Source organism: Sphaeramia orbicularis, chromosome 11 (assembly GCF_902148855.1).
Source record: "Sphaeramia orbicularis chromosome 11, fSphaOr1.1, whole genome shotgun sequence".
NCBI lineage: Eukaryota > Metazoa > Chordata > Actinopteri > Kurtiformes > Apogonidae > Sphaeramia > Sphaeramia orbicularis.
The window spans coordinates 12,991,581-13,114,009 of record NC_043967.1 but is presented as its reverse complement, the minus strand read 5'-3'; the positions used below and the strand labels follow the sequence as shown (position 1 = coordinate 13,114,009).

General features: G+C 38.3%; 6 protein-coding genes and 1 long non-coding RNA gene across 15 annotated transcripts; 3 read left to right on the top strand and 4 right to left on the bottom strand.

Moving 5' to 3' along the window:
- Window positions 1-6,486: 6,486 nt before the first annotated feature.
- On the top strand, window positions 6,487-12,105 carry il6 (interleukin 6 (interferon, beta 2)). Its single transcript, XM_030148064.1, has 5 exons — window positions 6,487-6,549; window positions 6,635-6,834; window positions 8,776-8,874; window positions 8,964-9,107; window positions 11,878-12,105. Exons 1-5 carry the CDS (start codon window positions 6,534-6,536, stop codon window positions 12,103-12,105), a joined length of 687 nt encoding a protein of 228 aa, XP_030003924.1. The 5' UTR covers window positions 6,487-6,533.
- A 23,392-nt stretch (window positions 12,106-35,497) lies between these two features.
- hycc1 (hyccin PI4KA lipid kinase complex subunit 1) lies at window positions 35,498-60,693 on the bottom strand. Of its 3 annotated transcripts, XM_030147944.1 has the most exons (12): window positions 60,525-60,693; window positions 51,108-51,189; window positions 48,329-48,430; window positions 47,337-47,516; window positions 46,527-46,607; window positions 46,324-46,439; window positions 44,717-44,812; window positions 44,006-44,122; window positions 43,732-43,819; window positions 41,749-41,911; window positions 40,312-40,656; window positions 37,593-37,728 (listed from the first exon to the last, which is right to left on the bottom strand). In XM_030147944.1, the coding sequence occupies exons 2-11, from the start codon at window positions 51,156-51,158 to the stop codon at window positions 40,358-40,360; spliced, it is 1,293 nt and encodes a 430-aa protein (XP_030003804.1). In that variant the 5' UTR covers window positions 51,159-51,189; window positions 60,525-60,693; the 3' UTR covers window positions 37,593-37,728; window positions 40,312-40,357. The 3 variants fall into 3 exon arrangements, with proteins under 3 accessions (XP_030003802.1, XP_030003803.1, XP_030003804.1); XM_030147942.1 differs by lacking the exon at window positions 40,312-40,656 and having other exon boundaries at window positions 35,498-37,728; XM_030147943.1 differs by lacking the exons at window positions 40,312-40,656; window positions 60,525-60,693 and adding an exon at window positions 51,648-51,884 and having other exon boundaries at window positions 35,498-37,728.
- A 5,560-nt stretch (window positions 60,694-66,253) lies between these two features.
- On the bottom strand, window positions 66,254-69,300 carry LOC115428747 (uncharacterized). Of its 2 annotated transcripts, none has more exons than XM_030147958.1 (4): window positions 69,205-69,300; window positions 67,751-67,829; window positions 66,932-67,156; window positions 66,254-66,834 (listed from the first exon to the last, which is right to left on the bottom strand). In XM_030147958.1, exons 1-4 carry the CDS (start codon window positions 69,256-69,258, stop codon window positions 66,434-66,436), a joined length of 759 nt encoding a protein of 252 aa, XP_030003818.1. In that variant the 5' UTR covers window positions 69,259-69,300; the 3' UTR covers window positions 66,254-66,433. The 2 variants fall into 2 exon arrangements, with proteins under 2 accessions (XP_030003818.1, XP_030003819.1); XM_030147959.1 differs by having other exon boundaries at window positions 66,932-67,153; window positions 67,754-67,829.
- A 1,894-nt stretch (window positions 69,301-71,194) lies between these two features.
- Window positions 71,195-81,520, top strand: klhl7 (kelch-like family member 7). Its single transcript, XM_030148193.1, has 12 exons — window positions 71,195-71,440; window positions 71,887-71,989; window positions 72,388-72,481; window positions 72,657-72,781; window positions 73,839-74,014; window positions 75,319-75,493; window positions 76,133-76,275; window positions 76,389-76,629; window positions 76,919-77,120; window positions 79,551-79,648; window positions 79,814-79,997; window positions 80,836-81,520. The coding sequence occupies exons 1-12, from the start codon at window positions 71,312-71,314 to the stop codon at window positions 81,008-81,010; spliced, it is 1,845 nt and encodes a 614-aa protein (XP_030004053.1). The 5' UTR covers window positions 71,195-71,311; the 3' UTR covers window positions 81,011-81,520.
- Window positions 81,521-84,342: 2,822 nt separating this feature from the next.
- aste1b (asteroid structure-specific endonuclease 1b) lies at window positions 84,343-93,616 on the bottom strand. 3 transcript variants are annotated; one of them, XM_030147557.1, is made up of 7 exons: window positions 93,481-93,616; window positions 92,408-92,659; window positions 91,985-92,251; window positions 89,287-90,329; window positions 88,866-89,100; window positions 86,749-86,941; window positions 84,343-85,040 (listed from the first exon to the last, which is right to left on the bottom strand). In XM_030147557.1, exons 2-7 carry the CDS (start codon window positions 92,643-92,645, stop codon window positions 84,716-84,718), a joined length of 2,301 nt encoding a protein of 766 aa, XP_030003417.1. In that variant the 5' UTR covers window positions 92,646-92,659; window positions 93,481-93,616; the 3' UTR covers window positions 84,343-84,715. The 3 variants fall into 3 exon arrangements, with proteins under 3 accessions (XP_030003417.1, XP_030003415.1, XP_030003416.1); XM_030147555.1 differs by lacking the exon at window positions 93,481-93,616 and adding an exon at window positions 93,316-93,379; XM_030147556.1 differs by lacking the exon at window positions 93,481-93,616 and adding an exon at window positions 93,094-93,142.
- On the top strand, window positions 93,422-107,089 carry smarcc1b (SWI/SNF related BAF chromatin remodeling complex subunit C1b). Of its 4 annotated transcripts, none has more exons than XM_030147552.1 (28): window positions 93,422-93,630; window positions 93,979-94,098; window positions 94,455-94,540; window positions 94,647-94,728; window positions 94,829-94,921; window positions 95,031-95,100; window positions 95,177-95,246; window positions 95,328-95,403; window positions 96,001-96,126; window positions 96,909-96,991; window positions 97,071-97,177; window positions 97,269-97,328; window positions 97,667-97,695; window positions 98,241-98,356; window positions 98,447-98,518; window positions 98,602-98,715; window positions 98,810-98,963; window positions 99,837-99,947; window positions 100,046-100,105; window positions 100,217-100,475; window positions 101,052-101,123; window positions 101,227-101,273; window positions 101,375-101,480; window positions 101,577-101,719; window positions 103,618-103,752; window positions 103,931-104,063; window positions 106,537-106,623; window positions 106,876-107,089. In XM_030147552.1, exons 1-28 carry the CDS (start codon window positions 93,454-93,456, stop codon window positions 106,941-106,943), a joined length of 2,856 nt encoding a protein of 951 aa, XP_030003412.1. In that variant the 5' UTR covers window positions 93,422-93,453; the 3' UTR covers window positions 106,944-107,089. The 4 variants fall into 4 exon arrangements, with proteins under 4 accessions (XP_030003412.1, XP_030003410.1, XP_030003411.1 ...); XM_030147550.1 differs by having other exon boundaries at window positions 106,519-106,623; XM_030147551.1 differs by lacking the exon at window positions 106,876-107,089 and adding an exon at window positions 106,790-106,834 and having other exon boundaries at window positions 106,519-106,655.
- A 7,153-nt stretch (window positions 107,090-114,242) lies between these two features.
- LOC115428815 (uncharacterized) lies at window positions 114,243-117,117 on the bottom strand. Its single transcript, XR_003936698.1, has 3 exons — window positions 117,003-117,117; window positions 114,788-114,915; window positions 114,243-114,565 (listed from the first exon to the last, which is right to left on the bottom strand). It is a non-coding gene; the product is annotated as an uncharacterized LOC115428815 (long non-coding RNA).
- Between the last annotated feature and the right edge of the window lie 5,312 nt (window positions 117,118-122,429).

The following is a 122,429-nucleotide window of genomic DNA, read 5'->3' as shown; positions in this document are numbered from 1 at the left end:
CAAGAATTTCAACAGAAGCACGAGAGGAAGAAAAACAATGATGAGAGAGCAAAAGGAAGGTTAGTAGGACAATTTCTAAGAAAAAATGGGGTAATTAATCTGTTCTAAAGCAGGTCATTGACATAAGTGATGAGTAATCAGGTCAGTCTTGATCTGGGGGAGTGTCTGTGCCTCATCACAGACTGGTTTGGACTAGAATCACTTTGGGATGCAGTTCTCTATGAGACCTGGGTGTGATGGACCGAAGGTGAAGACAAACTCACAAAATGAAATACATTTTAAAGATGGAGTGGGTATTTTTGCTGTAAAATCCCATTTGAGAAAAGAAAAATAAAACATGCAGTAAATTATAATGTGCATCCAGTCCAAGCTGCTTAGTGCAGTAGATGCTAAACCCCCTTTTAAAATACAAAGTAGAAAGTTCAGTACAAACTTTACACAGCTGCACATCTGAGACAAATCACTTTATCAGGCACTGAAACATTTTAATAAGCCTTTAAAGCACAGGTGTCAAACATGCGGCCCGGGGGCCAAATCTGGCCCTTGGGATGAATTTGTGAAATGCAAAAAGTACACTAAAATGTTAACAATCCTTTAGTTCAGGTTCCACATCAGAACAATTCAGTCTCAAGTAGGCAGGACCAGTAAAATACTATCATAATAACATATAAATAATATCAACTTCAAATGTTTCTCTTTATAAATGTAAGTATTTTCATGTATTTACACTGAAACAAAGTATAATTTTGCCAAAAAAAATGTGAATAACCTGTAATGTCTTAAGAGAAGTAAGTACAATTTTAATAATATTCTGCCTGTTACTCAGTGTTTTGTGTGTTTGTAGATCCACTGTGATCTGTAAGTTATAACGTACATGTGTAAATGATAAACTGAGGCATAATACAGTTAAAATTATACTTATTTTTTTTCAGTTTGTTCATGTTATTCACATCTTTTGCAAGGATAGTTTGTAGATGTAAACCTTTTCATAATGTACATTAACTTTTTTTGCTCTAAAACATTGAGAAAAGTTTGGAGTTGACATTATTTATATATTATTATGTTATTATTTTACTGGTTCAGCCTATTTCAGATTAAATTTAGCTGAATCTGGCCTGGCCCTTGAACTAAAATGAGTTTGACACCCCTGCTTTAAAGGGTTTATTCAATATTTAGAAATGGCATTGTATGAGATAAGTTGACTGCAATTACAATAAAAGGTTTCCACTTGTTGGTGATGTGTGTTATCTGCGGGCATTTGTGGTAAGAAAATGAATTACTTTATAAAGTCACAAAAAAGCAGAAATGAAAGTCTATACTACTGCTTCCGGTCCAACAAGCATTCTTCTAAACCAAACATGATAAGTGAATAACTAAACTATTAACTGTAAAGTTGGAATCAAATATTTTTACCTCTTTATTCTTGATATTTCAAGTGTAACTGGAACTCAGTATGTAATCATGGCACCTGGTCAAAGGTGATTACTGATGTGTATAAATAGGAATAAAAAAAATGATTTCAAGTTTTTGGGCAATGGTTGCATGAGTGCATTTTAAAAACGCTGATGGGGCATGAGAATGCACTTGGCACTTCCTAATGACCTCAAAACCAACTCTGTAACCACACTGAGCTATTATAAATTATAGGGTCATCTTCTGAAAGTACTAAAATACTCCCAAAAAAGTGGACACAATCCCATTGTTACAACATCCTCAGCACAGTGAGACCAGAACCACTCGACTCTATTTGGCCCCATTTGACTCTTGTCCAGTTTAATTTCCCCTGAGTAATCCCACAAGAAAGAGGGAAACTTTCATATTCAAAACTGCTCTAGGGGAAATTGAAAAGATGAAAATATTGTGGTTGTCTGAAACACTAATGATTATTATGCTAAATTTCTGAACCACTAAATTCTATTTTTTTTAGGTCTACTAATACAAGGAGTCAAAGCAGCGGAAAATTATTAGTAAAAGAACAGGTGAAGCAAGGAAAAATGTATGAATGTTGGATAGAAAAAGAGTATAGGCTATCCTTTTAAAAGTGCTTTAAATAGTTTTTTAACACTATAAATCATTAATCAGCTGTTATGAGAGTTTAGAAAAGAAGGACCATAGTAATTGTGTGAGTTGATGAGAAATAATGGTTAGAAAATTGAAGTTCTAAACCAGGGGTGTCAAACATACGGCCCGGGGGCCAAAACCGGCCCGCCAAAGGTTCCAGTCTGGCCCACGGGATGAATTTGCAAAGACCAAAAATTACACATAAGATATTAACAATCAAGGATGTCGAACTCGTTTTAGTTCAGGTTCCACATACAGAACAATGTGATCTCAACTAAAATAATAGCATAATAACCTACAAATAATGACGCCAAATTTTCTTAGTTTAATGTGAAAAACATAATATTACATTACACCTGTAAATAAAGACAACTCCAAATTTTTCTCTTGGTTTTAGTTTAAAACTTACATTAAATTATGAAAATATTATTTACAAACTATCCTTTAACAATAAAATGTGACAAACCTGAAATTTTGAAAGTGAAATTTTAACATTATTCTTCCGATTTTTAAATATTTTGTGCCTTTGTAGATCCAATCTGTAATATGCACTTATAAATGGTAAGCTGAGGTTTAAAATTGTTAAAATCGCACTTATTTTTCTCGAGAAATTTCAGTTTTTTCAAGTTATTCATATCATTTTTGTTTGGATAGTTTGTAAATGTACATATTTTCATAATTTAATTTTGATTGCACCAGAACAAAGAGAAAAATTTGGAGTTGCCATTATTTACAAGTTATTATACTATTGTTTTATTGGTCCGGCCCACTTGAGATTAATTTGGGCTTAATGTGGCCCCTGAACTAAAATGACTTTGACACCCCTGTTCTAAACAGTTCTAAACTGAGTAAACTTTTGAAGATTAGCATGCTAACAGCTAGTGCACTTGCTAAATGGACATTTTTTAGCCATGTGAAGCTGGTAAAATACTGTTATAATTTGGGTAATGACAACAGGTACAACATATTTTAAAAGTTTAAAGAGTGTTTTATGCAATATGAGTATAATTTGACTTATATGGACCAGGTTTATTATTGTTAGCAGTGCTTTGTAAGTCAAACATAGAGCTCTACTCTTGTATATTAATAGAGCGCCCAACCCCTTCCCATGTCTTCGATGGGACCAGTCCATGACAAGAGACAAATAATTTTTTGATCCCATTTGATTGATATTTCTCAATTCAAAACATTATTTTGCACGTCAAGAAAGTCACAATTTCTGGTAAACATAATAAAGTAACATCTGGTTTAGTGTCATTAAACGCGGTACGTGTCATCAACAAAAATACGAGGGCTGTTCAATAAGTTCATGGCCTCACCCAGAACAGAACAACACAGACTGATAATTTATATTTTATTTTTCAACATAATCTCCATTTACAGCAATGCACTTGGTCCATCGATGTTCAAGCATCACTATCCCATCACGAAAGAATGTAACATCCTGTATTATAACAACCAGTATTTCTGGGTGAGGCCATGAACTTATTGAACAGCCCTCGTAGTTGTTACTTTATTTGAGTGGCAGGTGAAAAAATGTTAAAAGAGGTGATAATCACTTCCAGTCTGGTCATGTAGAAGCTGTACAGACATCCACAGTGACTCAAAACAGAGAAAAAGACAATTATAACAGTCCCTTTATGAGTTATGAGCTTCTGATGTGCGGACAGACAGGAGGACAGACAGTTCTATCCAAGTGAGTCACAGGGACACACTGGCAAATGATCTGGTAAAGGTGACAAATAACACACATGTAAATGATGGGAGAAGTCAAACAGGATTTAAAAAATGACTTGTATCTTACCATTGACTGTAAAGCGATGTTAATTTGAAATGAGGTCCCATCAGGTGCAACCAGAGACAGCAGGACTGGACTTCAGCTCTAGAATTATTATGATATACGTACTTACACAGTGAATTAATGAAGAAAGATTAAAACTTAAACTAAACCTCTAAAATAATCTGTTTTTCGTGACATTGTTTTATCTTGATCTTATGACATTATGACTTTATCGCATCTTTTACATCAACTTGCCTTGTGACTCACATTTTTCTCATTTTGTCGCATCATTGATATCATATTGTCGTAAAATTGTTGGTGAAGTCATCGTCCATAAACTCTTCCAAAGACCACTTGTCTTCTGTTTTAATTCAGTGATTCAATTTCACATATCATATTATTACTGCATGTTTTCCTCTGCCAATTGCACAATTTGCGCGCTGACACTGATTTTGAACAACAGTGTTAAATGATAGAACTTAGATGTAAATGAATGATGTCTTGACACTTTGTAGTTCCTTTTGTAAGTTATAAATTGGGGTCATTCATTCAGTCTAACCCTCCGACTGACAAAAGGACATTTAGCAGCATTAACCATACTTGAACTGATTCATGAAACTGGTAGTAATAGATAGATAGATAGATAGATAGATAGATAGATAGATAGATAGATAGATAGATAGATAGATAGATAGATAGATAGATAGATAGATAGATAGATAGATAGATAGATAGATAGATAGATAGATAGATAGATAGATAGATAGATAGATAGAAAGAAATATCAGTTATAGACAATTGTTATAGATAAACTGTTTTAGTAAGTATTTATTAATGATTTGTGTTTACAACCTAATCAATAATCTAAGTGTAAGCTATTTAGAAATTCTTTTAAAGGGTTAATGTAATGTTTTATATGTTGGACCTTGTCCATGTCATTGTATTTCAAATAAAACAAAAGTGATACTTTCTAGGACACAGGTGTTAAACATGCGGCCCGGGGCCAAATCCGGCCCGCCAAAGGGTCCAATCCTGGGATGAAGTTATGAAATACAAAAATTATCTTTTAGTTCAGGTTCCACATTCAGACCAATTTAATCTCAGATGGGTCGGATCAGTAAAATACTATCAGAATAACCTATAAATACTCACAACTACAAATTTTTCCCTTTGTAAATATAAACATTTTCATGTCATTTTACTGTATTTACACTAAAACAAACTAACATGTCACAAATACACAAATCACCTCAACAAATACAAGCATTCTGAAATGCCTGAAGTGTAATTTTAACAATATTCTGCCTGTTATTAAATGCTTTGAGTGTTTGTTGATTCACTGTGATCTGTACATTGTAATTTACATGTTTAAATGATAAACTGAGACATAATATTGTTAAATTTGCACTTAGTTTTCTTAAGAAATTTCAGTTTGTTCATGTTATTCACATTGTTTTAAAGGATAGTTGGCAGATGTGAACATTTTCGTCGCATAATTTTACTTTTTTTTGCTCTAAAACACAGAGGAAAGTTTGGAGTTGACATTATTTATATATTATTATGTTCTTATTTCACTGGTCCAGCCCACTGCAGATCAAATTTGGTTTAATGTGGCCCCTGAACTAAAATGAGTTTGACACCCCTGTTCTAGGATCACACTCCACAGATAACTGTAAAAAGGAAGAAGCTGTGTGAAACATCTTGGATACTGACATTTTAGGTTTTTTAAATCACAGAAATATTTCATTACACAGACACAAAAGACTGATAAGGGAAACAAAGAATAAAGATTATGTGTCACCAGTTGCCTACCAGTGTGGACCAATTCAACCAATTCATCTTTGTGGGTTTGTTCAAATCACCCATTTCATATCCATTTAAGTCACTCATTTATTTATCTGTAACTCAGTGACAAAAAGGCTGAAATAAAAACAAAATTAAAAATATACTTCTAGCTTTAAGTGAGGAGTTTGTTTAAAAAAAAAAAAAAGAAGTAGAACGGTAGATACCAATATTAATTATCTGTCATAAGTGTTGAAAATAACAAGTGAAAATGAATGGACACTGTAACAAGGGGGGTTGTCTGATAGTTTTGTTATTACAAAGGATGTGAACGTAATCACCTTTACACCTATTGTCCTTTTGACCCCTGATTCCCTGGAAACTGGAATTGCTTCTGGCTCATTGTGTCTGTTTTCCAGTTTAACGTTCTGCTATGGTTTGGGAAGAGGGTAACATAGTGCCAATACAGAGGAATGTTATTGTTAAAAGGTGCGTTCACCATTATTCTCTGCAACGTCATATCCTTTTTCTGTGAGGTTTCTTCACTTTGCTGATTTGAACAATCACATAAGGGAAGGAAGAGTTCCCTAATCCACAAATAGAAAATAGTAATTTATTGCTCTTTAATGGCATAAACTGATTAATAATTCCAATGAAACACTTGCTAAATTATAACATTTCTCACATTCTACCTCATCTTTGTAGAAATTAATCAGCTTTTTGAGGCTATTTGTAAAAAAAAATCCATGGTTAATTAGTCATCAAACCTGCCCGGATGCTTTGGGATGGTATTGGGAAATCCCGTCGCTCTGAAGAATATAAAAATGACGGCTGAGGCCATCTCCAACACAAGTCAACTCCTACTACAATCGACGGCCCCACACTCTCCCAGGGATTACCGGCAGCTGTCATGGGCTCTAAACTCAGTAAGTGGTTTCCTGTCTTTCTTCCTCTTTCTTTCTTTCCCTCCTTCCTTCATTCATTCACCCATGCACTGCCTCCTTTACACAGACTGGCCTTGGCTCTGTGTGTTGATGCTGTGGACTCTGGTTCTGCGTGTCCCCGGGGCTCCGCTTGAACAGATGCCCACCGACGGACCCACAGGTGACCCCTCAGGTGAAGGGGAAGAGGTGGGGGGCTCCTCGGACCTTCTGAGCGAATCCAGGGATTTGAAACTGATCCTGGATGCCACTGATCTTCACAAGGATGAGGTGAGTTTGATGAGATTTCCTTAGTGAGGGGAGGCCGGGTTGGTTAGAACCCTTTCTACTTCAGCACCTGCAGCTGATGTAATTCTGGAGCTACAGATCTTAAAATTTTAGACAAAGTAGGAAGCAACAAATGGTTCCGATTCAACTTCTGAAATAATATCACAGAACGTACGAGGTAAAGTCATGGTGTTGGAACGCATAAAAGTAGAAGTATTTATGGTTAATAAAAACTATAACTTCTGTTATTTTGACAGATAATATGAATAGAATTTTAGTGACAATTGTAAAACGTATACAAATATATGAAAATGTTGACATGTTTTGCTATATGCACATGTTATATGTACCAGCACATCACTGCTTTACTTATAATATTTTGACATATTACCTTTATCATTAATCTGCAGTGTGTGTCTGTTTGATTAGGCTCTAAAATAAATAAATAAATAAATAAAAAACAATAAAAAAAAAAAAACAACCAAAGACAAAGGTTGCAAAACTTTTTAGGAATATGATACAACCTACCTTGACTGTGTTTACATGCACATCAGGTGGAAATTATTGGGTATTACAGTTGCTCCATTCAAGTATAATAATAAGTAGCAGGAAAGAAATGATCAAAACAACAAAAATGAAAAATAAATAAATATAAATAAAAATCTCTCTCTCTCTCTCTCTCTCTCTCTCTCTCTCTCTCTCTCTCTCTCTCTCTCTCTCTCTCTCTCTCTCTCTCTCTCTCTCTCTCTCTCTCTCTCTCTCTCTCTCTCTCTCTCTCCTCTCTCTCTCTCTCTCTCTCTCTCTCTCTCTCTCTCTCTCTCTCTCTCTCTCTCTCTCTCTCTCTCTCTCTCTCTCTCTGTGTATATATATCACATGTTTTTTTCTTTAATTCCCTCTCTATGTCAGTACCATATCCTGAATACAACCCTATCCCAGTTCTGACAAACCTGACAGATGTAAAGCTTTATCTGCCATAAACCAAAGTGAAATATCTACTGAAATAAATGTTCATCTTAAGCTGTAAACCTGTAATGAGTAACAAGGATACTAGTATTATAATGTAAACAGGGAAGTGAGAAGGCAGATTTGTTTGTATGTCATAACTTGTGTGCATGTAAACACAGTCACTGGTTAACTGCTAAGTTAGTTTGAGGTTTGAGGTTAAAAACTGAAACACTGCATTTGGTCTGAGAAATTACTTTCATTCAATCAACCAATCTGAAAATTTTAAACCCATAAAGACTCCAGTTCCCAAATGATATTTTCTGTCTATTTAACCTTTCTTAAGTGATTCATCACCATTTATTATAATATTTTCCCCTGCATTTTTTCCAGTGAAAATCAAGTATATTCCTATATTTAATTCAATGATCATGTAGATGTACATAAAAGCTAAGAAAAAAGTTGTGGTTTTTTATAACAGAAACAGAAAAATTATGAAAAAAAAGGACTTTTTCAGCAAAGATATTAATAACTGAGTGTAAAACTAAGTGTTTCCATCCACTGTCATTGATCCAACTCCATGGGTTTTACTGGGGAATCAATGTTGTAGAAGATGATGGTGTTTCCACTTTCACTATGGAGCTTCTGAACGTCCAAATGATGATCATGAAAAAATGACAAACTGTATTTTACACCAATTATTTACATGTATTGATAGGGTTAATGGATCAGAAGTTACTAATATTTTAGATGAGTAGATACTTTTGGTCAGGGGTGGATGTTTGGGTCTTTATGGGTTAAACAAAGTCTGTTCTTGGGGAGAAAATTTACCCTATTTTGTTTCTGCTTAATCTGTTTCACATTCTCCATGTGGGATCATGGAGAACTGGGTACAGTGTCCCCTCATGTCACAGCCGTACCCTTACTTTTAATCTAGAGGAGGTCCACATTCAAAGCAAACTGCATTTGTGATCTCCTTTATCTCCTTTCTTTCACTTTCAGTTTAAAAAAGAGTTCTTAGGTGTGATGCAGTATCATCTTCTGGACAACTACAGAATCTCATCACTTCCTCAAAACTGCCCTAGGTCCAACTTCAGCATGGTAGGCTAACTGTCTGTGTCCGTGACTAAATCCAGTGCATTGAGGACTCTTCAGATGTTTGATGTGCACTTTGTTCTTCTTCTGTCCAGGAGGATTGTCTCCTCAGGCTGGTTGATGGCTTGCGTGTTTACAGAGTTCTCCTCAAACATGTGGAGAAGGAGTACCCAAGCAGCTCCGTCCTGTCCAGGGTCAAAGTGTCCATCAACCCTTTGATTGAGAAGGTCACAGAAAAGGTGGGCTTCACATACTCTGTGGTTAAACTAACCTGAGCTGTTTGTAGGAGACTGTCTGATTATCTTTACTATATTTGCTCAAATGTCATATAAGGGGAACATAACTTAAACATGGTTTAAATCACATGGCCTCAGTTTTACACAGATGGACTTAAAGGTTGGTGTTTGGACCCAGATCAGGGTTGTCCAACTCATTTTCTTTGAGGGACCACATTTGGCTCAATTTCATCTCCAGTGGGCCGAACTAGTAAAATAATACCATAAGAGCCTATAAATAATGACAAGTCCAAAATTCTCTCTTTGTTATACTGAAAAAACAAAACAAAACATTCAGTTATGAAAATATATACATTTACAAACTATCAGCATAAAAAAAGATGTGAATAACCTGAAAAAAATGAATTTTTTAAAGAAAAATAAGTGCAATTTGAACAATATTATACCCTAATTTATCATGTGCATTACGGAATAGACAGGCAGAATATTCTTAAAATTACACTCAATTTTCTTTAGACATTTCAGGTTATTCACAATTTACTGTGAAAGGATAATTTGTTAATGTACATATTTTCATAAATTCACAAATTTGGAGTTGTCATTATTTATTGGTAATTATGCTGTTATTTTACTTGGGATCACTATTTGTCTGTATGTGGAACCTGAACTAAAACAAGTTCAACACTCTAGACTGTTAATATCTTCAGTGAAATTTTTACACTTTGCAAATTCATCCCAGAGGCCGGATTGGTACCTTTGGTGGGCCGGTTTTGGCCCACGGGCTGTATGTTTGACACCCCTGACCTAGATGGACCATAATGTTGAAATATAAACATCAAAACTTAAACTGTTTTTTCCAACTGTCCTTTTTCCACAAAGTTTTTTGAAGCCCCCTCATATACGAGTTCTCTTTTTTTATTCCTTGTTCCTCCCGTCATTGGCATAAGTTTTATTTAGACATTGGTGCTTATTATTAACATGAAGTGAACTGTCAACATTTTCCCGTATTCTGCTTGTGAATATTATCCACCAAATTCTGTGTAAGTTTAGGATAGAAATTATTTTATGTAAAGAAAATACCTATTTCAGGCACCAGGAAGTTACAGTGAAATAGAAATATATAGAGGAACATGAGGTTTTAAGGGAACTACATTATTTTGATTGTTGCATATCGTTAGCCTCATAGCATAATTGCCTTTTTAAGAAGGGGGAGCCAGAGGATGTGCTCCAACCACAGGGGGATCACACTCCTCAGCCTCCCGGGGAAAGTCTATTCCAGGGTACTGGAGAGGAGGGTCTGACCGATAGTCGAACCTCAGATCCAGGAGGAACAATGCGGTTTTCGTCCTGGTTGCGGAACACTGGACCAGCTCTATACTCTCCATCGGGTGCTTGAGGGTTCATGGGAGTTCGCCCAACCCATTTGGAGAAGGTGTTTGACCGTGTCCCTCATGATAGCCTGTGGGGAGTTCTTTGGGAGTATGGGGTCTGGGGCCCTTTGCTAAGGGCAGTCTGGTCCTTGTATGACCAAAGCAGGAGTCTGGTTTGCATTGCCGGCAGTAAGTCAGACCTGTTCCGGGTGCATGTTGGACTCCGGCAGGGCTGCCCTTTGTCACCGGTTCTGTTCATAATTTTTATGGACAGAATTTCTAGGCGCAGCCAGGGGCCGGAGGGGGTCTGGTTTGGGGACTACAGGATTTCATCTCTGCTTTTTGCGGATAATGTTGTCCTGTTGGCCTCATCAAACCTGGACCTTCAGCGTGGCCTGGGGCGGTTTGCAGCAGAGTGTGAAGCGAGTGGGATGAGGGTCAGCACCTGCAAATCTGAGACCATAGTTCTCAACTGGAAACAGCTGGTCTGCCCTCTCCGGGTCGGTGGGGGGTCCTTGCCCCAAGTGGAGGAGTTTTAGTATCTTGGGGTCTTGTTCACGAGTGAGGGAAGGATGGAGCGTGAGATTGACAGACGGATCGGTGCAGCGTCTGCAGTGATGCGGACATTGTATCGGTCAGTTGTGGTGAAGAAGGAGCTGAGCCGAAAGGTGAAGCTCTCGATTTACTGGTCAATCTACGTTCCTACCCTCACCTATGGTCATGAACTTTGGGTCATGACCAAAAGGACAAGATCCCGGATACAAGGGGCCGAAATGAGATTCCTCCATAGGGTGGCTGGGCGCACCCTTAAGGATAGGGGGAGTAGCTCAGTCACCAGGGAGGAGCTCGGAGTAGAGCCGCTGCTCCTCCACATCCAGAGGGGTCAGCTGAGGTGGCTTAGGCATCTGTTTCGGATGCCTCCTGGACGCCTCCCTGGGGAGGTGTTCCGGGCATGTCCCGCTGGAAGGAGACCTTGGGGAAGACCTAGGACACGCTGGAGAGATTATGTCTCTCGGCTGGCCTGGGAACGCCTCTGGGTCCCCCCAGAAGAGCTAGAGGAGGAGTCTGGGGAGAGGGAAGTCTGGGCATCCCTGCTTTGACTGTTGCCTCTGTGACCTAGCCCCAGATAAACCGTAGTAAATGGATGGATGGATGGATGGATGGATGGATGGATGGATGGATGGATGGATGGATGGATGGATGGATTGATTCAACATGTCCCAATACTTTTGTCCATATAGTGTATGACTTATGCTATGAGGCTAATGATATGTGACTAACCTTATTACACATAAAAGTCTTGTGTCTCTTTTCTTTTTTGCTATTCCATATATATCTAAGCTTATGCTTGTTGTGAAAGACTTTGAATGTCTGCCCAAGTTAAATCCTACTTTATCCTGCAGATGAAGAGACCGGACAGGGCCACCATGCTCACCAGCAGCCAGGAGGAGCAGCTGTTGAAGGAGTTGAACAACCTTGACAGTTTCCACAGAAAGATGGTGGCACACAACATCCTGCGCAAACTCCACCAGTTCCTGCGCAGCGCACAGCTCAGCATCAGGAAAAAGGAGATGGCTAAAGGGTATTTGCTCGGAACAGTGACGTCAGTTAGTATCCCTAATATGAATTGATGAATGATAATGATGTGGCAGTTGTGAAAGAAAATCTCCATCACTTAAATTGGATATTGACAATGATTTATTTAGAAACATATTTGCTTTTAAGGGGAAACCAGTGTCTGGTGCCAAGCACAAGTGTTAGTGGGTTTAACAAATGTTATGTATGCTTTGTTTATCTGCAGACTTGAACACCCACTACTTAAAGTTATTTTATCTATTTATACTTGAATAAATTATTTATTTGTCATGATAAAGTTATGGTTCATGAATCTGTACACGTTACTGCTCAACATTTCTATCTGTTGACAGCATTGTTAGCAATCTGTTTTGTTAGTAATATTTATTTACAAAGGTTGTAATTTATTTTGCTGTTAATAGTGATGTGTTCTAAAAGGACATTCCCAATGAGACTTGAAATAATAAAATAAAGACAGTCATCACAAAAATAAAAATGTAGTTTCCTTTTTCCACATCTTACAACACTTGCATTCATTGCGGAACTGCTTTTCAAAGTCTGAGTTGCTGGAAAACTGAATCATTTGCATGTGTTCTATGGTAGAGAGGGCAAAATGTCAAATTCATGTGTTAATCTTTTTTGTACATCTTTTTTCAAATGTTTATTAATAATATTAATAACTAATAATAATAAACTAATAAATAATAACACACTAATAAAAATAATAAACTAATAATATTATCTTATTTTATGTTTCTAACTCCTTCACCAGTCATATTTCCATATAACACTGACTGGTGTAAAGTATTTATCTGGTTATTTTGACAGACATCAACACCTGATTTCTTTTTGTAAATTAAGACAACATGAGTGACATTTCTGTACGAGTTTATTGACAGAAAAATTAAATTACAAATAAAAGAAGAAAAACATGGAATGAGTGACACATATTCCAAATAAGAGTAAACTGTTCAACTGATATTTTCAGGGGGACAGCATGGATTCCATCTCTTTAATCCCAGACTTTTCCCTACATGCATGTTCTGTGTAAGTAACACAGCCATAAATAAACAACATGGCCACAGGTAACAGACATGTTGTACGACTGTATGATTTCTATAGAGGAGTGAAGGCAGGTCCTAGACGTCTGACTTGAGGTGGATCACATGGTTTTGACGAGACGAAGGGAGACAGAGATGTTCATCAGCCCCAGAGCAAACTGGAAAATAAATACAGAAATGCAGATTATTAGTTATATTTAAAAAAAAAAAAAAAAAAAAGTTACTACCAGTATATTTTTAAGCCTTCCTCGCCTACATATTACACACACACACACACACACTTACAGGTTTTGCTTGCAACCTTGTCTACATATAATTATTACCTCCGCCAAGGAGGTTATGTTTTTGCCAGGGTTTGTTTGTTTGTCTGTCTGTTTGTTTGTCTGTCTGTTAGTGTGCAACATAACTCAAAAAGTTATGGACAGATTTGGATGAAATTTTCAGGGTTTGTTGGAAATGGGATAAGGAAGAAATGATTAAATTTTGGTGGTGATCGGGGGTGGGGGGGCCCACAGGGGGGGCCACTGATCAGCCTTGGCGGAGGTCTGCGCTCTCCGAGTGCTTCTAGTTGACACTGTGGTCATAAATTCATAATACACTCCTGAAACTTCAGCGTGTGATGTTTTACTGAATAAAAGCCGAGTACTTTTCGTGAACTACAGAGCTGAATATTTTGATGCATCTTTTGGCATAGATTAATGATTCCAGACCTTTATTTGTCCCTGAGGGGCAATTGTTTCAGCCACAACCGCAATTACAGCAACAATAATTTGAACACAACAAACAGCAATGATGCAACAAAGTGAGACACAAGACGCCAACCACATAAAAACTGGTGGTGCATAAAGCAATATACTTAAATCAGTGGTTCTTAACCTTGTTGGCGGTACTGAACCCCACCAGTTTCATATGCGCATTCACCGAACCCTTCTTTATTAAAAAATACAATATGATTTTTTTCAAATTCAAGACACAGGCATATGTTTTACTGGTGCACAAAATGAACCGTGCATTAACCTTTTCACAAAGACATGACCTTTTTTAATACAACCACACTGAAATGGTTTTAATTTTTAACCTTATGTATTCCAATAATGAACTTATTGTATTTATGCTATTTATCATTTTTAACATTTTAACACACACCCATCACCTAATGTCCATCAGGCTACAATAATAATGAATATTTACTGCAAATCAGTGTGACTTCTGCTGTTGTGTACATGTATGTGTAGGCCGTCAGGTCAACCTGGTTTTCGTTTCATCTCGCTCCGAAATTTTGACATAAAAAAAAAGATAATTGCATATAGTGTATCAAAAAAAAAGTTCTCGTTATACTCCTTCAGTATTTTTGTGATCGTTGTTTTATTACGGCACTAGCTCGGCTTTAGCGTAATACGATTTCTCCATCCGCGACGGTGCGTTGGTTGTCACATGATTGTAACTGACCAGTGCGGTGACCGAAAAATGTAAACAAACGCTACACATGGCTGCCTCTGTGGTTAACAGGAAGTAGCAAAAATCATAACAACGATGTGGAAAACACTCAAATAATTCATCGTCAGACAAGTGGAAGAGATTATAAACACTTCCGGATGTGTTGTAGTGCTATAAGCAACAACAACACACCACGTATATTGGATGTCAATCAGAGAAAGAGTCTCCGAAGCCGTTTGTTTACATACACGGACCTAGCCCGACACACACCCGACTAATGAGTCGAGTGTATGTCTTGACCTCCGCCGAACCCCTGAGACTGACTCACTGAACCCCTAGGGTTCGATCGAACCCAGGTTAAGAACCACTGACTTAAATAAAATGTAAACTACTGGTAATGCTACAATTTAACAAGAGGTAATGAAGCTGTTTCCGTGTTTGTTGCCGCTGCAGCCATAATGCGGCCGTATGGAGCTCCGCTTCCCACAATGCACATCATGACAAATTTCCAAAGATGCCTGAGTGACCTAAAGGCTCTGTCTGTAAACACAAGGATTGTTTATGGTGGAGTACACTTCGAAATTGTTCACCGTGAGGGAAGAGACTCAGGTGTGTAATCATGGAAAGACTTATGGATTTGTGATACTTAGGCTATGAGTCGGGATTTAAACAGATTTGATGAAAAATTGGTGACGAAAGTCATATGCAGCTTTAAATGCAGTGCAGAGAGTGAGTGCTGTTGGACAGGGGTGTTAGAAAATATCGTTTTTGCAATATATCACGATATTTCATGTCACAATGCTGTATTGATATTAAAAAGTACTGTATCGATATTTTTAGTTATTTAACCAAATGCAGATATTACAGAGGTTAATTTTTATTTTTTGGTTTTCTTTGTTGTTTATATCTTATTTATTATTATTTAACACTGTTTTATTAAATAATGGTTATTTGAAGCATCCTAAAAGCACTTTTTACTGTCTGAGAGGCAGATGGTAGTTCCTTTGGAAACTAGGAGGATTAGAAAAATTTTGTGATACAACATTAGATCTTGTTCTGATCAAATAAAAATGTGTATAGTATTTGTACATATTTCTGGTGTGATTCAATTCTTCCAGGAAATAATCCTTAAAAAAAAGCAAACAAAAAATTGCCTTTTTAACAGTATCATGATATATCGTGATATATTGTATCGTGATCCTAGTACTGTGATTTGTATCGTATCGCCAGATTCTTGCTGATACACAGCCCTACTGTTGGACATGATGCATTTTGCCTTTTTGACACCTGGTTATTGGCATATTCTGTAATAGGGCTGCAACGACTAGTTGACGGCAAAATGAGTCGATGGCTTATTTAGTAGCCGATGAGTCGTTAGTGACGTCATTGCGTGTATCCTACAGCATGCAATCCCGCGCTAAACAATGTTTCACCATAACCAGCTGAAGTAGCTCAAAGTGAGAGATGTCACTTTTATCAAATCTTTGCTGCACTGACAGCACATGTGAACTAATGACCAGGAGCACTGCAGAGGAAACACATGGAAGATTTAGACGCATCTCATAAGATAATTTGCTCCCGTGCTAGTAGCAAGTCTATTACTGTATGTGTGTGTGGGAAGGATCATGACAGTTAAAGAGTAATGTTGTCATTTTGTCTGACCATTTCATGATCAAATTTATGCAGTGTTAAGAATGGTATGGGAGACATGGACAGGCTTTTGCTGAAAAAGCAGACATGTATACTGTATTGTTGTGACTGTGCAGTAATTGTTCTGTTAATGTTACTGTTTGAAAGTTCAACAGTTACTGACTGAGTGTGTACAGGGCTATGATAGACAGGTGAGTGGATGAGAAAGGTATGGGGGCGGAGCCAGTGAGCCGGTGTGTGTGAAAGAGGTGAGAGCAGGAAAACCGAGGGCGGATGAGTGAGACAGAAACGGCACTAAAGTTCCCCATTCATTTTTCTGTTTTATCACCGTGGTTACAGCGGGCACTAACCAATACTGTTCCTCCAATAAAGCGACCACTGTGGAATAAACCCTCTTCTACAGGGTGACACAAAAAAACGGGAACTTTTTAACAATCCAATAAAACCAAGAGTGATGGAAGAAAAATATTTTATTCATAGTAATTGAAACCTTAAAACATGCCATTTAAGAAACAATGATGGAATTTTCATTTTTTAAAAATTACTTCCTGTAGATGGCGTCCTCCTGTACGAATGCATTCTTGAAATCTGCTGTTGAGATTCCTCATTGACCGCTGCAACATCTCAGCTGGGACACTGTGAATTTCATCCTGAATTCTCTGTTTTAACTCATCCAGAGTTCTTGGTCGAGTCGTGTACACTTTACTCTTGAGATAGCCCCACAAGAAAAAAATCACAAACGGACAAATCTGGCGATCTAGGGGGCCAGGGAACGTTACCGAATCTTGAGATCACACGGTTACGGAACAATTCTCGCACAGCCTCCAATGATTGCCGTGCAGTGTGTGATGTCACTCCATCCTGTTGAAACCAGGTTTCTTGAACGCGTGGAAAATTGTTCAATTCAGGTGTAACGAAGGATTGTAACATCTCCACGTAATGATTCGCAGTGACAGTGACTGAGATCCCCCGTTCATTTTCAAAAAATCCATGGTTACTAAAATGGGGGTGTGTTTACTTGCTCAAGGTCACTGTCTCGCAGTGCTGCCACTTGCTCATGTCTGCCAATACGCACTTCAAAAATTCCCGTTTTTTTTGGGTCACCCTGTATCTTCCCCACGTCCAGTCAGATGCTACAGTATTTTAATGCTACAATGAATATAAATAAGAGCCACTGTTTTTTTTTTACTGCAGTTTGTAACTAATTTGACTAGTCGACTAGTTGTTACGGTAGTCAATGACTAGTCGACTTTTGAAATAGTCATTAGTTGTAGGCCTACTCTGTAATAACATTTTCCGACTAAACACTAGCTTCTGCTTTTTCTGTTGAGGATATTTTAACTGCTGAAGTTAAAACCACAGTCAATGGGACTATAAGGGAAGGAGTCAAAGGTAATTACTTTAATCCAGGCGTCACCAACCCTGGTCCTCCAGAGCTACTATCCTGCATGTTTTAGAGGTTTCCCTCTTCCAACACACCTGACTGTCGTTATCAGGCTTCTGCAGAGGTCGATGATAGGCTTATCATTTGAATCAGGTGTGTTGGAAGAGGCATACATCTAAAACACGCAGGATAGTAGCTCTCGAGGTCCAGGGTTGGTGACCCCTGCTTTAATTTATATTTGCTGGAATTAAATCGCATTCCATGCAGCTGCAGAGCAACAACAAAACCTTGTGGCGGTGCCTGAGACATCCAGACCTGTAAACGTAGCAGCATACATCAACTATAATTAGTCATCATTAGCCTCACACCCCTGTTGTAACCCCCCCTACTGTGGGGTCGTCCCTTAGTTTCACTCGATATCACTCAAGGGGATTCTCTCACCGTGTCCTACCACTACACACGGTACCGTTTCCACTTACTGACACCAATGTGGACATGAATTTAATCTTCAGAAGCAACAATTACATACAAGTTCCCCGACAACAGGGAATTACAGACACACCATCAGTTGTGAGAACGGCTCCGATGCATAGGTCAGACTAGTCAACTATAGTTTTTAATGAAGGTGGTGATGAATATTTATTATTCTGAAAATATATAGCCTAATTCATTAAATGTATATATGTGCTGTGTATATTAGGTTTTCTACTGTACAAAATTAGACAGTAGTGTTTAAAGTCAAACCTGATGTTGCTTTACTTATAAAAGAATGATCCCTATATTTTCTACACATCAAGCAATCAATCCTGTTCATCCATTAAACACCAGCGTAGAATCAGTGCAATCAACCAATCCCTCCTGTTTGGAAATCTGTGTCTGAACCAAACAGATCAGTAACTTAAGCGCCATTAAAGTCTGAAACCGAGTTAAAACCAACTTAGAAACTTGATAGAGATGGTAACAGCATAGACTAACGGGTATGGATAGATGATATGTGTAAAAGGACCAGAACACATCACTTACAACAATTACAATTTGATTACAGCAGATTAAAATCTGCTTTGTCACATCCTCCGCTGTGTTGAAACACTGATACACCCAGGATGACGGATTATATTTTTCTCACGCATCTTTCAACTATCAGTTTGATTGATATTGCAAAAGAAAAAAAAAAAAAAAAGACTGATAACTTCCACTTAAGTGTCCTGTTTCTGTGTGCCATTTGAGGCATAGGATCGGCCACTAACCTCATAGATCGTTATACTGTTAAAACAAAGAAACACTTAGAAGATAAGTGTAGTGTGTCTCAGTACGTCTTTTGTTTGGTTTTAATGGTGAAGGAGTAAAGTGTCTATCCCCTCGTCTCTGTTCACCTCAGAGAATGTAGAGAATACGATATGTGGAAAAGCTCTGCTATTCAGTCAGACCAGGGGTGGGCAACCTGTGGCTCTGGGGCCACATTTGGCTCTTGGGCCCTTTTCAAGTTGTTCAGTGTGGCTTTGTCAAAAAATCTATGGAAAAGAATAACACCTTTTTTTTTTTTTTTTTTAAACACATTTTTCTATTATTGGTATTATTGTTGCTACCTTAAAGTCATTCTCATGTTATGCATTTGTAAAAATGTAGACTACACTCCAAATGAATAAAAAAAAATAGTAAAAGTAGACAACTTTTTATTTTATGACACTGAAGGTATTCATCTGTATTCTCCATTACAAAGAAAGCCTTCACATTTCAGTTGCTTTTTTCTGCACAACATAATGACGACAAATGTCACCATTTTGTTTCATGTAGTTGTGTAAATGCACAGAAACTTTGATTTATTCTTAACATCTTACTTACAAACTAATTCTAAAAAGCTTCTTAAACAGTCCCCACTTTGAGGTAAAACATACAAGGATATCTTTTGGCTTCCGACATTTTTTTTAATCCCAGTCTGTCCTAAAAGGGCTCTTTAAATAGCAATGGTTGCCAACCCATGGGTTAGACAGAACATCTGTATTTTATAATCCTTCAGATTAGTGTATATGCAAATTTAAGATCAACTAATAATTCGATTCACAACATTCAATTGTGCATTTGATCATTTTAAATAATACAATTTCAGACTAAAGAAATGTATGGTTTGTATAATCCAGACATGTGTTGCTCCTCTTTTACATGTCATGGGTCTGATTGCTGACTAGAGTTAAGAAAGACTTCCACAAAGCCGTGACCAAAAGATACAGATTCACAGCTCCTCCGGCCTTGATCCTCTATGTGCATTTTAGGGAACAGAGACCTCCTTCCAAATGGTCTCAAGGTTGATTTCTGAGTCACTGTCGAGCATTGAGGACACAAGGTGAGAAACGATGAACTGAGAAGAGCCTTCTGTCCGTCTGTCCCAGTGACATTTAAAATACAAAATAATCTCAGAAACGGCTGGAGAGAATTTCTCCAAATTTGACGCAGACACAGCTGAACAAATTATATTTTAATAACTAAAGGTGAAAGCTCAACAGTGGTGTGACCTCACTAAACATGGTTTTGGCCATAACTGCTAATAACAGAGAAGTGTGTGAGCGAATGCAGACAGTGGATACATCTGACCCAATGAACAGATATAGTTAACATAGGGCTGCACGATTTTGGCAAAAAATAAAATCCCAATTGTTTTCCTCTAAAAATTTGATTTTCGATGTCAATTTTTGGATAAAACTACAAAAGACAACAGAAGTCAGCATGTTGTTTTCGTGAGCAGCCCGCAATGCAAGGCACTGCTCCCTACCTCAAATTTGTGATGGTATCACATGATGGGCCCACAGAAGTGATGCCAATGTAAGTCAGTGACAGGCATCAGTCGTGTGTGTGTGTGTGTGGACCACATAATATGAGTGATCCCCATGCAGTTATATTTAAACTGGGGGATCTGTGCATGGAAGAGACCGACCCAGGACACACTGGACGGCCTGATCACAATCAAGGTGTAAAAGTATATTTGCATCAGTTATTAATCAGTATTGCAAAAAGATCCCCCCAAAACCATTCCCAAAATGTTTCTTTGGACATCTTATTACTAGATCTTGCAATCCTCCAAATTTGAAGAAAATCAGATAAAAACTGATAAAATGGCGACCCAATGAGCGTGCAAACATGTGCACAATTTGATTGTTATAAGAGAGCAAAATTATTGTACATAATGTTTTGTAACACAATAAATAATTACTACTCAACTCCTGTGTCTTTTTTATTACAAAATACACACATCACATTGCTTTTCATTTATTGATCATATTTGTTGAACAGCTGTTTGATTATCAAGTCTTATTTTCAGTCTTAAGACAATCAACCATTTTGTTCTGAAAACCCTTCTTTTACAGCCCTTTAATTGTAATAACAGAATAGGAACCTGTTATTTAAGTATTATTATGACTAAATATGCACAACTAGACAGATTTCGGTATGCTCCCTGGCTGCAGAAAATTTGGTAACAATGTGGCAAATGGATGTTTACATCCAACCGCATGTTTTCACCAAAATTCATGTAGTGTCCGTACACCAATATACTTCCATCAATAATATGGCGTATATGCCTTATAGATATATTGTTCTAACTTGTTCACAAATGTTTATTTCCTCCTGTACCAGGAAGACTTAGTTACAGATCTAACAGAGATGCGACCATGTGGTAAGCCAGATTTCCATTCCAATCTTGTAGAGTCCGTACACCAAGTAGTGTCCGTACACCAGATTCAAAATATGTGGGTCTAATTTTATTGTTTCTGTCAATATATGGAATTTTTCAGCACGCATGCTTTGGACACGACATCTACGCAATAAACAATGGATGATTATCCTGAGTGCTGAAACATTTGTATATCTTTGTAGGTATTAAATATGGAGGCTATTAGGCTGGAGTGTCCATTCCCCCAATAATTTCTGATTTGACAGGGGTACAAGCCTGTGAAATTTTTAGTAGACACCATAAAACAAAAATATTTTGTACTTTAAAAGAGAAATATCAGACAAATAAAATGGCCTGTCTGATTTTTTGATAGAGCATTAATATTTTTTATCTATACGTAGGGCTGCTCGATTATAGGAAAAAAAAAAAATCACGATTATTTTAGCAATAATTGAAATCACGATTCGGGGGTGACACGGTGGTGCAGTGGTTAGCACTCGTGCCTCACAGCAAGAAGGTCCTGGGTTCGATTCCAACACCAGTCGACGGGGGGTGGGACCTTTCTGTGTGGAGTTTGCATGTTCTCCCCGTGTCTGCGTGGGTTCTCTCCGGGTACTCCGGCTTCCTCCCACCATCCAAAGACATGCACTAATAGGTTAATTGGTTAATCTAAATTGCCCATAGGTGTGAATGTGAGAGTGATTGTTTGTCTCTATATGTTCAGCCCTGCGATGAACTGGCGACTTGTCCAGGGTGTACCCTGCCTTCGCCCCTATGTAGCTGGGATAGGCTCCAAGCGACCCCCGTGACCCTAGTGAGGATAAAGCGGGTTCAGAAAATGAATGAATGAATGAAATCACGATTATTAAAAAACGATTATTTGTTAACCTTAAAGTTGTTTATTTTTTCCTTGCAAAACAATGTAAAATATACTCTTTAAACATAAATAAAGCTTTTAACCACTAAAGCAGAGTATGTTCACTTTTGTACGGAACAAAAAAATCTTTGAATGCAAATAAGTGTACTGTAAATTCAAGTATGTTTCCTTTTGTAAATAAATAGTGCACTGTAATTAAACTGCTATAGACTTGCCATAGAACTGTAGCAATTTAAAAAAAAATAAAATAAAATAACTCACGTAAAGTGCAAATTATAAATTCAAGTATGTTCAATGTAGTATGAAACATAATAAATTCAGTGGCGTGCCGTAAGGTTTCAGTTCAGGCCTTCTGTTTACATCAGCCATCTGGAATACGTACATTAGGGTTATACGGGTTAGGGTTAGGTTAATACGGGAGTTGCAGCGTAAAGAGATTCGGAAACTGAAGATTGCATTGCGGACGAAGTTGTTTTTATGTGTTTTAGTTTTTCATAAGATTATGATAACGGTGGCGGTGGTTAAACTTTAGATGGTTACAAAGGTTTGTTGTGTTACCGGTCGGTGCGGACACAACTACGAAACACTTTTTGCACGTGATGTGTTTTTGCTCTTCGTCTTCTTCATCAAACCCAAAGTGATTCCATAAAATTGAATTTGACTTGCCTTTTTTGTTTACCAAGCACTTCTGCTGTGATTCTCCTGCCATTTTTCCAGACCGCTAGGTACAACTTCCCTCTTGGGGTGGACCTGCCGGCTAGCTGGCAGCTGTAGCTTAGAGGGGGGCGGGGCAGAGCAGCTCATGGTAGCTTGCGTGCGTGTGAATTAAAACAACTCAAAATTAATAATTGTTTTTTCTCGATTAGATAATTTTTGTAATCGTTGCGTCTAATAATCGAAATCTTAATTGAATTTCGATTAATTGCACAGCCCTATCTATACGTGCACCCTTTCTGGTACCCTTGATTGTGAGCAGGCCATGGAGGGATTCTATCCCCAGAGCTGGTGGATGTGTCTGGGCAGTGGGCTGTCTGGGCTCCTCTGCTGAGGCTGATGACCCTGTGACCCAGACCTGGATCAGAAGAAGATGATACGGTACAGATCCATGCGGGACAAGGTAAGATGAGTGATCCCCATGCAATTATATTTGAAATGCGGGATCTGTGCTTGAAACCACAGCTTACATTGGTCTAACTACTGTGGGCCCATACCAGATTTAATGTCTGTGGTCATTACATGGACTTCTGTAATAGACCACTCTCACAGATAGGAGGAGGAGCCTATGGTAGCCCACAGGCGCACACCTCCGAGCCATGTGACCCAGAGGCACAAGAGAGATGAAATCAATTTGACAATTTCCCTTTTTTAAAAATCGTCCTAATTAAAAAATGCGATTTTGATTTCGATTAATCACGCAGCCAAGTTAATATTCTGTTAACAGAAAACTTCCATGTTGTAGTAAATAGGTTTATTTTTTATGTTGGACTAATGCTTTGAAGTGTACGATGTAAATGAGCTGAAAATGACACTTAAAGGCTCACTGTACGCATATCTGTGTATTTAGTGACAACTTCCAGATTGCAGATTATTAATGACCCCTCGGCCACTCCTTTGGACGATGACTTCTGCCCTGCACCTACAGCCTGTATCACGATCCCCTCACTTCATCTGTGGTAGCCTCTCCTGTCTGTCCCCATGATCAAGCACTGACCCTAAAAGACCTGAAAAACATAGGTCAACATGGCCCTCCAAACACACCAACCCCAATTTGACCTTGGATATGAAGGTCAAGGTCGATGCCCAAAGAACTCATCCAAGAGCTTCTGAAGTCACACCTACATACCAAACATGAAGAAGATCAGATGATTTGACGAAGAGTAATCTAGTTGACACCTTTGCCGAAGGCCACATTTGATAGATCAACCCTGATTTGACCTTTTTTTTAAGTTTAGTTTATTTCGAATATGTAACAAGACAAAGTAATCCTACTTAGTCTTTAGAAATAAAACAGGTAGTAAGAAGTCATGGAAAAAAAAAAACCTTATACATGTACATGACTTCATTTGCACATTCGAAAAGGAGTGGGAGGAAGTAGAACTTATTTAATCCCGCCGCTTCTCCACACAACAGTGTATCCTTTAGCTTCCTATCAGCTAAAGGATAGACTACATGACCTTTCAAATTCAATTCTCTTTTTTATGCAAAGATGTGTGGGGTGCACTGAGCATGCTCAGATGTTTATGGAATGAACAAGGTCTATTCTCTCAGTGCATTTAGAAATGTTTCCTATTGAGCAAACGGTTGAATTTTTAGGAATATTTAAGGTAAATCACATACAGAATGAGCACCACAGACACGTCGGGGGCTAAAGGGTTAAACTAAACTACACTATAGTAAATTGTATCTTGGTTCGAATTATTTTATGTTAAGATATTACACTGTGTGTGTAAAACGCGGGTGAACTGAAAAACAATACAAATGACCGCAGTTGTGATGTGAAATATAATTTTCTTTTTGTCGAACTGGGAAATTAGCAGAAAAAGACTCTCATTAAAGAACCACCATCACTGTAACCACTGTGTTAACAGAAGTAAACCTGTGTGAATACTAGTCATGTGCAGGATACGTATACTTTATAAAGCAGCAGTCCTTACCTCAACACTGTGGGTTCTGGCATTCCTGGATCTGCACCTCTTTTAAAACCTGGAAACCAAGGATATTAAAATGAGTTTATGTCATCAAAAAGTAAGTTTCAATCCTTAACACTTTCAGTGCCATGGGCCGATTAAATCGGCTTTGGAGAACACGCCACATTTGTGTACAAACAAACCATCCACCCCCATTTCCTTCTCACATTTCGATGACGTTCTTTCTGTGTCCCCCTTTTGAGACCAAGCAGACGGGAATTTGAGGTCACGCGACCGAATAATATTTTTATATCTTTTTAATGTTTCTTATTCTCCGGTGTTTCATCAGAGGGAGCCCTCCATGCCGGGGGGCGGCTGTGGACTCCGGGGGCTGTGGCGCCTTCTCTCACTGGGGTCCGCTCCTTTCTGGTGGGTGGGGGTCCCAGTTGGCCCTCTCCCACTAGTTGGGATGCGGGGCTGTGTTGCTGGTGCCTGGTCGCCGGGGTCGGCAGCTGCATCCTGGTGCGGATGGCTCCCTGAGACAGCGCCTCCTAAATTGATGTTTTACTTTTACTTGTACATTTTTGTTCTGGTCTACCCGTGCTCAGTCAGTCTTCTTAAGTATGTGTGAGCTTGTGGGTTTGCATGTATATGTGGGTTTGCATGTATATGTGTGTGTGTGCGGGTGAGTGGGTGGGTGTGGGTGGGGGGCAGTACTGATTTTTAAACTGATATGTAAAGCACTTTGTGCTACAGTTTTTAATGTATGAAAAGTGCTATATAAATAAAGATTATTATTATTATTATTATTATGCAAATTACGATCAATAATGAATCGGCTGTGTCCGGTGCGTTTTGGATCTAATCAGCAATCGGTCGGATGTTACCGAGCGGTTTCCTGCAGGATTCTTCAAATATTATAAAAACGACACGAAATACTGAAAAACGGCCAAATTCTGTGGCACTTTTAAGGCTTATTAGCCCCTTAACTGTCTGGCACTTAAAGAGTTAAGTATAGAAAAACAACCAATAACAAACACCATCTTACACAATATGACCCAAGTATGAGGTTAAATACACTTTACTTATAGATTTGTCAAATATCTGAACAAATTCTTTGGCTGGGTAGGACTGAGTGAATCAGTGGGTTTGTAAGTACAGTATAACTCAGACCCTGGTTTCATTAGAGAACATCAGTACATTAGAACAGTTAGACATCAGCAAAATCAGTGAAAGGGGCCAACAAATTTATCTGGAATGTAACTGAGTCACTGCTGCTGCCTCACACACAGACGTAAAGAACATCACATTTCCTATTTTCACTTAGATTTCACACACAGGTCACCGTCTAAATGAATCATGATGCAACCAGTTCACAAGAAAAGGGTGTGAGGCGGAAACCCAAATATATCCTGCACATCCAGTGGACTTCCGTAAATTATACCACATGCTGCAAAATTTGTCATTCTCTAACTGTCAGTTACTTTCTTTTTCAGTTCAAATACTATACAAATACTTCAAATGACTTCTTAGCAAATAAACTTTTCTCTGATGATTGCAATAATATAGATCCAAAATTATGCCAAAAAGCATTAATTTTAGTCAAATAACAGCAACAAAAAGCTAAAGTCTTGACTTCACTTGTCTTCAGTGTCCTCATCCTCATATGACAGGATTTCCAGTCTTATTTTGTAAACATATGATCTTTAAAATTTGGATTTAGAGTTAAAACCCACCCAGGAATTAATTTACACAACCTCTACTAAAATAGTGTGGTGATTTATTTCACTGAAATGTTTGATTCTAACGCCCTCTTTTTGCATTAATATGATGTGGATTTAAAGAAGATGACCCTTGGCTACACATCCACACTTATTTTGAGCCTTAGCCTTAGTTTCAGTATTTGCAGATTTAGTTCATTTTATCCTCGACCAATGTAATTCTGCTGTTAAATTTTCATTTTTAATTAACAAGGCGAAGTGCAAATATTCTAAGTGAATATTTGCACAAATCTTATACACGAAATGTATCTTTCTCAAAACAGCTAAAGTTTTTTCTTAAAAGTGTCTCTACAACCATTAACATGCTGCACACTTTTAACCGCCTCAGCCAAATAGTGTAAGATTCTGTTGAAAGTTTCTGCCCTATAATTTAGATTAGAGTGTCTTTGTGTAAAACTTATTACATACATATTTATATTTGAAAGTACTCAGATATTATAACTGCACAAGGACACTGGATTTAAAAAAGCAGGTCAAGATCACCTATTTTCAATCGGCTTCTGCTCCATGCCAAAATGCATCCACAGTATAAATTTGATGCAGCTATCTCAGTGCATTCGTCAGATAATGCAATTATATCATTGAATGGACAGACAGATGGATGGACAGACAGATGACAAAACGATTACAATACCCCTTCGGCCAGAAGTTGTCTGAGGGGTTAAAATTGAATGACATGACTTTTCCAAAACTTTCAACAACAGTTACATTACATTTTCTGACCTTTCCTGTCCTGGACAATGGGATATTTCAAATCTATGAAAGTTCAGGTTTTTCAGGAGTGTGGGACCCCCCCCCCCCCTAAATATAAAGTCATTATTATTATTAAAATATTTAATTGAAGAGTATCAGATTATTGATTATCACAAAACAAGCACAAAACAAGTCAGTATTTTTTTTTGATTGTGAGGCATTTGACTAAAGGTTAAGCCCCAAGAGCTATTTTGTGACACTTTTCTAAATATTTCAAATCATTTTGTTGTATTCTTTAAATATATTCGTGGAAATTTTATAGCTATAGACAGACAGGTTCAGTACACACTATCAGGCAACCCACCAGGACACCCCAGATGATACTAATATACGAAACTCTCTCAAAATTTTTTCAGTCTCATTTAAAAGCTTTTTTTTTTTTAAACTCTCATATCCTGAATGCCTGAACGGACGGCCTGCTCTTCAGAAATAAACATAATGCAAGACAGAAACTCATGTAGACAAAGTTATGTAGGGAAAATATGAGCTCAGTTTCGGTGTTTCCAATATGCTGAAGGCTAAGAAGATTCACTAGCAAGGGGCAATTCCACAAACAGTGATGTCACATGCAAAAATGTTAACTTCCCCATCTGTGCTTCAAACCGCAACCAGGTATTTTAGTGTCTCAGAGCGGTCACGCATTGGCCTACAAGGAGGCACATTCAAGGGGAAAGTCTCTGAGTCTTAAAAACAAGAGATTTGACCTTAATGGAAACCATTATCACCTATTAAATTTAAAGTAATTTTCTTCTATTTAAAGTACAATCCATATTTACAGAAAAAAATTTTAAACACCTGCAAAGCCACCTGCAAATTGGTAATTTCTTTGAACCATTATCTACCTAATGAAAGTAAATAAGTAAAGTGGGAGATTTTCAATGTCTACCCTGAATTTTTATTTTTATTGCATTTTAGAAAATACCCCAACATCTTTGGTAAAGGGCTTTGCATTTGCACAATCAAGACAAACTCTAGTTTTTACACCAGGGTTGTCAGTGAAGACTCACACCACCACTCACGTAATATATGACTTTCACTTCAAGATGTTTGCGTAATTCCGTTTTTTCACCTCAAGGTTTCACTTACATAGCTATAATAAAGCTATAGTATCAATATGGCTTTATGACACTAAATTAAAGCTTGAACTATTATGGTCGCCACAATTATTATTTAGTATTGATTATTTCTTAAAGCCGCGTATTTCAACCTTGAGGTCGGGACCCTACATGGGGTCACCTAGAATTCAAATGGGGTCACCTGAAATTTCAAGTAATTGATAAAAAATAAAAACTTATCAATAAAAAATATATGATGAGTTGAGAGAGACAATCCCAATCCATAAAAGACATGACAAACTCTGAAGCTGAAACTGAAGCACTGTGGTACTGTTTATCTTTCAATGTTCATTGTGGTCGGTTTCAGATGCTGCAGCTCTTTCATAATTCATAGTTTAAGTTCTTGTTTGTTCAGTATTAATTGTCAGCCTTGTAAATACAACCTGGACTGACTGTACATATCCTGACCAAGGAAAATACAATCCTCCCTTTGTGCAGTAATCTACACCTGGCTATTCTGCCTCCGTCCATAATAATATACATTATATAGACTAAATGTCATCTAAAATTAATGTTTATTTGCAACATAGTATAGTAAACTATTACATGATCAAAAATAAATTAATTTTAGCAAAAAAAAAGTCTACGTTTTGAATGTCTGGGGTCGCCAGAAATTTGTGACGTCAAAAGGGGGTCATGAGCCAAAAAAGGTTGGGTACCACTGCCTTACAGGCTTCAAAATATGGTTATATTAATTAGAGCTGAAACAATTAATAGATTTGACTCAACTAAAAAAAAATAGTTGGTTACAATTTTCTGAATCAGAGCTTCGATTCCTTAAAGGTGCAGTAGACTTTCGTGACCAATTTTTCATCAAATCTGTAAAACTTCAGTCATAGCCTAAGTATCACGAATCTGTAAGTCTTTCTGTGATTACTTACCTGAATCTCTAGCATTACAGTGAACGGAGGCTCCCTGCAGCGGCAACGCAAGCCTCCATTTCCCACAATGCACGCCGCGACAAAAAATTCCGAAGATAACCAAATTACCTCCTGGCTCTGAATGTAAACACATGGTTTTGTTTATGGTGGATGGCACTTCGAAATTGTTCACCATAATGCAAGAGATTCAGGTGAGTAATCACAGACAGACTTACAGATTTGTGATACTTAGGCGATGACTGAGGTTTTACACACTTGATGAAAAATTGGTCACGAAAGTCTCCCGCACCTTTAATTGCCAAGCACTGGTTTTGCTGTGGACGCTTGTGAAACACACCACCAGGATCACCACAGAGTTGTATGTCAGTTACATCTTAAGTTGTTAGTAAGTTCAATACACATTTGTTGAAGACTCCAGTGCCCATACTGTTTGTAGATGTCAAGTGACACATTTGTTGTTTATATCATAGATATTTTTATATATTCTTTCATGTTATTGTTTCTAGATTTTTTATATACTTTTATATTTTTTGCAGTTGCTGTTTCAGCTGGTTCTAGAATAAAGGACAAATTGCTTGTCATTTTCAGACATGCTTTTTTTCTTTTACAATTGTATCTTTTATTTTTTTTGCCTACTCAAGTAATGTTGGTAAGCTTTGCTTGTTGCACCCACAAACTGTCACATATCTGACAAATCAATCATTTAGTTAATATTAGATCTTATTGATCAGGTAAGGTGTTTAAGATCATCATAGAACACATCTGATTATTATGGAGCCAACTATTTTGGTTTATTCACTAAACTGAGCCACTTCCTCCACAGATCGGCTTCTGGTCTTCCTTCAAAGTTGCAAAAACCACCATGTGGTTTCATCAGGAGAACCTTGAGTCTGTTGTCAGAAAATCATTGGTTCTGTGTGTGACATTACTGACATCTAATGATGAAGATGCAGATTACAAACATTTATTTTTACATCTCTTATTTAGAGCCGGTCTTTGCTTTGACATTGAGGGTTATTTTGTCTGATTGATACTCAGATACAGTTGGTGACAGTTATGCACTTTTAAGGAGAATTGGAAATGTGTCAGGAGCTACTGTAGAAACATGGCGACCTCCATGAACAGTGTCCCACTCCTGTAAATATAAACGCCTCATTCCAAGATGACGAAGAACACATCAATTATAATTTTTGGGTCACTAGAGACTAACAGCAACATGATTCTGAGTAATATATCCTTTTTTTTTTACCGATTGGATACAAGTAATTCCCACTACATCTTCTACACTGGACCTTTAATATCGGTTTATGATTGGAGGCTAACATGCTAACCGGCTAACATTCATAACACTTCCACCGCAGCAGACCCCTTCTCCCTGTGACATACTGACCAAGGTACAGCACAGTTGGAATAAAGCCCCATCGGATGACGAACTGTCCGCACTGGAACAGCTGCTGAAGCCGCTGTTTGGTCTCTTTGCTTAGTTTAGCCATGTGTTTACCCCGCACGGCGACGGTGCTGCTGCTACCAAGGGCAAGAAAGAGGAAGTGACGTAAGGACGTAGCGTCGTAAAGCCAAACGCTTTATGGTAGGCCGCCATCTTGTGGACAAACGTGTAACTGCAAGAGAAGAAGCATTCATCCTGTTGAATAAGAAGTAAAAACACTGAACAATGACACTATACCACATGTTAACCCTTTCATGCATGAATTATGAGAACATTATTTAAGATTTTTTTCTTTATTCTTCGTTGGGCATTAAAATAACAATGCAATTATTATATATATATATATTTTTTTATGAAGCTATTTTTCATGGAGTTGCAAAAATGTCCACCAAGCTGGAAACCATGTGTTTGATTTTAGAAGCAAAGAAACATGTATTTACTGATATACTGTGTGAAAAGTATGAAATAAAAACATTAAATGCTGCTAATTTGATGTTTTCTCACATTTTAACATACACTGCAAACAAAAAGTTATGGATATTTTTAATTTTGGGGCTTTTTTTTCAGTTGGGATTCTTGCACAATGCTTTTTTACTTCTTTGTGAATTGAATTGAAACACATTTTTTAATGACCAGACATAGTTTTATTTACAAATGGCAAAAAAGAAAAAAAGAAAAAGAAAAGAAATATCCTTAACAATTTGTTTGTAGTGTACTCTAATACTAATCATTACTCACTCATGGACATAATATACCAAAAAAAAAAAAAAGAAAGAAACTTTTGTTGTTAATTACAATCTAATAACAATAACAAGGAATTGATTTACACGTGAACATGTTAGATCAGGTTTATCAAGAACAGCAAAGTTACAGTAATGTTTTCAATGTCAGTGTATGGGTAGATGCATTAGCGTCCACTGTGTTGGCTGATATGGAACTAAAATAACAAAATCCATGAATATACAAGAGAACAGCTGGAGAATAACTGTCCACTGGAGTGACCACTATGCATGAAAGGGTTAAGTACGCCTATTAACAACAACATGTGAGTCAGTTTTTTATTATTATAGGTTACATGATGTTTCAGGATTGATATTACTGCAACATTAATGTTTATAATGCATTTTCTTGTCATAGATGTTTAAGTTTATACTCATGTTGATGTTGAAGAGTCACACTCATAATGTTGTTGTTCCTGTTAGTTGTAAAAACAAACAAGGCAGTTTTCAAAACAAGGGTTTAATGAGTGTGAAATATGGCTCTGTCTTGATCTTGTGTTTTCAGTTAGTGGTCCTATAATGCAGATTTATATAACAGGTTAATCAGGAGCAATGGTTTTTGATTAATATTGGTTTTATTTAATAAGCTGAGAAAGCTGAATCCTCACATTTACTATGTTACTAAAAGTCTTTGACAGTAAATGCATCATATAAATAGTGCCCACCTATTTTTAACTAAGCAAATACTTTAGATCCTTCCATTGGATCCTTACTACAGTGATTAACCCTTTCATGCATGAATTATGAGAACATTAATTAAGATTTTTTTCTTTATTCCTCTTTAGGCATTTAAAAAAAACAATAAGATTATTTTTTTATGAAGCTATTTTTCATGGAGTTGCAAAAATGTGTGTTTAATTTTTAAAGCAAAGAAACATATATTTACTGATATACAGGGTGGGGAAGCAAAATTTACAATATTTTGAGGCAGGGATTGAAAGACAGTGTATGACCAATTAGTTTATTGAAAGTCATGAGAATTTAAATCTTCAAATCATATTTTACTGCATTTCTAACGGTCTTGTTGTCTACCTCAAGTTCAATTGCCATTTTTCTCATGGATTCGATTGGATCCTTTAGGATTTTGGATTTGAGAGCTTTAATAAAAGCTTTGGTACGTTTTTTGTTGCTTCCTCCACTTCCAGACTTTCTCGTCATAGTTTTGCTCATAGTCATTCTCTTCTTTCCATTATAAACAGTCTTTATGGACACTCCAACTATTTTTGAAATCTCCTTTGGTGTGACGAGTGCATTCAACAAATCACACACTCTTTGACGTTTGCTTTCCTGATTACTCATATGGGCAAAAGTTTCTGAAAAGGTATGGATAATAGTGTTAGGTATGATTATGACATCAATATATGTTTGGTTTCAAAACAATTGATGTAGTGCCTGCTGAGAAAAAACAACTAAATGTTCATTGTAAATTTTGCTTCCCCACCCTGTACTGTGTGAAAACTATTAAATAAAAACATTTAATGCTGCTAATTTGATGTTTTCTCACATTTTAATATATACTACAAACAAAAAGTTAAGGATATTTAAAATTTTTGGGCTGTTTTTTTCAGATGGGATTCTGGCACAACGCTTTTTACTTTTTTGTGTGTGAATTGAATTGAAACAAATTTTTTTAATGACCAGACATAGTTTTATTTACAAATGGCAAAAATGACTAAAAAATAAATAAATAAAAAAAAAATCCTTAACTTTTTGTCATGTACTCTAATACTAGTCATTACTCATTTCATGGAGATAATATGCCTAAAAAAAAAAAAAAAAAAGTTAATTACAGTCCAGAATGATGGACGCATCAGAGTGAGGAGAGGTGGATGAAGTTTGTTTGTTTGTTTTGAATATAACATTAAAACCAAACAACAAAAAGACTGAAATAAAAAGAAAGGAAAACATTCAAAAAGGAGCGGATGAAGTTTAATTTATATCCCACCCCCTAAGTGAGTACCCATCATGCCTAGCGTCTACAGTACAAGCCTCTGGGGACATGTTATGATCTGGGGTTGATTCAGTTGGTCAGGTCTAGATTCACAAATATTATGTGTCCAAAAAAAAAAAAAAAAAAAAAAACATAAATGTTATATTGCAATAGCATGGTAAAATGATGTCATGGTGAATGGGCGCTATTATCAGAGCTAAAGGTGGTCCAACTATATAAATATGAATTAGTTAATCATATCAATTTTGGCCACAAAGTTCTGAAAACAAATCTCGCAGAACAAAATGAGACCAAAAATCATGAAAAAGATTGGGCTTTAAATATGTAATGTGCTACAGTCAGCTGTAGTGACCAAAGGAAATATTCTGCTCACCAGTGCCTGTCATTATAAATTCTACCATTTTTACATGCAAGGTCATATTCCCATGTCCTTCCACATCCTCATCTTAGAAATGTGTGTGTTTTCATTTCAAAAAGTGATCAGTGCATTCAGAACTGTTACTGGCAAAATGTATGAGAAAAACAAACATGTTTTACACCTGATCATGTGACTGTTTTACTGTACGGTGATACTCAGTGTTAAGTGGTCATTAAAAGTATACATGTGACTTCCTAAAAAATAGAACCAATGTCCCTGTATCTCACCGTCATGTTCTATCAATCAATAATAACTTGAATTTACAAGGTTTGTCAGGTTCTGCTGCTTTGTTAGAGTCCTGTGGTCTTGTTGCAGAAGTGGGTGGTACTTGCACTGGAAGATAACTCAACTAATTAAATGAAAGTCCATATATGACTCCCTATCATTCATAATTATATATATACTATTGTAACTACATGGATATCTCTAACATTTCCATGTTTTAAGCCATCAAAATATGACCCATTATTAGTAAAGACAAATGTTTAATATTTAAAAAATTGGTAAAAAAAAAAAAAAAAATCTAAACTTTTCTAAACTGTGAGCTATGTAGATTTTGTCTGAAGGAAACTACATATAAAATGTGAAATTAATCCGGCCAGTAGTTTTGGAGAAGTCGATTGTTGAAATGTAGACATTGGTGATCTTGACTTTAACCCTACAAGGTCACTCAAGGTCAAAGGTCATTAACCCAAATGAAAGTCCATGTATGACTTCCTGTCAGTGCTGAATCATAACAAATATCAAACATAATTCAGTTTAAAAAAAAAAGATATATAACAAAAAAAATGATTCTTGAGAGGTCCAGTATTTAATAATGACAATGAGGCCTGTTTATGTTATACTGATAAATCTGCTGTAATTAGTGAAGAAAATGGTTGAATTGTTGAGTCTGTTTGTATGACTGAACTGCCATGATCATATTGTGTAATTCAGTTACTGCATTATGTATTTGTTGTGGTTTGATGCTAAAATTAGGAAAATAGTATTGTTTGATTCTTGTATCAAGTTTGTGATAAAGGTGTAAAAGCTCTGAGGGGGAGGATTAAATAAGTTTGTACTTCTTTCTACTCCTTTTCAACCGTGCAAAATTCACTTATACGAGTTTGAAGATAGATTCTGTCCATTTAAATGTTTTATTTTGTTTTATTTTGTTTCTTTGCATGTTCGAAATCAATCAATCAATCAATCAATCAATCAATCAATCAATTCGAATCAAATAACTATATTGATATCTGTAACCATTTCCATAATATAAGCTATCAAAATATGAACCATTAGAAGTAAAGGTACATTTTTAAAACATCAAAAAAATTTATCAAAAAATTTAAAACCGAAATATCTCAAAACTGTGAACACACTTTGTAGACATTGTCCAAAGGAAGCTACAAACAAAAATTGAAATTAATCCATACAGTAGTTTCATCAGAAAAGATGTTTAAAGAAATTTTTAACGAAGATGCCGCCGGACTCAGCACCTTCGCAACAGCTCACGACTTCTTGGCTGTTGAGCTAAAAACACTCTTTACCTCATTACCTCTGAGGAGCCGACATAAAGTGCTGGATTATTATAGTTTGGTGTGACTTCTGAATGTATCTGTAGAAATATCAATAGAGCAAATGTGAAATATAGAAACACTTTATTCCCAGAAGACGTAGCAGTGAGTTACTGTCAGACATAGAAAGGCCAATATAAACCAACTTTAGTACATAACAGTATGATGTACAACAAGAGCATACCCATTCACATTCTGTAAACCCACATACAGAAACACAATGATTGTTATTGTCCCAATAAGCCATGGACACTCAACAGCTTTAGTACACAGACGACAGGATACTTTAATGGTGGGGCAGCATCGATGCTTCATTTACGACATCAAATGTAGAGGATGGGTCCAGATTTATTATTTTTGTACAACAGAATACCGCTGTATCCTCTGATGAAATGATGATGTGGTGAACGACAAGTAGAGAGACAGGAAACACCAACATCACCAAAGTACTAACAACATCTGCAATGGTGGGTGGATCAGAAAGGAAGGACGCCTTGTTGCTCGACAAGTGTTCGAAGTTACTAAACGATGCACAGGAATCGATTCGGTTACAGTTTTGGTCAGTAGAGCTTGAACGACTGTGCTCGGAGGTACCGGATTCTTTGATGTCTGTGCCAATACTGTAGGTTTGTGACACTTCTGGATCAGTAGGTATTTGTCGTGACTGTCGCAGGAATCTGAACGGAGCAACGAAGCAGAGCGATCTCGTAGGAAAATACCACAGTCGAGAGTCAAACCTCTCATGTTCGTCATAAGAAAATACCAAAGTTGAAAACACAACTCTTTGCTCTTTCAAGTGCAAAATTCAATACTTTACAAATCATCATACACACCCATCATCTCCAAAATCAAAACCTCTTATTTGTTGAAGATGGATTTTTTTTTTTTTTCATTTTTGTCATTAAATACAGAGCAGTTTATGAAGGTGCCAGAGGAACCAGTGGGAAGGGAAAAATATTGCTTCTCCATAATGATAAAAAATACTGTGTGATTGTAAACATAAAAAGCAATTTTTGTCAAGTTGTTTGATTATTTAGTGGCTGTTAGTCTTTGTATTTTTAGGGAAGAAGTGCAGCTGTTTCTGCTGACAAATAAAGACAGAAGAGAAAGGAGTAATCATGTGAATCATGTTTCTAAAAAGATGGAATTGGATTTGTATTGCTATGGGATATACCATTAAAAAAGGGAGTAGAAACACTTAAACTGGGAGAATGATACCTTGTTCGGTGTATCAATCAGCAGCCTCGAATCTAAAAACATCTGTACATACACTCATACCGTACACACACATGCATGCTCACACATACTCCGCCCACTGACAAACCTGGGCAAGGTTAAGACGGGTGTATGGAAAAGCCATGCAGGGCAACAAATTCTTCAAATACTTTTCCACAGTTCTTTTTTTTAGTAGTAGTTACAAAGTTCAAGTGCACCCATTTACGACAGGCTGCTCTGCCAGAGGGAGAGCAGTTTGTTTCCTGGCACAATTTGACGGCAGTGCACCAACAAACACCAGTGAAGCTGGAAGTGGTTTCCCACCGACATGAAGACCCACAATGCACCACTGGGAGGGTGGAGCAGGCAGGGTTCTGGAGGTCTGAACAGAGAGTCGGTTTAAAGTCAAAGACACCAAGATGGAGTGATGGGGGGGGGGGGGGGGGGGTTTGTTCAGGTCTTTGTGGTCCTTTTGCTGTTGGCATGGCTTGGAGTTCCAGGTTCACAGGTACAGGGTCACAGGGTCAGAGGCAAAGGTTCAGGTAGTCTGGAGTCCGGAGGGGCTTCAAAGGTCAGAGCCGAGGTGGACGCTGATGCTGGGAGAGCGCTGAGTGTGGTTTGGCCCGGGACTCAGATACCCCAGGCCCTCCTCCTGCAGGCTGCACGAGTAGCGGCCGGCTTCGGAGGCATTGTGGTTGCTGGAGGGAGGGGCGTTCCCGCTGGCTACCTGCTCAAAGGAGCGGGAGAAGACGGCGCTGGCGGTACGCGTCAGGCTGGTGAGGGCTCCTGCCTTGGGCACCGACTGGCTGGAGGTGAGGGTCAGTCGTTTGACGGACAGCTCGGCGTTCTCGCTGGCAGCCCGGGCGGCTAATAGTGGGCCGGCCTCTTTGTCCTTGTCTTTGCTGGTGCGTCCACCGAGCCGACACTTCTTCATGGCCTTGGCCCCGAGATTTAATGTAGTCACGCTGTTGCTGATAGTGATGGTAGGCGGAGTTATTTCAGGCCCAACCCCACCTGGCCACACCCCTTCATCCACCTCTGAAATATCCATCAGCTCATCCGGGGAACCCAAATCCACCGCGTCTGTGAGACAGACAGAGGGACACACAGCAAATATTGGAATGAACAACAGGCAAAAGAAAAACAGAAATCTCTTCTGTCATTCAGCCCAATCTGATGTCATGATGTTGAGTCACATCAGCTGCATGTTAATGACGTAGTGTTAGCTTAGCTTTGATAAAGGTCACAGGTACAGTGCATGAGGTAACAAATTATTGGTCCTATAATTTCATCTTTGCCAATGATAAACAATACTGAGACAGGCAATCCATGTGAACCTACTTAGATAATGTATATAAAGTTATGCCACAGGTTATGGTACTGCTCTGCCACTGGGTGAGAGAACAGGCTAAAACAACAACAAAAGTACTGACCAGATTCAGATTAACTCTGAAAATTAGTCTAAATTTTATGCAGTTTACCCTTGGTGATTTGAGTGTCACCTCTCTGGGGTTCAGAGCACCTAACACACACTGTGTGTCATCGTTGCTGTGAATCTTTTTTTTTTTTTTTTTTGGGGGGGGGGGTGTAATTGCACTCGTATGCCTGAATGACTGCATTAAACTGATCACACTATATGATATATATGATGAATGAAACAGTCAACATCTGTGTTGTGTGTTTTGTATACTGTACAATGATTCACTTCTTGAACTGCGTTTGGGGACTGCTAACTGAAATGTCCATTGTAGGACAAATCTATCAATCTGTCGATCTATCTATCTATCTATCTATCTATCTATCTATCTATCTATCTATCTATCTATCTATCTATCTATCATGGTCTTAGTCTTGACTTGGTCTCACCCTACCGATCTTAACCTGGTGGTCTTCACTGTAACTTTAGAGTTCAGGATAGGGGTCCCAGATTGCTTAAAATGTATGTTTGTAATTTTGTTTTGGCCATTATTCATCTGAGTCAAATAAAAACTCCTACTCTGAGTCTTGCATCACTGTGTTGACCTTTTATGTCTACCAACTATTAAAATGAATACATAGACATAATGTGTTCAGTTGTTTTGAATGAATGAAGGGCTGCATGACAGAGGAGTTCTACCACCAGCAGGTGGCGCCTTCACACTGCAACAGCAGCATCAAGCTACCCGTCACCAGACAATACAAGTTGTGTATTCCACTCAGCACACAGGTTAGGTTGACCAGCATTGCTGCGAGACAGCGGTCAATGGTTTATTGGCAGAGGAGCGCATGTTTTGTCCAAAAAGGCAGGAGAGGACAGCGTCTAAGAGCATAAGCCTAGGAAAGACCACAGGGGAAAGTAAAGGAAGGAGAACAAAGTCATGAACTCCCTAAGTACACAGTTCCTCTTCACTAACTCTAGAAACACACAGTAAACACACACCTTTCCTGCTTTCTTCAAGACATGCATCCACACCTGTGTAAGTGGGCAACCTGCCCACTTTGGTGCACGAAAGACACACTTCAGATCTGAGGCTAAGACTGAAACAGAACACCAGTGAACAGCTGGTAAACAGATAGACAGGTCCTGGTAAGATATTTTATGGTCAGGTCAGTTTGACCTGTTCTAGAGCAGGTCAGGGGGTCATGTAATTCAATTCTACATTGAACATGATGAGAAAGACCTGCCTATCTTTCTCCAGCTCCTAGCTACTTATCAGAAGGAAGTAATCTGTGTCCAGGTGCAACCCAGTAGTGATGTGTCGAGGCGTACCGCATTGTGCTGTGGATAACCAACACCTTACTGGTCCAAAAGTAATAGAAAACTGGAGGATTTAACTGCAGTTTCCATTAATTACACAAAAATATGAATCATGTTTTCATGCCTTAGAATGAGACATTTATATGTACACAGGGAGGGGATCACTGCTCATGTAGTCGGCCATGTTGCACCTCCATGTTTCCACACTAGTTCCATTTCTTTTTTTTTAAGCGCATGGCGATCAGAATAAGGTACATCACCTACTACGTCTGAATGAGGGTCAGAATTAATATAGCCTTAAGAAAAAGTCCAAAACAGACAAAGCAAACACTGACTTTAATGGAGAAACTTCAGTGTTTTTTTTTTTTTTTTCTTCTGCAGCTGAGGGTGGGTATGCAACTGTTCTCAACCTTCAGCTTTTTACTCATTGAACCTTTGAGGTCAATTGGCTGTTTTATCATCACTATTCTGTGTTTTCAGTGATGCTCTGAGTCTGAGAGTTGTCATATATTTGCATCTATTCAACCACTGACCCATAAGAAGGCTTATTTGACGTACTTGTTTTCATGTTTCTGAACTACAACCTAAATGCTGTCCTGTTTTTAATAGATTAATTTAATTTTGCTGGATCTTTTTTCTAATTAAGCAAAGCACATGTGTTTATCAGACATATCTAAATCAGGTTATTGATTTGTTATTGGATTGTTATACAGTTAGATAGTAAGTCATTTGTTTTTAAGGAATTTTGGCAGATTTATGAGGAAGCTCTGGCCACAAAGGAGAGAGTACAGTGAATGAATAAAAGATGTTGGACAGACAGATGAGAGGAATAGTGCCATTAAGCGAAAACAAAGGGTGGTGGAGCCCAGCACAAGAGGTAAAGGGGGAAGTCATGCAGCTTTTTAGACCACGCCCCCACACATGGTTACCTAGGTTACCCCAGGGGAGGGGCAGGGGGGAAGGAGGGGCAGGACCTTAGTACTGGCTCCTCCCTGTGGAGGCCGCCCCAGAACCCTCATTCTCCACCATTCGCCTCACAGACTTCTGCCTCCTGACCTCCTGACTCCGTGTGCCGGAGTCATGACCTCGGGGGTCCAGGCTGACCTCGGAGGCGCCACACAGTGTTTCGCCATCGGACTGGGCGCGGCCATCAGGGCGTGGCCGCATGGAGTCTCCGTTGGGCATTCGCTCGCCGCTCACACCCGTCACACTGATCTCGGGAATGGCCATGCCCCCCAGCGCAGCCTCATTGTCTATACTCACTTCCTGGGACTCTGGTTGGGGGAGCATGGGGGGTAGTGGAACAATACAGACATATATATGTATACACAAACAAACACACAGATGGACAGACACAATCATGCACACGAACATGAAAAACAGAAAGACGGCCATGTGCACAGACACACATGGCCACAGTAACACAAGACACACAGAGGTAGTCAATGTAATGGCAGAAAAATAAAAGGACAAAAATCATAGTGATCAGAACATAACACATGGTCAAAGTGCATGCTATATGGAGATGAATATGACACGCATAGAACAAAAATAAGAAGAACTGCATTTCATACTGGGTCACCCCTACACACTAAGTCATATTTAATATTCCCTCAAGCAAGTGCTCCTAACAACAGCTCTAAGAATAAACAAGCAGCTCTGATTAGGGCCTCAATGGGCAGGATCCATGAGATGAAACGGGGGCAATGGGCTTGAGATGAAACATACTTATTAAACTGCTGAAGGCTACAATTTACCTGCCTTATCTGTTCTATGGGGATGGAGGGCTGCTCTACTTCGCATCTGCAGTCTTCAACCACATCAAAACAACTAATTTATCTGACAAGCACAAAATGAAAGATCAAATGCCTTACACTCTTGCTGCACTTCGTTGCTGTTGTTCTAGAATTCCTGATTTTCTGTTTTCTGTCAAATGAGGGTTTATGTGTTGTTTTGAGTCTGTCAGTCTGGTGTCATCTTTTATTGTACCAGTACTTTCTGGTTTTCATTAACTCTCAATCTTTGAATCACTGTCTTTCTCTATACTGCTACAAACTTCAGGTACATGTTGCCAGATCAGACAGGAAACCATGACTTGGAATTGAAGAGAAACTATGGAAGCTGACAACACTCACTTGCAAGAGGACGAGGGGTGACCTACAGGCCTGGAAACTCAAGGATGATACAAACATTTATATACAATGACTGTTGGACAGTGACATTGACATGATAGGGAATACAGAGATCTAAATCTTGCTCTCTCCTTTGACATGGATATTGAATAACTGTATTTACAGAACTAATATTCTTCTTGGGTGTCCACAGTAATGTTTCTACACCTACAGAGGCTTTTTTGTGTGACTCACCGTGTCTCTTCCAGCGGTGACCCCTGATGGAGAGGGAGGTGACAGCATTACGGGAAATCCTAGATGACGTAGGTGTGATTTCCACCTGGATGCTCCTCGCGCCCTCCTTGGTATTACTCTTTAGAGCTGCACCATGCAGTGAAGACTTGATGGCATTACCCACCTGAAAGGAAAAATGTCCACAAATGTTGTTAGCCATGATTAGACCTCAAAGAGGATTTCCAAGTGATGTTATGGATCCACAACAGGACTGTGATGGTTTAGTGCTGCAGGGAGGTAATGTGGCTATGTAAACTGGAAGAACGATTTACCAGGAAACTCTGGATGTGAGGTTCTGTTCAGACCTGGTGTTACCCTCTGTCATGAGGGATATGAGCCCAGCGTTAATGCTTTGAGGACGAATGCAAATCTGACACATTTGGAGGTGGTCTGAAAAACACTGGCCCACATTCTCTCAGGGGTACAAACAGAAAAGTTTCTAAGGACAGACCGAAGAGCTGATATCTGCGTCTGTGTAAGTCAAACCACAGCACAGCAACAGCATCATATTAAATGTTTTAAAAACAAAACATGAAAATATATAAAGAAAAGTCCAAAAAGAATTATTCTGAGGGCATCACATGCATTCTGTGGCTTCTTTCCCTGAGAGGAAGAACACCACCTATGGTTCACATGTTCTGAAAGAAATTTATTAAACTGCTTCAATCGCTTGAGGTTTCAATGACCAATCCATCAAACCAATAAACCAAATGGTCACAGTTGTCATATAGATATTTTAGGCATATTGATTGTTTCACGATGTCACCTCATGCAGTGAGTAACAGTTGTGAACACTCCTCAAAAAACAGCTTTAAATCTGTCTACAGTTGCCTTCAAGCAGCACAGTCAATTTAATTTGTGACAAAAATGAAATCTGTGTTTTAGGCTATAGATGAAATAGAGGAAGGAAGTCAGATCCAATTGCAAATGATTCCTCGAGACACATTTGGGATACATTCTAATGTTTTGTATCAACAGATGTATGTAGAGCTGTCCACTTGAATTCATATACAGTATTTCAGGAAGGTTGTTAATGTCAGGTTTGAACAGGCAGATGCAGTTCCTAAGTGTTTTTTCAGAGTACTTAATGAAGAGGGAAAAAACACTGAGGATTGAAGTTTACTTTCATTAGGAAAATGTGCAGGGCCTAAAGGCTTAGGACAAACTGAGTGAGTTTCAGAGCTTCACGGCATTAAGAATATGACATAAGAATAACAAAAACGTTTTTATTTCACTCTCTTTCACAACTCAGTTCTGTCCAGACACAAATTCTTACTAATTCTTCTAATTCTGAACATGTAACAGCTGTGTATGAAAGATGAGGAGGAAAGCATCCAAATCTCAACACAACACGTCTTTTGTCTGTGTTGGTCTCATGAGGAACACGTCGTAAAGTTGTTCCGCTAAGCTAGCAACCACCTGGTGCATGCTCCCTCTACCAGGAAACACACTGATACACACAAAATTCCCCAGACAAAATTCTGACATCTGAACAGTAATTTAACAGTGCAGTGGGTGCACTAAAGCAATTTATCCACAAAATTGATTTATTTATTCTAGAAGCCTCTTGTAATACCTCAGTGCCATTGTTATTAATGTAAATCCTGAGGTATATTTATATTTTGTTGTGGAGAGGCATGCACCTTAGCTTGTGTAGTAATACTGTGAGCTTAGGTTCAATCCTCTGCTCCCTGGGCCTCAAGGATTACAGCTTAGCAGAGCAGAGTGGAAAGCATGTAAATAATCTAGTGGGATTACACTCTGCAGTCTCTGACACACACAGACTAACAATACAGCATAGTGTGCTGTGCATGAATCAAACCACAGGCGGGCATGTGCATCTACATCACATGCTCTGTCTTAGAGACACACACTGCAGGTTCAGAAGTGTACAACCTAGGGGGTGGAGGGGTGATAGTGGCAGAAAAATACGATTGCACCCACCAACAGAGCTTCAGGGAACAACTCTAGCTGGGCGCGATACAGGACGTCATCCAGTGCTTTGGATCCCAGTTCCACCTCACCATTACACCTACGCAGATACACAGATACAGCATAAGTCAAAGGCGCAGATTAAGAGCTTCAGTTCTAGATCAGAGGTGAGACATAACTGAACATATCAAAATGAGTAGAACCATTTGAAAAATTAAACACATTTTCCACCCCACCTGAAATAAAACAGAGTGGAGCAGTGAGGTCGTGCTTTGTGTACACTTACAAAGCGTAGTGGATCCCTGTGATGAGCTGAACCAGGAACTCTGATGTAACTGTCAGCCGCGTGCTAATACCTTTATAGCGTCGCATCTGTTGCCGTGGGTAACCGCATATACACACCCTGGAGGACAACAAATAAAAGCAATAAAATGAAGAAGCTTCAACAGAGAGAACGCTCCACTGAGCCACTTGGCTGCATTTCCATTAATGCAATTTACCTCCCTGTGGTACGCTGATGTGCAGCTCCTTAAAGAGCACACCAGCTAAACACACACATATATACTGTACATACACAAGTAATTTGTCTGATATGCTACATTACCCACTATCTACAAAGCACAGACTATTTTCCAAGCATCACTTGTAGTTGGTTAATGGATTTCAAGCAAGCAATTATGAAGAACATTTCAAACCTCATATGCTGCCTGTATATACAAGCTACAGAAGTTGCTTTCTATGTAAACTGTCAAGAGGAAGCTGATTACTTCTCTTTAGCTCTGCACTTATCAGGGCAATGTGCTCAGCTGCAGCTGGCAGATTACCAAAAATCACTGAGCTGGGATGTGTGTACATCCTAGATCTTTGCTGAATAGCAGTATCTTTGCTTTATGGGGCAGCATAGTCTGTAAGAGGATCAGATAAGCAAGAGCCTGCAAAACAGTGAGAGTTTGTGTGTGAATGTGTGAAGTCTTTGTCTCCAGTGTATCCATTTTACCTGGAGCTTAGCTGGCAGAGGGACTGGAGGGAGGTGGAGGTCATGTAGCTGAGGGCAGCATTGTAGCACAGCAGCAGGAAGGTCAACACCTCAAACCTAAACAGCACAAACACAAACTTAGTACTGCATATGTTTGTGCCAACCACATAAACAATATCCAACAGAGCAGAATCTGACAAATATAGATGTGTGACTAAAGCTAAAAAATAACCTGAAGAGTTTAAAAGATTTTAAAATAAGAACACAACATTGAAAGGTCTTATATCGTGACCACTTTAAGTTTGGCTTGATGATGGAACCATGTGGTGCTTTGCATGTTCTTCCTGTGTCTGCGTGGGTTCTTTCCAGTACTCCAGCTTCCCCCACCATCCAAAGACATGCACTGACAGGTTAATTTGTCAAACTAAATCACCCGTAGGTGAATAGTTGTTCATCTGTATATGTATACGAGGGGGCTTCAAAAAGTTTGTGGAAAAAGGACAGTCGTAAAAAAAAAACGGTTTAAGTAATGATGTTTATTTTTTAACATATGCTCCATCTAGGTCAATACACTTCTGCAAGCGTTGATACCAACCTTTAAGTTCATCTGTGTAAAACTGAGAGCTATGTGATTTAAACCATGTCATGGCTATGTTCTTTTTTTACTAACTTTTTGAAGCCCCCTTGTATGTCTGTATATGTCATGTACCCCGCCTTTGCTGAGATGAGACTCCAACATTCCCACGACCCTCTTAAGGATTAAGTGGTTCAGAAAATGAATGAATGAATGATGGTAGCATTAAATAAAAAATAACAGCGCTGTGCAACCTTTCTTACTCAAGTGATATTGACTTTTGATGGACTGATTATCAGTGTAATTACAATATTATAATCAGTATGTATATATTGCATAATGAGCTGCTTGTAGCATTCATTTTACAACTCTAGTGAGTAAGTTACACTGTTGATGCTTTAGAGTCTGTCGGTACGAAGTGTTCATTTAGGGCACTTAGACCTTCTGGAGTTTGTGGAACATGTTTTGCTGCCACAGAGAAAATTAAGTCATGTCAACTAAAAGATGAGTTCAGACATTCTTCTCATGTCATGACTGCAGAAATGAACAAACAGCAATGTGAGAGAAGTCTAATCAGATACTTATTAAAGAGAACATGCTGACAACCAGATCAGTGAGAATAATTTTGAGTAGAAAGGACTCACTACAGTAACTCAGGGAGCTGCTGGTGCCTGCAGAGTTTTTATTCAAATAAGGAAAAGGCCACCTTCCCACCTGACATTTACTGACACCAGGAGAAAACCCTGTAAATAATGGATTTCATCAAATTGATTTAAGAAAACCTAAAAATAAAACAGCTTCAAATGAAGGTGCTTCACAATAGCCTTGGGAAGCAGATGTAAGTTCTACTGTCTTAGACTACTGCTTCGCTCTATGTGTGTTTCTATTCTGATTGTTGCTTCTTGGCTGGTGGTTGTTGCCAGTTTTAATCAGGCTACCTGGCAGCAGCTTCCTGGACAGCCTATCAACAAAGGAGAACAATTTCATCCTCTTGCTACATCACCACTCACACCCAGGAGACCAGTGATGTAGGTGCCATCATCCAACCTCTTACCTGTTTTGTGCTGTAAAGGTTTCCCTCTGGAGGTGCGGCCCACTGTACACCACCCTACTCAGCCCGTGATTGGCTAAAGCCCCTTCTGTCAGGGCCATGGAGCCGATAGCTGAAGGCTATAGAGTGGAGGAAGAAGGGTTTTAACTCACTATTTCTGTAAATGCAAATGAAGACTCAAAGCGAGTGTGCGTAAACTGTCTCACCTCATGATACACTGAGGGTTTGGAAAGTGAAGGGACAGTAAAAGATAATACTTTACTTTGTCCATCTTTATCGACTATTTCCTGTGAAACAGAAAGACAGGAAGAGAAAACAGAAAATGTTTCTGTGGGTGAGGGAAAAAAAATATTTTCCTGCATGCCCTAAACCTATAAAAGGCGTGTGTTTATCTCTTCTAGTACAGTCATCTGTGATGCGTGGGTGTTTGTGTGTGGACCTCAGGGTCTTGGTTTCCCCACTCGGTCTGTTGGCGTGTGTCCGCCTCCTTATATGTGTGTTATTATGAACACACATACAGAAACCCCAGGGTTTTGCTGTCCCCTACATGCATGCTAATGTCAAATAGATTAATGGGAACCAGCCAGACAGTGGAGTGACAGCTGACCTACTCTGCTATTCAGAGAGGAAGTTAGGAGACACTGCACTTTGCTGATAAACAATCAACAGAAAAGGATGAAAATGGGATTCAGTGATCATAACCATTACAGGCCGACATCTGAGGGAAGGGAAGTTAAGAGGCATGTCCAAAGAGTCCATCTATATTGAATATTTGCTAGTTTCCATTCCTCTGTTTAACCCATATTTACTGTTGTTTACTTTATGTTGTCAAACAAGGAAAAAAGCACAACAGTATGCTTTCACACTACATGATACAAATCTCACAAACGTTTGTGTGGTCACTTGCTGAGGACTGAGTATTTTTCATGACTGTTTGACTGTAGTAAAAGAGGTGTCTCCTCTAAAAGCTCAGCTGTCATCTAAAAATGCAACAGTGCCTTTATGCTCTCCCCTACCAGGTTGTAAATGCCCAACAGCAGGGCCTCGATGCAGCCAGAGGTGTGTGGGTCCCTGGCTGCGCTGACAGACAGGAGGCTCCACAGGAGCTCTGGCAGGAACTGTAGCGTGAAACGCTGCAGCTGCGGCTCACCGCTCCGGTAAAACTCAAACAACTGGTGGCACACTGGCTCCAGCAACTGCAGAGGACACACAAAAACCCAAAAACATGGTGACACAGACAGTTACATCAGCCTGCAAAGAACAGCCAATGACAAGTACCATGCCTGTGATGAAATCGTTGTTACATTTGGCATTTCCTCTGTCTGAACACTGTCAGGATGAGGTAACTACTTTCTGGAGATATTAGAATATGGCCGGATATGTCAGCCAACAGAATGAGAGAAATGATGAATAACCATGTCTAGGGCTGGGCATCATGGCCAATTTCCTTAACAGATTCAATTGTGATTCATAAGGTTATAAGGCACTTTACTATCATCTATGGCTGAGTGTGGATCCAAGTAAATATTCCTAGATTGACCGGCTTCCGCAACCTGCCTCAGAGAGCCTCCGCCGACCAGACAGTCCAGACAGCCAGTTCCTCCACACTGTGGGTTGGAGTTTGAGGCTGGGAGGACCTCCCGTATAGAGGTTTTCAACCACCCTTCTTCTCTGCCCTTCCCACACCAGAACTGTTGTGGGTGAGAACGAGATGCCCTATCTCCCCCAGGGGCCCGCTAGACGGAGCTGGCCACGCCTCAGCAATACCTGGGTCAGGTACTTGCCGTCCCGCTCTGAAAAAACGATCTCATCCACTACTCCTCAATAACGCAAAATTAAAATAAAATCGATCCAAAATCAATCATATCAATTTTTTTACCCAGCCCTAACCATGACATAATCACTATGTTTTAAGTGTGGGTTAGAGTTGCTTGGTCTCATTTTTTGGATTTGTATAAAATATTAAAATAAACAAAGTATTAGAAGTACAAAGTGTTTGTGTCCATACATCACTGTAGTTCTCTCTGATGACTTTGTAAAGGGCAGGGACCAGGGCACCTTTGTCCTTTAGCGAGGCAGCGTAGGTGGACACAGCACTGTCAGGGAGGGTCTGAAACACGTATACAAACAGGTGAAGACAACAACATAAAAGTAACAGATTTAAGACTTTTCAGAATCATTATGAGTGCAGTTTTACACTTATTTCAAGCAAAAGTACTACTCAGTCCCTAGAAAGTATTAGACCAGTATTAGACTACAGGGGTTCATTACCGTTTTGTCAAAGGACATTGTGACTATAAAATATGTTATCATGTCTTTTTATACCACAACTAAATAACTGCTTTAAACTCATTCAACTGTCTGCAAACAGACACAGAAAAGATATGTAAACAAAACTGTAGTTTGCATTATAGTGTTATAGTGACTTCAATGGATTCCAACAGTGGTTAGATGAAACTTGAGAGCATAGACCAGGACTTGATGAATGTGTAGCTAATGGGCTCACACTGGCCAGTGTCTGTAATGTATGCGACAGTAAAAGGGCTAATCAAGACTAAACCTTAGTAAATGTCACATTGGCTGGTTCATCTTCTGCTTTGCATGAACTCTGCAGTCCTGTCTCACTAATATAAAGTTGAAAACCCAGAAAAGCTGCTGTGCACTGCTTTTCCATTCATCTAGACTGTTAGTGAGCATGGATTCAGTTGGTTGTGGTTAGATGGTCAGGCCGTTTTGCATCATGCATGAAACATACTGCCATATGCACCTAGAATTCCATCAGTATGCATTACATCATTATGAACAAAGACACAGAATCATCAAGGTTTGTCCTTCCTACTCACTGCTGCTAGAAACAAGAGAAACACAAAATTAAATGTAATATGACAGTAGTCACATAAAAGAATACCCATCCGTATTTCTTTCACATTGACTGCTTAGTTATATTTGTTTCATTTAAACTTCCAGTGAAGTTTCGTAATGAAATCTGCAGCTCCAAATAAAGATTATAGTGACATCCAAATCAGGGAACATGGTTTGAAGCAGCTCATTTGTGCCATTTATATTGCTTTTATATGAATGAGGATAAGCTATGGTGTTCCTCTACTTTTAATGCACACTCAAATCTAATCACTACCTAATTAATAAAAGGATAATACAAGTTTGATACATCTTTATAATAGGGGTGTGCGAAATGACGATATTAGATCGTGAAGGATTAGAACATATCAACGAACTAAAAAAGCAGAGAGATCGTGGAATTGTCTAGAATATGATGTAGTCAGAGCCATATCGTATTCAACAGCTCTGGATGCAGTTATATGCTGACGCACAGACGCATAGCATCGGTTCACATCCACGTCACATGGATTTCACATTGTGTAGCGTGAGTCACTTCTAACAGCAAAACGGACAAGTTGTTTCCTAAAAAGAACTCCACTTCCACCATATGGAATTGGTTTGGCTTTTCCCTCAAACGACAAAGTGCAAACAACAGTAATTTACGAAATTTGCCCAAATACGGTTCACACATCAGATGGCAACACTATGAACCCGTTCAATCAGCTGGCAACATGATATCATGACTCGCATAAATATACACACTAGGGGTGTAACGGTGCACTCGTTTGTACCAAAAGGTTTCAGTTCAGGGCTTTTGACCCAATACGGAGGTGTACCGAACAAATACATGTAGCCTATGTGAAGAACGCAAACACTTGGAAAGCAGGGGGGCCGCAAGCAGAACCCATGTGCAGGGTTTCCCCTATATACATTCTGCAGTGGCGCCGCTGCTGCTGAATTTTCGGCGCCGCTGCAAAAAACAAAAACAAAAAAAACTCCACTTTATTCTGAGGCTGGGGCGCTGATAAGGGGAGGTAAACATGACAACAGAAAGTTTAACAAAGGCACAGAAGCCAGGTTGATGTTTGAAGCGTGTTAAGTTTCACTTTTGGTTTTCAGTCGTTATGGAGCGCCCCCCCCCCCCCGGGTCTCCTTCACTGTACCGAAAATGTATTGAACCAAAGACCCCGTGCCGAAAACATACCTAACCAAAATTTTTCTGTACTGGTACACCCCTAATACACACCACTTTTAATTGGCGTGTTATCTGTATGCATTGTAAGCTTTCTGTATGCTCACACCGCACTTAGCCCCGTCCAACCTGAATCGATGCGTGCTCAAACAGTATGTTAAGAGCCAAATTGCTAAAAGACCAGCCACACCGCAGCCAGAGGCAACAGGTAGTGTTAAACAAAATCAAACAACTTTAGCACATTTAATAAAAAAAAATTCAGTAAAGGCACTCTATGAGAAGAGTAGCAAATGGTGGAAAGAGGTAACAGAAGCAGTGACTATTTTCCTGGCAAAAGGTATGCAAATTAGTCTCAAAAAACAATGTAAAGAATTGTGGTAAAATGGAGATTGTGAGTTTATTTATTTTTTTAATCGTGATATGATATTTTTGCCATATCACCCACCCCTACTTTATAATGATACAACTCTTTTAAAAAGTAAAATGACTAAATTCTTAAGCCATAAAAGTCTTTAATTATAATTCTAAAGGTATAAAATTCAGATTATTGGATTTTAGACTCAGTTAGTCCAACTGTTGCAGCTGCATTTAGAGGTCAAAGTTACCAAGGGCTGACAAAGACCTAATCAACACGTCTTTTCAGCTTTTGTTGCAGTCACGAAGCAGTGGCAGAAAAAAGTGTGTGTAATAAGAGCCAGATGTACAACCTAGTGATCATGTCTGAGTGCTTTTTACACTAATACTAAACTAGTACCTTAAATTCTGACAGCCATTCCTCCACCACTCCTTGGTCCATAGCCAACATGTTCCCTCATCTGCAGTGGAGTCACCTCTACCTACAAGAGGAAAAAATACTGTTAAAAAAAACACACACACCGCAACATTACTGTCACACAGAAAGCATGCAGGGCATTTTCACATACACACACAGAATGAGGATGAATAAAGCCATGCTGTGTGCAAGTCTTCTATTAACTGGTATTATGATGAACATATTCTAATATAAAACCAGTGATAAATAGTGACCGTGCACACTCCAGGTGTCAATTCAATACTCTGGCACCCCCCAAAAAAGTCTTTCCTCTCCACCAATATTCCTGTCATTGCTCTCCAGATTCTCACACCACTGCAGCATGTACCGAACCTATTCTCAACTCAGAAAAAAAGAAAAATCACCCACACAGAGAAGCCTGGCTGGATTCTCCGTTATAAAGCAGAATTTAGATCCACCATGCTTTCTGTACAGGCTGTGGAATGTGTTCCAACGGAGACAGACGGGAAAAGATGCCCTTACCTGCTTCAGCTAACTGCTATTCACGGTGAAACGAATGCAACACTCCCTCCATCTCTGCCTCAATCCATCTGTTAATTCTTGCTCGCTCTTGCAATCACTCACATCATTTCCACGGTCTGCGTCCTAACTCCTCTTTTCCACTGAACTTGCATGCAGCTCCTTTCCTGTTAAAGCTCCAGTGTCACGTCTTACCCCGTCCTCTTTTGCTTATTCTGTCTACTGTGTTTTCTTTCCCTCTCACTGTCATTTCACTTCCCTCTCTCTCTTTTCCTCTCTGCTCTCATAAAGCATCTAGCGGTTCCTATGTGGCGCTTCTGGGAATAAACGTGTGACAGAAATACAGAAATATGACTGAATAACTAAAGGAAATATGACTAAATAACTGAAATATTTTTACATACAAGTTGAGGTGTTGGAATCGCTGTCTGTGACACAAAATCAATATGTTTAAAATGTGTTTAGTCTGTCTGGGCTGAAAGTAGAACAGCTCTCGCAAAAGGACATATAGGGCAGTTTTGTAACCTTCTGAAATACCAGGGATTAATGTCAACATAGGCATGTGAGATACTCTGGTATGACACGAAAAAAAAAAAGGTTCTGTCTTCAGTTATGGAACTGTGGATATTACATTGTGCCTTTTCACGCTTTGCCTACTGAGCTGGACATGATGCCACCAGAGAATGGTATCATTAGTCTTGCTAGGTTGAACGGTGCTATAGGGAAGTATAATGTCACATCACATTATGTATCATTTAAAAGGGAAGTAAAAACAACGAATGGTTTATCCTGCCTAGATTGAATCATTATAGTTACACTGATTGTGTTCTCATACTTGCATAGTCATGTGTTTGTTTGGTTTGTTTCAGCCTTAGCTGCAATTTTCTTTCAGGCTTGAACAAAACAAGCAACAAGGATAAGCTCATTACCAAAGCTGATATTCACATTTTTCTGATTATTAGTATCGGTGTTGTTTTTAACCAATGTCAGCTAAAAATATACTACTTTGGTTCAATGCTCTTGGCTTTGGTTACAAGTGAATTAACAGACTATCAACAGCGAAATGAGAACAGAAAGAACATTTATTTCCATGTTTTTCAACCTTGGGGTAGGGACCCCACATGGGGTTGCCTGGAATTCAAATGTGGTCACCTGAAATTTTTAGTAATTGATATAAAAAAAAAAAGAAATAATAATAATAATAAAAAACTTACTAATAAAAAATATATGGTGAGTTGAGAGAGACAATCCCAATACATAAAAGACATGACAAACTCTGAAGCTGAAACTGAAGCGCTGTGGTTCTGTTTAGCTTTCAAATGTTCATTGTGGTTGGTTTCAGATGCTGCAGCTCTTTCATAATTCATAGTTTGAGTTCTTGTTTGTTCAGTATTAATTGTCAGCCTTGTAAATCCAAGCTGGACTGACTGTACATATCCTGACCAAGGAAAATAAAATTCTCACTTTGTGCAGTAATCTACACCTGGCTTTTCTGCCTCCGTCCATAATAATATACATTAGACTAAATGTCCTCTAACATTAACATTTATTTGCAACATAGTATAGCAAACTATTGCATGATCAGAAACAAATTAATTTTAGCAAAAAAAAAAAAAAAAAAAAAGGCTCCGTTTTGAATGTCTGGGGTTGCCAGAAATTTGTGATGTTAAAATGGGGTCACGAACCAAAAAGGTCGAGAACCACTGATTTATTTATTTACTAGTACTTATTTTTAATAATCCCTTCATTTCCATGTGAATACTCAATATTATTATTATATGTAACAACATTTAGCACAGTACTGGTTACTTCAATCACTAATGTAGATATTTCCTTTGGAGCTGAAACACTTCATGATAATTTTTCTTTGTATTAGTTTTCATAGACTGCATGTAATAAGTTGACAAAGGAACCATGACGTTACCCATTGGTTACTGAAATGCTCTTTTGAGACCATAAGTTCATAATTAGGCTGTAATGATGTTGGTTTTTTGGAGCCAGAAACATATTTTGACAATAGGAGCAGAGCCTAGCCACCAGCAAGAGGTTAAGGGTAGGCTAATGCTAAATGCTAGCTTACTGACTCTTTAAAACTGTAAACTTCATCAAGCACTGTGTAACAAAGCCATTTTATAGTGTTGTTGGTGTAACCTACAAACCACATCTACAGCAGTGTTAATTTTGTTGCCCATTTTTCAATTTAGTCTTAGTCTTATGTCAAAGTTCCTTATTAGTCTTAGCCATACTTAGTCATTCACATATAATTTTTTTAGTCATGTTTTAGTCGACGAAAAGTCTCAACATTTTAGTGTAGTTTTAGTCAAACGAGAACTCAAGGTATTTTAGTCTAGTTTTAGTCAAAACATTTTAGTATTTTTTCATTTTTTATTTCAGGGATGATTTTTGTTTATCATTTCAGTTGAATTGTGTTTCACAGCTAAAATATTGATTAAATGTCATAATAACCTGGAAAAACAAATATCTTGAATGAACTGAACTGAATGAATAAATCTTCAATGCAACTTTGCTAAAAGTGTCTGGTTCGTTGATTCAGTACACATTTCCAAATGATGCATTTGTTCTGACAAAATTTTATTTAGAATCACTAACCAAATAAAAACAAAAAACAAAAAAAAAGCTGTTGTTAAATTGTATGACTCTTACAGCTACAGACTCTTATAGCTGAGCAGACACAGGTTAAAGTATAAAAAAACTTAAAAGGACAGAACTACTGTAGACTTAAAACACATTACCTACATGTTGGGTTTGGTTCTGTGCTTCACATTACAGTAGAACAAATGCAAGTTTGTTCTGTACAGAAATAATGACACAAAACTAGAATAGACCTATAGGTAAGAAAAATCCATTGTGAGATGGAGTCCTACAAAAAAAAAATCTGTCTTTGAATTAAGGGGTTTTAAAGTGAAAACATAAGCACAGCTAACACCTATAAACAAAACAGTCATGAGCAGATATCATCAGCCGTGGTCCGAGTCGGGCACCGACCCGGCTGGTGGCTAACAGCCAGGCACAGAACCGGCCGGCCGGTGGGCAGTTCCAAGGCAGGTACGGACAGGGTCGGCGGATGAGCCGGGCACAGACCCAGCCACCAGCTCACAGCACAGGCATTTCTTGATACAAAAATTGTAAACACAACATTAAATAAATTTGTGTGTCTTTAATTTTTGCTTGAACTTAATGTGCAAGTAGAATGTGGCCAAATGAGATGATATTCTTTACTCGAGTCAAACACATGTAAACAAAGTCGACCTGTTTTTATTTCTAAGATGAACGGAGACCATTATCACAATAATACAAAATTGCATTACAAGTTATGTAATAGTTGGTGCTGGGGCGAATGACACTGTTTTTTTTTTGTTTTTTTTTGATAGTCAGTGTGATCTTGTCAGTGTAATTCAGTAAACACACTGATGCTCAGTATCTGAGTCTCATCCAAGCATCTCTTCATAAGGACAGTCCAGAGCCCAGCCTCTGCCTCCTAATGAGCGGGAGGACACGGTCTCCAATGTCTCAGTGACTGATAATCTGTTTTTTTTTTCCAATAGCAGCCTGTTTTCACTGCGGGGTATATCGTGTCTACTCTCTGTCGTGTCTACACTCTAAAAGCACAAGGCCAAATTGGCTGTAAAAATGCAGTCCTTGTTTGGTATGTCTGATAACGGAGGCTGAGGAGGGAGGGAAGGAGTCCTTCTATGTGCACACCATCATGCAGAAACATGTGTTCCTCTCCTTAAACGCTCTTTTCCAACACATCAGTGGGTGGATGACATCCAGTCTAAAAGTAAGTAACTTTGGACACATAAAGTAGGCTGGCTGTGAAAGCAAATATTAGTAAGACATAGCACCTCATCACAAACACCAAAGACACAAATTCATGTCACAACATGTTCTTACGTTTGAATAAGCAGCGGTTGATGTTCGTTACACTTGCATGAGGTGTTTGTAGACCACTTCCAAAGGCTCCACTTGAGCAGTTATTAAAATGTGAATGTAATAATAAAATATGAATGTTGTTTGTGGAAGCACCTTTTTGTTTGTGAGCCCTTCCTTTTGCTTCCTCCGTCTCCCTCCTCATCCGCCTACACGATACCACACCACTCTTTCCTCATCGTCTTCTTTGCTTCATAATCTGTCTTTCACTCAACCAAACTTGTTTTTTTTTTTTTTTTGCATTTTTCTAGTGTTCGGTCCCTCCATGGCAGCCAGGTGCCTATTTATGGACTGTACCAATGACAGGAATGACAAAGGGGGAGGGGAGCTAGTGACTCATGAAATGGGGAAGGATTATATAGCAGAATAGCCTCCATTTAGAGAAATTAGTCCTTTGTGGCCGTTTGTTGTTCTGCTCTGTAAAGCTGGTGAAGACAACAAGGAGGGCAGCAGTATCTAAAACCAGACATGTGCATTTTAATGACATGCACACCGACTAACATAATAAAGGCTGTGATTAGAAAGTGGATGAGTCAGTCATTTAAGAGAACGAATTCTCCTCCTACATGTTCACTTCTAAGTAACCCATAAACTCTGTCCATTTTGCCGTCTGGGGCACGCTATCTACATTCACTGCATCCAGAAAAAGAATCTTTGAAACCCAAATCAACCACTGCCTGCAATGCCGCCGCCTACCTATGTGATATATTTGCTTTGGATTAAGCGGAGAAGCAACTGCAACGACACAAAGAATAGGCTGTGGGTGGACACTGGGGTACAAAGTTATGTTACCACAATGCAGCTAAAAATAAAAGACTGTCAGTATACAACGTGAACAAGTCAGATCTGAATGTATGTAATGATGTCCAGGACAAATAGTGTCAAATCAGCTGAACACTGATTTTTTTTTTTTTTAAACCAAGCCATCGATCTAACAAACACATAGGCTACCTCTAAACCAGGGGGGTTTTTTTTGTTTGTTTGTTTTTTTTTTACACACTCCAAGCTTTCATCTTGTTCCAGGTCTTACTGAGACTGTATTATATGGAGAAATCAGTTTATCAACAATGAACAGATTAAAAAACCATGAATCTCCTCACCCACACAAATGGATTTAAACCACAAACAATCACAGAACGCTCTCAGATTGTTGTAGTATATTGACACAACACAGACGAGTGGAGGAAAATGAATGTCCTTGGACTTCAATAGAGAGAGTAATGTTATTAGACAGATGTTTCGTCTTCCGTTCTCTCCATCTCTTTGTCATTACCAACTTTCAGATCCTGACAAAAATCAATATTAGAATACAGAGAGAGAACACATTTGTGCAAATGATGCAGCAGCTGGTGAGCGTTTTCTGCACCATTCAACCACACTGACCAGCACTTACAGAAACACACACATGAATTAACCAGTGTAAAGAATAAGTGGCTGAACAGGCTTGACAGGCCCCAGTAACAAACCAATGAAATGATGAATGCATGGAGAGAGCCTGGGCAGAAGCATGAAACACACACAGATCAATGGTTAAGTGAATAAATTAAAGAAGATATAAAGGGATGTATAGAGACAGAGGATAAAAGGCCTGCATGACAGCCTGAAGGCTAGATAACTCAACAAGAAAGAAACAGTTTAATAAAAGGAGGGAGTTCATTGGGTTTCTGAAAGCACTGCCCCCGGCAACCTCCTAGACTCTAATGAACACAAGATAGGTAAGGATACTGAAACCTACACCACTATCAGAACAGCCTGGAGAAATGTGTTAAACCAGCATGTGCAGTAGCCTTGCTGTAGGTTACTGTGTATTCCACCAAAGCTCCGACAGACATAACTCCATGCCAAGGAGTGACGGAGAATGTGTCACGAATTGCACAAGTGTGTATTTGCAAATGTGTTTATTCAATTCTTCAAAACCTGTTCCTGTGAGCTAGCTAAGTCGGTTGACAGATCGTTCCTTACACCCACGCCTCAGTCTTAAAACTGTCTCACTTACAGACACACACCAACACAGACACACACACACAGTGCTGGCAGTCCAAATGAGCTTATTGTGACTCCTCCTAAAGGTTTGTCCCAACACAACAGGTCTCTCTTGAGTTTACATTCCTAATCCTTGTTGCAAGTGTGCCTGCATGTTCTGACAGAGCGACTGTGAAAACATCTGATGTAAACACATAAAACATCACAGAGGCTTTCATGACACGGATTAGGCTAATACAGAAAACACTGATAATTATCAAAAACAAAGCCTCTGGTGTGCAGTTGTTACGTCATAGAATGTAGTACCTGTCTGTGACGGCTGGACAACAAAGAACTGTAGAAACAGCAAGTGAGAAATAATCAGGGGGACACCCACAGACATCCACAACAACCCTCCCTGCAGATTGCTTCATTTCCTATTACACACATGGCTTGGAACCTCTTTTCTTTATTTCAGGAAATGAGTTTGCAAATAAGAATGCAGTCTTCAATAGAAGGAAGAAAGAAAATGGCGAGAAAGACGAAGTGGCTGGTTTTGAAAGAGACAGAGCTGCCCCAGCTGCTTTTTCCTGTGGTACAGGGTGTAAACCACACAAACTTGATAGGTGATTCAAATGACACACAATACTCACACTAGCCCTTGACGAATCAATGACACAGACACCTCAACAGCTACAAAAAAGATCAAAGGACCTGTAGGCATATTCAGTCCTAGATTCAGTATTCCCTGATGACTTCATCTCTCATATAGACACACCCAAACCACCAATAAAATGTTAAATTGTACTAACCAGGAACTGCAGTGACTCTAGAATCTCCACTTGGAAAGAAACAAACTAGGTCAGTTGTAAATAATCAACAAAGTGTGGCTACCAATGATTTCTTGCTTAAAGCAAAAGTCGTCAAGACACTATTTTGAGGTGTCTAAAAAACAGGTGGAGGCAGTCTTATATAACTGTGGTCATTAGGGGCAGATCTTCTAACATGTCCTACACGCTGCCAGAGCTCACAGCTTGACCTGACCTCCTGTTGGCCGTCACTGCTAAGAGCTGTTCACACCATTTATCCATTTCTTTTGTTTGACATTTTGGTTCCCCATCTCTTCCCAGTTTATATACCTTGCTTTGTTTATACTGTCTGTTTCTGTTTTCTTTATTTGGACTCTCTTGGCCTGTTGTTAACCCTGTTGCATCACCGCCTCCCCCTCAGGTTCACTTCGGTAGCAGGTGGCTTATAGCTCAGAGGAAGGTGGGGGGCTTCTGCTTTTCTGCTTTATTTCTCGTTCGCTTATACAGAAGAGAACCGCCTGCAGCAAAGTACACATGACAACAGAGTCTGTGGTTTGGGTGTGTGGTTTTTGCTGCCGAGGGAGACGGATAGAGAGATCTGACAGGGAGGAATCCTCTTATAGCAGCCTACGCTCTCTCTGTTGCCTCTAAGCCAGTGATGCATCTTCATCCCATCTCTTGCCCCTCCCATTACCTATCTTCCTTTAAGTAAGCAAGCCTGAAGAGACTGATGATTAACATAGCAGATTTTTCAATTTTTAAAGTCCTCTTTTATCTTCACTGCTCCCTCCCTAAGCTCCCTTATAATCTATTAATGTTCAACACTTTGAATTCACATCTAAATACAAGCAGTGGTGCAGTTAATTAGTGTGGCTCCATTATTAATTTCTATAAAAGGCTGTAACTCATCTCTACATAATTCATCTGTGCAAAATTTGGTCTGTAAGGGGGAAAAATTGCAACACTTTTCAATGTTCAAACAGGGTGACTATCTGTGATGCTGGATGACAGCAGAAACCGTGTGGCAGTCCTGCTCCATGACCTGCCAGGCTTTACTGTCAAAAAGCATTAAGGAACCTCAAACACTAGCAGGCACGGATGCAGCACATTACCAAGCCTGGTCATACTTTAACGTGCATCAGCATCGTAATGGCACCACTATTAACCATGCACAATGACTTACCCCTCACCCCGTCCATTGCTGAAGGGCAAGCCTTCCCTTAACAACAAAGACAAACACATACACTGTATAAAAAGTAAATGACAACCTACAGATCAAGCCACAAATAGTATCTTATTTACACAATAACTGGAATAGCACCAGGAGCACAGTCCTTGTAAAGGACGCAGAGTGTAAAGCAAACACTCTTCAACTTTTGTTAACATGTACACCAGGGATGGAGCTCATTTCACACACTACTGCCTCGGGGCTGTGCAGCAGAGTTTCACACTCTTCCCCCTCCTGCAGGAAACTCTAGGACTGCTTGAATGGCACGGAGGAAAGCTGCATCACATGATAGTTATTTCAAAAATCCTAACAACGTATTATCTAGCATACCAGTCTGCAGTGGTAAAAATATTAACAGCTGTGTCTATGACAGTCCTTTCTTCTGCCAGAAATACACATTAAGAGAGGAAGCATCAGATGAAGCTAAGGAATCAGAAGTATCATAACAAGGTCCTGACACACACAGCTCTGTACTAAACAGGGCAACCTTAGGTCCAAAGTCTGTCAGTGTACTTCTGTTGTACAAATGTTGGTTACAATGAAAAACTCGTTCCATCAAAAGCATCTTTTCACTTAGTGATCTCCTTTAAATGCCCTCGGGGTAAATTAAACTTGTCAGACACTGCTAACTAGCTAGTTTGCCACACTGACAACTGGAAATAGGAGCTTGCTTTAGATCAAAACTGATATTCTGTCTCATGGGAACCGGTAGTTAAAAGCAAGCATTAGCTTTACCAGCCAGATAGTCCAGAGCATTTGCTGACCGGTGTATACCAGAGACGGTAAATTAATCCTTCGCCGTCACATACTCTCTAACTCGGCTTGCTGAATGACTTCGAGCTGTCAGTGCAGTTGCTTACAGATTAGCTAGTTAGCTAGCTCGGCGAAGGCGCGACCCCAAGTAAACTAGAGAAGTTACTCTTTACTTACTGGCATGCTATCTGTCAATTTCCCGGTATCGCTGTCCTCTATCGTCCAGACGTCGCCAGCAAACGCCTACCGCTTCACTACTCCATAAATCTTCTCAATAATTCAGCAACAGCAACCCCTTCCATCTTCATTACTTTCTCCACTCAAACTACCTTAAACGCGAGGTCTCGGCACCTACTGAGTGACAGGCGTCTGAGCCAATGAGAAAGCGGTATTTCATTCAAGCACCGCGCCCCCTGAAAACAACATCCTATCACATTAGACACTGCGTCCACGCTAATAATTTCCACGATCAGGTTAGGTTGCTGCTGTCAGTGCTTTTTGACAGCATTGTGATCTATCAAAGGTTCTTTTAATCAATCATTAATAATTAATTTACTGGCAGTTGACATTTAACTCAATCACATGAGTGACTGACTGTCAAACTGTAGCTAAATAACATTTAATCAAGTACATTTTAGTTTATCCATTGTTATAATTGATTCTGAGAACATGTTTTTCTCAGTAATTTCACAAAATGACAGAGAATCGAATTTACCAAGGTCGTAATTTACAAGGAAGCCTGTATTATAAATACAATATTGATTAAAATACATTTTATATTAGGTTGATCATATAAATAAACAAACAACTTAATTAAACAGTACAACATTCACGGATTTTCCACCACGTGCTGAGTTTACTTTGTTATTAAATTCATCTGCAAAGCTTAATAAATCAGAAGCACCAGCCTCTTTCTCGGGTAAATAATGCATGATTATTTGACAGTGACCTCTAAAACAATGGACATTTCAAAATTAATTATCTAGATGGCATATGACCATGTGTTTGTCTGCTTTCACATCCACAGCAGCTGGATGTGTGCAGTTTTTAATCAATTAATATTCCAGTGGGGTTGCTGTGAATAGCAAACACAAAATCTGCTGCCTCTCAACAAAAAACCAGCATGATCACAGCATATGTCATATTCCATGTTCTGCTGGGAAAAAAAACAAAACAAAACACTGTTACTGGCTTTCTAATGCAATAAGAATTATATGTCAAATGTAATGCCACTTGTGGAGTAACCTAGTGCAAGGTGAAAGCATCTCTCCTCTCTGTCACATTGGCAACAGTCAAACAGTATGAGGTGCCACAGATTTGTGAGTGACAGTAGTAAAGCATTTATTTTGACATCTGAATTTCTGATACCAAATGCCTGAGATCCAGACTATATCTTAGAAATAATAATAAAAAAAGAGAAGAGAAAGTAGAAATGTGAGGGTGTATTTCCATTACTTGAGTGCCACCGAGTGTTAGACAGTAAAACTACAGGTACAGATAGATAGATAGATAGATAGATAGATAGATAGATAGATAGATAGATAGATAGATAGATAGATAGATAGATAGATAGATAGATAGATAGATAGATAGATAGATAGATAGATAGATAGATAGATAGATAGATAGATAGAATTACTAATACTTGTGTTACAGTTGGGAAACAACACTAAAAACTATGAAAAATTCAAACTAAAAGTAAACTGAAATTAAACACCAAAGTGAAAGGCTAAAAAAGCAAAAGGAATTACATTAAAATATCTGGTGGGAAAATGTAGCCCTTTACTATGTATTTCACAAGTTTTTTTTCCAATATCTGTTGGGTAAAATCATAAAATAACTATTATAAAGTGAATGCACTGGACTGAAAAGTGCAATATTTCTATCTGAGGTGCTTCACTACTCTACTGCAGCTCCCTCTATTTTCTTTTTCCCTTCTTCAGTTCCTCTGTTTCAAAGATAAACTCCTGAGAAGAAAAAAAAAGATAACTTTCAAGGTTTATAGTCAAAGGTGAATTCTTCAGTCTACTCAAATGCAGTTCTGATATTTGTATTTGTAATTTCCTACCTTCATTTTAATACACATATGTAAACTCTCTGACTTTTCAAAACAGACTCATTAAGTTTTAATACATTCAAAGAGGATATGGATTATTACTATTTAGCCCACACCATGATAACACATAAAAAGAGTTATATTATTATTATTATTATTATTATTATTATTATTATTATTATTATTATTATTATTATTATTGTTATTATTTATTTTATTTAAGGTAAAATTACAAATTTATAAAGTATGATACCTTGGTATATCAATCACAACAAATAGCAAACAAACATAAAATCAACAAAACGGACAACAAAGGGAGACAGAACCTCAAAGAAAATTCATCATAGTGCATTTAGTTCTGTTGCTGACATGCCGAGCACATGAGAGTTAATGTTATTTTCAGTCTATTTTTTTTTTCTTTATTGGATTTGAGGTTAGAATGGTTCAGTAATCTTCACATTCTATTCATATGATGTGAGGTTCAGGTCACTTTTCCGCTAGAAATGTCCTTCAGTGACCCACTTTCTAATTTTAGAGACTGGGCACATTCACATCCTGTATGTTCTCACTTTTGGTGCAGTAGAGAAGTTGAATCAGTCGCTCTGCTTTATTTATTTTTTTAACATATGTATCTGCTCTGTTGGAATGAATAATGTGTGTGTGTGTGTGTGTGTGTGTGTGTGTATGTGTGTTTTTGTCACTTCTGCTCTGCAGCGTACATTGTCCTTGATCTGTGTATACGTCTGACTGCATTTCTTCTTCCATTCCTTGTCCTTTTGAACTGTCTGCTGAAAGGAATTCTCCAGAGCTTCCCTCCTGCTTCTTCAAGGCTCTCTTCAAGGACCTCAGATTGACCCCTCAGGTTCCAAGTGGCATTTTTTAGGCTTTATTTTCCCTTGTCTTAGAGCTGTTTTCCTGTTTTCAAGGATGTCTTCATTGATCTCATTAATGGATGAGTCGAGGGCATTTGTGAAATCCTCTACAACAGAGGTCTGGGGAGGCTGCAGGTTGCAAAGTCATGTATTTGTATTTGTGTTTGTATTTATTTATTTAGTTACAGGACAGTGTGTATTGGCATTAGTTACAAAGAACAAGATGCATGCACCAGATTTAGCAGAGAAGTTAATTTCCATCTGTTGTCCTGGACAAACGACTAACACAACAAACATCACTTAGATTACAAAGTCATAATATACTGGAAGAAAACTGACACATATAGGAAAGTCTGCTCAGATTGAAGGGCTTCATCCAAATTCATAAAATACATTCAATACATACAATACATTCTAAAAATACACTAACTTTCCTAGCGCAAGAATAAGATATAAAAGATAGAACGGGAAGAAGAGAAGAAGAGAAAGGGGGAAAAAAAGTAGCAAGAAGAATATATAAACAAATAGATAAATAAGATAATTGTGCAATTGCAAATTGCAAATGTGCTTCCATGTCTTCCTCTATATATAGAGTTTAAAGTATGGGCTGACCAAAGATTTTCAATCATATAATGTACAATTTTGCAAAAGTAAATAACTCCAAAACCTTTTAATATCCCTCACTTCCTGATTCTTCCTGATTTCACATCAGAATATTTAGGTTTAATTTCTGCCAGAAAAAACATAAACACAAATCAGAGAAATAATGTTACAACAAGAAAAAAAATCCACACAACCTGGAACACTGTTGAAACATGTGATGTTTATGTATTTATTAATCACAAAATGTTTCATGTGTTTATTCAGAGCACTGACAATTCATAGTGTCTGACATTGTGAAAGAAGTTCTTAGATCTTTACTACAAAAAGTGTACAAATACTCTGTCGTCAGTAAAATTCTACTTAAATGACAGTACAGTTAGTGTTAGCAGACAAATGTAGATTGTAGATAAAATAGAAGTAGAAGTCCCTGTGACTGATATTTGAACTAATGGGTCGGTTCTAAGGGGGCGTGTCATGGAGGTTGTCATGGTTATGTTATGTTGTTTTCCACGCCCACTCAGGACAAAGACTGCCCACATGGTCAGACATGTGCAATCGCGATGACCCATGATGCAATGCTCTGTACAATTTATTAGTCTCACTTAATTCAGAAAGGATCAATTGACTGAATGTAAGTGATACTATAATTTTTTTTTTTTTAAACCAAGTTACCTTAATGATAAAGACGTGAGTTGCTTCTGCTCTGAACCAGTGGTTCTCAACCGGGGGCCACACTGGGGGGCGTTTAGAATGAGAAAACTGAGAAGGGGGTACTCAGGCACAAATGGGGTGCATTAACGATTATTTTTGTACATCACATTATACATCACTCACTCCCCCCCTCCCGTGCAAAGATCCTATGTAAACAAGGTTGAGAAACACTGCTCTAAACAAATAATCCTTAATGCTTAAATTTTTGTGTTAAGATCAAATGTTTCGTTGCAATATGTTTTCTCAAATGAATTTAGTTGAACTGAATCGTCAGGTTTCACAATATGACAATAACAATAGTAAGTCTTTCCTCTCTGTGATGATGGCAACAATTAATCAGTGTGATGTGCAGATTTGTGAATAACAGTAGAAAAACCTTTTTTGCCTTTTGTTTTTCTTTATTTCAGATTTATTTCTGAGGCTAAAAGAAGAAAAGCAATTGAAGCAATTGAAAAGTTAGAATGCCATGACTCTTCAATTCAATTTTATTTGTAGAGCCCTATATCACAACAAGGTTGCCTCACAGGGCTTTATAGAATTAGTTGGATATGAGAACAAACAACAGTCAAGTAAACAGTAGATGAAGGAAATGGATTAATGTCCTAGGCATCCCCCGTCCGCAGACCCTCCTTCTCGGCAAGGAAAAAACTCCAAAACCCAGTGGGAAAAGAGAAACCTCGGAGAGAACCACAGTGAAGGAGAGACTCTAGTGTCTGACAGTACAACTACAGTTTATGTAGAAAAATCAGCTCTGCACAGGTAATACAGGGTGTCCATAAAGTCTCCCAATTTACACTTTAACTGATTTATTACAAAAGCAAACAAATAGACAGATCTATGGAAATTATTACAAAATGAAAAGTAGATACTGATGTATTTTTTTTGCCTCACATAATAAATCTCTATATGGGCACCATTAGTTCACTAGAAAAAATCTAATCCTACCAAGTTTATTTTTCTCATTTCTCGTTAAAATATCTCATCACACTTAAAATAAGACATAATCACCTAAAGAGTAGCTTTTCAGTGAAATATAAGAACTTATTTTTAGACAATAGATCTTGAAAATCTTATTTCAAGAAATCTTACAAGACAATTTTCACTTGTTCCACTGGCAGATTTTTTTTGCTTAATTCAAGATTTTTTTTTTTGCTTAATTGCTTAATTCAAAAAAAATAATCTGCCAATGGAACAAGTGAAAATTATCTTGGTAAGATTTAGATTTTTTCCAGTGTTGGATGAAGCACAGACGATAGTGGATTTGTTTCCATGTTGGCTGTATCACAGCCTCATCAATGGTTTCAATGGTATCAGTGATCTTTACTTCAGTTTGTTGATGTCTCATATCTTTGTTTGATACATGATGTCTGGAAATGTTTGATTTAATAGGAACCCACCAACATGTGGTCCCCAATGTGGTGTAACACCATCTACCTGGAAAATGATGGTTGGTTGAAGGTCATCCAGTTGTGGTGACACATATTCAGTTCAAAGGTCACGGTGAACATTTGCAGTAATTGATCTCTCATTGAAGAAAAATGGACCAATGATTGGATTGCACATGATCCCATAATGTCATTAAAAACTTTGGTAACCACTGAGGACATAGAACAAATCTGATTAACATATCTCATCAACTGCTTTTGTAATATATTTTCTTTAAATGTAAAGAGACTTTGTGGACACCCTGAACATCTTCATGTCTTGGATACTGTAAAATCATCTCATGTATGTTCATATTCAGACAATAGTGGGTTAAAAAGTGTCAAAGAACATATATAACTTGTGTGCATATGTAAGTCTGCAGTAGTGGATTATAATAAAACCATCAAAATGTCCATCGGCTAGAGAAGAGCCCCTGCTATCTGTGCAGCCTCAGTGAGAACATCCCCCGCTCGCCTTCTGTATTCCAGAGACAACTCCTTTGCCCTCGTCACTTCCTTCATGTTCTCTTTTAGGTTCTCATCCAGTCTCTGTTGCTCCTGGTAAGTTTGTACTGCTGCTTTTACTTGGTCAGCCATCTGGTCCTTGCTGCGGAGGAGCCAACCAATCAGCTCTTGAAGACTCGTACCTTTTGAGATGGTGGCCTTGGCACATTCTGAAGTGTTCTTCAGTTCATCAACAGCCATTTGCAGGTGTGAGGGAAGCGGCTCGCTCTCATCAGAGGTGTTTTCAGACTCAACTGGAACAACACAGAGGAAGAAGTCGTAGCCCTTCAACCTCAGGGTAACTCTGTATTTGGATCCTGTAATTGCAGTGAGATGAAGCTCAGGATTAAAAAAAGGGAAACAGGAAACACAGGCATGTTCTCTGCCACCGTGGCCTGTGTATTTGCTACTGACCGTGTTCGTCTCTGATCTTTCTCATGCATTCAGCTAAAGCCAGCGCACCGCTGTGTACACAACCACATCTCTGCTGCAAGTTGGATATGAGTCGGACCATGGTCTCGTAGCGATGTTGCTGCTCGTTGAAGGCCTCGGCCACATCCAAAAACCTCTGGTCCAGCTCTGGTACACCTACCCGCCTCATCACCAACCTGCCAGTCCGCCTCCCAGTCCCAGTACCTGGGAGAAAAAAAAATAAGCACAACACAAAAGACTCGCACACAAAAAAGCACCTGCTGGGTTGTTGTGTTGAGGGGGTTGTATGTTGTATTTCTACTGTACAATATTCAAAAAGGTCTTACAAATATCATTAAATTAGTAGAAAACAGAGTTCTGATGTTATGCCAAAGCTGTCTGTACTGAACTGTATAAATTTGAACTGAATTTTTTCACAGCCACAAGCTGACGTGTCTGTGACTATGAATGTCGCCACAAAGAAAGTGATCCAGTGATAAAAACAAGAAGCACAGTTGTTTTCACCACTGAACACAGCTCTAAATGAAAAGAATGGATTTTGGGTTTTCTTTCTATAGGTGAGTTACATTATGAGGCTTATGAAGGTATAAAGTTTTAATGTGATGTTATTATCTGTACTATGTTGCCGTTTGTTGATCCACGGTTCAGAATAAACTGTGACAGTTCTGACATAGTTTGGATGATTCCAAAGTGATATTTAGTTCAACTACTGACAACACAAACCATGCAGAAAAGAGAGGTGATTTGTGTTATGAGTGATATGGTTGAAACTATCAGCATAGAGGTAAGTGAGAGATAAAGTACCATTCTGTGACCGGGTCTGCCTAGCAGATTCAGCTCCATTCACTTCAGATGGTTGAGGCTGCAGGAGAGGCTGCCTCTAAAACAACAACAAGTTATGGAGGAAAATCAGTGTACATGATGTTCAAAAGGGGGCAAGGCAAAACAAAAAAGAATTTGCATGATATTATACTATTGTTGTAATAATAATATCTTGGACATACTTTTACATCCAAGGCTAAAATGACACAAAAGCTGTTTCAAGAAAAAAAAAAGTAACATGGTGAAATGATACAAAGCATAAAAGTGACTTGAAAAGAAACTTTAAGATGTTTTAACAGTTGAAAAGTAAATAAAAATGAAGATCTATAGCAGTTCATGGTACATTTATTGTACGTTTGAGGCACCTAATTTCTTCTTTGGGTCTCGAGTTGAAAAACCTTAGGAATTATTGTCTTTTAGAGCTTTTCCAGCACTTGAGGGTTACTCTGGCATTGAAACAACATCCGTATATGCAGTCATTCAGAACGTCTTGAGGTCTTTATGGAAAAAAACAGAGTTGTAAGGTTTTGTTCATGCAGTCCAGTGGCATTTCTACAACATGTACTTTACATAAACTGGGAAAAAGGGTCAAAAGAGGTCTTCACAGACTATATTGGGTGAGGCTCTGACATTATTTTCCTCCCAGATTAATTTATTTTTTGTTAGTCCATTTGTTTGTGTTTTGTTTTTTCACTCTTTTCAATTCCTGACAATCTAGTGAGCTGTATATATATTATAAAAACAATCTGACAGTTTTTTTTTTTTTTTCAAAATTAAAAAAAAAGGTCTAGGAGCATAGTATGAAGGATTCCCATACCCCATTTTATGTAAATAGATTCAACAAAAGATCCATAAAATATTTTTAAATAATTTATTGTCATATCATGTACTCTACCTCATGCACAACAGGAGCAAAACCAGTGTTCAAATACAACAAAACTGTGCGGGTCTTAAAAGTACTGGTATTAAGAACATAATGAGAATATTTGTCTAAAAAATAAGATAAGAGATGTAGTAGAGTAGAAGAATAAAACAATTCAGTTATGGTCAAATTATTATATTTTCACTGCCACCATTGCTTGTAGTAGATCCATCCTAACACAGACCTATGTAATGATTCAGTTATAAACTCAATATCTGACATTTTTGCTTTGTTTTAAGAGGTATAGCTTCCCTTATAACAATAAATAAATGTAGGATATTATGCATTATATTCTATTAAGGCTCTATAAAAAATACAGTCGTTACTTCACAACTTTATGCACAGTGGGTTTAGTCCACTTAACTTCACCATCCACTTCCTCCATTACCTGCGGCTTAGTTAAACCAATACAAATGGAACAATGTGTAAAACTATGCGAATAAATTCCTGACAAACTTTTTTTTAGTGTCAGTATGTAGTGTGCACGGCTGAGTAAAAACCAAACGCATACCTCATTCCCGGAGTTTTCACTGGAGATGCAACAACAGCAGAGAAAACGAATCATTTTGTGCAGTTCCTCTGTCTCACTTGCTTTTCAGGTCAGTAATTTATGACAATGTGTCTACAGTCCGCATTCCACATGACGTCAGAGTCATGCGACTATTGAATAATAATAATAGAAAAACTTCCTGGTCATGTGTGAACATTACTGATAACAACCTGGCAGACAGGTGCGCCCACAGGTGCAGGGTTTGTTTTTTTTCCCCCTCAACTTTATCGATCAAAATCTGGACATACATTCGACAGAATTCCATAGAGAAACGCTTTTCTTTTTTTTTTTTTTTCCCAGACAACAACAACAACATCAAAGTTATGCTGAACAGTATTTGTAAAGAACATTGTACATAATAATAATAATAATAATAATAATAATAATAATAATAATAATAATAATAATAATAAAATTAAATAAATAACAAAAAATAAAGTCAGCGGTCTAATCGGGTATCAATACATTCAAATTTTCACAAACAGTCATGGCTTGTTTGGGTTTTACATATTTCAGTGTTTGTTTGTTTTTTAAGTTTGTCATTTCATTTATGTAACCTAAGAACGGTGGGTGGTTCTTCATTACGACGGCGTGTTAGGGTCACTATGAGAATAAAGTCGTAGTTAAAAAAAACAAAACAAAATAAAATAAAAAAATAAAAAAAAAACTCATTATTTAACGAGAGTAAAGTCTTAGTTAAAAAAATTCACTATAACGAGAATAAAGTCGTTATTTAACGAGAATAAAGTCGTAGTTAAAAAAAAAAAACCTCATTATTTAACGAGAATAATGTCGTAGTTTAAAAAAAATCACTGTAACGAGAATAATGTCGTAGTTTAAAAAAAATCACTGTAACGAGAATAAAGTCGTAGTTAAAAAAAAACAAAACAAACAAAAAACCCAACAAAACTCATTATTTAACGAGAATAAAGTCGTAGTTAAAAAAAAAATCACTATAACGAGAATAAAGTCGTTATTTAACGAGAATAAAGTCGTAGTTTAAAAAAAACCTCATTATTTAACGAGAATAATGCAGTAGTTTAAAAAAAAAAAACACTATAACGAGAATAAAGTAGTTTTTAAAAAAATCATTATTTAACAAGAATAAATTAACGAGAATGAAGTCGTAGTTAAAAAAAACCCTCATTATTTAACGACAATAAAGTCATTATTTAACGAGAATAAAGTCTTAGTTTAAAAAAAAAATCACTATAACGAGAATAAAGTCATTATTTAACGAGAATAAAGTCTTAGTTTAAAAAAAAATCACTATAACGAGAATAAAGTCGTTATTTAAGGAGAATAAAGTCGTAGTTTTAAAAAAAAATCACTACTTAACGAGAATAAAGTCATTATTTAACGAGAATAAAGTTGTAGTTAAAAAAAAAAAATCACTATTTAACGAGAATAAAGTCGTTATTTAATGAGAATAAAGTAGTTTTAAAACACTCATTATTTAACGAGAATAAAAACCTTCATTAACGAGAATAAAATCATTATTTAATGAGAATTCTCGTTAAATAACGACTTTATTTTCATAATGACAAGCGTTTTTATTTTCTTATGTGGCCCTAATATGCCGTCGTACTACATAAATCTGCATCTGTGGATAAATTGTAAAGTGTTGTACATAATTTCTCTTTTTTTGTTTTTCATTGTAACTCTTAGTTTAACCCATAGGTGTAGGTAAACTGTGTTGTGTTCGCCTCCTGCAGGTATGTGGTAGTTAATACCAAAAAACGACTGGAATAATATTCTGCTATTTTGTTTAATAATTCAGCTCCAAACACAACTCTTAATTTCCAAAATCCTAATCTCAGCGTTTACAAACTGTAAAAGAAAGTGTCAGTGAGTAAACAAGGTAAATGTGTAATTTGTTCGATGTGTCATCAGAGGGCGACAGCGGGCTGATGGCGCCACTACACTACTGAAGCAGAGAAGAAGAAAAAGAAGCAGATTTTAGTTGTAGAAGAAGAAAAAAAAAAAGACCCTCGTCGAAACAAAGAGGCTGGAGTAAGTGACCCGGTGGAACTGAACAGGTAACAATAATAACAATAATAAGCCCGGCATGACTGGGATGGCCTCACCAGAGAAAGCGTCCAGCTCCAAGAAGAAAAGCGAGAGGAAATGTGTGTCAAAAGAGGAGTACAGACAGCTGTCCAGCATCATGGGGGTCATGAACAACCTGAGGAAACAGGTGAGTGAGGGGCTTGGACAATGAGTGGGTGGAGCTGGCACTACATTATCATACAAACTGACAGATAATTGTGTCCTTTTCTGTTCATTTTATACCACTGGTGTAGTATCTACCTAATAATAGTTCATTCATTCACATGCAGTTCATCTAATGAAAGGGAGGAGCCATTTATCGACCTTGAAGATTAAAACACATCAAATATCACACATTTGTTTGCATTTAAACCTTTCTAAATAGTAAAATACACACATGCATTCAACTGACACTGTAAATGATGTGGAAATATGGGTGAAAATACATGTATGTTAGATTTATCCACCTGTGATTGGAGAGGATTATATGAATTCTACAAAAGTATTAGGAGACAGCCCCAGTTGTGGGATAACTATGCAAATGTATGTGATGAAACCTGTCCTAACACCTGACCCACTGTGTGGTTTATGCAGGGTACCCTCTGTGATGTGACCCTGGTGGTTCAGGGGAAGCACTTTCCTGCACACAGAGTCGTCCTAGCTGCTGCCAGTCACTTCTTCAGCCTCATGTTCACCAGTAAGTGAGCACTGGTTCAACATACCTGAGTGTAATAGACTGCAGTACACTTATTTTGTGCTGTGGGGTAATGACCTGTGCTGCTGCGTCCCTAGAAATACAAAAGATTGAGTAATATGTAAATAAGCCCATATTTATGAAGTTTAGAAGACTGATCACATCCAGGGAACAGATGTGCAGAGCTGTGTAGAAATTCTTCATGATTATACTTCTGTAGATGTTTCAGGTCCTGTACTTTTCTTGGACATTTATTTTTCTGCATATATAGGTATTATTATGATCATTTATTTGTGCTGAATTACAAACCATGATGATTTTGTGATAAAGCCGTGCATCTTTTACGTCATTAAGATGTCAGTGACGCTTTGACCGATCATTTCTTTTGCTCTCACTTGCAGCCAGAATGATAGAGTCCATGTCCCATGAGGTGGAGCTCAGGTGTGCCGAGCCTGAGATCGTTGAGCTATTGATTGAATTTATCTACACAGCACGGTAAAAAAAAAAAAAAAAAAAAAATACTGGCCAAAACTAGAACATAGCAGTACAACATACAAGTCATTTTGAGATGTACAACTCTACATGGATTGTACATACAGCTGTGGGCTCCAGTACCAGCCCCACTGTCATCATTAATGGTAAAGTATGTGTATGTGTGTATTTGTTAAAGGATCTCAGTGAACAGCAGTAATGTCCAGTCTTTGCTTGATGCTGCCAACCAGTACCAGATTGAGCCAGTGAAGAAGATGTGTGTGGAGTTCCTCAAAGGACAGATTGATGCTACAAATTGCCTGGGTGAGAACAGCTTTAAAACACATTTGAGTTAACGGTACTTTTTACTGAGCTGTTTGATGCTCCATTTATCGAGTCACAACTATCAGTAATGCATTAATAATGATAAAATGATAAACTGGTCAATCATTGGGAAGACAAACTTTACAGTGCTGCTTGTTGTAGCTGTTTAGGTAATAGTTTGGTATGGTGTAAATATCATGATGAACACTACAAACAAAAAAATTAAGGATTTTTTAAATTTTTGGGCAATTTTTTTCAGTTGAGATTCTTGCACAGCGCTTTTTACTTTTTTGTGTGTGAACTGAATTGAAACATTTTTTTAATGACCAGACATAGTTTTATTTACAAATGGCAAAAATGACCAAAAAAAAAATAGTTATCCTTAAAGGTGCTGGAGACATTTCTGACCAATTTTTCATCACATCTGTCAAACCTCAGTCATAGTCTAAGTATCACGAATCTGTAAGTCTTTCTGTCATTACTCACCTGAATCTCTTGCATTACGGTGAACAATTTTGAAGTGTCATCCACCATAAACAAACCATGTGTTTACAAACAGAGCCAGGAGGTCACTTGGGCCTCTTTGGAATTTTGTTGTGACGTGCATTGTGGGAAACAGAGGTTCGCGCAGCCGCCTGACAGCAGCAGTGGCAGCGCGACCATATGATATTATATGGATGAAACAAACACGCGGAAACAGATGGAGGAATATGCATAGAAGGAAGGGAGTTGTTGCCGCTGTAAGATGGCTGTGTCAGCCTTCGCTTCCCACAATGCACGTCGCAACAAAATTCCGAAGATGCCCTAATTACCTCCTGGCTCGTTTGTAAACACATGGTTTGTTTATGGTGGATGACACTTCAAAATTGTTCATCGTAATGCAAGAGATTCAGGTGAGTAATCACAGAAAGACTAACAGATTCATGATACTTAGGCTATGACTGAGGTTTTACACATTTGATGAAAAATTGGTCACAAAAGTCTCCAGCACCTTTAACTCTTTGTTTGTAGTGTATGTACATTTTAATCACTAAATCCTTGTCCTGTCCATCTGCAGGTATTTCATCTTTAGCAGACTGTATGGACTGTCCAGAGCTGAAGGCAGCAGCTGAGGACTTTTCCCAGCTCCACTTTACTGAGGTCTACAAACTAGACGAGTTCCTACAACTGGATGTGCAACAGCTCACACATCTGCTGCACCAGGACAAACTCACAGTCCGTGCTGAGGCCCAGGTAATCTAGTATATCTATACAATGATCTGTGATAATGTTTTGGACTTCTTGTGTAATTTAAATAATTTAAGAGGAATTAGTCCCCTGTGTCCTAGCAGCACAACACTCAAATAAAAGGCATTTGCCAAAAAAATTGTTTTAGTTGTTTACACAGAAGTATGGGTTAAGCACACTGAGCTGTTGGAAATACTGATAAATGGTTTAGCTGGAAAAAAGACTATTGGTATGTATTGTGTGAATTTATGTTTAAATGTGAATGTAAATCACAAATAAGGACATAAATCATTCAACTTAAACACTTTTCCTGCTAGTAACCACTAGGGCAGTGGTTCCCAACCTTTTTTGTCTCATGACCCCATTTTAACATCACAAATTTCTGGCAACCCCAGACATTCAAAACGGAGACATGTTTTTGCTAAAATTAATTTGTTTCTGATCATGTAATAGTTTGCTATACTATGTTGCAAATAAATGTTAATTTTAAATGGCATTTAGTCTATATAATGTATATTATTCTGGACAGAGGCAGAAAAGCCAGGTGTAGATTACTGCACAAAGTGAGAATTTGGTTTTCCTTGGTCAGGATATGTACAGTCAGTCCAGCTTGGATTTACAATTAGTTACTTTACATTTCTCCAAGTATGAATTATGAAAGAGCTGCAGCATCTTAAACTGGCCGCAATGAACATTTGAAAGATAAACAGTACCACAGTGCTTCAGTTTCAGCTTAAGAGTTTGTCATGTCTTTTATGTATTGGGATTGTCTCTCTCAACTCACCATATATTGTTTTAGTATTTTTATTTTTATCAATTATGAGAAATTTCAGATGACCCCATTTGAATTCCAGGCGACCCCATGTGGGGTCTTCACCCCAAGGTTGAAAAACACTGCACTAGAGTATGAGCTACGTCTTCTGAGGCCTAAACTTACTAAAGCTATGCTCATTAAAATAGTTAGCATCTATACACCTATTTCCCATTCCATATTCCCACTAGTTGGTGTTTTAATGTATAGAATGATGACACAGGTAATGCATATGCCTGTGCACCACTCAGTGTAACATGACACAGGCTGGCACTGTGTCATACATATATTCAGTCAAGCATACATTGTATTTCATGCAAGCAAAAAGTCGCCATGTAAATGTTACCATACAGTGAATGCACAAAAATGAAAAATAATCTAAACTTTTAACACAATTGAATAGTACATAGACTAATATCATTGTTGCTGTTGTGAAATTATTGTTACCCAACAATCAGAGAACAAAACTTCCATATATGTGGGTTTGTTTTGTGTTTAGATATATGATGCTGCAGTGCGCTGGCTGAAGTACGATGTGTGTAACAGACAGCAGTACATGGTGGAGGTGCTGGGGTGTGTTCGCTTCCCCTTGGTCTCCAAAACCTTCCTGTCCAAGACTGTGCAGGCTGAGCCCCTCATCCAGGACAACCCACAGTGCCTCAAGATGGTCATCAGTGAGTAGAAACTCTTTGTAGCTGACTGGCCAATAGGCCATGAGATATTTTGAAGGCGCTGTGTCTGTCATCATCTTCAAAACTAGTGGTTGGATTTGTTTCAAATTTTATATGTATCTTCCAAGGGACAATGTCTGCAAAGTTTTTTTCATAGATCTGAAAATTTTAGATCTTTGAATTTTTGGTGAATTTTTGAAATATTACAAATTTGGCTTTACTTACAATGGGCTATATTTTGATGGCTTATAACATGGATATCAGTATAGTTACTATTGAGCACTGATAGGAAGTCATATATGGATTTCCATTTAATTTACTGAGTTCTCCTCCAGTGAAAGTACCACCCGCTTCTATTGGGAGGTTGATCCCCTGTATCCACACCACAGGACTCTAACATAGCAGCAGAACCTGACAACCTCACAAATTCAACTTGCTATTGATTCTTGATAAAACATGCCGGTGTCATACAGAGACATTGGTCCTATTTTTTTGTTTTTTTTTCCGCACCAATAAAACTATGCTAAATTTGCAGCCTGCTTCAAAAAAATAAATTTGATCTAAACTCAATCATTCCAGAAGTGTCTTATCTATATTCATTTAGATACATGAACACCTACAAAAGCCTATGATTTGCCACAGGTGGAATGCGTTATCATCTGCTGTCCCTCGAGGACCGTGAGGACTTGGGAGAAAGCAGTCGACCACGACGCAAGAAACATGATTATCGCATCGCTCTGTTTGGAGGCTCACAGCCACTGTCCTGCCGCTACTTCAACCCCAAGGTACCTAACCCACTAGGGCAGTGAAGTCAGTGAAGACCATAAAGGAATGGATTCATAAACTGTGGTCTACTTTAATGTCATTTGGCACTGGTTAAGTTTGATCTTTCCTCCAGGACTCCAGCTGGACAGATATCCGCTGCCCCTTTGAGAAGCGCCGGGATGCAACAGCTGTCTTCTGGGACAATGTGGTCTACATCCTGGGTGGCTCACAACTCTTCCCCATCAAGCGAATGGACTGCTACAATGTCCTGAAAGACAGCTGGTACTCAAAGCTGGGTCCACCGACGCCTCGTGATAGTCTGGCTGCCTGTGCTGCTCAGGGAAAGATCTACACGTCTGGGGGGTCGGAAGTCGGTGAGCACAGGGAAGGAGAGCAGGGTTCAAAACCTGGGATTAGGAGGATTATGTAACTGGTGGGGATTTAGTTTAGTTTAGTTATTTATTTTATTTCATTCATAAAAGAAAAGACAGACACAGAGAAAGAAAATCTACTCTAACATACTGGGAAAATGTCCAGATGATGAATAAAAAGCAGAAAGTACAAGAAGAATTGTGATTATTTTTATCGATTACTTTTATTTGTTATGAAACATGTGCAGAAAAGCTACATTTCCAAACATTTAGTCATGCTGTGTGTCTGCAGGCAGCTCAGCTCTGGACCTTTTCGAGTGCTACGACACAAGGACAGAGTCATGGCAGGTGAAAAACAGCATGCTGATGGCCCGCTGCAGCCACGGATCAGTGGAGGCCAACGGGCTTATTTATGTCTGCGGAGGAACGGTGGGCAACAATGTCTCTGGCAGGGTCCTCAACAACTGTGAGGTCTACGACCCCAGCACACAACAGTGAGTCACATAAATGCACACTAGAACTCACAGGCTATGTTCAGACTGCAGGCAAATGTGGCCCAAATCCAATTTTTTTGCCCATCTGTGTAGTTTGAATAGCACAAATCTGATTTTTTTTCAAATCCGACCCAGGCCACTTTCATATGTGGTCCTAAATCCGATATGTATCCAATATTTTGCAATGTGACTTCAGTCTGATTGGCCAGGTCACATTTATCTGACCTTTACGCCATTGAAATGGGACAAACTTCACAATTCCAAGTCCCAGGAGTATTACTTCCATAAACACAGTGCTTGCCTGCGTGGTCACGTATTACATCAGGACCTCTTTTGCACATGCGAGTCACTTCAGGGTCACATTCAGTTCATAATCAAAACTGATAGAAGTCACATTTAATATGTAATATGAACAAGCACACCAAAAAATCCGAATTGTTGTGCATTAAGACCTGCTGTCTGAATGTAGCCATACTCCATGTTTCTTGTTATGTTACTGTAGAAGCCCTGAGTAGCTCCTTCAGCATTAGACTTTAACATCCTCAGTGTAAGAAGGAAGGAGTGATACCACAGGTCATACCTCCCCACAGCCATCAGACTATACAACAGTCCTGAGTAAACCCCCCCCCCCCCCCCCATATCACACCATGTGCATGTGCAACCACTATGTACATATGTAAACAGGGTGCTTTCGCAGGTCTGGAAAGTCTTAAAAAGTATGGAATTTTGAAACTCTGTTTTGCAGACCTTGAAAAGTCTGGAATATTGTATGTCCTACTATAACGGACGTTTCTGTGTCTGGCGCGTGTGTCCGATCGATGTCCCGATGTTGCAGCACGGGAGGGCATACGGGTGCAATGCCGCTGTTGCACCACGTACTGCGTATCACGTATCGTACAATGGCACCAGGGGTACAATGCCGCTAGTCTTGATAAAGTATGGAAAAAAGTTTCTCTCATAGTTGACTTTAGAGAATGCTCAAAGGCACATAATCTTGTAAAATAAGAAATACATGAGGAAAGCATATAAAAATTAGATATGATTTCACTAACTGGTCAGTACTGGAATGATTCTAGTGAAACTTGTTTGTGTGATATCCATGCACTTTTATGATTTTCATATGTTTTGAAAAGGTTTCTGTCAGTAAATTATAATTTACTGTGAATTATGCATTCATTACTAATTCATACATTTATTAAAATGACCTTTTCTACTGCACACAACAGGTACAATCTCAACCTCAAAAGTGGGCACACAAGTATAAAAGTACATAAAGTCAAGGTCTGGGGGAAAAAATAGCTGTTTGAAAAAAGTTTGGAATTTTTATTTGGATAAAGAGCAAGCACCCTGTGTAAATTATATTTGATTTAAATTCTAATTCTATATTTATATCAAAACAAAATGTCTTATTTTTCTCTTTACATTTAAATTTTCACTCATTTATATTTTTTTCTACCTGTCTTTTTCTCTGCACTTGTTGTAGGCTGCTGTTGTTAACTGTGAAATGGGATTTATCTTATCTTTTCTTTTCTTATCTTATCTTATCATCTTATCTTTTCTTATCCTTGTACATCTTACTCAATGAGCTCGTGTGTTTTCTTTGGCCCTGTTCACACGTGAAATTAATGTATCCTGAGTGATTCGTTCACAAGTGGGCAGCTGTCATGCCAAGTGTGAACTCACTCAGGATGTGTTAAGATCACATCACTCAGAGGCAATGAGGATGCATTGAAATCTAGTTCCTGGGATACATTTGGAGATGGTCTGGGATGTATTTTTCCAAACTGTTTGAGCAGTGTGAACACAAATGCAGCTTGTAACAGATTCAAGGAGTGCCTGTTCAGCTGACATCCTCAGTGGGACATACTGGTGACATCATTAAATGCTCCATACAACCAACACAGCATCATAGTCAAAGCATTTAATTAGTAAATCTGCATCAGATTAACAATAAAAAGAATAATTTTTCCACAAAGTCAATAATTCCAGTTCAAAAATCAATTGTTAGTTATCGGCAACTATCTCAGCTATAGTTTTCTCAATACTGATGTAAAATGCTGCATCTGTGCCAGTTTATTTGCCAGCTGAATTAATTGAACTGTCTCCTAAATTTTGACAAAGGTTTGGGTCGTGCAATAAGCCAAGCCTGTTTGGTTCTTAATGTCAGAGCTCACCTCTTCATGTTCAAATGTTCCACCTCTGATACTCTTTGCAATGGAACTGTTGTTAAATCCTTATATTAGTTCCACCCCAGAGAAATTCGACTGGGTCAAAGAAATGCAGAATAACTAAGTTAGATAGACAGGCGGACAGACGAGGTTTTTTCCCCCGATTCAAGGGTTCAGCAAGACCTTTCTCCACAATTAATACTGTGCTTTATTGAAGTATGTGGGTTCTTATTGTATCTTCTGAATGTGTTTTTGTCTTTAGATGGAGGGAGCTGTGTGGGATGAGAGAAGCCAGGAAGAACCATGGGCTGGTGGTGGTCAATAACAGGATCTACGCTGTTGGAGGGCAGGGGGCACTGGGTAATAATGTTTAGATAACATTAGTAAAGATGGACTCAAAATGTGACAATAATATTCACTGTAATAGCTGTAGGGCTTGGTGATAGTAAGAATATATTGGCAGTCATTGTGCTGTTGTTTCAGAATGGAGATATATAAAAACTCAGTACTGTGCACTTATCCCAGGTGGACTGGACTCAGTGGAGTACTATGACATTGCCACTAATGAGTGGCGGGCTGCCTCACCCATGCCGTGGCGAGGTGTAACTGTGAAATGTGCAGCTGTGGGTGAGGTCATCTATGTGCTGGCAGGGTTTCAAGGAGTGGGGCGTCTCGGTCACGTCTTGGAGTATCACACCGATACTGACAGGTTAGTGTATTTAAGGGAAAATTAATGAAATTAATGAAAAAAATAATTTAAATTAATAACATTTGTAGACAAGTTGATGAAAATTCAGCTAAGTGATTAAGTGAATGAGGAGAGTGAGAGAAATGAGTAAAACATTTTCAGATTATTTCATAGTTTTATGATTATTTTCTGATTATTTCATAGATTATTTCAGTCCTCTGCTGCTACTTACCTGCTGTTTATACTGTTTTTACCACTGTATATTGTATTATAGTGTGTTGATATTTTATCTTTTATCTATATTTATCTACCCGCCTAAATTTTGTTATGTGTACACATGACAATAAAGACGCTTGAATCTTGAATAGTGGATCTAAAGGCTCTAAAACACAAATATATACACCCTCATCTTCATGCAACTGACTGCTGCGGGTGAGATATGTGTGTGAAACAAGCCAAGAGTCTTAACTGCTACTGTGTGTGCATTGCTCTGAATCTGGTCATGTAGCATGTGCAAGCACACTTAGCAACTGCAACCAGAGTTAATCCATAATTATAGGGTTCCTTTAGCTGGCTAGAGGTACAACCTCACTGCTAGGTCCACACCCAGAAATGCTGCAAAACAGAAAAAAACAAGAGGAAAACAGAAAAATATATGCAGTGTCTCTACAGGTAAATACACCCTCACACACCTGAAAAGGATTATTATTTTATGAGTCTATGGATCTGAAACATACCATATTTAGCCTTTTAATGATAGAAAAAGTTCATTGTTTTTTGTGGTTCTTTTATTCAGATACGCTTTTACATTCAGTGTTTCATTTTACTTCTAAAATGATTCTTTCTTGTGTGTATTCAGGTGGGTCACTTGCAGCAAAGTGCGAGCATTTCCTGTCACCAGCTGCCTTATCTGTGTGGTCGACACGTGTGGAGTCAACGAGGATGAGGATATGGACCTCATCGACTCTCAGACACACCCTGCACCCGTGGCCTCTTCATCTGCCTCAGCTGCCTCACCATCAGCGTCCTCGTAGGACACGAGGAGGACTTTGTCTAAATTCAGTTGTAACTTCAACTGTGCCAAATACCCTCTTATGTGTAGGAGGACATAATTACAGAAATGGTATATAATATTCGTAATTGTTTTCATGAATGTATAGACAAAACAAAATATCTTTGTTTTCATTACCTTATAGAACTGTTTCTATTGTAGATCTGCAAAGAATTTCTCCTTTTTTTAACAAGTGACTTCCAGTGTTCAGGTGCATTACTGTTGCCTCCTATGTTTTACTGTGGGAGTGGAGGGGCATTAAGTGACAATCTGAAATACATTTTTAAAAATCTGAAGCATTATTTAACTCCTTGATCACTATTTTTCCAGAACTGTGATTATTTTTGTTTTTGTAATTTGTTAGTTGTGTACTGTTACAGCATGTAAAATATGCACATTTTATTAGTTGAATCTGTCATGTTGTTTATAAGAGAAGTGCTTCTGTAATGCATAATATGTTTTTAGAGGATGAATAAACATTTGTTCTCTGTGATATGTTTATACATTTATATTTGATCATACCCACCGCACTGAATAATTCCACTAAGTTATGAATACAGGGTGGGGAAGCAAAATTTACAATATTTTGAGGCAGGGATTGAAAGACAGTGTATGACCAATTAGTTTATTGAGAGTCATGAGAATTTATTTGCCACAAGAAAATTTACACAATAGAAAATGTTTTTATTCTGTGTCCTCCTTCTTTCTCAATAACTGCCTTCACACGCTTCCTGAAACTTGCGCAATTGTTCCTCAAATATTCAGGTGACAACTTCTCCCATTGTTCTTTAATAGTATCTTCCAGACTTTCTCGTAATAGTTTTGCTCATATTCATTCTCTTCTTTCCATTATAAACAGTCTTTATGGACACTCCAACTATTTTTGAAATCTCCTTTGGTGTGACGAGTGCATTCAGCAAATCACACACTCTTTGACGTTTGCTTTCCTGATTACTCATATGGGCAAAAGTTTCTGAAAAGGTATGGATAATAGTGTTAGGTATGATTATGACATCAATATATGTTTGGTTTCAAAACAATTGACGTAGTGCCTGCTGAGAAAAAACAACTAAATGTTCATTGTAAATTTTGCTTCCCCACCCTGTAGATTCAAAGCAACATTGTTACTTGGGGAGGACTGGATGTCACTTCAGTGCCAAGCAGGTTTTATATGACAAAAAATAACGTAGAGCTTGTCTAAATCTCAAATCTTAAGTTTTTGTGTTTAAAAATCTGGAAAACGCATCATACATGGGTGATTTACAAATTAAATCTGGATTGTTTTCCAAATCAAGAGGAAATTAAACAATGCTGAATATTTTTATGCAGCATGTGTGATTTCCAGAATGATAGCTGACTGAATTCCAAAGAAAATCCAAAAAATGTCCATAAATCCTTTATCCCCCAATAGTAAAGAATTCTCCAGTCTGAGTTATGGTAGAGACCTATCGTGTCATATTGAAGTTAGCATGCAGTGGACTTTGATTTACAGGTGCAGACATGTAGACAGAATTCCAATACCATTGAGAATATAAAAAGGAAAACAATTGAGATTGATTTATATATTTAATATAGTAATTTGAATATAAAACAGAAGTGCACCAAACTCATGATGGCTATTAAGGCCTCTGCAATAAATGACATAAGAATTCATAGGTCAGATGACATTAGCTGCCATACAACTGTGTGGTCGTCAGATGATAAAACATGGTGACTGGTAAACAGATATCAGCAGGTTAATGATTGATTTAACACTGGTGTAGATAAACAGGCTGAATACAACAACATGATCATTTAAAGCTATACCTACCGATGTGGCATTTCTCACAGCACTTAGTAAAAGTTTGAACATGAACAACCCACCTCCCTCCAAAGCCCCACCCACTTCCCCCTGCCTGAGCTCTGACACTCCCCTCCTCTCACCTGATGCACGCAGTGGAAGCGGAGGTAGAGGCGGAGGTCCGGTCCACTTTGGCGTGTCCACGGACCCCCTCCTCAGTAATCAGACACATCATTCACCTGCTGGGCTCCTGTTTCATCAGTAGACCCAGTATTTAAGGGTCTGGTCTGTGCAGCGCTGGGTCAGTGTCTTCACTGCAACACAGAGATGAGGTGCCCAGGCGATGGGCGCATGCACTGTGAACGCACAGCCTCCGTGAATTTTTCATGGACATTTGAGGTTTCATAGTCCAAACATTTATCATCCTACATAATCCTACATTATGTGACACCATGTACATCAGGGGTGTCAAACTCATTTTGGTTCAGGGGCCATATTTAGCCCAATTTGATCTCCAGTGGGCTGGAACCGGTAAAATAATACCAAAATAGCCTATAAATAACAGCAACTCTAAATTTTTCAGTGCAAAAAAATAACAAATTATGAAAATTTTTACATTTTACAAACTATCCAAAACAAAAAAGATGTGAATAATCTAAAAAAACTGAAATTTCTGAAGAAAAATAAACAAGACTTTATCAATATTATGCCTCAACTTATGATTTCAACATGTGCATTACAGATCAGATCTACAAAGACACGAAACAGGCAGAATATTGTTAAAATTGCACTCATTTTCCTTTAGCTATTCCAGGTTGTTCATATTTGTTCTGTTTATTGACATTTTATTGTTAAAGGATATCAGAATTTAATGTTCTTTGCAATAAATCAAAGACATAAAATTGGTGTTGCCATTATGTATAGGCATAATGTCATATTATTTTTTTTTCACACTAAAACCAAGAAGAAAATTTATGGGTTATTATGCTATTATTTTCGAGTTTGATGCCCTTGACTGTTAATATCTTCAGGGTAATTTTGGCACTTTGCAAATTCATCCCGCGGGCCGAACTGAAACCTTTGGCGGGCCGGTTTTGGCCCCCGGGTTGCATGTTTGACACCTGTGATGTACATGTACGTGTTTGAGTCATAAAAGCTGAGCTTTGTGCAGACCTATCTGTGAGTCCAGTACACCAGACTTCCGGACTTTTATCTCCATCCTTCATTCATCGGACTCCTGTTTGTTCCCCTTAGTTGTTGTTTCTGTTAGTAAATCCGTTTTTTCCGTCCACATATGCATTTGAGTTCTATCCAAACACATCCTAGACAGAAGACTGTGGTCAGTGACAGGAGAAGCAGTGCGAGTGAAGTGTCAGATTCAGAGGGACACATATTGGATGCAGAGACGGCGATAATGGATCGGATGCTGGACGGCTGTAATGGATGATTGACAGGAGGCTCAGCCAGGTTCGGCCAATTATTTCATTCGGACCAAATAAAATGATTGGTCAGAATATCATCAGAAATATGAGCAATATATGAGAATTAAACATTTTTGAGTTTCAATACCTGGTGGATTTCTTCTACATTTTAGTTTGACACACGCTTATTAGGAGCATTTTAAGATGACAAAAGAAAAGTGTAAAAATGCCACATCATAAGGTATAGCTTTAAAAAGCTTTCAGAAATCTGCATAAAAATGTGTGCACTTTGGAAAGCTAGTCAGATACAACCTTAGAAAATGTTATGATCAAAAGCAGGTATTGGTTAAATTACAGTAAATAAATGTGGTAACCATTAAGATGTTCTTATTTGACAGGACTACTTCCCCTGAGCGTACTGGAATGTGTCCTTCATTTGGCCCCAAATTAAGTACTTGATATCAACCAGTTCCCTTCGGTTTTACAATCAGTCATCATCAAACTCTTCGTCGCTCATTAGGAGTGCAAATCTGTTGTTCATCTCCTCAACGCTGCCCCTTCCTCTCCCAGCTCCTCTTCCACCTCTGCCTCTTCCTCGTCCTCCTCTTCCTCTCCTCCCACGACCTCCACCTCTCCTCCCCCTCCTCGATGCAGAGGAAGATGGATGGCCTTTAAAGCTGCACTTCATCACAGCATTTAACAGTGATGAGTAAAGTTGTGTGGACCAGGAACCTCCGGCCAGGAGGGATTCAGCAGATCGGCCTCCTTTTAGATACCGGAGGAGGCCATGCACCAAGGTACCGCTAAAGACCCTGAGAGACACACACAAAGAAACCAGGAGGATAAACAGGTTTCCAAAAGTCCCTATAAACATGGAAAGCATAAATATGCTTTGTAGTTTGGGAATCATCAGTTGTTATATTTACTGAGATTCATGACAGTGGTCTGAATATTTAACAACCACATCTGATTTGACAAACAACACTCTGTTCACTCTGATACAGCTGCAGTATTTACTATAAAAAAGAATAAACAGCACTTTGACAAGGAGCATGTGCTCTCATATTTCAGACAGGACTGGAGACATTTCCTTTACCAGTTGAATCAATGTCTCACATGTAAGCCTGGTTGGTCATAGATCTATACAATAGTGATGTTCGATACCACAGATTTCCTTTCCAATCCAATACCGAGTAAAATTCAGGCTGATATCAGTGATACTGATCTGATTGTGAAATTCTAAAAAAAAAATAGTGTATTTCAAATCATAACTTCACAAAGAATAAAAGACATGAGAATAATTATTGTTTAATTATTAACAACGATAATAAAAATGAAAACTTGCATATTAATTCACGTTACATGAACGTGTTAACATGAAACATGAAAATACTGAACATGTAACTTCAACAAAAGCATCCAACATTAACACTTTCTCTCATTCACAAGTTTTTGTCAAGGAACAATAACATATATACTGTTTTCCCCTTCAGTCTGTTCTGTTTTTTGTTGCCTTTGAAAAGACTCTCTCTGCTGGTCCAGTAGTGGCAGTCATTCCCAGTATTTCACTGCTAGTTTACTTCGGGCTGGGAAGGACTGACTGAGAAACGTGATGCAGTACACACTTACCCAGGTGGAAGAAGAAGTAGTTCCAACCAGCCGCATATCATTTGGACAAGAGTCCAATAGTTTAGCTACGTCCCACTGTGTTCCTGATGTACATGACCTCAAATGACCGAAGTATCAAAAGTATTAATATTTTGATTTGTGAACTGATTCTAGAGTGTAATGATCTGGTATCGGAGATATCAATATTTCAGTATCGATCTGCACATCACTACTATTCAACCGCATCCAGGGTAGCTGTTGATAACCGCACTAATAGCAACGGTGTCACAGACCAACCAAAATCTAAAATTCAGCAAATATACACAGCCCAGCAAAAAATGTCCCAAACTCTAACATTTCATTGAACCACCATAAGCTTTCATAACAACACACAGTTGAAATGGCATTGTTTCAATTAGCTCACACAAAGTGACAACGTATTCCATAATTTCTGTCATTTTATGGACACATAATGTTACTGAACGTAGGCCTGACCAACTGAACCAACACCAGATTATTTGGTGCCCCCACACTGCCCCCACAGGCTTATACTGTAGGCACTAGGCATGATGGGTAATCACTTCATTCATCACTCTGGAACAGGGTCAATCTGGACTCATCAGAGCTCATGATATTTTTCCATTGAAAAACAGTCTGATCTTTATTCTCTCTATCAAACTGAAGGTTGCTTAAGAAATGAGAAGCTACTCACTACATTAGTTGAAGGGTTAAAGAACTTGAAACCTGTTTTTCACTTTTTCAGTCATTGCTGTTATTATCTAATTAAATGATCTGAACTATTTGCAGAGTTAAGTTCAGGTGGGGCCTTTTTTTACAAGCTGAGTACAATATTTTGGTTCATCCAGTACATCTGTGGATCCCTATTATATTTCCTCCCTCAGTGTGACTTACCCGGACAGATGGGGTTCAGGCAGTGGCAGCAGCAACAGCTGATTGAGGCACAGTGCGGTCCAGAGGCAGGCCTGCCACTGACTCAAACTATGAGCGTCTCCCACATCCAAGCCCCTTCTCTCCCCCGGCCTCACATGCTGGCGATCCATCCCTGCCCACACATTGCGCTCTGCCTCCCAGTGTAGCTGCTGGCCTGGACAGATGCAAAACAGTGGCACATTTTAGACCAGAGGGATTATTACCCCACCTCCTAAAGGGGAGGCAAGTGGTATCGTTATTGGTTTGGGTTGTTTGTTCCTTTGTCAATCAATCAATCAACAAAATTTTATTTATGTAGCGCCAAATCAAAACATAAGTTATATCTCATGACACTTTACATATACAGGGTAGGGAAGCAAAATTTACAATATTTTGAGGCAGGGGTTGAAAGACAGTGTATGACCAATTAGTTTATTGAAAGTCATAAGAATTTATTTGCCACAAGAAAATTGACATAATAGAAAATGTTTTTATTCTATGTGTCCTCCTTCTTTCTCAATAACTGCCTTCACACGCTTCCTGAAACTTGCGCAAGTGTTCCTCAAATATTCGGGTGACAACTTCTCCCATTGTTCTTTAATAGTTAATAAAAGTTTAATATTAATTGTTCTTTAATAATTCCAGACTTTCTCGTAATAGTTTTGCTCATAGTCATTCTCTTCTTTCCATTATAAACAGTCTTTATGGACACTCCAACTATTTTTGAAATCTCCTTTGGTGTGACGAGTGCATTCAGCAAATCACACACTCTTTGACGTTTGCTTTCCTGATTACTCATATGGGCAAAAGTTTCTGAAAAGGTATGGATAATAGTGTTAGGTATGATTATGACGTCAATATATGTTTGGTTTCAAAACAATTGACGTAGTGCCTGCTGAGAAAAAACAACTAAATGTTCATTGTAAATTTTGCTTCCCCACCCTGTAGAATTGGTCAAAACCAGACTCTCAAGCCAATTTACACAAACCCAACAGAATCCTCCAGGAGCAAACACTTAATAACAATAATAATAATAACAATAATAATAATAAATTGCATTTATAAAGCACTTTTCTTTCAGCACAATCTCAAAGTGTTACAGACAGAAGACAGTCCAATAAAAAAATATGACTGGTGGCAGTGGCCAGGCAAAACTTCCTTTTAACAGCAGAAACCTGGAGCAGACCCTGACTCCTGGAGGATGGCCGTCTGCCTTGACCAGTTGGGGTTAAAGAAAGAGAGTAAATGAAGAGAAAAAGAGTGAGTGAGAGATTTGGGGAGAGGGGGGAAGTAGGGGGAGACACATGGATGCAATGGAAGCACAGCAAACTGAACTTGAACTGTTAAAAGTAGTACAGCTGGTGTTAGTATAATTACCAATAACCAGAACAAATGTCCAGAACTGTTAATACTACTACTACAAGTACAAGTATTAACAGGAGATATACTACTACTACAACAGTTAGTACAAACAACAGAAACCTCTACCATCTATGGAACTATATAATAAACACTATCACAACTCTATGGATAAGTGTGTGATGTTCGTTTGTTTGTTTGTTTGTTTGTTAACACTTTAGCAGCAAAACTATTGGTTCAATTCATACCAAATTGGGTTTATAGATTGATAGTGACCTAGAACAGATGTCATTACATTTTGGGAAAGCAAGGTCAAAGTTCAAATTTTTTATGATTTTTTTAAAAAAAATCTTCCCATTTACTAATAATGACTGAAAATTGTACAAGGGGCAGGGTTTGTTGTGCCTGGCACCACTTGTTGATCATTGCTTGTTTTTCTACTGAGGATACATTATATTAATAGGAAATGTGCTAGAGAACAAAAACCCAAAGATGTTATAGTTTTGAAAAAAAATTTTTTTTTAATCTTTTTTTTTCCCATTTAGTATTTTTTAAAATTTGATCATAGTTGCAGTTTTTTTTTATTATGATGAATTAACTAATATTTTTGTTTTAGTGTTTCTATAAAGCAGTTTTATTCTACACATTAACCATTAACATTGTTAAACCAACAGCTGCAGAGTTTTATTGTAAATTTTCACTAACTGTAACAATCCTGGATCCCAAATGATATTACTGACCAGAGGGTTGGCGCTGGTGAGTTGGATCTGGCTGGAGATTCTGGGACAGCTCTCCATACACCAAACTCAGCACCAGAGCATGGAGCTGAAGCTGTGAGGGTTTTGGCTGAGCCTCTCGCAGCCAGAAGCCTGTTACTGCCACAGCCAGCCTGAGGTGAAGAGGAACAGGAGCCAGCACAGATTCGGTCACACCTACCACTTCTAACAGAGCAGCAAGACGCACCGCTGGAGGAGCCTGAACAAATGAGATGAGACCACAATAATGGCCTTTTTATAGATAAAAACAGTGAGTACGAATAGTAGCAGTGAATAAAAAATAAATAATTCAGTCAAAAATAATAAACTAAGATAGAAAGGAAATTACCAGGTATCATTGTGTAAACCAGTGCTTGAAAACCATTGTTACTCTTGTTGTATTTACCTGTCCTATTGCATCCAGATGTAGCGGATTTCTGAGCTGAAGTGCTTCCACTTGGTTCTTCTTCAGGTTCAAGTCCAGGCGGTCATACTCCTCCACACACACTGGGGCGCTACATCCCTGAGCCTGGCCTGGCAAAGCTGCTTGTGCACGGTTATATCCTATGTTTTCCCACTGCTGTGGGGGCAGAATCTGACCCTGACTCCAACCCCTCGCATTTACATTTACACCACCTCCCCGTCCTCTGCCTACAGGACCCCTTCCACCTCTCATACCCTGTGGTTGGGCAGGACCTCCTCGTCCCATTGTTAACTGACCGTCTTCACCCCTCCCTTGAATCACATGGTCCTGGCCTGGCTGTAGTAATATCCCATATATAGCCTGGCGTATTGCTCTTGCACAACAATGGCTACTTGCTAGCTTGCTGTTCTCCACCTGTGGGATAAGCAGGACCCTGTGCATCATCAAAGCATCCATGACCAAAGGATTCAACATCCCCTGAGCAGCAGCATGTTGAAGGCACTCTGGTAGTTTAGCCAGCCTCGAGGTTGGCCCTCTTAGGACTACTTCACCTCTAGAGAACCAGTGAGCTAAAGAGCTCTGAGCGGAAATGTTGTACTCCTGCATACCTGCCCACAGCTGTGAACTAAGCCCACTCATCTGTCCTCTTCTGTTTCTCCCTCCCCCCCCTCTACCTTCAGCCTCCCCCATAAACATGCTGACTTCCTCCAGTACCTCAGCTGGACCTGAGAAAACGGACAACCAGAGCAGGATCATCTCGATGCGGGACGGTGCACCGCCTCTGCCTCTGCCACCACCCCCTCCCTTTACACTCACATCTATCTTAGCAAGGAAGGTTTCAACATCTTTTGGAGGGCTATAATCATTACCATTAAGGACAGCAAACAAAGGCAGTAACTCCTGGTTCATGCTCCCAAACCACCTGCAGAGTCCACTGGCGGTGTAGCATCGAGCCGAGATGTAACGTTGAGACGCTTTACCATTAAGGTTGGTCCAGTGGAAAAAATTGAGTGGCAAGTATCCACCTACGGGAATGGGCAGCAAGACATATTCAGTACAATGTGCAATGAAACAGCAGCAAAACTAACATGTTTAAGGGTCAGTGTGTGATATTAAGTGGCATCTAGTGGTAAGTTTGTCATAATTTTATATAATCATCATGTGATTATTATTAATTATCTGAAATAATTAAAATCATTTAACATAATCATAATAACTGTCTCCAGTCACTTGGATAACAACAGCTGGGTCAAACTTCCAAGCATAACATATTTTTATCTTTACTTCCACATCACTCTGTTAAAGTCATCATCTTGTTGCTGCAGTAATGCAGTATCTACAATGTTGAGTTTTTATCAACAGAAGACAAACAAATCTTGTTAATTTGGTATATTTACAAATTCTGTGCCAATAAAGATTTCTTCTTCATAAATGAGATGAGCATGATTAAACTATGATTAGACTTACACCACAACAGTGGCATAAAGTTAACAGAACAGAAATCACTACTGTGAATTACAATTATTTGTAGGACATTTAATCACCAACTCTAATTTCAATATTGTTACTAGGGAGGCACAGATACCGATACGAGTGTCAGGCATCGGCTCCTATACTCAGTGTGTGTACTTGTATTCGTACTCGTAAAAGATATCCGATACAAACGCACCAATACCACTTATGGCCGTGTGACATTCACAGTTCAGTGCAGCAGGTACGAGGAGGAGGAATAATGTGTGGGGAGTGAGAAGAGTGTGGAGATTTAACCAAATAAATGACGGTGATAAAAGTAACGCTGACTGACAGTAACGTTACAGACACAGACAGATACGGATGCAGCGTTCTGTCCGTCCTCTGCGTCCATTCCATCCGTTTTCCAGGTGCTGGGGGATGAGTACCCAGACAGAGAATACCACCGGGAGTACGAAGCGGTGCAGACCGCCACCAGTGGAAGTGAAAATTAAACTTATCACTCATTTCTCTTTTCTCTACCTGCTGAAGCTAAGTTTTTAAACCTTACCAGTGAAAACGCTGCAATATTAGTATCACATTAGTGTTGCCTCTGTCGTCTCCATGTTTGCTATTACTGATTTTCTTCTTCTCAAAAATCTTTACTTTTCTTTGTGGTATTTGTCCAGTATGGTTAATTCAGAGCGGCGCCCCCTGGTTGATTAATTGAGAAACACTCATTCCAACACATTAAATGTCAGTAGCAACATTTTTTTTACAGTCAGACTAATGACAACGACAATAAAGCACATTTACAAAAGGAACTAAGAACTGGAATGGGATTATTAAGTACTCGTATCGGTACTCGGTATTGGCAAGTACTCAAATGTAAGTACTCGTGCTTGTACTCTGTCTGGAAAAAAGTGGTATTGGTGCATCCCTAACTGTTACAGCCCTGTCTGACAGACTGCAACCAACTGAAGACCCTCCACCTCCCCTCCCCTCCCTCTCCTCTGCAGATAGTCAAAGAAGGAAGGTGACTGTAACACACTTAAAGTCTAGATGTTCCCTCTGAGTGATTCTAAGGTCATAAAAACACAACAATTGCTTTTGTGTGATTACACACATAGGAAAATGTAATTATGAATATTATATTCCATTTCTGCAAACAAATCCTAAATCTGGACTTTTGAATGTTATCAGATAATCCTAACCCTGTCATTATCCCCACCTGGCAAGTCAAAGATGTAAAAGTCACTGTCATTGCTCAGAACGGGGCACTTCCACTGATGAGCCAAACATGCAATCTCCCAGTCTGCTTCAGCTGGGCACTGGACCAGAGGGACTCCTAACTGCCGGAGAACCTGAATGAAAACATCCCTTGTGAGGATTGGGAGAACTGAGCCATGACGACCGTGACAGAGACTATCCGCCTCCTTTATCTTGGACTGCAGACGCTGCCGCAGAGTGGCAAACTTCTTGTCACTGGGGTCCATCCCTTAGAATCACATAAAAGAAAAAAAAAAATGTTTACAGTAGAGGTCGACCAGTAGTGAATATTCAAAGGTGGATATAATGATGACAATTAGGAGCAGGAAGAAACACAACACCTGAGTTTACAGCTTTGCACTTCAGAGTCTGGAAGCCTTCTTACCTCCATCCAGAACCACATATGGTTGGATGTTACAGGCTGCCAATGCAGAGAAGAACTGGGTGAGAAGGGAAGTGAAGGCATCATAGTCCCCTCCATGAACTTGGTCCAAACCGCTGTTAAAGTAGAGGCGGAAGTACAAACTGCAGCCATCAATCACAAGACGACTGTCCCTGAACTTCACATTTGGGAGGAGGTTTCTGTTCCCCTCAACAAAGGTGGTCAGACCCTGGACACCCATGGGAACATCAGGGCCTTAAAACAGATGGATTGAGAAGAGGAGTGAGTCAGTTTGACCTCCAGCTGGTACACTGTTAACAACCTGATCACCACGCAGAGTAGTTTAATGCTGCCCTGTTGATCTGACAGTTTAGAACTAGATTTCCTTATTTACGATTTTAAAACATGATGCACTAAACATCCCTATATGACTAAATCGCCGCTCCTTAGTCAGTAGTCAGCTGTCTGGATTCATATATATATATATTAAAAAATATTTCCAACACTGCGGTTTGTTTTTGCGGAACTGTGACACAACCGAGAACACCGCAACAAAACCCTTAGGATTGAAATCACGCCATGAAATCTTCTACCAAGCAAACATGTTCATAAATGTGCATAGAATTAACAGTACTTAAATAACAGTTATGCATACTAGAATTTTAATATATGGATATTTAACTACTGACCAGTTTCACTTTACTTCACCTCTGCATACTTGACATGCGCTGTTCAGCGAGAAACTCTGTTAAACTTCAAAATAAAAGTCCTAGTCTATAACAGTGGTGTTTATCGTTTGTATCAAATAATATTTTTAGTTTTTTTAAATACGCAGAATTCACTAAAATATATATTTATATTAAAAAACCCACTTAAATACATTAGAAACGAAATGTGATGAAAAAACACACTGAAAATAAAAAAATCAAAACTCTTACGTCCGCCTGCGCTAATCGCGTTCGATCTCGCGAGGAAACACGGGAACGTGAAGGCTAGCGGGCGCGCTAGCTAGTTTTGTTCTCCCGTTTGAGATTAATCTCGTTTTTATAATGGCCACAATGTCCGGAGGAACAAACCTCGGAATGCCCGGGGCAGGTCAGGCTAGCTCCACAACGGCCGCACACAGAAAAAAAGATAGCAGTCCATCCGCAAGGTTCTGGGAGAGTCCGGACACTTTAGCCCAGCTGGAGGTGGTGCGACAGTGGATCGGGAAGCACTACAAAAAGGTAGTTGGCTGACTAGGAAGCTAGCCAACAAGCTAGCCGCCCCCTCGTATCTTACTGCATGACACTGTAAACAAAAGTCTCATGCTGAAAACGCTGCCTTTATATTTGGTAACAAGTCATATGCGCTGAAGATAAAGATTGCTTCACTTATCAATGATTAATAAAGTGCAAACTGAAGCGCAAATAAGCTAAATCCTAATAATCAATCGGCTGAAGTACAACAGTTTACTAGAATAATAAAAATCCAGCAGCGCATAGGCTGAAGGCTTATAGGCTTAGCATCTGCATATGATGAAATATTCCTATTATTCACACTCAAAATATGTGTGTTTGTGTTTGTTTTGCCAGTACGTGTTGGTGGATGCTCCATCATGCCAGGCTCTTGCTGCAGTGACCCTCCAGCTCTTACAGTTTCAAGAGGATGCTTTTGGTAGACAGGCTACTAATCCTGCTCTCACCAAACTTCCCGTGAGTCCATCTTTCACTGTTTTGTTGTTTAATTGTCACAGTGAGCGTAGAGGATTCCTAATACGTAATACCTGTTGCTTTTATTGATACCAGTCAACAACTTTGGTTCAGTTTTCAACTTTTTATAGTTGTTGATATCATTAGATGGAAGAATGATAAGAGTATAAACACATACATTGTTTCGAGGATAAGAAAAACCTGGTAATGAAATGAATCCATTCTGTGATGTACAGAGTTTGTAATACAAGCAATTTTATTGCTAATGGCTCTCAGATGATATAGGAAAAAGTAAGGTTAATCTTGCAAGACACATTAGAAGCATGCATAAAGGCTTGTTCACTTACATTTCTCTGCAGGCCCAGTGCTTCCTTGACCTGCGGGGAGGGGGGGGACTCTGTCACATCCTTGGCACTGCCTATAAATTCAAGGCTGAGCAAGGCTGGTGAGCTACAGACCTTTGATACCTTAGTGCTTTAGTACGTTACTCTTGAACAAGTCTATGCATCTCTTTTCGATATGTTCTAATTCTGTTTTTCTTCCCCTTACAGGCGACGTTTTGATCTACAGAATCCATCAAGAACTGAAAGAAATGTGGAAATGTTTAGCACTATAGAAAGAGCACTGATTCAGGTACCCATGACATACATATATCTACACAAATGCATGAAGAAACAAGCCTGTTAAGACCACTCATCTGAGGATCTTCTACCTGTGTTTTCTGTGTCCATAGAACAATTGTATGTCATTGCCTGTTGTATATCTGGACCCTACATTGGATCAGGAACTGGCTAGCAGGCTGAGTGGTATAGTCACAAAACATCAGGTAAAGTGATGAGTGGACAGAAGGATAAACTGGCAAAAAGTTGTAAGTATATGAAACCCAGTGTAGTTTAGTTATTGTCCTGCTAAGTAACATGATTGTGCTTCTACAGGGAACACTTACTGATGACCGAATACTTGCTAGTCATCACATTTACCCCTCACCTGCTTCTACTGAAGAAGGTCAGTCAGAGTTTGAAATTTTGGTTATCTTTTGTAAGTGGATGGTACTTTATTTGTAAATTACATCTATTTGCAGATGAATGGATGCGTCCTGTGATGCGGAAAGACAAGCATGTCTTGGTACACTGGGGCATGCACCCTGACAGGTGAAGTATCAGAACATACACACATGCTGAGGTTCACACATTAACAGAATGTTTTAACAGTAGTTCTCATGTTGTCCACAGTTATGATAGCTGGTTGTCCTCAAGTGACGTTGAAGGAGAAGTTGAAGAACTTCTACATCCAGAGAGACCCTGGAGGGTGAGTACACATGCTGGGGTTTCTCTGGGTCCTTAAAAACTCTACAATCCTTTCATCTAAATTTTAATCCTTAAATGTCTTCAATATATTTTGGAAGGTCATAAAAATTAGAATGGATTTAGAGCTTTGTGTTAGCCTTATGAAGCCCTCTGCACTAGAATCACATAAAACATAAAGCTACCTTAAAAACTCACCAGTAAATGTCTGCAATCGATCACTATCAACTCATAATGATCTTAAAAAGTCTTAAATTTGACCCACTAAACATACTACAGTTCATTTTTAACTCCATCAATTATTGACTATTTTATACAAACTAAAAGGATTTAACTTTCAAAATGAAAATGATTAACATTTGCTATAATTAAAAAAAATGAAAAACAATAAATATAAACTGCATAATGCTGGGGTATAATTTCAGAAACCTAGCAGGACAGGGGAAGCCTTTTTCCATCAAAGTCAGTTGTTAGTCATTTGGTGATATGATGTGGTGTGCATCCACAATGAACCAGTATGTGTACAAACACACGCACACACACACACACACACACACACAGAGCATGATATAATGATATTGTGGATCTCATTTTGGTCCAGGTTCATGCTGGTTGGGTTCTGGACACAGACACTTTCAATGAATGGATGAATGAGGAGGATTATTGTGTGGATGAGAGGAATGTTCCCGTTATCCTCCGCCAGCGTATTCACCTCAGAGATGACCAGGTATGTTGGAAACTGTGCTGCAGGCGGTCCCATTTATTAACACACAGTCATGTATGTTATAATTACTTTAACTGCAGAAAGATATCATTATCAGTGAGGTTTCTTAGGATTTTTACTGGATTTAGTTGGTTATGATTGTATTATTTTGTCCTAAATCTCTTCATACTCATTGATGTTTTCTTAATTCAAAACTGTACATATTATTTGCAAAAATCGAAATGTGTCGTAAAGCTTAAACGGGTCATTTTGCTTTTTTAAATGAAATTATGCATTTTAAAGCATTTCCCTGTGGTCTGTATAAACTGTAAATGCTATATTTGGGTCTGAATTCTTCATAAATTCAACTCCACAGGTCCATCTTCAACCCTATTTCTGAGTAATGACACCAGAAAGGTCGTTTTGAGCGCTGGCCCTTTTTAATGCAAATGAGACACTCCCCCCCCCCCCCCCCCCCCCCCCCCCTCAGGTTGTTGACCATGCTGCTCTGTCCTGTTTCTCTGTTCTTTGAGAAATGTTTGTCTCAAGTCTTGACCTTATATCTGCAAATGTTGTGACGTAACTAGTTATACAGGTAACAAATTAGGCAGGAATTAAAACAGGTTGTAGAAATCCACTCGGTTTTGGCTAAAATGAATATAAAGATAGCTTTGCAGCACCTGGAGGGTTCAAACTTTATCAACTATTAGGGTCCCCAAATACACAAATAAATGTACCAAAGACTAATAAAAGTAGGTTTAGCAAAATATGACCCCTTTAAACATTTTATCTACTCTCTGTTGCAGGACTCAAAATCCACCCCCTCCAAAAAGAGAAGACGTTCCCCCTCTCCTCCCTCATCTGAAGGCAGAAAGAAAGGGAAAAAAGGGTAAAAATCTAACTGTCTCATCATCTGTCCTTTTGGTTTTGCATTCCAATGCATGATTTTCTTTTTCAAATGTGCACAGACGAAGACGTGGACCGCAGGATGAAGAACCAGAGGAGGATTTAACCAAAGACATGGAGGATCCTACTCCTGTCCCTAACATGGAGGAAGTCATACTACCCAAAAATGGTAAAACATACACACAGTAGCCATAAAAATCCTGTCAATACAGGAAACAATAAAGTAAAATGATTTTTGATTTCATTATTTCTCTTTATAGTCAACTTAAAGAAGGATAGTGAAAATACTCCTGTCAAAGGAGGGACCATGGCTGACTTGGGTATGTTTGTAATTCCAAATATTTTCTGGAGAAATTTAATAATATGGAAATATTTATATTTATAACATTAAAATTGTTACCTCTGCCAAGGAGGTTATGTTTTCATCAGGCTTTGTTTGTTTGTTAGCAAGATAACTCCAAAAGTTATGGAAGGATTTTGATGAAATTTCTAGGAAATGTTGATACTGGTACAACAAACAAATGATTAAATTTTGGTGGTGATTGGGGGGGTGGGAACTGATCTGCCTTGGCGTAGCTCTGCACTCGCTGAGTGCTTTTCTAGTTATATTCAGTATTTACCTTGAATTTTAAGTATTGCTTCACTTATTCACTTCCAGATGAACAGGAGGATGATTTCCCTGGAAGGGTAAATATCAGTGTTTATTTTTGTCTCTTTATCAGTTGTTTGTGTTTGCTGTAGTGGTTTGGTAGTCTGGCTCACGTGATACACTCTGTTGGACTAATCCTCTATTGGACGACTATGTCAGTCACTATTCTCTTCCCATCTACTATCTGGGTGGCGTCCTCCAAGCTCCGATTACACACTGAAACATGTTTGTCTTTTGATGTGGTTTTCCTTTTATGTGGATTCTTTTCAATACCATGGCTTGTTTTTCCACAACTGCATGCCCCACAAAAGCAACTTCTTATTAGTGTTTTGCAAAGGCATTGCTGTCACTGCAACATTTGCCTTGTGTCACCTGAGACAAATGTGTTTTTTAATGAGAAGGCAACAACCCAGACAGCATATACCCCTATTCTACAATGATATCGGGTGGTTCCAGGCCTATGTCCAAAGTTGAAGATGCTATGGTGATATGAGGCTGAAGCCTGCGTTGTTATTGGGAGTTGTTGGGTTTCTACAACAGTGTGAAAATGTTGCTTATTCGGGTATAATTTGTGTTTGTGTAGGAGGATGAAGAAGGCAGAGCAGATGTACCTCGCCTGTCAGAAGGAGAGGACAGCATCACAGAGCAAACACACCACATCATTATACCAAGCTACACATCTTGGTTCAATAACAACAGGTAAACATACACACACAGATGCAAACACTTGACAACGGCAGTTACTCAACAGCATATATCTGATGTCCATATCTCGTTTTTTTTCCACAGTATTCACTCAATAGAGAAACGTGCATTGCCAGAATTCTTTAATGGAAAAAACAAGTCCAAGTCTCCAGAAATGTGAGTCCTGTTAACATGTAAACTGAACACATCAGAAGACTGAGATTTCTTCAATGACAAAGTACTTTTCTTGCTCAATCCAGCTACCTGGCATACCGGAACTTTATGATCGACACATACCGGCTCAACCCCCAGGAGTACCTCAGCTCAACCTCCTGCAGACGCAACCTCACTGGAGATGTTTGTGCTGTCATGAGGTAGAACTTGTCGCACAGTCATAAGTTTTTCTGTGCATTTGTACCTGCAACACGGCAGATTGCCTTTATAGAACAACTTTTTCCTTGTACCCAGGGTTCATGCATTTTTGGAGCAGTGGGGTTTGATTAACTACCAGGTGGATGCTGAGAGCAGGCCCCTTCCCATGGGGCCCCCACCTACACCTCATTTTAACGTACTGGCTGACACACCATCTGGGCTGGCCCCACTACAACACAAACCTTTGCAGGTAACACACATTCAAAGCATATAACAGCTGCTGTATACAGACAAACACATGGGATACAAATAAAAGGAAAACACTTATGAATTTGACCTCTTCCAGGATTACAATGCTCTGTTTCCAGTGGACAAGTCTGAGTTTTTGTGTTTCTTAGGAAGGAAGGGAACACACTGAATCTGATGTTGTTTGTGTGCATGCAGGTGCAACAAAGTTGTACATATAGTGTGCACAGGTTTGTTGTGTTTATAGTTACTATAAAGCAAAGCGGTGCTGGTATAACTGAGACACTACATGTTTAAACAGTTATATCACATCTTGTAGCAACAAGTATTTTGTTAATACCATTTTAGTTCAAAATAATAAATAGCATTTTCATTGTAATCAAGTTTAAAAAATGCTCACTAAGCGCTAAACACTTTCAAAAGAAAAAAATGTGAGAATGCAAGGCAATTGGATGAGTCCGCTGCTTGCTTTCAGCTGACCTTACATTATTTTGTGTCAGTTTAGTGGCAACTACAAGGTTATTTTGTGTATTTATCACAACCCATATCCTCATCCCAGTCTTGGACAATTTTTCTTGCATATGAACTATTTCCTCATATTTTCCTCAAACCTAATGTGAATCATATGCTGTGGCCCTCACAGTCACCACACTTGAACTCAAATGAACACTAATTCTAGATTTTGGACCATGGTGTCAGACAGCATCTGCTGTTCATCCTTCAGCAGATTTGTGGAATCACTGCCAAGTTGCTGAAACTGGGCCAGCACCGTACTATGACACCTAATGCCTTTTCCCCTTTAATTTGTCCCCATCGGTATTTAAAACAGTTTATTTTTTCTGAAACACCTCCTGAGGATGCTCACTCTCTTTTGCAGGTGTCAGCCTCGCAACACATGTTATTTTTCCCTGAAAAGAGCAGAGAGAAGCCTTCAGACTGCCAGAATTTTGGTCTGCGCACTGATATCTACGCCAAGAAACACCCAAAGGTCCCACTGAGCAACACACTACTAACATACAGAAAATGTCAACTTTGTTTTGAAATTTAGTGTGTGTTATATTATTAATGTGATGGTGTTTATTTCAGACTAAGGGAGCAAGTGCAGGAAGGGAATGGACAGAGCAAGAGACACTTTTGTTATTAGAGGTAAGACGGTGACTTTGATTCAGTGTTTTCTATCATACATGGGTAATAAAAAGGCTTTGTTTATTAATTTGCCTTATAAAAGGTTTAAAGGTTTATGTTTGTCCCTCTTAGGCATTAGAGGTCTACAGAGATGACTGGAACAAGGTGTCGGAGCATGTCGGCTCCAGGACGCAGGATGACTGCATCCTCCACTTCCTTCGTTTGCCTATTGAAGACCCTTACCTGGAAGACTCCTCTGCCTCTCTTGGCCCGCTGGCGTACCAGCCTGTGCCTTTCAGCCAATCAGAAAATCCCGTCATGAGCACTGTGGCCTTCTTGGCATCTGTGGTGGACCCACGGGTGGCTTCAGCGGCAGCTAAAGCCGCACTTGGTGAGTGGACAAGGCAGAAAGAGGGTGTTTTGAGATACAACCTGCATATACAGGACATGTAACGTAAGAATGTCTGTAATGTTTTTGTTTGTTTGTTATCATTGTCAATTTATTTCTCTTATTGTGTATTATTATTACTATTATTATTATTACTTATACTACTTATTACTTATATCGTTGTTACTACTATCACTGTTATCACTTTATTATAACTTTTATTCTGTGATTATTTTTATATATATATTTTTATATATAATACATATTATAACATTATAACATAATAGTTATTTATTATTATTATTACTACTACTCTTTTATCTGTTGTTTGCTGTTTTTACTAGTGCTTTCCAATGTGCAATTGCCTGTTTTTTTTAGTACTGTTTTTTAAAGTTTGTTTTATAGTTATTGTATTATTATTTTCTTATAATATTTCTTATACTGTACATTTGGTGTTGTGCTGCTACTGGAACCTCAATTTCCCGAGGTCTCTGCCCAAGGGATCAATAAAGTTCTATCGAATCTAATCTAATCTAATCTAAGAAGAGTGTGTAGTGATGGTTTGTCTTTTGTCTTCAGAGGAGTTTTCCAAAGTACAGGAGGAGTCTATGGACAAAATCTCTGAAATATCCAACCAGCCTGAAAAGACCGGTGAGGCCCAAGATCAGTTTGTACATTTTTAATATGCAACAATATCTATTTGTCAATACTATATTGATGCCATTTCTAATGTTGATGTTTTTCTGATGCTCAGAATCAATGGATGCAGACAAAATGGACACAAACTCCACTTCCCATCAGGTGATAAAGCAGTAAAAGTTTGGAGAGTAGTGTAAAATTCCATTTTTTGATGGTGTTTTGCTCATTTTAAGGGTGTGTCTTTATGTTTGGCTCTGTTTAAGGTCCCTGTCAGGACAGAAGGGCAGATGGAAACCAGTGGCGCAAAAGTGGAGGGAGAACGAGCCGAAAGGGAAAATGTAGACAGCATACTTGTCGAAGAGAGAGATGGTATTTCCACATCCACATGAGAATTTATACACAGCATGTGTGTGTATCTGCAAATCTGCTTCCATTCATTTGATTGGTTTTCTCTCTGTTATGAAGGAAGAGGAGATGATGAAGAGAGTTTAGGGCGGCGGGAGGGAGAAGGTGATGAGGGCAAGACAGTGATGGAGCAAGATCTGGTGGAGAGCAGCGTTTCCACGGCGGCAGCAGCAGCTCTGGCCTCAGCTGCCACCAAGGCCAAGGTAAAACCCACCCACCCACTTTAAAATGGACCACAGTGTTCAGAATCTAATAGTTAGATATGGCTGTGATGGAGAGGCTGAATGCATATGTACTCTATGGTGAATTTATTCTGTTAAACGCCATACATGTTGGGAATGCCTATAAGGTTTCAATATCTATAAGCAAATAGGAATCAAACACCAGAACAAGCATAAACATAAATTATTTAAAACTAGAGAAGTTAGACTTGCTGGACAGACTAAAACAGACTTTTATAATGTAATTAATGCCTGATTTACTTCAGCACCAGGAGACAGGTAGAGTGATTTGTGACACACAGGAGTTTAAAGTGAAGGAATAACTGTCATTTTAAAAACAGGCTCTTTTTGTGTGACAGGTGGTCTTGCGACAAAGAAAGACACCATGTGGTTTATGTAACCTAATATGCTGCATTTTAAGCATTTGATTTTTGGCTTTAAAAGCTTCTAACTGAGGGAGCAGAGACAGGTTAAATAATAAAATAAATTTGTGATGGTGTGACTTTTTTTTTTTTTTTACATAGATATAGTACTGGTCAGTATAACCAAATTAAGTATCAGTATTTTTAAGTTTCTAGTTGATTCATGGTATATCCCAGTTTATTTTTACCTGATAGGGCGTTTATATCCAGTTGTTGAGTCGAAATGTCACTTCCTCTTTCTGGGTCCAAACCTGTTGATTTCCCTGTATTCAATCTGCTGCAGTACAGTGTCCATAAAAGGCATCCAGTTGTCATTCTACCACTTTACATGTGATGATAAGGAGTAGGGAAAGTGGATAAAGCTCATATGTAAAGTTATTTGTTTTAATTGAAGGAGCAAATGGTTAGTTGTCACTGTCTCTGTCAAATAGATCTTTATGCAGGGTGCTTGGACAGGTCTTGAAAGTCTTAAAAAGTATGGAATTTTGAGCTGCTGCTTTCCAGACCTTGAAAAGTCTGGAATTTTGTGTGAAAGTCTTAAGTATGGAAAAAAGTTTCACTCATTAGTATGCTCAAAGGCACATAATCTTGTAATATAAGAAATACATGAGGAAAACTTCCAAAAAACTTGATATGATTTCACCAACCAGTCAGTACTGGAATGATTCTAGTGAAAGGTGTTTGTGTGATATTCATGCGCTTTTGTGATTTTCATAGGTTTTGAAAACATTTCTGTCAGTAAAACATAATTTACTGTGAATTATTCATTCATACATTTATTAAAATGAACTTTTCTACTAAACACAACAGGTACAATCTCAACCAAAAAAGAAGGCACGCAAGTATCAAAGTACATAAAGTCAAGATTTGGGGGAAAAAATAGCAATTTGGAAAAAGTCTGGAATTTTCTTTTAGATAAAGACCCAGCACCCTGTTTGTGGATTACCCTGATGTAGAGGTCTTTGGTCATATCACACTATATTCACTTTAATATTTCTAAAACCTGTCTCCCATAATGCTCTACACTTGCAGTAGCACCACTGTCAGCTACCAATGAAGTATAATTTGCTGCCTATTGAAATGTTAGAGTAAGACAGCATGCATAAAGTCAAATGTAACTGTTCTGTGGGTTCATCAGGTATATCACTCAGCTGTGCAAACTTAACAGTTGGTGATGATTGATCTCCTGGTTTCCTTTCATTCATTCACTTAATTTATTTCTCCCTCTATCCCTGCCACGCTCTGTCACACTCAATTTATTCTGCCCATGTCCACCTCCTCTCCTCACCTCTTATCTTCTCCCCTTTAATCTTGTCTTTTTTATCTCTGCCTCCACTCTTTTTCAGGTTTCTCCTTGTCACAATACCACACCAAGCAGCCTCCTACTCATTTGTCTTTTGCTCTTTCTTCATCCTTTTTTTAACTGTATTTCTTTTTTCCCCTTTCTTGTTTTCGCAGCACTTGGCAGCTGTAGAAGAGCGAAAGATCAAATCACTGGTGGCTCTGCTGGTGGAGACCCAGATGAAAAAGCTGGAGATCAAGCTGAGACATTTCGAGGAGCTAGAGACCATCATGGACCGCGAGAAAGAGGCTGTGAGTGCATCAAACAGGCTGCTGTAGCGCAAATCAAGGACAGCCAAGTTTAGTTTCAGTTAGACCTCTTAACTTGTACACTGTCCTCGATATGTTTGGTATTTCTGTTTTGTCAGGTTACATTAAAATGCAATAGTAATTTGACTTGTCAGTAAAAGTATGTGTCCGTGTCGTTCAGCTGGAACAGCAGCGGCAGCAGCTTTTGACCGAGAGACAGACTTTTCACAGCGAGCAGCTGAAGCAGGCAGAGCTAAAAGTCCGCCAGCAGAGGGAGCAGCAGGGGCAGCCTGGTTACACAATGCAGCACTCAGGTCTGGATACACACACACACACACACACACACACAGCAAAAAACTTCACATCCACCCACTACTTAGGTTAACCCTTTAAGGACTTGTATACAGGTTGTTGAGTAGGCGTGGAACCTTTTTTCACACCAGTGTTAATTTTGACTGTGAATTCTGATTTCTTTTTATTTACGGATTACTTTTTTTAATCTCATACAACATTTATGTAACTAAATGTAATATGATTAATAAAAGTAAAGATAGATGTTACATATATACATTTCAGTAATTAGGAACAATTATATTCTTGATTTTGCATAGACATACTAACCTAAAGCCTATCATTTGTGAGTTTCAGTGTGACAATAGACTTTATATCCTCAAGTCTTAGTATGAATCAGATCAATCAGTCAATCAAATTTTATTTATATAGCACCAAATCATAACAAAAGTTGTCTCCTGACATTTTACATATAGAGCTGGTCTAAACCAGGCTCTAAGCCAATTTACAGAAACCCAACAGAATCCTCCAGGAGCAAACACTTGTGACTGGTGACAGTGGAAGGAAAAACTTCCTTTTAACAGCAGAAACCTGGAACAGACCCTGACTCCTGGAGGATGGTTGTGTGCCTTGACCAGCTGGGGTTAGAGAGAGTAAAGAAAGAGAGAAGAGGGGGAGAGGGGGAGAGGGGGAGAGGGGGGAAGTAGGGGGAGACACATGGATGCAATGGAAGCACAGCAAACTGAACTTGAACTGTTAAAAAGTGGAACAGCTGGTGTTAGTATAATTACCAATAGCTAAGACAAATGTCCAGAACTGTTAATACTACTAATACAAGTACAAGCATTAACAGTGGATATACTACTGTAACTGTTAGTACAAATAATAGAAACCTCTAAGTAAGTAAAATTTATTTATATAAAAGTGAGAAACCTCACAAAGTGCTTTACAGATTAGGATACAAGACAGCAACACAAAAATAATACAAAATGCTTTCCAGATTAAAAGACATAAGACAGCAACACACAAAAAGAATACAAAGTGCAAAAATATAAAATATGAAATTCTAAAATACCCGTTAAATCAAGGAATACCCATAAAAGCAATAGAATAAAGGTGCATCTTCAGATACCTCTTAAAAATGTCCACTGAGGCTTCTAACATTTATCTAACTATATGATAAACACAATCACAGCAATATGGGTTAGTGAGTGATGACAATGAAGGCAGGAGAGAAGAAAGACCACAGCAGCAGCTCCAGACATGATCCAGGGAAAACCTGTGAGGACATAAAGCACAGAGACTCCAGGGAAGAAGGAGGGTCAGTAACATGTATTTGCTGGGATGTGAATAGAGAAGACAGAGCATCTACTGTTACCATGGTAACTTAAGGATATCACATATACTTTTTGTTGATGTAAATGTAAAATCTTACCACTTGCAACATTAAAAAAGAGTATTGTAACACAGCACAATATAAAACAACAAATCAAATAACATCAAACACTCCAAACCCTATAACCACATGATCCAACAGCGAACTGCAACTACAGCACAGAAACCCGAAAAAACTTAGAAAAAACTAGATTTATGTGCAAAAGTTATATCTCATACCTCTAATTCACATTTATGTGTACGACTTTGGCAAATACTGTTTAGACTCTATTCTCACAGTGCTGAAATAATCCTTTAACATGCAGTTCTGTTACATTTTAGACTGAATGTGTATGAATGTTCGGTGGGGGTCAGAGGGGCTGTTTGGTTCATATTGTCAGCCACGCTTCTGTCACTCTGCCCCAGGGCAGCAGCAGTGGATACAAATATAGTTTACCACCACCATGAATGTGAGAGCCAATGATAGGATTCATATGGGTGCTTGAAATCCTTGAAAATGCTTGAATTTCAGTGTTGTATTTTCAAGGTCTGAAAAGTGCTTGAATTTTAGTTTAAGTGCTTGAAAGTGTTTGCAATTATGACTCTGATGTGATTTATTTATTTATTTTTTACTGTTACTCTCCCAGGTTAAATGCCAAGCCAAAGCTTCTTACAGAGAGGTGATACGTTCTGACAAATAAAACTTTATATCAAAAATGAAAATTATTTTGACAAAGTGTGTCTGAAGAACACCAAGTGCCTTCCCTTTTTTTAGATAAAACTTTGTGTTCTCCTTTAATTTCTAAACTTTTTGCTATTCTGAAACAATTTTTGATGTTTATAACATAATACAATGTACATCATTAAGAGAAAAAGTGAAAAAAATAATCATGAGTGTATGTATTCCTGTAGATATGTATTTTACCCCAGTGATAAGGTGCTGTGCTGGAAAAATTTGAAACTAACCCTTAAAAATGCTTGAATATGACCTTGAAATATGTGTACGAACCCTGGAATTAATAATGGATCAATAATGTAAAGTGCTTTGGGTGCCTTGAAAAACGCTATACAAATCTAATCTATTATTATTGTTATTATTATTAGACGTGCCTTCTTCTTTAGGCCAGTCCATGGCAAACCGGATGATACCTGGTGGGGGAGGAGCACAGACGATGGCCCCCCGTCACCCTGGAGCTCCTAACGGCATGTGTGAGTATTATTTACCCTTTCTGCCAGTTTCATACAAATGTCTGGTCATTAAAAAAATGTGTTTTAATTCAATTCACACACCAAAAAGTTAAAAGGGCTGTGCAAGACTCCCAACTGAAAAAATAGTCCAAAAATTAAAAATATCCTTCACTTTTTGTTTGTAGTGTATGTTTGGAAATCCCAGTATTGTGTTTGAAAGTCTGGTGTTTTGAACATGATCAGGTATGTGCTACTACTGTGTTGTGTTCACAGACCCGTCGTCACAGCCTGATGGGATCGCAGCAGCACAGTCTGGTCCTTCAGCATCCAGCCACAGCTGAACTGCACTTGAACCACCCCCTCCTATAATCAGGACATTAAATGGAAACCTGACACAGATGGGGAAAAAAAAACCTCTTACTCTTCTTTCAATTTCAGTAACATACATGTACGTTCAGACTGATAAGACAGACTGAAAGATACACAACGCATAAACTCAGTTCATGTGTGTTTGGTCAAAGACTCATCCCATCTGTGAAACACTTGTCCTCAGAAATCACAGTTGAGAAATGTGCAAATTTATGTTGACTCATTAAAGTGTGTGTGTGGGGTTTTTTTATGAAACAGTATCCTGTTTTATTTTCTGTCCCTGTCCAGCTGATTTTACTGTTTAAAAAAATTCACTTTAAAATATAAATAAAAAATATATATATATTATTTTTACAAGAACCTTCAGGATACATTCTATAACCAGATATCACTTTACAGAAGACTGGTCTACAATACCAATGAAGAACACTGCAGCTTCTGTTCGAAAGAATCTGTTGCACATGCTTAACCACTTCCACCATTTTTTTTTTTCTGTAATTTTTCTTCTATCTCAGGGGTGTCAAACTCACTTAAGTTCAGGGGCTACATTCAGCCCAATTTGATCTGAAGTGGGCCGGACCAGTAAAATAATAACAATGAAAAAATTAAAATTAAATTATGATCAGGTTTACATGGACAAAGTATCCTTAAAAACCTGAATAATAGGAACAACTTGAATTCTTAAGAAAAACAAGTGCAATTTTAACAATCTTCTGCCTCGTTTTATCAGTTTGTCATTTACACATGTGCGTTACAGTCACGCAAAACATTTAGTAACAGGCAGAATATTGGTAAAATGGCATTTACTTTTTGAAAGACATTTCTGTTTGTTCATATTTGTTCAGGTTAGTCACATTTTTTTATAAAAGTGTAGTTTGATAATGTAAACATTTTCATGTAATTTTACTTTTTTACACCAAAAAACAAAGACAAAATGTGGGGTTGTCATTATTTATAGGTTATTATGATAATATTTTACTGGTCTGACTCACAAAATCTAATTGGACTGTATGTGGAATCTGAGTAAAATGATTTTGACACCAATGATTGTTAATATCTTAAGTGTAATTTTTTGCAGTTTTTCCCAAATTCATCCCATGGGCTGGGTTGGAAACTTTGGCAGTCTGGATTTGGCCCCCGGGCCACATGTTTGACACCTGTGTTCTATCTTGTAAAGTAACATAACAAATCCCACAAATACCTCAAAAGGATTGGACTCCAAACCTTAGATTGGATGCTGATTTGATTTATTAGTTCATTTTATTTTTTCCCAATGCCATTTTTCATGACAGAGAACACGTATCAGTTTTCAGTGTTCAGTTTTGAGGATGTAGACAAACTGATTCATTGTAGGGAAGGTCAGTTCTGTGGAGCCAGACTTTTTTCAGTCATAAGTAAGATGTGGTGTCACTGCTCCTTCTTCACTGGCTTATGTAAAAGCCAGATACAAAAGAAAATCTAAACCTTTGAAAGGAATTGTGGACATTGAAATGCTCATTCATCTCATGTTAAACTACACCACTTGCTATCAGAGAGCTTGAAAATTAGGATTCTCAAAGTATAACACCTGCTATGATAGCAGCAGATGGGGTTGATGCAACCAGTCCTGCACCTTCACAGGCAGACTTGGTAACAGCCACCATGGAACCGTTCCTAACAGAAAAGTGACACCAGCATGCAACACTTGACAAAGACACAGATGTGAATAAAACAGAATAGAATGTCTTTATTGCCATTGTACAGGTACAACAAAATTGTATGAATGTATTAGGTTGCTGCAAACACTATATTTAAATGAACATATATAGTTCTGTACTTAAAGTGTACCTTCTTTTTGTACTCATGTACCCCAGGACAAATTCTGATCAGCTCACCGGCTCAACAAATGTTTTTGGCACAAGTGAGAACCTCCTGTACTCACAGCACAGATCAGTTTGATATTTTGAGACAATATTTTTTCACTGCTACAGATTGTTTTCTAAATGTGTACTGTGAGTACATTTTAGAGCCTGTACTTTACTTTCACCTGGTAAAAGACTTTCATTAGTACTTTTGGTGTCTATACATCTAATGATTGTAGGTTTTTCAAATTCCATCACTTTGTCAATACAATTCAAAAAATGTTTGGGAAGGAATGCTTCTTGGACTAAAAAAGAGTTTGTTCGAGGTGCTCTTCAGAAAAAGGGATTCAAAAAGTATTTATCACACTGGAAGAAAAATCCAAGGCACTCTCTTTAAACATTAAAATGCCTTTATTACCACGGCATGGTCATATCTAGACCTAAAAAACACTTCAACATGTTTCGGCTTCAATCCTTCATCAGGAAGTCAAACTAACCGAAGCGTGTTGAAGTGTTTTTTAGATCTAGATATGACCATGCCGTGGTAATAAAGGCATTTTAATGTTTAAAGAGAGTGCCTTGGATTTTTCTTCCAGTGTGATAAATACAATGAAAACAATGTCAGCTACAGTTTAGGACAGATGAGGCCACTTACGTCCTTAGATGTTGTGATTCAGGAGTATTTCTGGAATGTGTCAGTCTGCTTCACCGCTCATATAAAGGCTCCTTGACAAACCTTGGTTGTTTTACAGGAATACTTTCAATTTCACTGACTCAAATTACATTCAGACACTAGCAGTACATTCTGAATGTAACATGCTTAATACATTTATTAGACCACCACCCAGTGTGAAGTTTGAGCCACAGCTGCCTTAAATTAACTGATTTTTAAATGACCAAAATCATTTTTTATACTTCTGTAATGGTTAATACATTAGTATGTTGAAGCCTTAGAAACTGAAAACATATTAATGATGTTATAAAGGTATTTTTCACATCTTAACAAAATAAGCAATCACATTATAGTGTGATAAATGTATATGTTGTTTTAATGTGAAAATCATCTGCTGATTGGACAAAATACCAAAGAACCTAGAAGGAAAATGAATGAATCAGTGTAATAGGAATGACAGTAGACTATGTATTCCATACTTTACTGTGTAATCCTCAGCAGATGTACTCAACATACATCCAACTAACTCCCAACTAAGCAACCTCATCAAATTAACAAATAAACATCAGCGCATCACCCGCTAACTACTACACTGAACAAAAATATAAACGCACCACTTTTGTTTTTGCTCCCATTTGTCATGAGCTGAACTCAAAGATCTAAAACTTTTTCTGTGTACACACAAGGTTTATTTCTCTCAAATATTGTTCACAAATCTGTCTAAATTTGTGTTAGTGAACACTTCTTCTTTGCTGAGATAATCCATCCACCTCACAGGTGTGGCATATCAAGATGCTGATTAGACAGCAGGATTTTTGCACAGGTGTGACTTAGGCTGGCCACAATAAAAGGCCACTCCAAAATGTGCAGTTTTATCACACAGCACAATACCACAGATGTCACAAGTTTTGAGGGAATATGCAATTGGCATGCTGACTTCAGGAATCTCCACCAGAGCTTTTGCCTGTGAATTGAATGTTCATTTCTCTACCATAAACCATCTCCAAAGCTGTTTCAGAGAATTCATGAAGAAGACTGTGTGAGGAAAATGGTGGTCACACCAAATACTGACTGGTTTTCTGACCCCCCTGGACCACCCAATACAGTAAAACTGCACATTTTAGAGTGGCCTTTTACTGTGGCCAGCCTAAGTCACACCTGTGCAATAATCCTGCTGTCTAATCAGCATCTTGATCTGCCACACCTGTGAGGTGGATGGATTATCTCAGCAAAGGACAAAGGAGAAGTGCTCACTAACACAGATTTAGACAAATTTATGAACAATATTTGAGAGAAATAGGCCTTTTGTGTTCGTAGAAAAAGTTTTAGATCTTTGAGTTCAGCTCATGAAAAATGGGAGCAAAAACAAAAGTGTGGCATTTATATTTTTGTTCAGTGTAAATACATGCATTTTTTACTAGGTATGTTTCCATTCTGCAAATTTTGCATGCATTTTCATTTTACACATCAAAACTTACCAGAATTTCAGAACAGTAGCTATTTCAGCGTAGCAGTAACAGTTTGAGTTGGATAAGGTAATGAATCAAATATCCTAATAAACTGGCAAACTTTCAAACCATGATAATTTGACATGTTTTCAGAAAATGTGGTTACAGTCTACATACTATAAAGAAGGAAATATTTAAAACATGCAGGATACCGGCCTTCGAGGACTGGAGTTGCCCACCCCTGCCTTAGAAGGACATGATCACATGCAACTATGACACAACAGAGACAGAACCATGGAGCAGTTTGTCATTACCATCAAGTCAAGTAGGACCTCTTGGATAGGCCTTCAGTGTACAAACAGTTCATGTCTTATACACTGAGACACAAACAGGTATTTGGTACTTTTACCTGAATTGCAGACAGTATATGGTGTATGGCACACTCAGTCCAATACTAATAATGTTGTAACATACATTATATGTGGCTTACAGAGAGACCTGCTTTTAAATTTTTGTGCCTTTGTTTTGTTTTGCTAACTTGAACTGGTGATGCCCACCAGTATGTTAAGTCAGAGGACTGAATTGTCCATTGATGGAATTCTATTTACAAATCTGTCTCCAATTCTCTATCCCCTGTGTTTTTTTACATTGGTTATTACCTAGATCATAAAACAGACCTGAAACAAGATTTAAGAATAACAATGAGTCAATGATTTAATGAACATTAATCAAACTTCCGCAGATCTGTGGTCTCCTAAGCTTACAGACAATCAGTCTTCCAGGCCCACAGACATAAAGTCTCCAAACATAGAACCCTGTCCTCCAGAGCCCAGAGGAAACCTTTTTCTTCATCCTTTATAGTCATACATGGGCTGTTGTCTCTTTCTGACCTCAACCAATAAAATTGCTCCTCCCCCACCTCACAGCTGTCACCCCCTGTCCTTACCCCACAGACCTCTTAAACCAGTATTTTTCAACCTTGTGGTCAGGACCACATGTGGGGTCATTTGGAATACATTGGTCATAATAAACCTTTGTGACTAACAGTTGTTTTTAGTAATGTGATGTTGAAATGAAAATTGTCCATTTCTCTCATTTATCATGACACTGTCCTTCTTCAGTCCTCAGTCTATGGGTCAGAATCTCCATCTCAAATATTCCATTCACAGTTTGTATCCAGTCGGTGGTTGTAGGTGGTTCTAATCTGCAAAATTTTTTGGTAATAGCCTTTTACTGGTTGCTAATAGTATTTTAAACAAATATCTATCATTTTTTTTCTTACATTATTACCAATAATGCATCCAAAATACATCACCAAACATGTTTTAGGAATTGCATAACCCAGTATCCTAACAATCATTGAATATACTGTACATTATCCCAGAATGATGCAAGTTTAGGACACTCTGGAATTCTCTCTATAATGAGCTGAAGGACCGTACAAACATATTCCAACTGAAAAAAAGAGTATAAAGACAGAACAATGAGATTATATGAACAGTTATAAGTTTTTACATTTGGCTTCGAATTTGTTTTTACATCTTGTGACATATTTATTTACTTAGTTTAGCCTGGTATCGTAATTGTTTTGCATCATTTCATCAGATATGTATTTACCTATGTTTTTGTTTTTTTTTTGTACTTCCTAGATATGTAGTTTTGCACTTGGTTTTGTATATATTTTGTATTATCTTTGCATTTATTTATGTTTGTCTGACTTTATACAGTATGACTTTATAGTTAGTTGTGTATATTATTATTTAGAAGGGGGCAGGAAATATAAGATTTTCTTCATCCTGCTCCTTTTCGAGCATGGGTGTGTAAATATTTGTTCACCTGATGATTATTAAATGTCTGCTGATGAAATGCACAACCATGAACGAAATAAATGAAATTAAATGTTCAACCCAAAGTTACGCCCTTGTCCGTCACAAGGTTACGCAATGACACTTTCACTTTCTCTTTTACCCACTCAGTGATTGTGCAATGATTTAGTCTTTGGTGACATGTACTTGGCTCAGTTTAACTTGAATACGCTACAATAGAATACTCAGCTGACTTACAGTCGCAGAAAAAATTATTAGACCACGCCTTGTTTTCTTCAATTTCTTGTTCATTTTAATACCTGGTACAACTAAAGGTACATTTGTTTGGACAAATAAAATGAGAACAACAAAAATAGCTCATAATAGATTAATTTCAGAGCTAATATCTATCCATTTTCCATGTTTTCTTAAATAAAAACCAAAATCACTTCAGTTCTTAAATCAACATCTATAGCATTCTGCTGACAAAAACAGTGCTTTTTATTCATTCCATGTTTTCTTTTCTGTCAGTTTTAGTCACATGATACACACAGGAGTTAGTACTGGATTGCATAACCATTGTTTCTGCTGACTTTTGATGGTCTAATAATTTTTTTCCATGACTGTATATCTCCAATGGTAATATTATACATTAATACCACCTCACTTCAGTTATTCATTATAAAGTGAGTTATTTGTCTTTGTGATTTATATTTTCAGTAAAATGAGCCACATATTTACAAGTGGTTTAAATTATACCTTTATGCCTTATTTATCACTTAAACATACAATAGATATTAAAGACTGTTTTACATTTTACACAGCATTTTATTTATTCTACATTTTAATATATTTTCAATTTTTATGGTAAAAAACCTGAAAATATTCTGCAGTTCTGTTGAAATCAAGGCTACGCTCAGTTTTTCTCATCTCTTTCCTCTCTGTTTTATTATTATTATTATTATTATTATTATTAGTAGTAGTAGTAGTAGTAGTAGTAGTAGTAGTAGTAGTAGTAGTATTTCTTGAGTTGGCCAATATTTATTTATTAAAGTTACTCAAATCATTATTGTAATAGAGAAAAATGTGTAAATTATAATGATAATGAACAACAGGAATGACTCATTAACTATTACATACTAATTAGCAACACAAAAAGCACAATATTCTCACATGAATGTTGGATAGAGACGGCTTAAATGGTGCAATATTGGTGCTCACACATCACACTTGAGAAATGTGCAAATTTAACTGGACACATTAAATTGTGGGTCCTGTTTTATCTTCTGGCATTGTCCAACTGATTTTAATGCTGACAAAATGAAATCCCTTTAAATGTATTTCTTTCAGTAAAAGGGACCTGCAGAGTAGATTATATGTAAAGTAAGCATGAACCTCTTCAGTTAAAGGTGTCTTTACAGCAGGGCAGTCTGAAATGCCAACAGAGAACATTCTTCAACTTCACACTTAAAAAATATGCTGTACATGATTAATTATTTCCAGCATTACTTTAATTTTTCTACAATCTTAAGAAATAACACAACAATTACACAAATACTTAAGAAAATTGTTGTCCAAAACATTAGATTAGACACTGGTTTGATTATTTGTTCACTTTATTTTTGCCAATATCATTTTTCACATGACCGGTAGAGGACACATGATATAATATAGAATTAAAGCTGACATTGCCTCGTCGATCATGTACACATGTGGATGGAGCCAGAGCCTTTAAAAGACAAACTGATTCATTGTAGAGAGAGGATTACTTCTATGGAGTCACTGGCCAACTGTGGTATCACTGGTGCTTCATTCTTTCCTTCTCCCCTAAAAAGTAGATTAAAAAAATCATCTTTGTGTTTATTTTACTCTTTTAAAGGGACTATGGATGTTTATTTATACTTATACTTACATATACTTATACTTACACAGTATAAGTTATACTTATACTGTATGAGTATAAGTTATGCTTATACTTATATTTACTTATACTCATCAATCACAATAAAGCATCTTTATAAACTATGTTGAAGTGCATGGTACACTTACGGTGATATCGCTCTCTGTAAAAGTATCCCAGACAAAGGACACCTGCTATAACCGCAGCAGCAGGGGCTGATACTGTCATACCTGCAAGATTGAGACTGACCTTTCCAACAGTCAGCGACACAGATAACCTAAGAAAAAGGACAAAAGCACATACCACTTGATTGTACACAACACTGTATTTAATTTAGCACACAGCAAATTCTGGTCTTTGGAATAAACTCCATGCGAGTTAAAATCAACTCGATTTAAGTGTACATGTGAGACCATTGAATACACTCTAGAGCAGGGTTAAAGTAACTCTTTTCAGAGAGTTGATCTTTTAACTCTTTTCAGGAGTTAAAATTTAACTCTTCTGGGAGTTAGAAAAACTAATCTCATGCAGACTGAAACACAACACTCGCCTGGAATTCATTTTATGTGAACTCTGAAACTCTCAAAAAACACCATATAATGACTAGTTTGTTTTTTGTTTTTGTTTTTTTAAGTGTGCTCAAACACATGCTATATAGATGCTTATAAAGTGCTCTTGCATGAAATGCTTTCCAGGTGTCCAGGTTATGGCTCTGAAGTGAAATGGGATGAACGTCTATGGAGGCATGAAGCAGTGACAGCTTCTATGGGCTCCTCCTGCAGATGTGCTCCAGGTGTGACAGGTGCCAGCAGGTGAAGTTGATAATGAGTCTGAGGGAGGAGTCTGTGGCAACACAGGACTGCACCATGACATGCACTATTTGTTCAATAACTTTGCTCTCAACTCTTGTATGAATTACCTAAGACTACAATGCAAGAAGCTGTCGAGCTAAAATTAGTATGTTCGACATTCTAAGTTTGCAGCAAGAGCTAATTTTAGCAGCTGGTTAGCAAGTTGGTCCGAATAGAAATATACACATTATGATACTGACAGAAAAGTTCCTTCCAGCCTAATAAACAGCCTCGTTTCAGAAATAAAATGGTACTTATACGACGCCTCATATGACGTCCATGAGCACACTGCTCTTCTCTGTTGCTCTGTCCAGAAATCCACACCCATTATGGTGTTCAATCATGCTCCTCAACACCTGGTAAATGTACCCTGAAAAATGACACCATCAGAGACACAAGCTGGAGTTAAACTTACAGAAGGAACTCCAGAAATGTAACTCTTTCACTGTTTTTTTTTTTTTTTAACCTAACTCCAGATTATTTTACTCCACAAATTTGCTGTGCATAAACAGAACTGTATTGTAAAGTTTCACCGTCTTTTTGTTTAACTGTACATGAGGACACAATCTGAAAACCTCACCTGTTTAACCAAAGTTAAAGGACCCATTAGTGGGTGATCAGGTTTCTTTTCTAGCTTAATACCACTTTCCAAAGTTTTGGTTAAGAAAGTCAGGACCTGCTCTGCTCGCTATATTTTCCCTGAATGCACCGTTATACTGAATCTAGTTCAAATGAGCACATTTGACCTCCTCTATTTTTCACTTTACATGAATAAAGAAGCATATTCCTTCATGTATTTGTACAGTTCTGTGCAAAAGTCTTAGGCCATCCTTTGCTTTGTTGTTTTTGCTGGGTTGAAATCATTGTACATATTTATTTCTCATTCTCTTTTCATCAGATACAACAAGAAAATATGAGAAATACAATATGTGTACAGCCTTAAAAGACACACACAACTGAACTATGGGTTCTAAAAGTAAAGGCTATTTACCTTTATTTATTAATTAATTTATTATTTTATATTTATTTTATTAATATTTTATTTATTTTATTATTTATTTATTTAAGAGACTATTAACTGTGATCCCTGTCTATGACAAGAAGCAGCACAAAGAGAAACATCTGACATGAGCTGAATGAAACTGAAAGTGAATAAACAGATATATAAAACAGAAAGTGAATGCAATAAATCTCATGTTGTGTCAACAAAACGTTTAAAGACATGTCAAGTACAAGATCACACTACATACTGACACTTTGGTTAATAGACGTTTTTTCTTCACATATATCCAGATTATATCTTAATACAGAAACCAAGAAACACATATGTGTGGTCATTATAACTTTACTAAACCAACAAACCTAAATCTGGTGCAGGACTTTTGCACAGTAATACATCTTGTTTTACCAAATCTGGGAATTACCTATTTATCCTTACAAATCTGAAAATACACTATTCATCAATACAATTAAAACAGTGTCACATATAGTTGAAGATAAATTAGCTACTTACACAGTTAGAGTCATCCTGGATATTTTATATTTCCACAGGAGTATTGTTGCAACAGGTTCAGGTTGATCAACTTCACTGTTTCGTTTTCGGATGAATCCCTTTCTTAAATATTTTCCTGCAGGAATACTTTTAGTTTCATTTACCCAAGGCAATAAGCGGTGTAAGTGCCGGATGATATTTTCTTTGTCACATCCGGAGAGGAGTTATGTGAGGGTGGTAGTAAAACCAGCTGTTTTACCTGTTTGAATGAATGAACTGAGGGGGTGAGCGGGGAAGGTCATACTTTTGCTGACCGCCGCCAAAGTATACTGTCTTGGGTATTTTTTAAATATTACTGGATTATTTCACTGTTTGTTTTTTACCTTTAATAAATATATGGCCCTTACTCTGGAGCTCACTTCCCCTTTTTTATTGTTTAGCAGCGCGTCCGGCAGATAAAGATTTTTTCCCTCGCTTAGCCTCTCGGCGACATTGTGTTTTTTGTTTTTAAAAAAGTCGCCCCAACATTGTCAGCAAAATGAGACAAACTAAACTGGACCGGTGTGGCATAAAATACGGACCTTGTAAAATTTGGACCTATTTGGAATTTGCGCATGCGCGAGCGCAGCCTTACCAGATGTCAGGTTCAGCGAGGCTTATGAAATAAGTACCTTGCGAGAAGAATTGTGCGCTTTTGGGTTGGGTTAGGGTTAGGGGTTAGGGTTAGGGGTCGCTGAACCTGACATCCGGTAAGGCTGCGCTCGCGCATGCGCAAATTCCAAATAGGTCCAAATGTAGTGTGTGGTTGCTGTGCAGCGCTGGATTTCATGAAATTATTAATCCGCGCGATTCCTGTGAATGTTGATATTGCTGGCTTTGCATTGGATTGGATTGTCACTGTGATTATTATTTTGTGCATGAAAAATGAGCGCTACAAATGCTGGTTCAACCACTGGCAAACCTGAAGAGAAAAGAAAAATAATTCTCACTGAAAAGGCCATGATGAATAAAACTGAATCCATTCAAAAGGAGCGTCAAAAGAAAGTGGATGAAATAAAACAGCTGATTTTTTTTTTCTCTCAAAGAGCTCATAGGGGATGAAAAAAAATGTTTCACTGGTCAAATCTAAGCTGGATGTTTTAATGCAACTGTCTGATAATGCTACTGCTCTTCATGAATCTCTAATGCTGTTAATTCCCACTGATGAACAACAAAAACAAAAGCTATGGTTTTCAAAAGTCAACAAACACAAGGAAGGATGCATTGAGGATGTTGAAGCATGGTTTAAAATAATCCACATGTCTCAAGGTGAACCTTTACTGGAAACTCACATGGCTGGAAGGCCCCAGCAGCATCATTGGTGGAAAAGGATGCACAGGAGGATGTGGAAAATGGAGAACAACTTCAATTTCACCAAAATCCCCAAAATGAGGATCAGGATGAAATAGCCCCATGTGACAGCATTTCAAAGCAAGGCAGTGTGAAATATAGCACAAAGACTACTGTGTCATCTTTTTTTTTGTTTGTTTGTTTTTTTTCTTTTTTCTTTTTATGGGCTCAGCTGGCTGACAGGCAGCTGTCTGTACCGATAAGGCAGCAGCTGACACCAACTGTACTCCCAGTCATCATTGCCCATTTTTCTAACACCTTTGCTTGTGTATCCTCTTTTATTTGGACATTTTACCAGGGAGTATCTCACACTACTTTTTTTTTTTTTTTTTTTTTTTTTCCTACTTGTCTTGTCCAGCGTTCTAAAAGCAGAATGGTAGTCTGGTTCCTTTTGGTGCTGAACAAATTTGCTTTGCCAAGGGTAACTTCATAAAGTATATGAAGCACCCTTTGATATTCTACTGTGTTTATTATGAGTTTTGTTGAACCACATTTCAATGCCGGACCTGACATGGGGGGTGGGGGTGGGGGGGGTAGAAGAAGGGGAGAAAACAAGAGAGAAGAAGGTGGCGAAGACCCTCACAAGAAAGTATCAACAATACAAACAGCAACAACCATGAAGACAATTATAATGATGACAATAACTACAACCAGAACTGAGTAAACTGGGCAGAAGAGAGAGAAGAAAACAAAACAAAACAAACAAAACTACAAAAAAACCCAAAAAAAACCCCACAACAATGAGATACATAAGACCTATGAAATGAAGAATATAAGAAAGCATGAACAAAATGTTGTATACCACATTCGCCCAAATAATACCTATAACAAATAATACCAGAAACAAATCCACACAACATCAGTTGTTCACATTCATCTGTTGTGACAGAGTGAACAAGGCAAACAGACTGAGGTGAAGAACACAGGCATCTACTGTCTACTGTGTCATCTACTGCACTGGCACATCTCAGAGCTGAGGCTGAAATGGCTGCTTTCCTGGCTCGGCAAAAGTCACTCAGGGAAAAACATGCCCTGGAAGAGCAAATAAGGAAATGAAAAGAGCAGCTCCAACTTGAAGCAGAGATAGCTGCATCCATGGCAAAGATAAATGTCTTGAGAACCTCTGGATCAAGTGTTAGGAGTGCTTCCTCTAAGAAATTGGATGGCATGGAGTCTTATTTTGAAAAGAAACTTAATATCCATGCAGAGCCTTTTGTACCACAAAAGGATGGAAAAGCTGGAGCAGGATCACCACCTGTAATAAGAACTTTAAATCCATACTTTGGAGGTGCAAGATCAAAGCAATCTGAAGGAGCCAATTATTTACATCGGTCAAAACCCCAGAGCACAGCTCCTTAATGATGAAGCGCCCTTAGTGTGTCATCTTAAAGATGCAAATGCACCTCCTTTCAGGAACTTCAGCAGTGAACATAACATAATGTCTATAATGGAAAAACAAAATGAAACAACATCGATGCTGGTGCAGCAGCAAAGTTTAGCATCATTACCAGGGCCGGACTGAGACTCATTTTCAGCCCTGGAGTTTCCTACCTTAGACCGGCCCACTTTAGGTCACGACCAATTATTATTAAAATCATGGAATTATAACCTTACATGTTAGGTCTACACACTGTTCTACAAAGCCTTGTAATTCAGTGTATTTTCTAAAATATTTCCAATTCAGTGCAAGTAAAGGTTGCTTCACAATGTGGATTTTTTTCAACAGCGAGTGCACATCGACATCTCCAACATTATTATTCCTCACAACACAACAATAACAGAATCTATATTTTTGTTCTTATAAGTGTTAAGATTTTTCAAACCTTTAAAATGTTTGAAATGAAATAAAAGAATATATAAAATATTAAATAAAAAAATAATACAAAAAATAAAGCTTGCTGCAATTTCTAATAACTCTATCATTGCTGTATCCTCTGCAACAAAAGATTTCCATCACAACTTACTTGCGGTTTGTTCTATCTTTGCGGTTGAAAACTTTTAGTATAGTGATATTAGGGGTTTGACGAGGATAATAAGAAAAAACTGTCTGTATATCCTGTGACTGAGGGCGAGCAAAGCAATCAAAGCTAACAACAGACTCCTGTTCATCTGTGTCATGTCTGACTCTTGGTTCAGGGTTGTGCTGCTGAGCTGCTCCTCTGTCATCAGTAGACTCTGCTCTCCCTTTCACACTTCCTCCAGTTTCCCTAGACTCACCTGCACCTGGATCAAAATAACAAATAATATCTACAGACATTTGGACTTACTTAACCAATTAAGATATTTACTTTGGCAAAATATGCAGGCTTATTTAATATTACGTTATGCTATTGCCTTTCTGTTGTGGGCTTTGTGTATTTACTGTCTCACTTTTAATAATAAAAAATAAAATAGGTCAGTACTATCGTTTGGGTATAGAAAGTGGTTTTAGTGGAACTAATGCTTCTTCACACAGTCTGTTCCAACAGCTCACCTTTTCCTTCCATCCTGACAGGAACAATCCCCTCATCACTACTGGCTCCTGGCTCTGCTTCTGACACTAAAGCACATTTTAAAAATGCTCATAATTCTCAGCACAAATCTTCTATTTTCAGAGCCTTGGTGTCAGTTTCATTCATGTAGCGCTGAATCATGGAGCATCTCAGAGCACCTTTCATACTGAACAGGCCTACACCATACTCTTCATTGGAGCCTATTTATTCTAATAATCTTCCCTCTCTGAGCAGTCCTACCTGCCCACTCTGGACTTGTGGGCTCATGGCTGGTGTCTGCTGCTGGATCTGCTTTCTGACTCTGAGGAGCTACAAGACAAAGTTTCCCAGTTCTGTGGCGTCGCATCATACTATTATTTGAATTGCATAACGTTATGTTACACACCACAATGCCACACAATTCACTGACTCGATAATTAACTAGTTTTAAAGGTGGTTTACCCGATTTATTGTCCTCATTAGTTGTTTCCAACCGGGAGGTCGTTTTTGTGAAAAAGTTGCAGATTTTGGCACATTTGGCTGCATTTACTTCAACAGATTTCCTCTTTGTCATTCTTGCCTTCTCCGCACCACCCTTGCGCTTTCTATTATCCATGTTTCAAACAGCAAACACAGCTGACCATCCACAGCCTACAGAGCACAGATCATATATCCTCCACAGCGAATAGAGCTACTAACCGTATGCAAGGACAGATTACAGCAGGTCGCGGTGCGTCTGCTTGCTAGTACAGGGGGTGGGGCCCAGGAACAGCGGTTGCAGTTTACATGATCAACCCAGTGCTATGACTGAACCCCCCCGCCCAAAAAAAAAAAAAAAAAAAAAAAAAATTTAATATATATTTAAAGTGAACTCTGGCCCTTGCAGCCCAAATATTATACCGGCCCACCGGGAATTGTCCCGGTCCTCCCGATTACCCAGTCTGGGCCTGATCATTACCTAGAAGGGATATTCAGATCTTTGATGGCAGTCCACTGCAATATCGTGCCTTTATGCAGTCATTTGAACAAACAATGGAACAAAAGGCCACCAATGGGATGGACTGTCTGCACTACCTGGAGCAATACACCAGGGGGCAACCACAGCAGTTAATCAGAAGCTGTCAACATATGACGGATGGAAATGGATATGCTACAGCAAAGGCTTTACTCCATGAACATTTTGGAAATGATCATGTCATAGCATCTTTTTATATGAATAAAATATTATCATGGCCATCTATTAAATCAGAAGATACAAAGGCTTTACAAGCATTCAGTCTGTTTTTACGTGGATGTTGTACTGCCATGAAAGATGTATATAATCTGTGTGATCTGAATACATCAGCAAATATGCTCGCTGTGATTAAGAAGCTACCATACAAGCTTAGCGACAAGTGGCGTACATCAGCTTGTGACATACAGGAAAGGTATCAATGCAGAGCTATGTTTGCTGATATTGTAACCTTTATTGAACGTCAAGTGAAGATTGCTATGGACCCCGTATTTGGAGACATACAGGATGCTCCAACACTGGTGGCAGTCAAGGAGAGTGGCAGAGTAAAATCCATGCCTTGTTCAAAGGTTGGTC

Bases quoted from the DNA above. Each gene is read 5' to 3' on its own strand.
- il6 (XM_030148064.1), top strand. The intron at 6,835-8,775 runs GTGAGTTTGATG...TTTCACTTTCAG, and splicing joins CTGATCTTCACAAGGATGAG to TTTAAAAAAGAGTTCTTAGG. The intron at 8,875-8,963 runs GTAGGCTAACTG...TCTTCTGTCCAG, and splicing joins CTAGGTCCAACTTCAGCATG to GAGGATTGTCTCCTCAGGCT.
- hycc1 (XM_030147942.1), bottom strand. From the start codon at position 51,158: ATGTTGGCTATGGACCAAGGAGTGGTGGAGGAATGGCTGTCAGAATTT. The intron at 46,608-47,336 runs GTAGGGGAGAGC...TCTGTTTCACAG, and splicing joins TGTTGGGCATTTACAACCTG to GAAATAGTCGATAAAGATGG. The intron at 46,440-46,526 runs GTGAGACAGTTT...TCCACTCTATAG, and splicing joins AACCCTCAGTGTATCATGAG to CCTTCAGCTATCGGCTCCAT.
- LOC115428747 (XM_030147958.1), bottom strand. From the start codon at position 69,258: ATGATTCGTTTTCTCTGCTGTTGTTGCATCTCCAGTGAAAACTCCGGG. The intron at 67,830-69,204 runs GTATGCGTTTGG...TTGTTGTTTTAG, and splicing joins GTGAAAACTCCGGGAATGAG to AGGCAGCCTCTCCTGCAGCC. The intron at 67,157-67,750 runs CTTTATCTCTCA...TTTTTTTTCTCC, and splicing joins GACCCGGTCACAGAATGGTA to CAGGTACTGGGACTGGGAGG.
- klhl7 (XM_030148193.1), top strand. From the start codon at position 71,312: ATGACTGGGATGGCCTCACCAGAGAAAGCGTCCAGCTCCAAGAAGAAA. The intron at 72,482-72,656 runs GTAAAAAAAAAA...TATTTGTTAAAG, and splicing joins GAATTTATCTACACAGCACG to GATCTCAGTGAACAGCAGTA. The intron at 76,630-76,918 runs GTGAGCACAGGG...GTGTGTCTGCAG, and splicing joins GTCTGGGGGGTCGGAAGTCG to GCAGCTCAGCTCTGGACCTT.
- aste1b (XM_030147557.1), bottom strand. From the start codon at position 92,645: ATGGGTGTCCAGGGTCTGACCACCTTTGTTGAGGGGAACAGAAACCTC. The intron at 90,330-91,984 runs GTGGGGATAATG...CCATTCCCGTAG, and splicing joins TTACATCTTTGACTTGCCAG to GTGGATACTTGCCACTCAAT. The intron at 89,101-89,286 runs GTAAATACAACA...TCATTTGTTCAG, and splicing joins ATCTGGATGCAATAGGACAG to GCTCCTCCAGCGGTGCGTCT.
- smarcc1b (XM_030147550.1), top strand. From the start codon at position 93,454: ATGGCCACAATGTCCGGAGGAACAAACCTCGGAATGCCCGGGGCAGGT. The intron at 93,631-93,978 runs GTAGTTGGCTGA...TTGTTTTGCCAG, and splicing joins TCGGGAAGCACTACAAAAAG to TACGTGTTGGTGGATGCTCC. The intron at 97,329-97,666 runs GTATGTTTGTAA...ATTCACTTCCAG, and splicing joins AGGGACCATGGCTGACTTGG to ATGAACAGGAGGATGATTTC.